Here is a 111,411-nt window from a genome sequence, read left to right on the forward strand (position 1 = left end):
GTATACTCACTTCTGATCGCCCAATTTAAGTTGGCCATCTGTTCTCCCCTGGGACACTGACTAGTACAAATGCTGCTGTTAATGTGGTGTAGCCCTGTTAGGCAAGTTACTTAACCTGTCTGACTCCAATTACTTCATCTATAAATGGTGCAGCCGTGGGAATTAGTTAATATGATTTACATAAGCTCCGCAACACAGCATCCAGCCCGTGAGCAGACAGTAACGGTTGCTATTGCTGTCATAATGGTGGTGGTTATTACTGATGTTACTGCTAATATTTCTTCATTGCTACCCAGTGATGTGAGTAGTATTTAACCATAGTTGGGCAAAAACACCAACGCTGAACCTGAGACAGGATTCCTAAAGCATAATTTGCTATCCGACTTAAAGAACTTCCCAGAGTTTTCCTAACGTCACCATCATAATAAATGTTTCACGATTTACAATTTCCACACTCTTTACGAGGTAGTATTACAGAGAGTTATCTTCTGTCCACTTATGATGAATGGGCCAGTCCAGTTCCTCTCTGGCAACAAAAGAAGTCTTCACTATTTGCAAAGCCAGGCCCCACCAATCACATTCACCAGACACCTGCAGGTGTGTCAGCCACAGCAGTCGGCGATGCATTTGCAAATGCAGGTCTCCTTAAACAGCAGCCAACACAAACCAGTGGTGGAGGCCAGCCGGCACCCACTCCTGCACCTCTGCTGGCTGCAGGCTTCATGGGTCAATTCTGCCAATCAATTATCATGACATTGGTCCTTACATACCTAATGACACTCATGTCCAGACAGATTCAATTTTATATACATATTTGTTAAATACTACAAGTTACAACACAGAATAAACGCTTTAATTGTTATGACATATTGAGCTATTTGAAAAAACTTATGCAACGGGAATTGTGGGGAAACAATGTAGTAAACACTTGGTTACCTTGCCCCATGGAGAGGGAGGGACATTCTAAACTGGAGGGACAGTTGAATGTAGGAGGGACATTCAAATCATGTATATCTCTTAATTTTATTTTTATAGCTTATTTACTCCACCCTAATTATATTTGCATGGTGTCTGAGATCTGTTGCCATGTTAGAGCCTTAGACTGTGTGAAGGGTAAAGGAGGGGACCTTCCTAGGGTGATGGACATGCTCTGTATCTTGATTGGGGTACTCGTTATGTGGATCCATACATTTGTCAAAACTCTTGGAACTGCATATTTAAGACCCGGGCATTTCTCTGTAGGCCATAGCTCAGTTGTAATCGAGGTTATAGGAACAGGTAGAGGAATAGAAAAGTTAAAACACAAGTTCTAAGAGGATACATTTGAAAGTATAATATATCCCACGGTACCAATTTCTTTATGTGACAGAATAAAATCTTGGAATACTAAGCAAATCAATCTGAACTCCCCAGGGGGTTACTAAATAATTTCTGGTGAGAGGAGGAGACTCAAAGACCTGTCAGTGACCAAAGGGAGTCAATTGACCATTAGGGCTTTGCAGGGAGTAAACCGCCCACGTAATTATAGGGTCAGTGCCTCAACTATCTGTGCTCATTCAGGTGGGGTTGACCTGGTGACACCCTCGCATTTTTGGGAAAGGCTTCAGCCCCTAAAGTATCTTTATTTTTCAGGAGCATATGCTCAAAGTCATTGTGGTTTACCCCCAAGGGCCAAAACACAGTGAGATGGATTCCTAGGTGGCTGAACAAGAAAACTACAGATTATTGACTGACAGCTTGTTGTTACTCTAAAAGTATGTCTCGGTGCTGTGCCCCAGGGCTCTTTGTCAAACATAATCAACAATTGGATGAGAGCATAGAAGAAGTGTTTACCAAATATTCAGAAGTCGCACGCAGGGGTGAGACCACCAATAAGAGATGCTACATGCTCACAATTCACATCACCTGAACAAGAATGATGTCTGGCCCCAAGCCAAAATGTTAAACTAGAATAAATTAAAAAACAAACTGCCATTAGTTCGAAAAAGCCAATTGCCAAATCCAGGGTGTGAGCAGGGAAACCAGACTTGAGGGAAATAAGCCCTATGGTTTGTTTTTTTGTTTGTTTTCGCTGTATACGGGCCTCTCACTGTTGTGGCCTCTCCGGTTGCAGAGCACAGGCTCCGGACGCGCAGGCTCAGCGGCCATGGCTCACGGGCCCAGCCACTCCGCGGCATGTGGGATCTTCCCGGACCAGGGCACGAACCCGTGTTCCCTGCATCAGCAGGCGGACTCTCAACCACTGCACCACCAGGGAAGCCCAGCCCTATGGTTTTAATTGACCACGTGTACAGTTATGAGCCAATGGTTGTACAGTTGGTTACAGATTGACTGCATTGACAGGTCTGCTGAACTCAACACTATTGCCTCTGGTTCCAGGTGCTGCATTTTATGAGTGACATTGACAAGCTGGAGTGTGCCAGAGAGGAGGAACAGGATGGGAGGAGACACCTCATTCTACTACCAACATTTTAGGAAACACACTGCTTAGCCTGAAAAAGGGTAGACAGGTACGGGTTAGGCCCTTAACCATCCTGATTTGCCCAGGACTGAGAAGGTTTCCAGACACAGAGCTTTCAGGGTTTTGTTTTGTTTTGTTTAAAAGATTTTTTTTGATGTGGACCACTTTTAAAGTCTTTCTTGAATTTGTTACAGTATTGCTTCTGTTTTATGTTTTGGTTTTTGACCACAAGGCACGTAGGATCTTGGCTCCCCGACCAGGGTTCGAAGCCACACCTCCTGCACTGGAAGCTGAAGTCTTAACCACTGGCCCACCAGGGAAGTCCCAGAGCTTTCAGTTTTAAAGCTGGGATAATCCTAGGCAAACCAGGACAAGCTGTCACCCTAGGTCGAGGTGACAATGGGGTAAGAGGTACAAGGACATACGACTGCTGATTTCCAAATATTTGGAGGGGCTTATTCTCAACTGCCCTCATGTGGACCAGATCAGTGGTAGAACTTAGCCAGAGGCAGAGCTGAACTCAAGGTAAGAAAGGCCCTGAGATTCCCAGGGAACTTTCTCAGGAGAAGGAACAGCACAGGGCAGGTCTGCATGAGAAGGTGGTCATGACTCCTGGGGTATGAAAACCCTTTAAACACACACGCACCAGAAAATTCATCATGGTCACAACCCCTGCATTCAGCGATGCTTTTATTATATTAATATATATTATATATCATTCTACATATTAATATATATTATTCTATTATATATATTATTCTATTACATTAATCACAACAGTGTCTTGATACATTTGGAAACTGGGAGACATGATTTATCCTTTCTATACAGAATGCTCGGCTCCCAGCTCCCATGCAAGTCCTCCACCCGCCTCGCCACTTCCAAGTTTGCCAGCCACAGGGGAAAGGGTGAGGCTGGATGTTGCTTGAGATTCCTTTCAACTCCAGGGTTCTGTGTGTCCTGGGCTTGGCATCGTGCTTGAGCTACAGTAAGTGCTCAGGAAATGGTGGTTACCATTTCTCATCATCATCATCAGTGGCAGGGAGCATGCGCATGTCCTTTCCCAATCACTTCTTTTCCTTCCCAGACACCATGCTGCCTGTGGCAGAGCCCTTGCGGGTAACTGAGTCACCAGAAACCTGACAGAGGCCCCGCTGAGTAAGGGGTTTGTTTTCTCACAGAAGAGGAAGTCTGGAGATCAGCAGCTGCAGGGAAGTCATTCAAGAGGCAGGCTCGGGCTTCCCTGGTGGCGCAGTGGTTGAGAGTCCGCCTGCCGATGCAGGGGACACGGGCTCGTGCCCCGGTCCAGGAAGATCCCACATGCCGCGGAGCGGCTGGGCCCTTGAGCCATGGCCGCTGAGCCTGTGCGTCTGGAGCCTGTGCTCCGCAATGAAAGAGGCAGCCTCCTTCTTTCTTCCTGCTTTAACTTCCTCAGTGTGCAGCTCTTGTAGCAAAGTGGCTGCTGCAACTCCAAGCCTTGCACCTGAATTCCAGGAAGGAAAAAAAGGGAAAGGGAAGGGCATAAGAGCACCCCAGCTGAGCCATACCCCTTTTAAAAGCCATTCCTGGCAGCCCCATGCAGAAACTCCTTGGATGTCATTGGTCAGTACTGGGTCACACAGCTACTGCTGGCTGCAAGGGCATTGCCACAGCATTTACGGGACACATTGCCACCCTTAACAACACTGGGATCTGCTTAGTAAGGAAGAAAAGAAGAACGGATATTGGGTAGGCAGAGAACAGTGTCTGCCTCAGCCACCTCTGGGCATATACACTTGTCACCTCCCTGGCTGTCCCTGCTCCTTGGGGAACTAAAAACCACCAGTCCTAATGGCAGGGCCAGAGCCTGCAGCCCCAGTAGGAGGGCAGGGATGTCAAGAAGAGAGTGAGTACAGGCTGCCATGCTGTGTCTCGGCAGGGAGCTCCGTGATGCCCAAAGCAGAACTGGTCGAAGTTAACCCTGGGCCCAAGGAATTTTTGTTTGTGACAACAGCACTGTTGGAAATGGAAAAAGGATTTGGGTAAGTCTTTTTCTTTCTCAAGACTGGTGGAGTTGGCATAACTGTTAAAAAGAATGTTCTACCAGGACACTCTGTTCTAAAAACAAAACCAGAATGACTGAAAAGTGAGCCAAGAGGAGGCAGGCCTCGTGCAGAGTGAGGAAGGTTAGTTACATGGTTTGTGCAGTGATGAAGAAACACAGAAGAGCTGGTCCTGGTTAGATGATTCTCCCTGGCTTGTTGTCTGTCAGTACCTGGAAGGTGCCAGTGTGCGTACCTACATTAACCTGGTAGCTCCCAGCACCCCCCAACACAGGCACCCAGATGAGAAGGCACGTGAAGCTGGTTTTGCCTCACCCCAGCCACAGCTTCCTAATCCAGCCCTGCTTGAAGCCTGGTCCCTGGACCCAAAGCAGCAGTACCAGCAGCACCTGGGAGCCTGGTAGAAATGCAAAATCTCAGGCCCATCCCAGACCTACTGGGATTCTGATATATAGGCAAGTTTGAGAATCCCTAGCCTAGGTCAGTGTCTAATAGCAGGGAAGTATTCAATAAGAGTTAACTGGTCTGTGGTTTTCTACCATATACCTATCACAAGAGAATTACTAAGCCAGTAAAAAGTTAAATCAGTACTATCTAATAAGTTCAGAAAGAGTTTAGGGTGTTCGATGAATTAGGGAAACTTTCTCTATAGGCCTGCCATTGAATGGACCTAGAGTCTGTCATACAGAGTGAAGTAAGTCAGAAAGAGAAAGACAAATACTGTATGCTGACACATATATATGGAATTTAAGGGAAAAAAATGTCATGAAGAACATAGGGGTAAGACAGGAATAAAGACACAGACCTACTAGAGAATGGACTTGAGGATATGGGGAGGGGGAAGGGTAAGCTGTGACAAAGTGAAAGAGCGGCATGGACATATATACACTACCAAATGTAAGGTAGATAGATAGTGGGAAGCAGCCGCAGAGCACAGAGAGATCAGCTCGGTGCTTTGTGACCACCTGGAGGGGTGGGATAGGGAGGGTGGGAGGGAGACGCAAAAGGGAGGGGATATGGGAACATATGTATATGTATAACTGATTAAATTTGTTATAAAGCAAAATAAATAAATAAATAAATAATTTTTTTTTTTAATTCTAATCACAGCATCTGTCTTAAAGGTCATAGCAAGAAATAATTTGTTTGCAGAAGTTTATTTCATTAGAGTTTTGGCACCAAGTATAGGGATAAGATGTATCCAAAAGTTCTGTATACTCCTAGCATTGTCATAGCCCCAATTAACGAGACAGGCCCCAATTTTAACATGATATCTGTTATGGGATAAATTGTGCTCCACCCACCCCTCACCCCAAATTCAGTCCTAACCCCCAGACTTTAAAGAGGTGACAAGGTACAATGAAGTCATTAAGGTGGGCCCTAGTCCAATATGACTGGTGTCCTTATAAGAGGAGATTAGGACACAGACAGGCACAGAGGGAAGACCATGTGAGGACACGGAGAAAACGGCCATCCACAAACCAAGAAGAGAGGCTTCAGAAGAAACCAGTACTGCCAAGCCTTGATCTCAGACTTCTAGCCTTCAGAATTGTGAGAAAAATTTTTGCTATTTAATCTACCCAGTCTGTGGCATTTTGTTAGGGCAGGCCTAGCAGAAGAATAACGTTATACAAAAGACTCATGATGAAGTTGGGCCTCTCCTGGCACTTACGTGGTGGTAGGCATTTGTGCTGTTCCCAATACTTTCAGCTCCCTACCTCCCGGGGAACGTAATGATACTGTACCTTCCCACCCTCTGAAGAAGTTAGGCCTGGCCATGTGATGGGCTTTGGCCCATAAAAGGTGAGCAGAAGTGACATGTCACTTCTGGCAGGAACTTCACGAGCCTGAGGACAGTTGTCTCTGCTCTCAGCCACAGCAAGGAACAGGCTCCTGAGGAAGCTGTTCGATCAGCTTGCCCCTGGTTGGCCCCCAGCCAACCCAGTAATGGACTCATAGTGAGAACGGCAAGTAAACTTTTGCTATTTTAAGCCCTGAGATTTTGGCATATTCATTATTGCAGGGAACCCAGACTCTCCTGACTGCTACATCAGTTTACTCACCATTTCAAATCTGAGTCATCTCATTTACCAAATTTCAAACATTCAATTGTTTTGTTGAATTCAGATGATAGGCCCATCCATTAAACCATTGATGTGGGGGGGGAATGGATTTTTTAAACCTAAAATATGTGATACTTGCATGCTAGTAAGAGGGCACAGGGCTTCTTATAGAAGGTGGGAAGATGTCACTGAGGTTAGTCCCAAGAAAAGACAATTTAGCAAGTCTCCCTGCACTGGGTAGGCACAGCTAAAGGAGGGTACAACCACCGTGTTCCAAACTGGCAGTTCCCTCTGATTATCATTGCGTTCATCTCACGCCTGGCATTTTACACAGAAGAGACTGAAGCCAGTTTGGGTGGTTGAGCTGCGACTAGACCTCATTCCTCCTGCCTCTCAGGCAAGAGCCCTTTGCGCTAGACTGTACTTGTTTGTCCTTTAAGAATCAAAAGACAAGAATCTCACTCTAGCCAGCAGTAGTAGCTCCTTATCCTAAAACCTGGTCATAATTCTATTACCAATGAAAACTATTTTGCACGAACATTTGTTTCCAAAAATGAATATTCCTATGATCCAACTTGTATGCTTTTTTCAGCCTAGGTGTGCAGAACTTCTGAGGAACCTCTAAGAACAAATCCCATTTCTGGGCTACCCAGGTCTTCCACCTTTTGCCTTTACCCCAGGTAGCCCCTGGCCACTCCAGCCAGCCTCACTGCAGCCCCAGGTTTGCTTGCTCAGAAACCCCTTCTGCCTGGAACGGCCTGTCCCTTGATGTTCTCCCAACTTGCTGTCTCTTCTAAACCCACCACAAATCCAGCCTGTCTTGAATAGTTTCCTGCCTTGAAGATCCACCCACTGCATCATTACATTCTAAGAAACACAACTGACCTCTGTATGTATATAAATTGTCTAGGCAACTGTGTTATCTATGTATTACTCAGATGATTTACTTATCAGCACTTTGTTCTCACTATTAGATGCATGCCCTGTGATGTACCTGTGGAAAGAATGGTAAGGAGGGAAAGAAAAGCAGAATGGAATGTGGGTGTTCTAACATATTGTTGTGTTATCTAGGCTGCCATACGTGGGCAGATGCCTTCCTCTGTGGTGTGTGAAGTTGGTTTTGGTTTCCCTGATAACATACTCTATGCAAGTTTGATTGGTGAACAGTAGTGTCATAAACAGTTTCATAAGTCAGTTGCTCCAGGAAGTTTATGGTGTACAAATATTAACAACTACTGGAGATTTTTCTTGGAAGACTGTAAAATTCTAAGATTATTGCTGGGAAAAAAACACTTTAAATTCCTTTATTTCACTCTGTAATGCATATTCTCAAATAGGAAGGAGTAAACTTTATAATTTCAAGTTTAAATATTTTTTGCTTGGGAAATTAAAACAGTCCCAATTTGTAATTTATTTCACATCACAGTTTACAGATCATCGAATAGAATGTTAATTCATTCTCAGAATGGCAAACATCCTGTCTTAAGGGAGTGATGGAAAAACAAAAGCCCATGCCAAGTTCACCAGAATATGTATAACTGGTCTACAGTGATGTTGTGTTCTTAACTAGCGTGACATGCCAAAAATGAGGGCTTACTTTGGAAAACTGCAAAATCCTATACATGCAATACTGACTGTGTTCACTTCATTACATTTTATAAAACTATCTGTTGGCAATTGTGTGTCAAAATGGGCTTGTCAAATCTTTGCAAGAGAAGGAGTTTTGTGTTTTTTTTTTTTTCTCAAAGCTACACAATCTAAATTACTTTTAGTTTCAAATGTGAAACATGGTGGATTTTTAAAGAATTGTTTCATGCCCACAGGTAAGTGGAGCAGAGAATTGCATAACAGTTCTCTTCATCTGCTCAAGCTTGGCAATAACTCCGCCTCAAGAGTGGTCCAGCAGAGAGGCTGTCCACACTGTGTGCTTTTGCTAACACCAGTGTTGAGATCTACATGTAATTTGAGTACAGGCTTCTGCTTTAGAAGCCACCAGTTTCTGGTTAGCCTAAATGCTACTCACACAGTGTCCTAAGGCTGTCGAGTTCCTCCTGCACCAGAGTTGGCCCACGGGGACCTAAGTCCACTCAGGCTTATTGAGATGTGGAGAGAGTGCCCCCCACAATACAACTAAGACTTTGTTACATTCTCCCATGGCCCCCATGTTAACCAGAATTAAGTGCCACTTTCACTAGTGGTGCCAGAGGCAGCCTGCCACTCTCTTCCAAAAATTAAATCTTTCAATTTAGTACTAAAGATTGAGTGCTTCCTTCAGTATTCTTATCTTGAAATAAGATAATCCCAACTTCCCTAACAACAAAGTCATATTTTCCAGCCTTAATTAGCTTTGTTGCTGTAACCTAAACCCCTCCAATCCATCCTGAGTCTCTCTGGTTGTGGCACATACAAAATGGTGCTTGGAGAAAGAATGGGCCAGACCTAAGTGTGAACCCCTTCCCTGACCCCTCTAGGGATGCAACCTTCGGCAAGTCACTTACCTCTCTCTGGCCCCCAGTTTACCCCTCTAAATTGTGGGGATTAAATGAGATAATTCTGTTACAGAAAGTATCCAGCATTGTGTCTGAAACACAGCTCCCAAAAATACTACTTTCTCTTTCTTTCCCCAAATCATTATTGTAGTGAAAGTCAGTTGTCTATAACTATGTGTCTACTGTGATCATCACCAGCCACAAGTGGCTATGTATATTTAAATCAATTAAGATTAAATATGATTTAAGATTCAGTTCTTTGCACTAACCAGATTTCAAGCATTAAGTAGTCACTTGTAGCTAGTGGCTACCATATTGGACTGTGTGGATGTAGAACATTTTCGTCAGAAAGTTCTATTGGATTGTGCTGGTTACCGTATTCACTTGGATTTCAAGGCTTCCAAACACATCCATGTCATTCTCTACCTAAACTGTGTCATGTGAAATCTTTCCTCGGTTAAAAGGAATAAATGCAACCACTTTGTTTCCTATCGCATCTCTTTTTTAAAAAAATTTTTTTGATGTGGACAATGTTTGAAGTCTTTATTGAATTTGTTACAATACTGCTTCTGTTTTTTGGGGTTTTTTTTGTTTGTTTTGTTTTGTTTTGGCTGCGTTGGGTCTGTTGCTGCGCGCGGGCTTTCTCTAGTTGCGGCGAGCGGGGGCTACTCTTCGTTGAGCTGCACGGGCTTCTCATTGCGGTGGCTTCTCTTTGTTGCGGAGCACGGGCTCTAGGTGCGTGGGCGCAGTAGTTGTGGCGCACGGGCTTAGTTGCTCCGCGGCATGTGGGATCTTCCCGGACCAGGTCTCGAACCCGTGTCCCCTGCATTGGCAGGCGGATCCTTAACCACTGCGCCACCAAGGAAGTCCCCTGCTTCTGTTTTATGTTTTGGTTTTTTGGCTGTGAGGCATGTGGCATCTTAACTCCCTGACCAGGAATCAAACCCGCACCCCCTGCATTGGAAGTGAGGTCTTAACCACTGGACTGCCAGGGAAGTCCCTCACATCTCTTTTAGAAAGAACCTTGTCTCCAGTTGTGTAAGTCTCACTAGATTCAGCTAGAAATGCTCTCTCCTTGCCCTCACAGATTCAGAAAACAATTGTCAGCTGTCCCACTGCAACCTAGATCTACCTCTAGTGCCCTTGGCACTGAAGCCTCTGCCTTGCCCTTGAGGGTCTGGTGGGGTGTGGGCATGACACTGAAAGCTCCACTGGTCTTGTTTCCAAAGCAAAAGGCCATCTTTGGGGACTTGCTGCAGCCAGTGTGAGCCTCAGGGAGCTTATGGGCCCTGCGTTGAGGACACGGGGAATTCCCCCATGAGTCCCACGCACCCTCAAAGGAGAGATAAAGAAGCCAAGTGTCAGTACAGCAGACGGAGTGAGCAGGGCTTCTGTTCTTCCATCACCAGTCAAGTGTCTCCCTCCAGGGGTTTCAGGAGAGACGTTGTGGGCCATGGATACAGCATGGAAAATGTGCAGGTTTGCAGGGTGAACCAAAACGAAAGGCAAGAGGTCACTTCGAGCATGCTAGATGCAAACCCGAAGAACCAGGTGAGCTGCACAACGCTTTTCTCCACAAGCATTTCTAGTTCCACGGCTTGGAGATAAGGATCACCTTCATCACACCTGAGCTACGGTTAAGCAGCTTTCAATAGTCAAGGATTGATTATCCATAGTCTCCCAATTCCACCAACCTTCACCTAGGTCGGTGAAGAATAAAAAAGCAATAGAGAGTCACATTTTCTGACTTGCCAATAGCTCCAATAAAAGATGAGATTAAGAAGGCTAAAAGTGGGGCTTCCCTGGTGGCACAGTGGTTGAGAGTCTGCCTGCCGATGCAGGGGACACAGGTTTGTGCCCCGGTCTGGGAGGATCCCACATGCCACAGAGCAGCTGGGCCCGTGAGCCATGGCCGCTGAGCCTGCACGTCCGGAGCCTGTGCTCCACAACGGGTGAGGCCACAACAGTGAGAGGCCCGTGTACCGCAAAAAAAAAGGAAAAAAAAAAAAAAGAAGGCTAAAAGTAATAGCTAAGATTTTATATAATGACCCAGCAGTTTTTAGTCCCTACTATCTCTTCTCATCATTTGTGAAAAGAAATCCACAGCTGATTGAATTCTTTTCAAGATAACACCCAGGGACTTCCCTGGCAGTCCAGTGGTTAAGACCCTGTGCTCCCAATTCAGGGGGCCCAGGTTCGATCCCTGGTCAGGGAACTAGGTCCGCATGCAGCCACCAAGAGCCCACATGCCGCAACTGAAATCCCGCACACTGCAACTAAGACCCGGCACAGCCAAATAAATGCATTAAAAAAAAAAGATTACACCTAAATTTTTAAAGTTAATAACAATAATCGCAATCATAGCCATTACTGTGAAGTGCTTTACTTATGTGTAGATATTAGGGCACGTGAGCCTCACCAACGACTCTGTGAGGGAGGATATACCCGCAAGGCATGGGGCGGGGGTGAAGCAGCTGGCCTCAGCTCACACTGGTGCAGCTGCGCTTCAAACAAGGCAGCCTGGCTCCAGGTCTGAGCTCTGAGCCGCTGTGCCATCTGCAAAGGAAATCAGAAAGGAACCAAAAGAGTTACAGTTTGAGTTAGCCCCTCCTGCCCCCAGCTCCCTTCCACTGTTAGCAGCTCCTGACTGTCCTTAGAGATGTTCTGTGCCAACGTCAGTATCCAGAAAGGAGAAGTTGTGGTATTACATCACGTGTAATGGCACATAAACTCACGTACAAATAGGGGACGTCTTCATTTTTTTCTAGTTACTGACATAGACTTTGCTCTCCAAGCCTCCACGGGGAGAGAAAATGTTGCCAATAAGGGTACTCGGGCCTTTGCGAGATCCCATCCACCCCAGTGGTGCTACCCTGGATCCTCCTCTGAGCCGTGGCCCGGGTTCCAGTCTCTATCTTAGGGATTCCTTCTCCTCTAGCAGGGTCTTTTCTCCCTCACACTCCTCCTGAATCTGCTCTTCTTAGAGTAGAGCCTGAGCGAGTGCAGCTGACAGCTGTCCAGCCTGGGCAGGTTACTTCTCATCTGGGCTCACGGCCTGGCTTGGCCCCTGTGGCTGGAGAAGGTCCACAGCCAGGCTGGGAGTCGTTGGGGGAAGGGTGTCCCTTCACCACCTGGTTCAGCCTGACGCTGGTGGAAGCTGCCAATATGGTCTTCTCAGGTTAGAGGCAGCGGAGGTGTTCCCTGTCCCTGGCATGAGCAGACCCCCATGGGCAGCCTTATAGCTCTTTGGTTCCTGCAGTAGTACCTGCCTCAGCAATCCGTTAGGAATTTTTCACCTGGGGCAGCAAAAGCATGCTTCAGTTGGCTTAAACAATAAAGTTGGCCTATTGGTTCCTATAATGGAAAGGTCTGGGTAGGGCAGGCTTCAGGTAGGTCGTGAGCCAGCAGGTCAGTAATATCCTCAAGGACCTGGCTTCTTTCTGTGCCTCATCTCTGCCTTCATCCTGAGGCCCACTCTCCCGAGGATGGCAAGATGGCACCAGCAACTTCTGGGGCCACGGCTTCCTCTCAGAGTCCCAGCAAGGGAGGGAAGAACATGCTGTCTCAGAAGAGCGTGAGAGCTTCTGTCCAAGACACCACCAACAGCTCCTCGTGACTCACTCGCTGTACCGTCAGGCCATTCAAGATGGCTGTTCTCGTGCTCTCTGTACTTCCCCTGCTCGACCAGCTTGTACTTCCCTGCTTCACTCACATCACCAACCAGTCCTCTTAATTATAGGGCTTAATCAGGAACTGCCTACATGCTTGCCTCCTGTCCCAGACACTGGTTTCCCTGGTTACTGATGAGCCAACTTGATGTTAATTCCCCTTGTAAATGGTAGCTTCCTTCTCCCCAGAGCAGTGAAGATTGCAGCGGTGTCTTGCCTACTGTACACAGTGGGGTGTCACTCCAGGACCTTTTGCTTCAGACTTGTAAGTTTCCCCTATCTGATAAAACTGTTGATGTCTCTGTTGCTGTATCTGGGTTCTTTCTTCCGTCTCATGACTGGGGAACTCCAAGGCTTGCTGGCCTGTTGGGTGCAGCCCAACACTTGCCCAAATAGGTCCCGAGCCTATGCCTGAGCCCCCTACAACGACCAGGGGTGTAAGGGTGGAGGGGGAGCCCAGTCAAGGCCCCTGGAGTGAGGTGTATTCAGCAGCATTGGAGAGGAGCAGGCAGTGATGAAAATCAGAGCAGCATCACCCAGAGGAAGGGGGGACACTGCTGGGAGGCCCCAGCTTTTTTTTTTTTTTTGCTCTTTTGCTTTTCTTTGCTAGAAAAGGTGTTTTCCTCCCATTTTATTTGATAACGCATTTTCACAGAAACATGATAGTATTTACAAATATGTCCGCAAGAGACTGCTAGTCAAAAACCTTAAACTGAAACTTTCATCAAAAATTAATTTACAAGACCCCCCCGAGTTGTCCAAAGGGGTCCCAGGGTGGAGAATCTGGACAGTGCTCTGGGCTGGATCTGTGCAGAAATAAACTTTTCAGCTCTTCCAACTTCTGTAACCTCAGATGAGCCGAATGCCCACTTGACTCCACCTGTTCTCAGGTGTATTCTCAGGGCTTGGATAAGGAACATGGGGCCTACAGGTCATGGAACTGGCCCCTGAGTCCTCATCCATCCTCTCTAAAAGCCAGCAGGGCTGGGAATAGCCATGACAGCCGTGTCACCATGCCTCTCTTTCTCTGCACATCATGACCGAGTCCCGTCAGGCCGCTGGTGAGGGTACTTCAGCAAGCCTGTGTTTAGCCACCTCCAGGGAAGACGCATCCCAGCCCCTCCTTCCTGGAGGAGGGAAGCCAACAGTCAGTGCCTCTCGAAACCCTCCCATTCAGCTCTCTGGCCTGTTATTACTCAGGAAGGGGCAGGTGCGGATGCTCAGGGCTGCTGAATGCCTCTGCTTCGCACACTGAATAGCTGCCAGTGCCTGCAGTCTGTTCAATCAGAGCTCAGGTCTCTTGGGCTCAAGACTTTGACCCTATTAAAATGGCAATACTCCTAAGAGAAGCAAGGCAGTGAGCCATGGCAGCCATTTACCACAGTATGAAATAGCTCTTCAGCTCCTCTCTTGCACATTCTAATGTGGGGAAACATGACTGGGCCTGAGGCAAAAGAAGGGTGTTGGAAGGGTGAGGTGCAGAGGCAGGAAGACAAGCCTGAACTGTGTGTATTAGGTGAGGTCAGGCTTGCTCTATGCTGAGTGATAGAATTGTAACGTCCCTGTAGAAATGGTGACGAAGAAACTGACACGAAGTGCATTCATACACAGCCTTTCATTTATGTAGTTATTTAGAATGGGTAATGCACGTTAGAAAAAAAAATACTGCAAAAGGATATATAGTAAAGTTTCTCACACCGCTGTCCCCCATCTTATAATTGCTAATTTCTTATGAACCTTTTCAGACATCTTTGCATGTTTCCACATTTATCTGTGTACTCATATGTGTATGTCATTTGTTTCTTTTTAAACAGTAGTGCACAATTTGCCCTACTCTACACCTTGCTGTCTGTTAACATGATACCTTAGAGATAGTTCAGTATCTACACGCCTGGATCTCACTCCTTAATAGCTGTACAGTATCCCGCTAGAGGAAGTACCGTAATTATTCAGCCGTGGGACTTAGATTTTTTTCCAGCCTCTTACTCTTCATTCTTTCCTAAAGTTTGTATTGATGCCCAAGATGTGCCAGGCACTGTTCTAGGGATGGAGAGCAGAAAATGAGATATTTGAGGAATTTACAATCCACATACAGAGAGGAACATTCTCATGCATCTGTGTACATGTGTGAGTGTATCATTTCTATAAACTATAGAGGTAGAATTGCTGAGTCAAAAGGTATATGCATTGCTAATTTTGATAGATATTGCAAATAGCCCGAGAAAATGTTGTATCAATTTCCTCTCACTCACTGTTCTGAATCTTTTCATGTGATTAAAAGTCACTATAATTTTTTATATTTCTGAAATTCTCCATATAAAAATGCTCACAATCGGGCTTCCCTGGTGGCGCAGTGGTTGAGAGCCCGCCTGCCGATGCAGGGGACACAGGTTTGTGACCCGGTCCGGGGGGATCCCACATGCCGCGGAGCGGCTGGGCCCGTGAGCCATAGCCGCTGAGCCTGCGTGTCCGGAGCCTGTGCTCCACAACGGGTGAGGCCACAACAGTGAGAAGCCCGCGTACCGCAAAAAAAAAAAAAAAAAAAAAAAAAAAATTGCTCACAATCACTTGAGCAATGGCTAAGGAACTAGGAAATGACATATGGGACACTCTTGGCGGCGGCGGCCAGACCCTGCTGACTAAGACTTTCCGCCCTGCCTGTAGGGCAGTCCTCCTGCAATGCCAAGAAGGAAAGAGGTGGGTGGGGGGTGGTACATGTGACCCAAGAGGACAGGCCCTTTGGAGAACATGGTGTGCAGTTAACAGCATCGCCCGTGCACACGCTATCTGACAAGGAGGAACAATACACACACACACACACATACACACACACACTGTGTAGGAACTGAGAAAAAAAATATTAGTGATACCTATGACCTAGGCCTGATTTCCTTAGTATTTAAAGAACTTCTATAAATCAATTAGAAATCCAACAACCCCACAGATAAATGGACAAAGGACAAACACAGTTCTCAAGGAAGGAAGTGTTCTCCTGTGTTCCAGAAAATCTGTTAATAAAATGAATGCTGTTAATTAAAAGCTTTTAAAATGTGTGTTTCTGATCAACATCAATCTGCCCCAAGTGTAGTCATTACCACTATTAAAAACAGCTGGGGGGCTTCCCTGGTGGCGCAGTGGTTGAGAGTCTGCCTGCCAATGCAGGGGACAGGGGTTCGAGCCCTGGTCTGGGAAGATCCCGCATGCCGTGGAGCAACTAGCCCCGTGAGCCACAAGTGCTGAGCCTGCACGTCTGGAGCCTGTGCTCCGCAGCGAGAGGCCGCGATAGTGAGAGGCCCGTGCACCGCGATGAGGAGTGGCCCCCACTTGCCGCAACTAGAGAAGGCCCTCACGCAGAGACGGGGAGCCAATACAGCCATAAATAAATAAATAGATAAATAAAAAAATAAAAAATAAAAACAGCTGGCCTCAGAAGAGTCCTCTGCACTCAGGCAGCCACACTTGTTCCCCTGGCCCTTTCTGTGTCTGTCTTTCTTCCTGTGTCTTCCATGTGACTCTCCGTGACTCACCATCTCATAAGCACTGACACTGCCATCAGCCATTCCCACGCTCCCCTCCCGGCCTCGGTGACAGATTCCTACTTGCCTGCTTCTATCCACTCTCCCTGCAGGGACCCCGCTGGGGCTCTGCCCAGATCCCCGGCATCCCTTTCCCTGATTCTTCCCCTACCACTGAGTGTGGTTTTGCTTCCAATCTGAGGTACCCGCGACACTTCTCAGGAGGGCTGTCCTGTACGACTGCCCCTTTGTACCCACATAGAGGACCTGAGTGCCTGGATTATGTTAACCAGAGTGGCCCTTAGCCAATAACCCACAGGCATAGATATGGAAGCCCAGATCCCCTGCCGGGGGAGGAATTCATATTCCGGAGCTCCTCTGCTGACCAGGTGAAGTTACCCTTCTTGTAACTTTGTCTGAGATCCTTGCTTGCTACCCTTTTTCTAGGTCCTTACTGCTTTCTCCTGGGAGTGTTTCCTTCATAAACCACTCTCACATAATCTTTGGGTGTCCCAGGAGCAGGCTCTAAAGGCAATGTAAAACAAAGTCTTCTTCCTTAGTTAACAAAATCCTGATTTTTCTTTTTTTTTATTCTGGCATGCAACTTCTCCAAAACAAGGCTACATTTCCCAGCCTCCTTTTCAACTAAGGCTATGACTGAGTTCTTGCCAATGAGATATAAGCAGAAGTGCCCTATAGGGCTTCTCAGAAGCCTGTAAAAGGGCGCTCTTGCTGATGGCTAGAGCTTGTCCTGTACTCTGAGGATGGGGGCACACCCTCAGATGTGGGAGCAAAGGTCTGGAAAAACCCTGGGCCCCTAACAATGTCATGGACCTGCCAAAACTAACCACAGATTGCCTACAACTTCTTTTATGTGAGAGAGAAGTTTCTCTCCTGTTTAAGCCAATGTCATTTGTTTTCTTCGTCCTATGTGGCCAAGCCTAAATCCTAACTTATAGACCAGACCACTATGATACAGGCTGAAAAAAGGCAGATGCTTGCTTTTCCAGCCTCCCTTGCAGCTAGGGTTTGCTAGTGTGACCCAGTTCTGGCCAATGAGATGTATGGGAAGGTCGGGTGAGGAGAAAGGTGGGGGGAAGAGGTTCCAGAAAAAAAATGTTCTTCTCTGATGAAAAAACAAAACAAAAACCAAAACAGGTGCACGATGTAGAGCTCTCTTGCTACCCTGGCAGCCTACTCTGTGCTACCTGCCTTTGGTTGCAGCATGTGACGATGTGGTGTCTGGAGCTGTGACAGCCATTCTATAATTATGGAACTACTGGTCAGTCTATGGACAAAAAGCCAAATAGCTGAGGAGAGCTGTGTAGAAGGACGGAGAGAGCCTGAACCCTTCAAACCATCCCCGAGACCTCCCACTCCACACCACTGCAGAGTCCACAACGTTAATCAGTTTTCCTGTTGTTTGCAGCTGAAAGCAGCCCAACACCCACTGGGGCTGAAGCACTGAAATAAAGTAAGGAATACTTAGTCTTTATAAGACCTAGAGGTGATAATTCTCAAGAAACCTTCTACTATTACCCCTTGGAGGGGAAGATGACTGAGGTCTGGGAAGATAATTATCTGCATTAGACTGCCTCTGAAGGCAAGAAACAGAACCTCCAGCTTCAAGGAACATAATAAATAAGCTCCAGGATCAGCTGATTTGGGTGCTCAACAATGTCATCAGGAACCCGGTCTCCTCCCCTCTCTCTGTTCAGCCATTCTTCAGATGGGCTTCATCCCCAGGCTGTTAGCAAGATAGGAGCATACGGAGTCCACCTGCCGATGCAGGGGACACGGGTTCGTGCCCCGGTCCAGGAGGATCCCACATGCTGCGGAGCGGCTGGGCCCGTGAGCCATGGCCGCTGAGCCTGCGCGTCCGGAGCCTGTGCTCTGCAACGGGAGAGGCCACAGCAGTGAGAGGCCCACGTACCGCAAAAAAAAAAAAAAAAAAAAAAGGGGTATACTTCCACGCGGCACACCGACACAACAAGGGCCTACCAAGTCCTGCGTGCTCGGCCCCCTCTCCATTATCCCTCAGACTTCGCATCCTGATACTTTCCTCCTTGTCCTCTCCCTCCAGCTGCACTTGCTTGCTCTTCTTCAAACATGCCGGTGGACTCCTGCCTCAGGGCCTCTGCACTTGCTGTTCCCTCCACCTACAGTGCTCCTCCCATACATGTCCATCTGGCTCCCTCATCTCCTTCAGGTCCTAAGTGTCACCTTCCCAGTGAGGCCTGCCTTGTTCACACTATTTAAAATTACAACCAACTCCCCATCCCCTTTCAGGCTGAAGTTTTCTCCAGCATGTAACTGCAACCAACATAGGGTTCATTCCTTTGCCTCTCTGATTGTCTGGGCTCCCTGCCCAGAAGGTGTGCTCCAGGAGTACGGAGATGCTTATCTGATTACCCTCTCTTCACCTCCCCCAGGGCCTAGCAGAGTATGTGTTCCATACATTTCTGTAGAAGAAAAGACAGACAAGAGATGGACAATATCCAGAGGAAGAAGTGGGGGAGGGAGGATGTTTTCAGAGATGGTGACCCCATCGCATCACCCCCCCACCCAGGTTTCCCCCGGCAGTCACTGGCAAGGAGAAGGGACTTCCTTTAGCTCCACAGTGGGGCTGGGTTCAGCGGGTGTTGGGGAGAGGTGGACCCCTGAACAAAATAAAGAGAGGTGGGAAAAAGGATGAGGGGAGTGCATCTACTTCCTGGTTCTCCTGGGCTCTCTCTGTGGCCTAAAAACAATGGCCATCTCACCCCTTCACTGCCACGTGTCTAAAAAGAGTCGTCAACCCTCACTGCTTCCACTGCCCTACAGCCCAATCCATGCCTCACTTCCCTGGAATCTGGCTTCCACGCCCATCTGTGCCGCACCAGGGTTATCAATGTTTCTAAGTCCACTGGGGCCTCTGGGGCCTCATCTGGCTCTGCCCTGCTGACCACGGCAGCCTCCTCTCCAGCCCCAGTTCTCTGGCGACCTGTCCCACTTCCAAGGTCATTGTGCTATAAGGACCCCCAACAACGCCGGCTGCGTCCCGCCCCCTTCTCCACCTGTTTCCAATTTCATCTTCTGGGAAATGAGCTCCAAGCCTTGGAGAACTGAAGCAGGTTTGCTCTGAAACCCTAAGGGCTTCGAAATCACAGTAGCCTCCGGGGAGAGAAACCAGGTCCCCAAGCTGGGTTGGGGGCGCGGGGTGGCGCCAACCCGGCCACTCTCCCTTGGGGGAGGAGTCTCCACTGCTCCCCTCGTCCCCCTGCCCGCGCGGCCCCAGCCAGATAGCAGGGCCCCGCGCCGCGGAGGCGCCGCCGCGTACGGAGCCGGGGCAGCGGGAGCCCAAGCGGAGTGGGGCGGGGCGGAGGGGCCCATGGGCTGCGGGAAGCGCCGAGAGGGTGCGGCCGAGCGGGGCCCGGACTCCTTCCAGCCGGCCGCCCCGGGGGCGGAGGGGAGGGGCCCGCGCGGCTTTATTGACTCGAGCGCCGGCGCAGCCCGCTCGAAGCCCCGACCCGTCGAGCGTCGCGCCAGCCCGCGCCCATGCAGCTCCGCCGGCAACCGCTTCCCGCGCCCCGACCGGGGGACCGGTACCCCGCCGCCCCGCTGCTCGCGCTGCTCCTGCTGCTCGCCCTCCAGGGGGCGGCGGCGGCGCCCGCGGGGTCCGGGGAGCCCGAGCACTCCGGGTGGCGTCAGGACGCGGAGCTCCCGCGCGGGCTCCTGTCGCAGGCGGCGCGCGCGGCGCTGCACTTCTTCAACTTCCGCGCGAGCTCGCCCAGCGTCCTTCGAGTGCTGGCTGAGGTGCAGGAGGGCCGCGCGTGGGTGAGTACCAGAGCGACACAGTGGGTGCGCGCGGGGACCGGCCGCGAGCCGCGTGGGTGGTGACGCCTGGGTACGCGCGCCTGTGCGCCCGGCGGCGGATCCGCTAGGGAGATTGTGATGCGCCAGGCGCCTGCGGGGATCCCGGCTCGCTCCTCGGCGCCGGGAACTGTTTAGGCGTGGAAAGGCCCGTCAGTGCGCGGAGTCCGCAGAAAGCTGGCTCGTTCTTTCTGGCATTTACGAGGCCATAAAGATTTTTTACAGGGCAGCTCCCATACCTGGGAAAGAGGTGCATGGAGAAACTGAGGAACAGGCCCAAAAGGCAAGGCTTGATCTTTTCTGCGACTACCCAGAGTTGGTTGCTATGGGGTGGTCACCGAGCATTAGTTCTGGGCGGGATTTCCAAAATCTAAGCCAGTTCCCAGGCCGAACCGCTGACGTTCCCTGGTTAATTGCAGGGCATCTTGCAAGGGCTTCGGGATAATATTGCAATTTACGCGTTGGCCTGGGCAAGAACCTTCGTAATCCTGGCGTCTGCTTTAATCTAATGGGAGTGAGTGAACCAGGGCTGTTTTCTTTGTGAACGGAGTGAATAATAACGTGGGAGCTCGTTCGGTTGCTGATTTCAAGGCACTGGCTGTAGGTACCATTTTGTGTCTGTGAAGCTACGTTGCTTTCTTCATCAAGTAGAAGATTAAGAAAGTTACAGAACTACACTTAGTCTGTCCCAAAAGTGACGATGCTTTTTCCAGTAATCCTCCAATATTCCACGAAGCCTGTAGATTCAGCCTTAAGGAATCTAGAGTTTAGTAAAGAGTGTAAATAGAATTTTAAAGAGTGGCTGTAAGATTTTTCTTTAAGACTGTTCTAGACGTGGTGTTAAGGGTGTGAGAAAGCCATTTGGAAGTTTGGCCTTGGTTCTTCAAAGACTTAACCCTACACCCAGCTTGTCTAGATGTATTGAATGGTGAAATAAATTTTTTCCTAAAAAAAGGCAACCTGTGCTTGTCACCTGTTCTAACAGATCTTGCTGTGTCAGGGAGGAAAAAGTTCAGTTTACCACCCCAACAGAGAAGTGAGGGAAAAGAGCTTGAGAACTTTCTATCAAAGTAAGGGAGTCGCCACCTCCCAGAGCCCAAAGAGGGGCCCCCCTGCATATTTCCTCCCTGGTTATCAGTGGGAAGGATTCCCTACAGAAAACCAAGCTCAGATTTCTAAAGTGCGCCAGGAATTTTTCAGGTCCCAGGAATTTTTTTTTCTTCCTTCTAAGACCATAAAAAGAATTAAATAATAAAATAATTTGCATTTTCATGCATTTAGTTAACCCCTTATTGAAAAAATAAAATACTTGGCATCTTTCATAAAATAAACTAAATCCAAGTGAGTTAAGAAAAACTTCCTGTCTTATCCACAGAGAGCTCAGTTACTATTTTTGTCTGTAATAATATAATCCTGAATTTTAAAGGGATCTTTTTTGGCCTAAAAAAGCTGGGGGGGATAATCAATAAATTAGAGGCAGGTATGCCTGAGAGGGATGAGGAGTTAAGAAGTAGAAGAATTCAGGACATTGACCCTAAGAAAAGGTACCTTCCTCGATCATCTGGTTTACCTTTACATTTCCTCCCAAAGTGATTATAAATATTTTAACATCAAGGAGGCAAGGAAGAGAACTTAGTGATTTTCAGGGCCAAGACTCTAGAGACTAAAGTGGTTTCAGTTTCTTCTTGGAATTCAGTGAAATTGCTTGATTGATTGAAACTGCTTGAATGAGGAGAACAGACACCACCTGCAAGGAGCCTTCAATGCAAGGAATTTCTGCTTCAATTACAAGAGCAGTGGTAGCATTGACAAGAGGTGGAAAATGATAGACCCTCAAAACTCTTTATCCAATCAGTGCATTATTAGAGTGAGCACTGAGTTGCTGGACAATATCTGTCATTCCTCTAGGACTGACCCGGAGTTAGCAGGTGGCTGGGTGGGCAAGAGAAGTGTAGCTGACAGCATCCTTCTCCATCCTCGGGGTCAGTGCATCCCTTTGTATTACAGATGAGAGGCCGGGACCAAGTCAGGGTTTTTCAAACTAATGGCACACTATTGGGTTATGAAATCTATTTAGTGGTTGCAGTTTTTTGTTTGTTTGTTTTGTTTTAAATAGTTTGGAATACAAACTGTTTAGAGTGCATTGCAGAAGACAGGGTAAGTAGTGCCTCAAAATGTTGCAAACATATATGTATGAACTGGGTCATTATGAAGCATGCAGTTCTTGCTATGTCTTTCAGCTGAAAACATTTTGAAAGCCAGTGAACCAAATGATTCTTAAGACCTCTTCCAGCTCTGAAATTCCTTGATTCTAAGTGATTTTCGGTTCTGCAACAAACCCTCATTTTAGGAACACTGTTGCCTTCTAGTGGTAAAATGCAGTAATAGCTGTGGTAGTAAATGAAAGGAAATATTGAGAAGAAATCAGAGCTAGCTAGTGAGCTTGCGAGCATTGTTTTGTTTACTAATTGTAAGGAGAGATCACAGACCATGACTTGTGTTCCCTCATTGCCCTTGTCTGATGACATCTCTCTCCTGACCATACACTACCCTTCCACGACCAGGAGGCTCCTATTTTTCTGATGCCTTAGGACCCAGAGCGTGGAGGGGTGGTGTTGAGAGCTCCTATGCTACCCAGGGTATCCTAGATCGGCCCTGCTCCCGACGATCTGGTACTGTCTCTTACACTGAGGCAAGTATCCTCTGATCAATCGTAAGTCCTACGACAACTGGCCCCTGCCCCGAGCAGCCGGTGAGAGGCCAGCCCTTCCCTGGTATTTAGAGAGACTGGCGAGATCTTTGTGTGCACAGACTTCAGGAGAAAGGCAACCCATTTGAAATCAGCCGTTGCTTGGCGATTGCTCACAAGGACCAGGCCAGGAGCAGTAGTTGGAAACATCAATAATTGAAACAATTGACCGAAGGTAGGGCAGGAGGGAGTTATGCCCAAACCTTAACTGCTTCCATTTAAATTAAAATCAGTAAATATAAAACTATCATCTGTCTTTCTGGGTAGGGCGAAGGCCGTTAATTGGCACTCCTTGCAGTCTTTCTAGCAAGAAGACACACCCATAATGGGCATCTGTGATTTCCATTTTTGTTTACTTACGGTGGAGGGAGCATTTGCAAAGAATACGGTTCACGATCCTCTCCTTTTACTTTTTCTGACTTTTCTTGCCTAACTATGACTCACCCATAACCAATTTACCAGCAAGAGTTTTAGAGACTTGATTTCATCAATCCTTTCTAGTGCATTTAACTTGGATTTTGTGGACATGACATCTTTTTGTGTGCCTCCTTTTCACCAGAACATTTAATTATGCAGCTAGGTAACGAGTACACCTGGCATGGGTAAGTTTGGGAGCAAAACAGCTGATTTCTGGTGAGCATCCGGCCGTCCCAGCGCCGGTGGGCTGGGCTGCTGTTCCCCACCACCGCGCTCTCAGGTGTGTCTGAAGGCTGAACAGAGCCGGTCTGCTGAGCCACAAGGCAGCTGGGAGAGCGCCTAGTCAACTAAGAAAAAGCTTCTTCTTTTATCCCTTTTCAATCTATGAAGCACTTTAATGCAGCACAATTCATCTAATTACTGCTCTCCTTGAAGACTTCTCTCCATTAATGTCAATAATTTAGAGGTGATGGTTCACAATAGGAAAGCAATACATCAAGCAGACCATAGAAATGAAAACTGGAGACTGAAGAAGGCCGCAATGAATATGGAGGGGAAAGATAAATAATAAAACCCTTAAGTGAAAGAATCTCTGCTTTCACGCTAGCAAGGCTCCTAAGTGCTTTTACAGCCCTCATGAAAGAACAGTTGGGGGTGGCTATCGGCAGGATGCAGGTGGCGCTCCTCAGCGCCCTCTGCCGTGAGGATGAAACATAACAATCCTGAAAGCACAGAACCGAGGCCCACGCCCGCCCTCCTTTCCAGGCACTGCCACTGCTGAAATGGCACAGGTGCCCCCAATGGCTCCGCCCACCTCCCACCGCGGCGCCCACCTGGTCTGCAGGCTCTGATTGCAGAGTCTGGGTCCAGCATAGGGTGGGAAAGGCTACTGGCCCTGAGGGTAAACTTAGGCCTTGGCCTTCCTGGCGCGTGTCCCGCAGTCGCTCAAGCCAGCTGCACGTGGATGAGCTAACGCTTTTAACCAGCTTGTAAGAAGTTGTTTTTGAACCGCAAACTTTTTTTTTTTTTTTTTTTTTACCAGCCCACAGGATTTCCACTTGTCTTGCCACACGGGGAGTCATAGCCAAGGGTGCGTGTGATCATGGAACCTTAGTAGTGATCCCAAATAAAGGCCACCGTTGGTGGGTTGTGAATTTAGCCATCAGGAGTGTGGCTTGGCTGCACACTCTTCCTTGAACGGCCTCAGTGGTTCTGCTGCAAACGGAATGTCAATAGCCCTAAAATGACTAATCTTAATGAGACAAGGAATGTTAAATCCACACACAGATACACACACACATGCACACACACAGTCTCCCAGATCCAACCTGACCCTTGATCTCAATTCATCAGCATGAATCACCCTAGAGATTTATTCACACTTTTGTAGCCGTGGTATTTATTTGCCTTTGTGACGGCTCCTCAGTTGAAGAGGTTTGCACAGAGCTGGTCCCACAGTAGCCAAAGCAGTTCCCCACTCTGGGTTACTTCTTAGGATCGCCCAAGATGCCTCTAGCCAGTAAAGTCGAGTTATGAAAGAGTCTTGTACCATAGCTGTGTACGAGATGTATATGAATCCACAATGGCCCCAAGAGGAGGCGCCAACACAGAACACTATGTGAAGGATCACAGGTCATTTTGTATCTGTATTAGTGTCACTGCTGTAACAAATGACCACAGACTTTGTAGAAAAAAAAAAAAAACTCCCACAAATTTATTCTCTTACAATTCTGGAGGTCAGGAGTCTGAAATAGGTCTCACTGGGCTAAGATTAAGGTGTTGAAAGGGCTACATTCTTTCAGAAGATTCTAGGGGAGAATCCATTTCCTTGCCTTTTCCAGCTTCTAAAGGCCGTCCGCACTCCTTGACTTGTGCTCTTCTTCCATCTTCACAGCCAGCAGGTAGCAGCTCCCGAATATAACATTACTCTCCCTTATAAGGACCCATGTAAGTACACTGGGCCCACCTGGATAATCCAGGATACTCTGTGCAACTCAAGATCCTTAACCCGATCATATTGGCCAAATCCCCTTTGCCTTGTAAACATGTTCACAGATTCCAGAGATTAGGATGTGGACATCTCTGGGGGCTATTACTCAGCCTACCACACTCAGCTTCCGGGGGGCTGTGAGCTCATGCAAGTATTTACCACAGTGCCGAACATGTGGCTCTACCCAAGAGATGGCAGTCCTGGCTGATCTCTGCAGCCTTGGTAACCTCCTTACCCCCAGACACGCTCACCCTCCACACCCCGTGTTGGTACTTGACTGTAGGCTGCTTTGTTCTCTTGCCCTGCCTGTGTGTCTGCTTCCACAGGATGGAAGGCCTCCCTTCTCTTTATCTCCACTGTCCTAGCATAGGGACCTGCTAAAGACAAATATTAAATATTAGATGAAAACAAAGGTAGCTGGAAGGGTGCTGGGACCACTGGGCATCAGGAACAGGAGGCTGGGCCAGGCCCCGACCCATTCCCAGCCCTCCTACAGGAGGAGGGAGATCAAATACCTCAAATCTCTTACAACCAGCCTTTTCTAATTTTCTGAGCCTTACCTTGAGCTAGAGGGGAAGCGGAGGGGAACACTGCCTCTGGTCACTTCTACCCTGGCTCCTTTGGAAGAAGGGTCAAGGACTCGTACTCAGAGTTGGCCAAACAGATTAACACGCAGTATTCTGTCTCTTTCTCTCCACTACTCCTTAGCCTAATGAAGTGTCCAGTGCAAAGATCTCCTTCGACCCCACAGGATGGGGCCTGATCTGGAGGTCATTGACTTTTGTTCCATAAACTGCAATCGCCTTATCTGGCATTGCCCGAGAGAAGGAAAATGCAATGAGATAATTCCAGGGTCTAATGTAATATGCTGATGTTCTCTCTGTCCAGAACATAAGAGCAGCATAGCAATTTTTGTCCACAGATGAGTTGTTTACTTGTCTCCAGCTAAGCCTGACTCATAAAACTAACCTTATAAAATGAAGAAGTTTGCTTTTCCTGGAATGGCATGACATTTATGTTTTCTTACCAAATGTGAAGGCTGGAGGGGACATTTAGAAGCTGAGTCTGTTAGGCCAGTGAGGCCCACTGTGTGCCCGAGGGGAGATTAGCATCACCATTCGAGCTCTTGACAGCTGGTCTGTCCCCACTGCCCACCCCCTCAATGTGGAAACATGAAGTTTAAGGCTGTCACCACCGGCTCTAAGGTCACATGAAGGAACCATGCCTAGGAACCAGTGACAGAGAGAAAAAGCAAGAGACAGGCTCCCCCCAAAGCATAGGACTTTCTTTTTCTTTTTTTTTTTTTTTTTTGCGCTGCAGGGCATGTGGGATCTTAGTTCCCCAACCAGGGGTCAAACCCACACCCCTTGCAGTGGAAGCACAGAGTCCAGTGGTTACACTGGACTGCCAGGGAATTCCCAAAGGTTTTCTTTCTGTAGATGAGCTTTGGGCAGAGTCTTATCTTTGGAAATTCCCAGAGTCGCGGTGTTTTCGTGACCCCTGGGGCATCCGACAGCAAGATTTCTCTGGGTACCGTCCCTGCTCTTACATTTGCCCTAGGTTTTTGTTGTGTTTTTTGAGTGAGTTTAAAGGGGGTGTTAGGTTTTTAAAATGTGCTCTTAGAATAATAAATACCTATTCTCCATCCCTTATCAAGTTCCTCAGTTTTATGTCCAGTACTCACCCCCAGTATTTCAATGACTTGACTTTAAACAAGCAAGTGTTGTATAGTATCTAATATGAAGATAGTCGGACACGTGCTAGAGGAGACATCTCTGATCTACTGACGTGAAAACAAATGCTTTGTGTTTTACAGAAAATAGCTTTTTACTGAAAATGAGACATGGCTTAGTAGAGTTGCTATTAGAACATGTAATTTTTAACTTCCTGGATATAAATGGCATTACATGGCCAAGTCGTTATCCATGTAGCAGGAAGGAAGGAGTGAATTTTCTTCAAAAATGATTTAAATCCAGACTGCCTTCTCCACATGTTCCTGCTTGAAAAACAGCACATGCCATGTTGCCACGGGGTTTTATCAGCTGCACCCCCTGAAGCAGAGGGTCGATCTGTCCCATGAACTTCCTAAATCATCATGACCTGATTTGCCAAAGACTCCAGGTGGACCAAACTTTGAGATAACATTCCTCCGTTTCATTTAGTTTCATGATACCCTCAAACCTTTGGAGAGAATTAATTGTCATGTCCTTAATCTCCTCATCTGTCTTCTAGTGACAGTCACTGGAGCTACTTGTTACTTCCTGTCCCCCCCCCGAACTTCAGTGGTTCCACTCAGTGTCTAGAGAGAAGTTCTCAAAGTGTGGTCCCCGGACGAGCAGTAGCAGCATCAGCATCCCCTAGAACTTGTGAAAATGCAGGGTCTCAGGCCCCAGCCCAGGTTTACTGAATCAAAACTTGGGGTGGAGCCATCACACTGTGTCTTATTTAGCAAGCCCTCCAGGAGATTCTGTTCCAGCTCAAGTTTGAGACCCATGGCTCTGGAATAAAGTCCCTTAAGAGACCTTCTCTAATCTGGCCCCATCCACCATGGTAACCTCCACTCCAAGCATCCCCGCTATTAACTTGCTAATCTCCCCAGCCTGGCTGCTCACCTGTCTTCCTGAGTGTCCTCACCCTCTCTCTCCCCAGTTGTCTCCAGCCTAGTTCTCCTGGAGATTCCCCCTCCTGCGCTGCACTGGCTCAAGCTCCCACTTAAACCCTGCCTGAAAGAGTGCATCCAGGGACTCCTTTCAGAGTCTCAGATGATCGTCACTTCCATACTGTTGTGGATTGTTGTGTCCTCAAAAAAGATACATTGGGCTTCCCTGGTGGCGCAGTGGTTGAGAGTCCGCCTGCCGAGGCAGGGGACACGGGTTCGTGCCCCGGTCCGGGAAGATCTCACATGCCGCGGAGCGGCTGGGCCCGTGAGCCATGGCCGCTGAGCCTGCGCGTCCGGACTCTGTGCTCCGCAACGGGAGAGGCCACAACAGTGAGAGGCCCGCGTACCGCAAAAAAAAAAAAGAAAGAAAAAAAAGATACATTGAAGTCTTAACCTCCTGTACCTGTGATTATTACCTTACTTGGAAATAGAGCCTTTGCAAATGTAATCAAGTTAAGATAAGGCTATACTGGGTTAGCATGCGCCCTAAATCCAATGACTGATGTCCTTATAAGAAGGTCATGTGAAGATACAGAGAGAAGAATGCCATTTAAAGACAGAGGCAGAGACTGGAGTGATACAGCTCCAAGCCAAGGAAGGCAAGGATTGACGGCTGCCACCAGAAGCTCGGAAGAGGAAAGGAGGGATTCTATCCAGAGCCTCAGAGGGAGGCCAACCATGACAACACCTTAATTTTGGCCTTCAGAACTGTGAAAGAATCGATTTCTGTTGTGTTAAGGTACCCAGTTTACGGTACTTTGTTATGGCCACCCTAGGAAATGGATACACACTCCACTTCCTGCCTGGCTGTCTCCCTTCCAGAAGGTCTGCGTGGTCTTGTCTACAGGAACTGTGGTTTTAAGCACAGTCCAACTCTCTCAATTCCTCTCTCTCTCCCCCTCCCTCTCTCACACTTCACGCCCGCACACACACTCACACTTCCCACACACACACCAGGCAGCTTTCTTTCCGCCCTCTCTTAAAGGGATTGACTGGGTCTGTTTGTATGACCTCTGTGCTGTATAAGGGGAGAGCAGGGGTCTGGAGCCAGGCTTCGCTACTTACTGCCTCTGTGACTTTGGACAATTCCTTAACTTTGGGCAAGTGCCTCAGTTTCTTCATCTTTAAAATGGGGATAAGATCAGTATTTACCTCAGAGGACTCTTGTGCTGTGATAAGTAGTTCCTGGGCACTGTGTTAAACCACATGAAGCATGTAGTGAGAGCTCAATATATATATATATAAAACATATATATTATAGTTTTTATCATGATTCTACCCAGTGGCTAGCAGAATGCTTTATATACAAGTGCTGAATAAATGCTTGACATTGATTAGATAGGGATTTGAGGAACATTTTTTTACCCCCCCTAAAAAAATCTAGTGAGATGAGTTTGTCCTATGAAGGCATTCTGTGGTACACTTTCTTAAACAGGACTTTTAAAGTGGCCTGTTTCCCTCCCAACTGATTGCAAGGGAAGCCCCAAATCAAAGTGCTGGTCACTCTCCTAAAGAACCTGTCCTGAGGCAGGGCGGCTGCCTGGGGCTACCCTTCCTCATGGCCTTTGGGGACAAATTCCTCATGGCCTTTGGGGACAAAAACCAAGGAACCTACACCAAACACACAAAAAAACAGGTTAGAACATAAACCACATCATTGGTGTTCCGTGACTGTAAAGCATTTAGTTCTAGGCTACAGTACATAAGTCCTCTTTTACACGTAATTAAAAAGAAATCTGTAGCAAAGAGCTACTAATTCATTCCTTCAGGTTATACAGCCATATAGTAATTTGCTTTGTTTGCCAACTTTTTCTTTACATAAAAAGCTTTATTCTGGAAAAGATTAGAGCAAGGTGCTGTGCCCCTGGCTGCGCTTGGAGAGGGGTGTGAACTTCCTAATCTGTTTGGCATGTGGGCTGTTTTGGCAGCGTGGGGATGGGAGCAGCAGAGCCCCATGATCCGCTCCTCACGTCAGGAAAGCCAGACCTGCCTGTCACCTTCCCTGCGGCAGCCTTGGCTCTTTAAAAAATGTCTGTTTAGCTTTTCAAACAATGTCTTTAAGTGAATGGATTAGCTTTGCACCATCTGGCCCTCACAACACGTGTTGTGAGCACAGAGGAGGACCACCTGACCTTGAGAGTTTGGCTCTGGCTCTGTCCCAGGTACGGAGCTTCTAGATTCAAAACCACTATAGTGAGCAGTTTACCTCACTCTGCAAATCTGATCACACTAACGGCATGAGGGGCAAAAACACAAGTTTAAGATATGGGGTGGGGATATCCATACTGAGTTACTTCGGACTTAACATTTTTTAAATGACTTTCTATCTTGTTAAAAGCCCATTCATGCACTTGTTGGTTCCAGGTACAAAGCTGAGGGAATAACACCCTCATTACCTTTGCTTCGTGGAGACCCCTCTCTGATGGCTGTTTATTCTCTTTTATCCCCTTTCTCATTGTCGACTGAAAAAAAAATGCACAACCTAAAAGTTGAGAATTATGTTTTATTCGATGAACTTACTAAGGACTGTAGCCCAGGATACAGCCTCTCAGATAGCTCTGAGGAACTACTCCAAAGAGGCAAGGGAGGTGCCAGGATATGTAGGAGTTTTTGTTGGAAAAAAAAACAAAAACAAAACAAAACAACATGTAGTTCAACATCAGAAGATTACTGCTAATCACAAAAATATCTCAAGTTAGTGATTTTAGTGCTTTTCTATTTATGGGAAGATGCAAGAGTCTGGGCTTATGTAAATCATTCCTTTGATAAGCATCTTAAATATATAGGGCCAGTATCCTGTGTTTCTCCATCCTGAATTCCCCTCAGGGCGCACTTTCGGGGTTTTAAGCCTGCAACATCCTTTGTTTACTGAAATGGCAGGCAACATTCTTTGTCCACAGTGCCTCTTCTTGGTCATAAATTTGACTAACATTTGGGAGGCATTTCATGACCAATTTTGTCCCATGGCTCTAGGAAAGCTCATTCCTAGATCAGGTGAGAATTCTGTTGATAGGCCACTCAATGTGCTAAGTTTTTTGCATTAGGCCCTGTTGATAATCTAAAATTCTCTGGATTGCCTGTTCTACTAGTCTGTTATGATCCAGGAAATGTTTTCTCTTGTTTCTTCTTCCCATAGCTACAGTTGCACTATTACAGTTATTCTACATAGAGTTATATATGTGATTGATTGCCTCAAGACATTTAGCCATCATTAGTTTTGTTGGAGGCCTGGTTACATATTGGGTAATGCAAGAGACAATAATCTCATAAAATAGACAGGATGTAAATAATACACCTGTAATGTTAATAAAGTACAGCAGAGAAAGGCACAAGCCATAAATAATTTGAAAACAACAAGAGAACAAATTAAAACAATGATTAGTATAACTAGTTGTAATCTGGTCTCAATAAGCCATCAAACCCACAGGGGAGCCAGCTGGATAAGCCAAATTCTGGAAGGATCATGTAGAGAGAAAAAGGTAAATGTTTCATCTTTGTTTACAAAGGTACACTTTATCAGCCTGTTGTAGGTCAAAATTAGCGTAAAGGGAAAGATTTTCTGGAAAAAAAGATTAAAAGCCAGTATATTTCAGAAAAAAGTCATAAAATTATAAATCATATTTATCAATTCATTCAGTCCCATGTAATTAATTCCAGTTGATCTGGATGAAGTCATCAGGTAGGGTTTTGTAACTTCTTACTGAGTTTAGTGGTATGATCTAAAAGTTACCAGAAACAAATTTGTCAAGTCTTTTTTACAAATCCTCTTGAGAATCTTCATTTTATAAAAGCATCAGAGTAAAATAGTGATTGTCTATAAATGGCAAAAGACTTAAAATGGCATGGTTAAAGATCTGTTTACAGTGTAACTGACAAGAAACTTGGTTATTTCTGTATCATATGACATTTTAAGATAACAACTAGAATTATAACTGATAACATTATATCAGGACATATCAGATTTTTAGGAATTCCATATAAGTTTTGGAATATCTATATTAATGACATTTACCCATAAAATAAGAAGGTTTTATCACACTTATTTGACAATGTTTCCCATGTAATTTAACATGCCAGATAAACCTAATTAGTTTAATATCTCTCATTGGGATGTTTCAGGGGTCCTTTGAAGCATCCCAAAGTTAGCTGGAAAGTCAAAAGAATCTTAATTAGAATTTGATATTTGGGAAGTTTGTTATTAAAAAAAAAGTCAAGTTTTTAAAACACTTGGTCAAATAGGATCATAGGTCACTGTGAAGCAGTAGTTATTCACTCAACCAAAGTGACAGTAAAAGATTTTTAAGGCAAATAACAGATCATTTAGAAGGCAAAGAAACTCACAATCTGTTACCAAAAGTATTTAGTTCAACATTCCAAGAAAACTTTGTTCTCTTAACAGAGAGAGAAAACCAAACTCCAGTCCTGCACCAGCCCACCCTGAACAACAAAATTCACTTACCTAATTAAATTCAATCCAAACCCAGCCTGACCATGCATGGAACAACTTTTTCAGAGCTGTCTTTCTACAAACCTTTCACACTTTCTATATCCATTTTTGTTTGTCCCTTATTTTTCCACCCAGAGACAACCAGCTCTAGGACAAAATCTCTCTTTTTCCTTAACAAAATGTACTTCCACTCCTCATACCTTCTTTTGCCAAAAACACTCATCCTACTTTCCTTGCATACTAGATCATGTGAACCTGGAATTCATTCTGGCCAGTTTCCTTTATACTTGGAAATATTTAATTTGTAAGTGCTTACTATTTAGTCAATTAAATAGAGCTCTTTTATAAGTTTAATTTTGATAATATTTTCCAGAGGTAGAAACACCTATATGTGTAATGTACGCACTGACATAAACAGACAAAAATAGAGATCTCATAGCTTCACTTTAACACTTAGTTTTGAATCAGGTATTACGATATAAACTTACTAGTTTATAAATAAGTTGGAATAAGTCAAATTTATTTTCTCAGATGACCAAGACTTTACTATTGATATTTGTGGAAAAGACTTCTAAGATTTGTATTTGTTCTTGATAATCCCCTAAGGAAGCTGTGAATTAGATTTTGAGTGAGGGAGCCTTTCCAATAGTTTGAGTTTTAAAAGGCCATTTTTTTCCTTTTTTTTTTTTAATTTGTATCAGGTTGTACCTGATTAAGCGGATTAGGCTCAGTCTCAGGTTATTGTAGCTGTATCTACATTTCTGATTTGTAGAGATTTGAAAACCAGAGAGTTGCTTTTAATTCCCCAGAGAACAGATCTGCTGCCTAAATTATACTAAAAGATTGATTTGTCCAACAACATTTTCTTTAAGTTGCTTTTTTTTTTTTTTTTTTTGCGTTACGCGGGCCTCTCCCGCTGCAGAGCACAGGCTCCGGACGCGCAGGATCAATGGCCATGGCTCATGGGCCCAGCCGCTCCGCGGCACGTGGGATCCTCCCAGACTGGGGCACGAACCTGCATCCCCTGCGTCGGCAGGCGGACTCCCAGCCACTGCGCCACCAGGGAAGCCCTAAGTTGCTTTTGTTATATCAGTGAGAAGATTTCCAACTAAACTGAAATTCAAGAGTTCTATGTCCTAGATTTTTTTTTTTTTTTTTTTGCGGTACATGGGCCTCTCACTGTTGTGGTCTCTCCCGTTGCGGAGCACAGACTCCGGACACACAGGCTCAGCGGCCATGGCTCACGGGCCTAGGCGCTCCATGGCATGTGGGATCTTCCTGGACTGGGGCATGAACCTGTGTCCCCTGCATCGGCAGGCGGACTCTCAACCACTGTGCCACCAGGGAAGCCCTGTCCTAGAATTTTAAGCTTTTATTTATCATGCTTTAAAAAGTTTGCATAAGGCATTCAACAAAGGCCCTCTTTCTGAGTGCACAGGTTAAACCCAGAACAAGAATCTCTATTATTGTTTTTATTGGCCCCTGAATATTAGCACTCAGTTTTTATTTCATATTGTGTGGTCTCAGGTAACCCTGTTGGTTTCTTTTAGTATGTTTAACTAATATTGTCTGAGGGTCAGATTTATATGCCCTGTCTTATACCAGGAAGGGGGAGACATAGTGTCTGTCTTACAGTATAATTAGGGAAAAGAGATGTAACCACCTTATAAAGCCCATTTAAACATACCAATTTAAGTGAGCTTTCATCTCAATTCTATCAACTTTTATACCTTTAACTTTAGTTTCCATTAGGACCCCATCAATAGGTCTTGGTCTTACAAGGAGTCTTAGATGCTTTTCTTTTTTTTAATCTCCCAACCATTTAATCTATTTTTCTATAAAAGGCTCTGGGGTCCCCAGTGAAGGGCTGAGCTGAGGGATTCAGGCCCTTTTGTCAATCTTTTAACTTGATTAATTGGCCTAACTGTCGCCCCAAGCAATTGCTGGTCAGGTATCTCAATGTAATTCCGCCCCCGCCCCCCAGCCTTTATATATATAACTGGGGTAAATAAAGCAGACTTGTTTGGGGCCTTTTATGTTGGGGACCAATAGGGGTCCCTTTAACCCACCCAACCTTAGGTAGTGTTGTATCAAAACCTTTTGTTTTAATCCCATTAACATCTGTTTTATTTATCCCATTTCTTAATAACCATCTAAAGATTTTTATCCTTTTGGGAGTAGTCCCTTTAAAATTTCCACCTTGTTGGGAAGAAGTCTCTAGATTTTCCCCTCAGTTTTTTCTCCCTCCTTCCCCATTAATCAACCTAATTTACATTAGTTAACCTAATGTTTTTATTAGGATTTGTAAGACCCACTGAGGGGAAGCAAAGGCCAAAAATAAGACTTCCCAAGCTGGTTTTTTGTTTGTTTTAAACTAAGGGAGTGGGACTTCCCTGGTGGCACAGTGGTTAAGAATCTGCCTGCCAATGCAGGAGGCATGGGTTCGATCCCTGGTCCAGGAAGATCCCACATGCCACGGAACAACTAAGCCCGTGTGCCACAACTACTGAGCCTGCACTCTAGAACCTGCGCGCCACAACTACTGAGCCTGTAAGCCACAACTGCTGAGCCCACGTGCCACAGCTACTGAAGCCTGCATGCTCTAGGGCCTGCGTGCCGCAACTACTGAGCCTGCATGCTGCAACTACTGAAGCCCGCATACCTACAGCCCGTGCTCTGCAACAACAGAAGGCACTGCAATGAGTAGCCTGCACACCTCAATGAAGAGGAGCCCCTGCTCACCACAACTAGAGAAAGCCCACGTGCAGCAATGAAGACCCAATGCAGCCAAAAATTTTAAAAAATTAAATTAAATAAAATTAAACTAAAGGGGTTCTTTTGATTAGCCATTTTATATATACATATACCTATATATCTCCACCTTCTGATTTGTTTTTTTTATAGATGCCAGTAAACAACTATATAATAAGAGCTCTCTAAAAATTTACCAATTTTGAAGTTTCTCCAATTTAAATGATCCATCATCTGGCCATTAACAAGATATATCTTAATAGTGACTCAAACTAGGAAGATGAAAGAGGCATCCCCACAAGAGAGTGCAAAGCCTACACAAGATATAGATATAGAAAGATATAGAAAGTTTACTCATGGGAATCCCCTGGCAGTCCAGTGGTTGGGACTTGACTCTTTCACTGCAGCAGCCCGGGTTCAATTCCTGGTCAGGGAACTAAGATGCCACAAGCTGTGCAGTGCAGCCAAAAAAACAAGAAAACTTTACTCCCCAAAATAGTCAAAGAAGGTAAAGACCTTTGTTGCACAGGTTAAGATGACAAGCCCCTGAGAGTTGGTACAGCCAGACAAAATGACTTCTCAGAATCCCAGCTTATTCCACTGACTGCCAGATGTGTACCATATGTGTACTTTCCGGTCATATGGTAGTTCTATTTTTAGTTTTCTAAGGAACCTCCATACTGTCCTCCATAGTGGCTGTATCAATTTACATTCCCACCAACAGTGCAAGAGGGTTCCCTTTTCTCCACACCCTCTCCAGCATTTGTTGTTTGTAGATTTTTTGATGATGCCATGCTGACCGGTGTAAGGTGATACTTCATTGTAGTTTTGGTTTGAATTTCTCTAATAATTACTGATGTTGAGCTCTTTTCATGTGTTAGTTGGCCATCTGTATGTCTTCTTTGGAGAAATGTCTATTTAGGTCTTCCCCCCATTTTTTGATTGGGTTTTTTTTTTTTTTTTTGATATTGAGCTGCATGAGCTGTTTGTATATTTTGGAGATTAATCCCTTGTCAGTGGCTTCATTTGCAAATATTTTCTCCCATTCTGAGGGTTGTCTTTTCATTTTGTTTATGGTTTCCTTTGGTGTGCAAAAGCTTTTCAGATTAATTAGGTCCCATTTTTTTATTTTTGTTTTTATTTTCATTACTCTAGGAGGTGAGTCCAAAAAGATCTTGCTGTAATTTATGTCAAAGATTGTTCTGCCTATGTTTTCCTCTAAGAGTTTTAGAGTGTCTGGCCTTACATTTAGGTCTTTAATACATTTTGAGTTTATTTTTCTGTATGGTGTTAGGGAGTGTTCTAATTTCATTTTTTTACATGTAGCTGTCCAGTTTTTCAAGCACCACTTATTGAAGAGGCTGTCTTTTCTCCATTGTGTATTTTTGCCTCCTTTGTCATAGATTAGGTGACCATAGGTGTGTGGGTGTATCTCTGGGTTTTCTATTCTGTTCCATTGATCTATATTTCTCTTTTTGTGCCAGTACCATACTGTCTTGATTACTGGAGTTTGTAGTATAGTCTGAAGTCAGGGAGCCTGATTCCTCCAGTTCCATTTTTCTTTCTCAAGATTGCTTTGGCTATTTGGGGTCCTTTGTGTTTCCATACAAATTGTAAAACTTTTTGTTCTAATTCTGTGAAAAATGGCCTTGGTAATTTGATAGGGATTGCATCGAATCTGTAGATTACTTTGGGTAGCATAGTCATTTTCACAATATTGACTCTTCCAATCCAAGAACATGGTATATCTCTCCATCTGTTTGTGTCATCTTTGATTTCTTTCATCAGTATCTTAGTTTTCTGCATACAGGTGTTTTGCCTCCTTAGGTAGGTTTGTTCCTAGGTATTTTATTCTTTTTGTTACAATGGTAAATGGAATTGTTTCCTTTATTTCTTTCTGATCGCAAGAGATTTCTGTGTATTAGTTTTGTATCCTGTAACTTTACCAAATTCATTGATTAGCTCTAGTAGTTTTCTGATGGCATCTTTAGGATTTTCTATGTATAGTATCATGTCATCTGCAAACAGTGACAGTTTTAATTCTTCTTTTCCAATTTGTATTCCTTTTATTTCTTTTTCTTCTCTGATTGCCATGGCTAGGACTTCCAAAACTATGTTAAATAAAAGTGGTGAGAGTGGACATCCTTGTCTTTTTCCTGATCTTAGAGGAAATGCTTTCAGTTTTTCACCATTGAGAATGATGTTTGCTGTGGGTTTGTCATATATGACCTTTATTATGTTGAGGTAGTTTCCCTCTATGCCCACTTTTTGGAGAGTTTTTATCATAAATGGGTGTTGAATTTTGTCAAAAGCTTTTTTCTGCATTTATTGAGATGATCATATGGTTTTTATTCTTCAGTTTGTTAATATGGTGTACCACCTTGATTTGTGTATACTGAAGAATCCTTGCATCCCTGGGATAAATCCCACTTGATCATGGTGTATGATCCTTTTAATGTGCTGTTGGATTCTGTTTGCTAGTATTTTGTTGAGGATTTTTGCATCTGTGTTCATCAGTGATATTGGTCTGTAATTTTCTTTTTTTGTGATATCTTTGTCTGCTTTTGGTATCAGGGTGATGGTGGCCTTGTAGAAAGAGCTTGGGAGTGTTCCTCCCTCTACGGTTTTTTGAAGAGTTTGAGAAGGATAGGTGTTAGCTCTTCTCTAAATGTTTGATAGAATTCGCCTGTGAAGCCATCTGGTCCTGGACTTTTGTTTGTTGGAAGATTTTTAATCACACTTTCAATTTCATTACTTGTGATTGGTCTGTTCATAGTTTCTGTTTCTTCCTGGTTCAGTCTTGGAAGGTTGTACTGTTCTAAGAATTTGTCCATTTCTTCCAGGTTGTCCATTTTTTGGCATATAGTTGCTTGTAGTCTCTTATGATCCTTTGTGTTTCTGCGGTGTCAGTTATAACTTCTTCTTCATTTCTAATTTTATTGATTTGAGTCCTCTCCCTTTTTTTCTTTGAGTCTGGCTAAAGGTTTATCAATATTGTTTATCTTCTCAAAGAACCAGCTTTTAGTTTCATTGATCTTTGCTGTTGTTTTCTTCGTTTCTATTTCACTTATTTCCGCTGTGATCTTTATGATGTCTTTCCTTCTACTAATGTTGGGTTTTGTTTGTTCTTTCTCTAGTTGCTTTAGGTGTAAGGTTAGGTTGTTTATTTGAGATTTTTCTTGTTTCTTCAGGTGCTATTTTATTGCTATAAACTTCCCTCTTAGAACTGCTTTTACTGCAGCCCATAGGTTTTGGGTCATAGGTTTTCGTTGTCATTTGTTTCTAGGTATTTTTTGATTTCCTCTTTGATTTCTTCAGTGATCCTTTGGTTATTTAGTATCATACTGTTTAGCCTTCATGTGTTTGTGTTTTTTACAGTTTTTTTTCCCTGTAATTGACTTCTAATCTCATAGCGTTGTGTTCAGAAAAGATGCTTGATATGATTTCAATTTTGTTAAATTTACCAAGGCTTGATTTGTGCCCCAACATGTGATCTGTCCTGGAGAATGTTCCGTGTGCACTTGAGAAGAAAGTGTATTCTGTTGTTTTTGGATGGAATGTGCTATAAAAATCAATTAAGTCAATTAAGTCTGGTCTAATGTGTCATTTAAGGCTTGTGTTTCCTTATTGATTTTCTGTCTGGATGATTTGTCCATTGGTGTAAGTGGAGTGTTAAAGTCTCCCACTATTTCTGTGTTACTATCAATTTCCCTTTTTATGGCTGTTAGCATTTGCCTTATGTATTGAGGTTCTCTTACGTTGGGTGCATAAATGTTTACAATTGCTGTATCTTCTTGGATTGATCCCTTGATCATTATGTCCTCCCTTATCTCTTGTAATAGTCCTTATTTTAAAGTCTATTTTATCTGATGAGTATTGTTACTCCAGCTTTATTTATTTATTTATTTTTAACATTTTTACTGGAGTATAATTGCTTTACAGTGGTGTGTTAGTTACTGCTTTATAACAAAGTGAATCAGTTATACATACACATATGTTTCCATATCTCTTCCCTCTTGAATCTCCCTCCCTCCCACCCTCCCTATCCCACCCCTCTAGGTGGTCATAAAGCACTGAGCTGATCTCCCTGTGCTATGCGGCTGCTTCCCACTAGCTAGCTATTTTACGTTTGGTAGTGTATATATGTCCATGCCACTCTCTCACTTTGTCCCAGCTTACCCTTCCCCCTCCCCATATCCTCAAGTCCATTTTCTAGTAGGTCTGTGTCTTTATTCCCGTCTTACCCCTAGGTTCTTCATGACATTTTTTTTCTCTTAGATTTCATATATATGTGTTAGCATACGGTATTTGTCTTTCTGTTTCTGACTTACTTCACTCTGTATGACAGACTCTAGGTCCATCCACCTCACTACAGATAACTCAATTTCGTTTCTTTTTATGGCTAGGTAATATTCCATTGTATATATGTGCCACATCTTCTTTATCCATCCAGCTTTCTTTTGATTTCCATTTGCATGGAATATTCTTTTTTCAAACCCCTCACTTTCAGTCTGTATTCAAGTTAATGAGTTTCGTGCTTTTCTATGTAGGGGAAGATGCAGGAGTCTGAGCTCACTGAAATTATTCCTTTGATAAGCATCTTAACTATCTAGGGCCAGTATCCTGTTTTTCTCATCCTGAATTCCCCTCAGGGTTGCACTGTAGGGGCTTTATGGCTACAGTATCCGGTGTTTACTGAAATGGCAGGTGACATTCTTTGTCCACACCTTCATTCCATTGCCCTCCCATGGGCAGCCACTTTGAAAAGGGCTGATGTATATTCTTCTGTCTGTAAGTGCTCTTATAGGGGCTTCCCTGGTGGCGCAGTGGTTGAGAGTCCGCCTGTCGATGCACCACATGCCGCGGAGCGGCTGGGCCCATGAGACATGGCTGCTGAGCCTGCGCGTCCGGAGCCTGTGCTCCACAACGGGAGAGGCCGCAACAGTGAGAGGCCCGTGTACAGCAAAAAAAACAAAAACAAAACAAAAAAAAAAACAGTGCTCTTATAAAATATATTGTTGGTGTGTGTGCAAATTTTTATTTAAAACATTTTTGTAAGTGGTATTTTGCCATGCGTTTTGTTGCTTCTGTTTGCACTCCCAGCCTTGAGGATCTCTCTTTGTTGCTGTATGTATGGCTAGTTGGCTACCTCTCCCTGCTGCACAGCAACCTCATTTTACCTGCCCACCCCCAAGGGATGCACACCAGATTGCCTCCCACTTCCCACCACACAGATGATGCTTCAAGAAACATTCTCCCACAAGTCCCTGTAACAGCATCACAGTTTCTCTGGGATACATACCCAGCAGTAGGTTGTTGGATCATAAGGTGTGTGCAGTCTTGATTTGACCAAGTCAGCCAGACTGCTTTCCAGCTAGGCTGCACCAGGCTACCTCCCCCCAGCCATGTGGCAGGAAGGGGACCCCTTCCAGGGCAGTCGGCTCTTGTTCAACACTCGGAAACGAACTGTCCGAGGAGACACCCGTGCTGACGAAGCAAGAGACTTTATTGGGAAGGGGGGCCTCGGTGGAGAGCAGCAGGGTAAGGGAGCCCAGAACTGCTCTGCCACATGGCTCGCAGTCTCAGGTTTTATGGTGATGGGGTTAGTTTCCAGGTTGTGTCTGGCCATTCGTTCTGACTCAGGGTCCTTCCTGGTGGCACACGCATTGCTCAGCCGAGATGGATTCCAGCAAGAAGGATTCTGGGAGGTTGGTAGGACATGTGGACTGGCATCTCCTCGCTCCTTTTGACCTTTCTCGAATTCTTCCTGTTGGTGGTGACTTGTTAGCTCTGCATTCCTTACCAGGACCTCCTGTCGCAAGATAACTCATGCAAATGGTTTCTGTGGTGCCTGGCCAGAGTGGGTGGTTTCAGTCATTGGTTCCCCTATCAGCCATGAACCCCCCAAACCCGGCCAATGGGTTGGCCCTATGCATTTTCTCATTTATTGCCAATCTAACAGTTGTACGGTGGTCCCTCACTGCTTCTTTAGCTGGCATCTCCCGATTATTCACTTGTGCGCAGGCCTTCAGAGCTCTGTTAGCCCAGGTAAAACATGTGATATGCTTACAACCACACCCAGCACAGGCCCTAGAGGGTGTCTGTTGTTGTTGTTGTTCTATAAATACAAGCATCCTTTAAATGATGGTGGACATAATAATGTTGTCCTAGTACAAAACATGCATTCTAGTGATTATTTCTGATCTTGAGTAATGTGACTGGTCATGTTGACCTGCTAGTTAGGACTCACATCCACATCTGTCCACCATAAACTTCCCTCCATTTCCGCTATCCCCACCCTGGTTCATCCACCCCGTCAACGAGCCTCCTGTAGTCTCTGCATTCGCTCTGGACGCCTCCTCACTCCAGCACCACCAGTTCTCCGTATGTGCACTGGAGGGATCTTTAAAAATCTCTCCTTCCTGTTCGTGGCTTCCCGTTTCTCTTAGGAAGAAACTCTTCCTGCAGCCTGCAGGGGACGCCCCCGACCACCCGGCCAGGGCTCTTCCGGATCCTGGCTCCCGTCTTTCTTCCCTCTGCCCCCCAGCTGCTCCCCAGCGCCTTCAGCCCCATCTTCCTTCCATGTGGAATGTGTGCCAGCCCCCCACCTTCACCCTGACACCCCAAAGTCAATTCCTTCTTAATGTTCAGAGTTCAGGTCAAATGTGACGTTGCTGATCCCCAGACTAGATCACTTCTCCAGTTATCCTTTCATAGCTCTTAAGTCATCCATGATCAAATAATCAACTCTACAGCCATCTATTTGAAGTTCTCCTCCTGTCACCTGACTGCCCTGAGGGCGGCTGTGACAGTCTGTTCCCTGTCCTCACCTAGCCCTGTGCTCAGGTTCAAAACTCCTGGGGTAGGTGCTGAACTACAAAGACCTCTTTATCACAGGATAGTTTAATCAAAGGCAGCCGAAGGGAACTCACAGCCCTAAAATGTCCTGAGGAGCGTGAGACTCTTTGTCCCAGACAAGGAGGCCCTGGCTGGTGCTGCTTTGCCCAGGGCCTGAGGCTGCCACCTTATCTCAGGAGAACCAGCAAAGCTGCCTCAGGGGAACTTGTGACTCAGAGGAAGGGAGCTGGGAGAGGCCTTTGTGGGAGAAAAAAGGGCTGTGTCTTGATAAAGGATAAAGTACAACCAAAAATATAAAAATCTTATTTTGGACAGAATGTAGATGCCTTTAAGAGTGCCTAATTAAAACAAAAGAAGGAGATCAAATCGGGAAGGAAAAATTACTCTTCAAAAGGACAGCTCGGAGAAATTCCCTGGCAGTCCAGTGGTTAGGACTCCATGCTTCCACCGCAGGGGGCGTGGGTTCGATCCCTGGTCAGGGGAACTAAGATCCCACAAGCTGCTGTACAGTGCGGCCAAAAAGAACAGACAGCTCCATTCAGCTCACAGCCTTGGTTTGGTTAATCCACTTGTTTCTTTCCCTGCAAAGAATAGGTACCGGTACATCACTTTGCCTCCAGGTGTTTTCAAAAAAATGTTGAGTCAAATAATATTTTAAGTACTTTGTTTAAAATATGCACAATTATATCAAGAATAAGGCAGATTTTTGTGAATCCTTGTGGGTAGCAAATAAGTGTGCCCAGTTTATTACCATTGGGAAGATTGGTGGTCCTCAAGATTCTTCTCAGTTTACACACCTTCCCTGGGGGGATTGCAGCCAATTCCGTGGCTTCAACCACCACCTCTACTGAATGTATTTTTATGACATGCAGCTGCCTCCTGGCCGTATTCCACGTCCCTGAGCACAAAGAATGTAGTGCCAACCCTGCTGCCCCTCCCCTTCTCATGAATGGCCTCACCACCCACCCCACTCACCCCCAGCTAGCAGCCTGAGGGGCATCCTGACTCCTGTGTAGGAGGCTGCGCTTAGGCCCCTAAGTGGACTAGAAGGGCAGACTCCTAGGTCGTGCATGCAGCAGGCCAGAGGGCCCTAGGACTGGCGCAGCAAGCAGTTTAAGCTTTAGACCTGCCGGCTGGCAGAAGTGTTGCCTCCTTTGAGTCTCAGCTGTTGGTGCCCGCGTGGCTCGGGTGAGTGTTCCATGTGTCCCTCTAACTCGGGTGGGGCGACGAGGACACTGAACTTTAGGAGACTTGGAGACAGATGTATGGGGCGCCTTGTGCAGCCACTTTTGTGCAGGCTCTATTTACACCCTTTAATGATTCACTGCGAGCTCTAGGCAGGAGAAAACCAATGTAAAAACAAGCTAGATGGAGTCTGTATCTCAGCCTTCCCTAGCCTCATCCTTGGGCCAGAACCTGCTTTCCAGCACAGTTCTTTCCCTCCCTGATGTGAATACGTTTTGTTTTCTTTGTTTTTGCATTTTATTTTTTTAATTTAATTTTTATTTCATATTGGGGTATAGTTGATTTACAATGTTGTGTTAGTTGCAGGTGTACAACAAAGTGTTAGTTATACACATACACATATCCATTCTTTTTCAGATTCTTTTCCTATATAGGTCATTACAGAATATTGAGTAGAGTTCCCTGTGCTATGCAGTAGGTCCTTGTTGATATCTATTTTATATATAGTAGTGTGTATATGTTACTCCCAAACTCCTAACTTATCCCTCCTCCCCACCTTTCCCCTTTGGTAACCATAAGTTTGTTTCTGAAGTCTGAGAGTCTGTTTCTGTTTTGTAAATAAGTTCATTTGTTTCATCTTTTTAGAGTCCACATATAAGTGATGTATAATACTTGTCTTTCTCTGTCTTCATTAGTATGATAATCTCTAGGTCCAGCCATGTTGCTGTAGATGGCATTATTTCATTCTTTTTTATGGCTTAGTAATATTCCATTGTTTTTAGGTACCACATCTTCTTTATCCATTCCTCTGTTGATGGACATTTAGGTTGCTTCCGTGTCTTAGCTATTGTAAACAGTGATGCAATGAACATTGGGGTGCATGCATCTTTTTGAATTACAGTTTTCTCTGGACGTACGCCCAGGAGTGGGATTGCTGGGTCATATGGTAGTTCTATTTTTAGTTTTTTAAGGAACCTCCATACTGTTCTCCATAGTGGTTGTACCAATTTACATTCCCACCAACAGTGTAGGAGGGTTCCCTTTTCTCCACACCTTCTCCAGCAGTTATTGTTTGTAGACTTTCTGATGATGGCCATTCTGACCAGTGTAAGGTGATAACTCATTATAGTTTTATGTTTTGGCTGCTGCTGTGCAGCTTGTGGGATCTTAGTTCCCCGGCCAGGGATTGAACCCAGGCCCTCTTCAGTGAAAGTGCCGAGTGCTAACCACCGGACCGCCAGAATTCCCACGTGTCCTGCAACTTTACTGAATTCATTGATGAGGTCTAGTAATTTTCTGGTGACATCTTTAGGATTCTCTATGTATAGTGTCATCTGCACACAGTGACAGTTTTACTTCTTTTCCAATTTGGATTCCTTTTATTTCTTTTTCTTCTTTGATTGCATGGCTAGGACTTCTAAAACTATGTTGAATAAAAGTGGTGAGAGTGGACATCCTTGTCTTGTTCCTGATCTTAGAGGAAATGCTTTCAGCTTTTCACCATTGAGAATGATGTTAGCTGTGGGCTTGAATAGGTTTTAATAATGATAAAAAGAGTGAGCATACATTGGACTTTTACCCCGACCCAGGCACAGTCGAAGCTCTATTTGTGCCATGTCTTAGTCTCCACAACAGCCTAAGTACTGCATTATGTTAACTGGGGCTCCCACAGACTTTGGGATCAAGTTCCAAGTTGATGCCAAACTTTTTTACAGAAAAAGAGGCTTTCGTGACCTTGCGCCAGCCTCCCCAGACAGCCTTTTTTCTAGCTTCACTGCCTTCCCTGGAACGCCAGCCCCTGCACCCCATTCCCACATCTTCGCCTGGGCCCCTTGCTCTAGATAAGCCCCCCTAAACTGAGTGCCCGGCACACGTGCAGTTTTGGCCACATAGATGAGCTGCACTGTGTAGCCGTTGATATATCTGTTTCTACACAGGAAGTAGGTTTCTGGTCAAGCTGGACTGGATGTTCTGTTTCCTTGTATATCTCTGGTGCCTGGCATAATAGGTGGCAAAAAGTGAATGAGAAGACAGACTTGTTTGTATGAATCCTGTAATTTGTATGAATTTGTAATTGAAATCAATGTTTCAGCTTACACCAGGGCTTGTTTTGAGATTGAAAATGAGCCCTAAGCAAACTGCCCTCGTACATGTGCTCTGGGTGCCCCCTGCCCCGTCTCCCAGCAATATCCATATATCCACGTTTAAATATTCTTTACATAAATAATTGCCACAGAATCCTCGCCCTCCATTCTCTGGTTTCCCAGAATTTTAAAAAAATCTGTGATGGGAATAGATGATATCTGGTCTACTTAAAATAAATTAACCCTGTTTGGTTGTTGTATTCCTGATTCAAGGGAAATTGTTGTTTCCAGAGTCTAACTTAATCAACACTATGTGAGATAACTTCAGCTCCAGGCAGCAGAAGTTTCCTTTCTTCTCTAGAAAACACTCCTTTTACTGAATGGTCACTGTGGTGTTTAAAAAAAAAAAAAAAATTGTTGGCCAATAACATAAAGTTCTTCTAAACAGTCTAATATGCTTCAATGATATGGGTATATATACTCTAAAACTATGCATTGGAGTCAGTTCAAAGGTTTAAAAAGGTTAAACATGCACTCCCCAAGTTTAGAAGTATGCCAGCCTGTGAAAGCTGCAAAGAAAGGGGAGACCATAACATCTGAGGACTTCCTCTGTGTGGCTAACTCACACCGCCCCAGATTCGGGCCCTTCACAGAGCCCACCTCTGGCCTCACGTGTGGGTGCCCCCCGCCTGCCCCGGGTCTGGGTGTGGCTGCTTCCATACTGTCCCTTCGGCCTCAGCTGAGGTCTCCTCCTCCCAGATGCCTTCCTTGACCACCTTAAGAAAAGTAGCCACTCTGCCCCGCCACTCTCTCTTCACTCATCACCATCTGAAAACCCATTATTTATTACTGGGTGCACCTTTGTCGCTGGATCGTGTGTTCAGCTGTGAGTGGCAGGAGGGTGGGCGCTGATGGGGCCCAGCGCCCTGCACAGGGCGTGGAGGGGCACTCCACGGCTGGGGAAGGCAGGAAGGACCCCGCCTCTCAGCCCTGTGTGCTCATGTCTGTTTCTCATCTAGCTGCTTCCACAAAGCCAACTTGTAGCTTCAGGACCACTGTTTCCTCCTCTCAGCCTCCCTCCTTGTGAGTAGCTGTCAAATCAGCCAGCAGAGTGTCATGATCAGCCCAAAATTTGGGATCTTTTCTCTTTGTAAAAAATTACCGATTTTATTCAGGTACGAATGCTAGAGCTGCCATTTGCATGTCATGTTATTCCTAGACAGCAAGTGGTTCTTGGATATGAAGGTGTTATCAGAGCTTCCACGAGGGTAAAGTTCTACCTCTGTGTTTCAGATTAATCAAAAGAAGGAATATAAAGTTGACCTGGTGTTTACCACGGAGCTCTACAACCCAGAGGTAAGCTGCCATGGTTTGTGAAGTGTCCCATTAACAACTTGTATGAATTTTTTTTTTTAAGTGAGAATTTTAATATGTAGTGACCTGGAGGTTTGCCTTTTTTTTTTCCTGCTTTGTTTTCTATTTGTTCTCAAGAATTGAAGACAGCGCTAGGCAGGACCACTTCATGGTCTCAGACAGGGTTCCTTTTACCGCGTCCACACAGCCCTCGTCCCATCCTTCCTCTGCCGCTGGGAGGGCGTTTCACACCCCCTTTGGACCCGGTGCCCCTCCCTAGCACCTCCGAATCCCCAGAATGACTCACTCTCAAATGCCAACCTGCTCTCCTCCTGTCAGCTGGTGGCATTTCTCGTTAGCGGGCCGGCATAGCACGAGGCCACCCCCAGGAGCTTCCGTGCACACAGGCATTCCGCAACTCAGAGCAGCCCATGTGCGCCGCAGGCATTTTCAGCCTCTCCTTCTGACCCAGCGGGCCACAGTCGCCAAGTTTCCTTTCCCCACCACCTCCCCCTTCTCAAGAAGAGAGGAAACAGAGGACTCAGACAGAAATTAGAGCCAGATGGACTTCCCGGGGCTGGGCCACGCTGGGAGGCAGCACCCGGAACCGGGGTGGAGCGGCCAGCCCAAACCCCTTTGTGTGGCGCGGAGTCAGAGCGGGGGGATAAGCAGGCAGCATCGGTATTACAGTGTCTCAGGAAGGCGGAGCTTCGGAGAAGGCATAACCCCTCCGGCTGATGCTTCTGGAAGAAAGCTTACCAGTATTCACAAACAAGTTCTGACAAGAAAACACTACGCCAACTTTGCTAATTAACCTAAGAATTAACGTTTTCTTAAAGCATAAGGAAGGTGCTTTTGGTTTCTGTGTTGCAAACGGAAGTGTTAGATTAAAGCTAAAAGGAAAACAATTACTAGATTACTTTGACCAACTGTGTTTCTCTGGAGGGCTAGCTAATTGAAATGCTTCCTTTCGGGAGGTAGGGAGAGTTCTTTCATCTTCTGGCAACTGTTTTGATTCTGTGGAGCTGTTTCGGGGGAAAGGGAAAGAAAAACAAAAGGGGACGATACCTATTGCCTTTTCTCTTCCCTGGAAACGGTTTTGACATCAAAAGAGCCCACGTACCAGCCCTATCTTCTGCCTTTCATAAGCCTCTTCCCCATCGCTCCCTTCACCGTTTTTCTGTATTGCACCGATAATTAGGATTTTAATGTACCACTTAAATTTCCTCTCCTGTAAACTGGCACTCACGGGAGAAGACGTTGCCCATTGGAACGCCTATTTCCGTTTTTTGCATTAGTTCAAAGAGGGGGCTTATTTAGCAGATCCAATTTTAAGTATGGTTTGTTTCATTGTGGGCTTTTTCTTTTTGGTTGTTTTAACTGGGACTCCACCCAGTTTAAATGACTGTAAACGTGAAAAGAACTCGATTGCTCAACCAACCGTGTTGTAACAGGAGTTCTTAACTAGCGGCCCATGGATGGGTTTTGAGTGCCGCCATGAACTTCCTCAGATTCTAGGCCCAGTGGATGGTATGAGTGAATGTGCATTTTTCTGGGAAGCGGTTCCCTGGCTTTTATTGTCGGGTTAAGGAATCAGTGACCTAAAAGAGTGGGGAAGCACCGTCCCAGAAATGAGTTGTACCCTTGATGTCTACTTAAAGCATCCAGCTACCCAGCTCCATGTGTCTCTGGACTGGAAAGTAAGTGAGGGAGATCCCAGAACACTCAGCGTGTCTACCTTTAAATCTGAGTGCAAGCAGACTTCCCTCGGTCACTCAGGTAGTTGAATCAGTCCCATGTGGGTGGTCTGTCCCTCCACTTCTTCCAGATTAGACCTCGGAGTAGAGAGATGGAGTTCTCACAGAGCTGGGGCCCTGGCATCACACAGACACAGCTCAAGTCCTGGCTTACCACTTACTAGCTGTGAGACATGGAGTAGGTTCCTCTTTAAACTTCAGTCTTAAACTGTAAAATTGGAATAAGAGGACTGAATTCATCAGGCAGCATGAAGACACTGTCATTTGTGTTGATGGGAATCAGCTTCCTTTTGGTTCAAGTTGGCCAGCTTGAGGGCCAAAGTAAGCATTATGTTGGTTGGTCCACAGTAGAAAGGAAAGTACCTCTATCCTAGCTAGAGGTTTGAGCCGAGTAGCACCCACAGGTGTCAGTGGTATTTCTTTGGAAGAGGCCCAGCATTCTTTCATAAGGGCACCATCAGAAAGCAGGAGTTTTTTAAATGACAGCAAAGACTGAAGATTGTTGTGTTTGGCTGTGAGCACAAAAATCATTTTCTACAAAGCAAAGAATCCTACATATGGATGCCAGTGCATACCTGCCATGTACAAGGAACTCCCCAGTCTTGTGTGTGTTTTTCATTGGAGTGGGTGGGAAGTGATAAGAAACCATTCTAATTCCAAAATCTTTATTTCAGGAAGGTAAGGAACGTCTGGGGAAATGTTCTGCTCGAGTGTTTTTCAGGAACGAGAAACCCAGACCGGCCATTAATATAACGTGTACTCGGCTCATTGAGAAGAATACAAGACAAGAAGAAGATTATCGGCTCTACAAGTACATGAAGCAACTTAAAAACCTCTTGGATGTAGTCAACATACCTGGTATGAACCAATATCTGGAATTTCTATATTCAGGAATGCATGTCATTACTACATCTTAAAAAGAATGATCGTGGAAACAACCTAAATGTCCATCGACAGATGAATAGATAAGATGTGGCACATATATACAATGGAATATTACTCAGCCATAAAAAGAAATGAAATTGAGTTATTTGTAGTGAGGTGGATGGACCTAGAGTCTGTCATACAGAGTAAAATAAGTCAGAAAGAGAAAAACAAACTGTATGCTAACACATATATATGGAATCTAAAAAAAAAGTGGTTATGAAGAACCTAAGGGCAGGACAGGAATAAAGACGCAGACCTACTAGAGAACGGACCTGAGGACACGGGGAGGGGGAAGGGTAAGCGGGGACGAAGTGAGAGAGTGGCATGGGCATATATACACTACCAAATGTAAAGTAGATAGCTAGTGGGAAGCAGCCGCATAGCACAGGGAGATCAGCTCAGTGCTTTGTGACCACCTAGAGAGGTGGGATAGGGAGCGTGGGAGGGAGGGGATATGGGGATATATGTATGCATATGGCTGATTCACTCTGTTGTACAACAGAAACTAACACAGTATCGTGAAGCAGTTATACTGCAAAAAGTATCTATTTAAAAAAAATGATCATCTAAAATTTTATCCCCCAAATGGCACTTTAATTCAACTACAGAATGTGGTATACCTGATTATTTGAACAAAATTCAGAAGTATCCTTTTCCTATTTTCCCCCTCGAGTACAATATAGTGACTCCATTGAAAACTATCTGTGCCCCTTTAATCTGCCCACTTCTCATCACAGACGCAGGGCAGGGCAAGAGCCGGACTCCAGGGAGAAGAGGTGGAGGTCTTTGCAACAGGACCCACACATAGGTGTGCAGTTTTCAGGGTTGAGTCCAGAAGCTGAGGAGAAAAATTCTAGAGGTTTCTGGTGGTGGCTTTGGAAACTTTAGGTGGCGGGACCCCATCCAGGGCCTCTGTCGTGTGCATTATGGCCTTCTGCACCAGGGCCGGGCGAGCTGTCTCGGGGCCTTGCTGGGAGGCTGCAGTGGAGTCAAGCTGATCTCATTTTAGGTCCAGAGCTAATGGGCAGTGGTGCCGTCTCTTATAAGAAATGAGTCCTGCCTCTGAAGTGACTCAGCTGAAATAAAGCAGAGCCCATTTGTGCTGGCACTCAGCAGGGTATGTGGACAGCAGCTGACACTCGGCGCTTACTGGCAAATCCAATCTCCAAAACCACAGAAGTCATCTCTGGACTTGCACTGGGGTATTAAGCTTGACATGACCACCACAGCACTCCCTATCCCACTGTATCTCTCTCAGTTCACTCATTTGCCCCGAGACTGTGACAGACCCGTGTCAGCGTGGAGGACCTGTGGTCTCCATTTCTGGCTGCATCTGTGTCCCATCCATTACTGAGACTAAGTGTTCTGAAAAACCCAGAGGTGGGATACTGCTCCCTGCGTTTCTCAAATTCAGAAGCTTGAATTTGAGAGTTTATTTGCATTACAGTGCTCTGACAACTTGGATTAAATCCTGTTCCAAAGAATTATGAAGAAGATTCAGAATCTTACATTGTAGTAGCATTTGTTTATATTTAACTGTCTGAAATAAATGGGCCAATGACTAATACTTAAAATCTATGGTTATTTAGGGATTGGTCCCCTCATTAGCATTAGTTGGGGAAATAGGGTTTTATATATTCTTCTTAAAACACAAATTTTAGAAATCATACTGGACCCTTTCTTTGAAAGGGTCTCAGTCCTTTTGCCACAGGATCTCTAGATTTTGGACAATTTTTAATAATGCAGGTTAACTGGATCATGTTCAGTTAAGTTCTATATGCCCACAAGGATCATTCTATAAGAGTCTAACTTAATGTGGCTGCTATGAAGCTTCGGAAAAGTTTTTGCTTAATATAGGGCACGTTTTCATCAACAAAATCTACAAGTTCTCTTGTCATTTTAAATTCAGCAGAGATGTTTAATGGTGCTTGTAGCCTGTATATCTAAAACTATCTACTTAAAACTGAAAAGGTTTGGTTTTAGATAAGTTGAATCAAAATCTATGTTGGAGCAGCCAGTTCAGATCTCAGCAGATCCCATTCAGTATTTAATCAGTCCAGGGTATTTGACTGTTGAGCAGTTTTCTCTACAACTGCTAAGTGAGAAGATCTAATCCATTTTAGGATATCCTTGCTCTGCACTGTTTTTCCCCTTAAATAGTAGTTGTCTGGCTTTTATGAAGAGTAAAAATTTCTCCTCTTCTAATGAATTCATAAACTTCCTATAGATGAGCCCAAGTATATGACATACAAAAGAAAAGACTGGGGACCTGGGAATAACCAAAGTCCTAAGTGACTCTGTAGAAGTCTGTCACTCTCTCACTTCCATACACACGACAGGAATTCAAGGCTCAGCTCAAATCTCATCTCTGTGAAGCTGTCCCCAACCTCTTCAGCCCAAAGAAACCTCCCCCTTCCCTGTGTCCCCTCAGCTCTCTGATCCTCCCTTTTTCTTAAGGAAGGTGTCAGCTGCATTTCCACGCTGTCAAGTGGAGGGTAGGGCCTCTCTTTGCATCTCTCACGGCACCCAAGCAATCAATGAATGCCTTTTGAATCGACTACCACTATAAACCAGCCAAGTCTAGTTCTATCAATACAGAGCAGAATTTATGTGAAAGATTATTTTACTAAGAAGGATTCATTTCCTAATAAGCTGCTTGTATTCCTCACATATTATACTATTATTGGGCTTTAATATACACTATTTCCTTCAAACTGCATAAATGATGGTCCATGAATAGCTCATAAATTACTTGCTAAAATTTGAGTTCCTAAAAGTCACAAGAGGTAATTTATTAGTCATTGTATCCCTACCTATAGCAGTATCTGATATTAAGTAGATTTTTTATAAATGTTTGCTGAATTAGAAAGATTGCAGTTCCAAAAACGATGCCACAGGAAAAACCCACTTGATTTGTTCATGTAGTCAAAAAAGTGACAGATGCTGCCAATACACAGATTAGCTTTAATGCCAAGGATCAGAGAAGGACAAAGACCAGCACATTGACTGTGGACCCAAACCAGAAGGTAATGTGGAGAAGATGACTGATAGATGTTTCCATCTAATTAAAAGATTTTAGATGAAAGGTTTTAGATTAACTTTGAGTATCATTATAGCTCTTAGTTTGCATTTATATTGTACAGCAAATAGCCCTTAAACTGTTTTACAGTAGCTTTACTTAGCAGGGCAAGTTGAAGCATGTAAGATTCCATACAATGCAGAAACAGATACGAGTCCCACTTCACTACTGAAACTTGTAATATTTTGTCCTGAAAATGTCTTAATATGAATGTACTTTTTTTGTGCCCTCAGATAGTCATGGACATATTGATCCCTCTCTGAGACCCATCTGGGATTTAGCTTTTCTGGGCAGCTCTTACGTGATGTGGGAAAAGACAACACAGTTTTTACACTACTACATGGCACAGCTCAGCAGTGTGAAGCAGTGGGTAAGAAAAACTGACAATTAACTTGTCCCACAGGAGATACAACCAATGCAACGTTCTTAGACTAAATTAATGTGAACTTCTAGCTTTGTGGCAAGAGTTTTAATTGCATTTCATTAACTCACTAAATATGTGAATGCCAGGTATGGTTGTGGGGACTGAGGATATAGCACTAAAGAAAAAACTCAGTGTAGCTGCCCTTATTGAGACTAATTCTAGCGAGAGAAGAAAGACAGTGAACCGATAAACAAGTAAATATGTATCAAATGGTGGCAGGTGCTATGGAGAAAACTAAAGTGGGGAAAAGGGAATGCAGGGTATTGACAGAATTAAGCTTTAGTCTAAAGCAAGGCCCCTCTCATTTGAGCAGAGGCGTAAGGGAAGTGAGAGCAAGCCACGCCTCCAGAAGGGAAGGCATTTCAGACAGAGGGGACGGAGGAGGCATTGTGGCTGATGGGTTGGAGAAACAGCAGTGAGGCTGGTATGGCTGCAAGAGATTGAGCAAGGGGAGCGTGCCAGGAGATGAGATTGGATGGAGGGGGTCAGTTCATGGAAGGCCATTAGAAGGACCCTGTCTTTTACTCATTACAGGGTTTTTAGCAGAGAAGTGACACGATCTGACTTACAGCAGGATCATTCTGGCTGCTGTGTTGAGAACAGACCGTAGCCAGACAAGGGTGGAAGCAAGGAGAGCAGTAATGTAGCCTAGGCAAGGCCTGGTGGTAGCTCGGACCAGGGTGGCAGCAGTGGATGTGGTGAGAAGTGTTTGCATTTTGAAGGTAGACCAACAGTATTTGTTGATGGGTTAGATATGGATATATCCAAGAATAAGAAAAGTCAAGGATGATTCTTATGATTTTGGCCTGAGTAACTGGAAGGATAGAGTTTTCATTTCCTGATTGGGGAAGACTACAGAGGAACAGATTTGGGTGGAAATTAGCTTGAGTTGGAGCATTCTAAATTTCATAACCAAGTAGAGAATTTGTATCGTCATCTGGACATAAGAGTCTGAAGTTTAGGGGAGATGTCTAGGCTGGAGTCATCACCACATAGATGGTTTTTAAAGCCTCAAGAGTGGATGAGAATGAGTGTAAACAGAGAAAGGTTATGTAGGCATTGAGTCCTGGAACACTTCCAACTTTAGAGGGTTTAGAGATATGAGAAAAAAAAAGTGTTTCAAGGATGAGAATTGACTATCAATCAAAAGCTGCTGGGAAGTCAAGAAAGATGAGGACCGAGAATTGACCATTAGATTTAGGCAAGCTGGAAGTAGATGGAGAGCTTATCAAGAGCTGTCTCACTGGCACAGTGTGGGCAAAGTCCTGATTAGAATAGGTTCAGGAAAGAATGGGAGAGGAAGTGCACACTCCATGTCTTTCAAGGAATTTAGCTATAAAGGGGAGTAAAAGGGAGGGAGGGGGCTAGAGCTGGAGGATGCGTAAGCACAGGGTTGAAGGAGGGTTTTCCGTTGTATTTTTAGATTGGGCGATTTAACGGCATATTTATATGTTGAGAAAAATCCAGTAGAGAGGGGCAAAGTAGGACTTGTAGGGAAGAGAAGGAAGACTTGTTGGAGTTAATATCTTTGAGGAGATAAAGAGAGGATATGATCGATCCAGGAGATGACTGTGGACAAGGGCACAGAGTGCACCTGGAGGAAGGCTTTCAAGTGTGGCACAGATGCTGGTAGGAGGGTGGGTATCACGTGGCAGCCTGTGGAAGTTCTATCCTGACTGCTTCTGTCTTCTCAGTGAAAAATGAGGCAAAGTCACCAGCTGAGCGTGAGGATGGAACAGGAGGTGAGAGGGGGTGGGAGTGCGTGGATTCGAGCATCACGCAGCACTGCAGGCCTCTGAAGGTCTGCGGTCACGAATTTAGAGAAGGGCCAGTCACTCAACTGGTTGGGTGCAGACAAGGAGGTGGCTGAGTGGGGGTTTTTGTCAGGCACATGTCATGTGGAGAGGGAGGGGCATTTCCAGACTAAAGAGTATCAACTACTCAGAGGCAGGCTGAGCCAACCGTAAGTACAAATTTCTAAAAATCGTTTTCTCCACGGGTGGCTGAAGCAGTACATTCACCATGGATGGACAGCAGTGAGTATCTTCCGAGTACAAGGACTTGCCTGGCATCCAGTCAGCATTATTCATGCCAGTAATAGCTTGGTGTACCTTTCAAAGGCCACTTGTAAAGCAGACAACTGTTTGAAATGTAGTTTTATTCCTTATCAAAATGAACGTTTCTTTCCCCTATGGAGTGGCTTTGATAGAAACGGCCGTGTAATTGACTGCTATTACACCAGGAGTTAGGGCACAGCACCGATTCTTTGGCTGCAGGTAAAAAGTTTCTCTCGTCTACCAAGACAATCACGTCCTCAACAGAAGGCTTTTCCTTTAACTGAGAAGTTAGGGGAAATTTTTTGTTTAGTGTAGAAAATGGCATCAAGATAACAGAACTAATTTTAATGAATGTCAGAGAAAAACTCAATAGGAATAGAGCAACAGGGACACAAGAGAAAAATTAGGATCTTTTAATGGCATTGTTTTCCATTCTTTTGCATTTATAAATGACACATCACCTAAGTAAACACCAGGACGTACTATGGTTTGAAAACAGCAGCCCCGTTTCTCGCTCATTCTAGCCAGTCTTTCTTTGATGTCCATCATCTGTCCATTAATATCCCTGCAATTGGGAAAGTGGGGACAAATGTAATTGTAGAGCTAAGAAAACAAAAATGCAGGGAGAACAGGACTTTTAGATGTTTTTTACCCTGTGGTGTCTGTGTTTTAGATAAATAGTTATTGAAGATGCAGCTGACTTGGTTGGGTCACCTAAAGCAAATCACTTCTTCTCTTAGGGCTATGAAATGAGGGTCAACAAGCTTACTGAATGAAGCCCTCGAAACTAACATAAATCTAAAATACTGAAGCAATTGGGAAATTTGGATTAAGGTTGATATGCATTTCAGATTAGAGTTTTTTTTTAAAAAAAGCCTACAGCACCCAGTATTCCCAGGCGGCCTCCCATCCAAGTTACTAACCAAGACCAACACTGCTTAGCTTCCAAGATTAGAGTTCTCTTAAATAAAAGCATGCACATACCCACATAGATTTTCAAGTTCTGCTATTTGGTGGCTACTAAAGATTCTTGTGATCTTTCAGAAAAATAAGCAACATAACAACAAGCAAAACAAGCAACAATTTCTAAAAAAGTCATTACGATCAGAAAGTCTAGGGACTGTCCCTGGAGACTAGAAACAGGACAGTAGGGCTGACAAAGCAAAGACAGAGAAGCAGGGAGTGACTGGAGGTGCCCGTGGCCCAAGATAGCTCAGGAATCTATAGGGATTATAGTTTTTTCCAAAAGCTTTCTGGGTGGGAATTACTATCTCTGCACTCAGGGATAAACTCACCTTTTAATCCAATTGTGTAAGGCAGTGCAGCCTTATAAACTTCACAGCCCCAAATGAACACAGCCTGAGAGAAGAGTGGGCTAAGAAATAGCTGAAATACAAATATAAGACCCATCTTACTGGCAGTTATTGCCTTAGGACTGAAGAACAGATGTCTTTCCCAAACCACGAGGACTAAGCCGAGGGCAGGGGAGATATCTGATGGCTAGGGAAAAAAAAACGGATAAGGACTTTCCTGACACCCTTTAGCCTTTCTTTAATGTGAACTGAGAAAAGTAAAACTGTTACTTTTCCAGCATTGTTCCAAATCTTTTATCAGTATCAGATACTGTCAGCATCCCAAACTATCGAACCGGCAGCACATCACTGGCAGCCAGCCCAAGTCTTCCCCCTAACTAACTAGAGGCCTCCATCGGCCAATAGTACATTACAGAAACCATCGTATTTACCTTATTCTGCTAAGAAATCTATTTTTGACTTGACACCATAAAACTCCTTGAAAAGAACATAGGCAAAACGTCCTCTGACATAAATTGTAGCAATGTTTTCTTAGGTCAGTCTCCCAAGGCAGTAGAAATAAAAGCAAAAATAAACAACTGGGACCTAATCAAACTTATAAGCTTTTGCAGAACAAAGGAAGCCATAAACAAAACGAAAAGACAACCTACGGAATGGGAGAAAATATTTGCAAACGATGTGACCAACAAGGGCTTAATTTCCAAAATGTACAAACAGCTCCTACAATTCAATATCAAAAAAAAACCCAATCAAAAAATGGGCAGAAGATCTAAACAGACATTTCTCCAAGGAAGACATACAGATGGCCAACAGGAAAAGATGGTCAACATTGCTAATTATTAGAGATGCAAATCAAAACTACCATGAGGTACTACCTCACACTGGTCAGAATGGGCATCATTAAAACATCTACAAATAACAAATACTGGAGAGGGTGTGGAGCAAAAGGAACCCTCCTACAACTGCTGGTGGGAATGTAAATTGGTACAGCCACTATGGAGAACAGTATGGAGGTTCCTTAAAAAACTAAAAATAGTTACCATATGATCCAGCAATCCCACTCCTGGGCATACACCCAGAGAAAACTATAGCTCGAAAAGATACATGCACCCCAACGTTCACAGCAGCACTATTCACAATAGCCAAGACTTGGACGCAACCTAAGTGTCCATCGACAGATGAATGGATAAAGAAGATGTGGTATAGGCACACAACAGAATACTACTCAACCATAAAAGAGAATGAAATTTTGCCATTTGCAGCTTCATAGATGGACCGAGAGATTCTCATACTAAGTGAAATAAGTCAGAAAGAGAAAGACAAATACCATATGCTATTACTTATATGTGGAATCTAAAATATGGCACAAATGAACTTATTTACGAAACAGAAGTAGACTCACAGATGTAGAAAACACACTTAACGGTTACCAAAGGGGAAAGGGGGTAGGAGGGGGATAAATTAGGAGTTTGGGATTAACAGATACAATATATAAAATAGATATGGACTTCCCTGGTGGTGCAGTGGTTAAGAACCTGCCTGCCAATGCAGGGGACATGGGTTGGAGCCCTGGTCCGGGAAGATCCCACATGCCATGGAGCAACTAAGTCTGTGCGCCACAACTACCGAGCCTGCGCGCCACAACTACGGAAGCCCGCGCGCCTAAAACCCGTGCTTTGCGACGAGAAGCCACTGTAATGAGAAGCCCGCACACTGCAACGGAGAGTAGCCCCCGCTCGCCGCAAGTGGAGAAAGCCTGAGCGCAACAACAAAGACCCAACACAGTCAAAAATAAATAAATTTATTTAAAAAATAAATAAAATAACCAACAAGGACCTACTGTATATCACAGGGAACTAGATTCAATATCCTGTAATAAACCATAATGGAAAAAATATTAAAAAGAATATGTATAACTGAATCACTTAGCTGTATACCAGAAACTAACAACACTGTAAATCAACTAAACTTCAATTTAAAAAAAATCAACTTTTGATAGCGTATATTAATATTAATAACCTAAGCCTACTTATTCTCTACTAACACCACACTAGTTCTGCTAGGGATCATTCCTTTCTTTTTTAGTGGGGAGGGGAGCAGTAGCGGTGGGGTAGGTCACGAGTAAGTATAAGGAAACCAAATATTTCATTCTGTCTCTAGGAAGATTAAAGTGCTAAGTTATCAGAAAAATGTGACAGTAAATCATCCATTTGGACTATAAGGATTTGACATATGTGATGATTTGAACAAAACCAAGGAGATTATTTCTGAGTATTAAAATTGATGACTTCCTGGCAGAGCCTTGCTTGGTGTGGGCAGTGCCCCCTGGGTACTTTGCCAGGCTGGGCTGCGCCATGTCTGGGCTGCAGCTCTTTAATAAGGCCTGGTTTGGTTTGGTCTTAGGGCGCTTCCCCCTGAAGGAGGAAGAATCTATGAACAGAAACATGAGGTGTGTCTCAGTAGCCTTACTGAGGAAGGTCTTAATTAAATGTAGAGGGTGCCCAAGCATTATAATAATCCAAATTTTTGTTTGGATTATTAAAAAATGGGTAACACTTTGTATTGAGCAGAAGTTTGTCAAATGGACTTGGAACGCCATCATTTGTTTCAAGCCTTTCTTCCTTTTTGCCTAAAATCTGGAGATTGCCGTGATTTCCTTAAGAAATGCTATTTTCAGAAACAGAAAGAGGCACTGTCCTGAAAAAACACTTTATAAGACCAATTTTTTAACTAGAAATACATGGTAAACAGACCTTGAGAAAAAGTGCAGGCAGCACAAAAGTCTGAGACAAAAATTACACAGCACAGCAGCCAGCTGTGTCAATACAGTCCAAGGTCAACATCGTCACCAAATGAGAGTCAGACAAGGCTAAATCGACCCCCAAACCCAGCAATGCCCAACTGATAACTGGAGCCTCCAGAAACTGTTCCTTTAGATAAAAAATGCTACATTTTCTCTCATGAATTCTGACTTTGCAGCCTGTGTTTTGGATATTTGCTTTGACCATTCATGGGTACACTGCGAGGCAGAAGAGAAACCTACCCAATGATGCAAAGCACCACAGAAAAGCAGTCAATTTCTGATTGAGCCAGGCTCTCTCTTGTATCATATCCCTCTAGTACCCCCTCCACCTGATGGAAATTTCATGGCTTGTAAAAGTACTTCATCAACGTAAGCAAAGGGAAGACAAAACTTAGTATCAAGTCCTTTTTGTTTTTGCATATTCTTAGTCTCAATGAAAAGCCTGGTAGATTAAAATCATAATCCAAATTAATTTTTTTATTCCTTCTCTTCCATTTTTACTAGTAAAGGGATAAGCACTTTTGTGCCCCAACCTTTTCCCCTCAAAACAGTTACTGTCAAATAGAAAGCAGGAAATCAGTTTAGTCACTCTTCAAATTTATAGAAATCAAGAGAATAAAAGAGCTGAGGGAGACTGCCTGCTTACCTATAAAATGTGCTGGTTTTAGAAGCAGTGTGGTACAGCATGAAGGATGTGGGTGGTGGAGTCAGTAGATCTGGGTTTGAATCCCCACTTGTCACCTATTAGCTGTAACCTCAAGTTGCCTTCCCTGTAAAAGAAGGCTCATAATACATATTCTTGCAAGACAGGAGAATTCCATGAGAACATGTATAAAGTGCCTAGCAGAGAACCTGGCCCATGGTGTCCTTCTAGAAATCCTGATTGCCCTGCCCCTTGTCTTACTGCCTGGCATATCCGGGCTATAAATCAGCTTGAGGTGCATATACAGTATCTAGATTCCTTAGGTTGTCAAAAGATTCTGCCTATTCTCATAAACCTTAATCTCCATCAAAACCCATAAATATTAGAGAGAAAAAGTGACAGAAGGACCTTACTAGATTATCATGACAGTGGCAAAACAGTAAGAATCAACAACTTCCACATCTTAATACAGGATACCACCAAAGGAGATGAGGCTAGAATCAAAGAGGCGGCAGGTGATTCAAGGCACCCATCCACCCATTCAAGGCAGGTGATACAAGACGAGCCTTCCAAATTCTAAGCTAATATAAACCCACACTATCTATCACACTAACTCTTTCTTTCTTCTTCTAGAAAACAAATGAAGATGCAATTGATTTTGATTATACTGTTCTACTCCATGAATTCTCAACACAGGTAAAACAAAACGGTATACAGAACTGTTTAAACCAGAAGTTTTTGCAGATCATAATATTTTAGAACTCTTATTTCCCAGGAAATGATTCCCTGTCATATTCGCTTGGTCTGGTACCCTGGCAAACCACTGAAGGTGAAGTACCACTGTCAAGAGCTACAGACACCAGAAGAAGCCTCTGGAACTGAAGAGGGATCAGCTGTGGCACCAACAGAGCTTAGTAATTTCTGAAAAGCAAAAAAGATCTGTTTATACTAAATTCTGAACAAAATGACTACACTTAATAGCCTAAATCATTATTCTAGTAAAATAGCCAAGGTATAAGGCATTCTAATAATTTGGGAAAGCCTGTGATTACAAGTAAATACTCAAAAATTAAAAGATACTGGGATTTTTGTTTTTTGATTGGTTTGGTTTAGTTTTTAACTCTGGGAGCACATGCAAACTGAACTCTGCTCAGTGCTAAACAGTTACTCTGCAGGTTCCTCAGGGTTTTAGCCCTAAAATGTAAAACCAAGTCAGTTAGTGTATGCTGCAGCTGGACCAGTAAGTATTTAAAAAACATAACAAAATAAAATTGATGGTCACATCTATAAATCTGCATTTCTCAATATTTTGAACATATTGTAGCTAACTATTCTGTGTTGTTAAATTGCTTCTACCTAGTATGTTAAAAAAGATAATATATTTCAGTGAAAGCAAATTGTAGGGAAAATATTACCTGTTTAAAAGGAACTTTACTATTTTTTATGATTTTGAGCAAGTATTCCTTTTAAATTTGATATCTACTTTTAAATAAATGTTTGTTTCTAAATAAAATGCGTTACATGTGTTTGTAGAGATTTGTCTATATAGGCAAAATCTGTGCTAAGCTGGAATTAAAGTATTTATATATTAATAAAAATTTTACAAATAAAGAGTGTCTCAGAGATAAAGCCGAGTGTCTGCAAACATGTATTAAATGGAACAGTGATGTAACTGAAAGTACATAAAGTATTTACAATTTTCATTTATAAGGACAACTTGGACCCAGTATTGGCCTAAGTAATTTATAAAAACAAACACAATATGTACCATTACCAGATTTGTGGAGTACCTCCCCAAGGCAGGAAGAATTGATCCAGGAAATGTGGCCAGCATTTGCCTCTCAAAATTAGTATTTAATGGACTGCTTATATTCATGTCTCAAAACCCTTAGCCGGGTTCCTTGATCAGTAGTTGGTTAGGAAGCATCAGCCCTTTTAAAACATACGAAAATGTTACCTTTTTGTCTGTATTAGAAAACTGAAAAAGTTTATACTAAATAGAAAAAATTTTAAGACATAGACTCTTACAAAATAAAAATAAGATGAATTATACTGTTACTTTTTAGCAGAGGCAGATCATGTATTATTCTGTTTAAAACCCCAAACCCTTTGCATTCATCTTCCCAATATCCTTTGGATTTAAGGACTGTAAGTTTTCCAAAGCACTGGAAACAATCATTTAAAGAAAACATCAGATCTCCCACATATATGATAATGCAGAGAAAATACTTTCCCTAAGATATCAAACAATCTAGTGACAAACGATGCCAGAACCAAGTAATAAACTCCTCTAACTGAAGTTCCCTAAATATCTTGGAAAAAAAGTGCCAAGAGCATTATAAGAGCATATTCAATGTCCTGTGATTTTTAATCTTTCAGTGTCACGTTAAGAGCTAGAAAGGGGTTTCAGCTTTCTTGTCTCAACTTTCTAAAAGTCCTCTCATCCTTGTAAAGGCATTTTAAATTAGTGAGATTAGGCTCACAAATGTGACCATAATTCAATCAGTAAGGAAGCTAAGGTGGTAACCCTTTAACAGATTTCGGTATAATAGATTATGAAGGTGAATTCTACACATACGACATACAAAAAAAATTACCTAATTTATAAATTTACAAAACCTGTAAGTTAAACCAACTAAACATTTCTCAATATCACCATCAGAACTTCTAGCACAAACTCTAAAATTGCTGACTGATTTTACTAATACTGATTTTGCTAGCTAACAGAGGAGAAAAATTACTTCATCTGCCTTGACATAAAATGAAAACCTCTAAATTTCCTAAGCCCTCTTTTATTCATTAAGAGTCTAAAGAATTCTGAATCACTCTGACCCAATGACAATAACAGCATCACATTTATTTTCCTAATCTCTTTAGAACTTTCAAAAATTTTAAGACATACAAAATAACACCAGGATTTTGCCTGCATTCCATTTGATTCTACTTATAGTTTTGTTTTTCCTGAGTTATGAATAGTTAGAAGTTAAGTAAGTTCTTTTGAAAGTCAATCGGAAGTTTCTATATTGGCCCTTGAATGATAGTGCTTCATGACATATGAGTTTATCACACTGATTTCTCTCAGCTTAGAAAATTCTATGACCTGTCCTGTGACCTTTCTAACTTTCAAAGTGCTACAATCACTAGCATGCTGCCTGGCACTTATTTGAAAGGATAATGAATCCATGCTCACAATAAATTGCCTGGGAAAACATGAACTATTTCAACGATGCATTATAGTTTTATTTGAAGACGTTTTAAGCAGCGATTAAAGCTCTAATTCAAAAATGGACAGTTTTAGCAATGCAAGTAGATGTTTTCTACAAAGGGATATATTCCTACATGTCACAATTTACTACTTACCTGGTGGCTGCCTCACTTCACTGGCATCAATTTTAAGACTCATCCGGATTTCAAAAGTATTAAAATATGAAAAATCCTAAAATTTCAGTATTAAATTTTAGTGACTTCACAACGTAAATCTAAGAGTGAGCAAGGAGGCAAGGAATAACAGAAATTGACTGTACATCTTTAAAGATAAACTTACCAAGCTAAGAACCAATAGCTCATCACTAACATCACACAAAAGAATATTAATAATGTGACACATCTGAACAAATCCTGCATTTCATGTTTTGGAGGTACAGGTTATACTGCAATGGTCTTTAACCTTGCCTGTATACTAGAATAAGCTGGAAAACTTTTGATCTTGATGCAAAGAATCAGAGTATCTAGGGGTTGGCCTGGGTATTTCTCTTTAAAGCTCCCCAAGTAATTTTTAAAGTGCTGCCAGGGTTGGGAATCAGGGCGATACTGCCGCAGGCCTAGTGCTGCTACCATTCTCCAACACAATACTGTCTTTAAATTAGCCAACAATCATCCTTTACAACAGTGGTGTAAAAGAAACCCTCATTTATGAATATTCTCATTAATTGTTTCCTTATACAGACTTTGGCTGGTATGTGGTCTTTACCAACTCTAGCCAAACTAATGAGTTAACAAAAGATGTGGGTTCTGGTCCTGGATGGGTTCCTATGTGATCCTATTCTAGTTACTCCCACCAGCTGGGCCTGTGTCGTTGCCTATGAAACGCTGGTGTTGTGTTAGATATCTCGACTCTTTTCTGGCACCGTATCTTCATAACCAAAATGTTTAACAAGTTAAAAGCACTTCCAAATTTATCCATCTTAGTTCTAATATTTCTGACTGTTAGCAACAGCAAGAGGAACTGTGCTAAATTCTATGAAGGTATTTCCTCATCAGGAACAATATCAATATCAAAGTCAGTGTGAATAGCATGAGATGCTGATGAAATGCCAAAGCAACACAATTTTTCAGGCTTGATGCTACTGTAGCAACAGACATATTCATGGGAAAATGCACTTGGTTTGATAAGTATCATAAATGCATTATCAATTTGAAAAGTTAATGTGCTGTGTGGTCTTAGATAAGTTATTTACCTTACTCTGTGCTTTTGCCTCTATTACAAAATGGTCGTAATAATAGTACCTAGTTTCATAGGGTTGTGAAAACTAAAATGGATAATGCATTTAAAGCATTTAACAAATGCCTTGAAAACATTTGCTCAATACTTTTTAAAGGTCTTTTTTTCTAGGAACTTGAAGTTATAGAGCCAAATCTACAAATCAAGGAAAACAAAGGAATTTAAAAGTTATTTCATGTCTATTATCCACTAAGGGAAAGGACTAGGATATGTCTTTCACATCAGATGGTTTTTGGATGAAGCAATTCTGAACAGTATGGTAGAACTCCCTGGCAATGTCCAACAACCTCTAGTTTAACATTTTCTTTCACAATCTCAATGAATACAATATATGATACATTCCAGCAGACTCTAATTCAACTAGCATTTAATAGGTGGATGAAACAGACTAGCCAGCGACCCTGTAGGTTATATTTTATTATTTCCAAGCTGCAGAAACATTAAAATGAACATAGACAACAATAGCATATGCAAGGGCCTTTTTTTTTTTTTTTTTTACCTCACAGGTCTGCAACAAAGTAACATTTATACTCCTAAAAACAAGCAGTTAAAAATCTGCAGAAGCCACAAATTGAAGCAATCAGCTCTATATAAAACAGCTAGAAATTTAGCTAGCATTAGAAAATCTGAAAAGCGGTCTCCATTTTTTTTTAAAAAACACTTTATCCCTGTGCCTCATTTATTTCATAATGAAGTTTGCACCTTTTCATCTCCCTCACCTATTTCACTCCTCCTGCCCCTCCCTCCCCTCTGACCACCATCTACTGGGTTGTTCTCTGTACCTGTGAGGCTGTTTCCATTTTGTTATGTTTGTTCACTTGTTTTGCTTTTTAGACTCCACATTTAAGTAAAATCATACAGTATTTGTCTTTCTCTGACTTACCTCACTTACCATGATACCCTCTAGGGCTAGCTATCCAGGTTGTCACAAAGGAATCCACTCTTAAACAAAAAAGGTGATACTCCAAGAAGTGTCATGATATATGCAATTCACTTTCAGGTATACAGCAAAACAACTTGAAGAATGAAAGTATGCAACATAGATGGACAATAGACAAGCATAAAAAGCAAATATGACAAAACAATTATCCGATAAACACTTAACAAAATTGTTCATTGTTGAGTCTAGATGGAAGGTATATGGCTGTTCTTTGTACTATGTTTTCAGCTTTTCTGTATGTTGAAAATTCTTATGATGAAAAAATGTGGACGTTTATACATGTTCTAAGCTTATTAAGTATAACAGAAATAAGTCTCTTCCTCCCTCAAATAAATATTAAATATATTTCAGTAATAATATTTTATTTGAGGTATAAAACCAATCAACCGTTGAGATATACACAGAATTAACTATGATATAAAAGAAGCTCCTGAATATAATAGGAAGGGCTTCTAAAATTACTTCTTTTCAGGCTGAATTTATTCCATGAATCCATTAACATATCTAAACCTTGCAGATACAGTTAGTCAACAAAGTGAGGAAAGTTAGTTCTTGGCGTTTCCTTTTTTTACAGGAAGTTGACCTGTAGCTTCCAAATACTTATTGATAAGGTCTTCTTGTGCAGCTGGTAAACATGGCTGATATCTGCAGTACTCCATTGTATATTCTCCCTTCCCCTGGGGGTTTAACACAAAAACAGAAACAAAAAGCAGATTTTTTTTTTTTTTAAACAACTATCAAGTAAAGTCATGCAAAGACAAGATTTCACAAAAATGATGATTTTGCAGGATGGTCTCTTGAAGAACACTGAAGTAAAATTTAAACACTTGCTTACCTCTGTGCATGACCTAAGTTCAGTAGAATAACCAAACATTTCATTTAGAGGGACCTGAAAACATACACAGTAGATACTTCAGCATTGCTTATTGAAAAATATTTGAGAAAAATACAGAGAAGACTTAGTCATTTTAACTCCTTTAGACTCAGGTTTCTACTAACTACTCCTGGTTTAAAAGAATTAAAAGCCTAAGAGAAACCTGTTTTTGTTTTACCACAGTAGAAACCCTATTTGAAAGTAATTTCATTTGACAGACACAACTAGAAACCCAATCTTTCAGTTTCACGGAGCAGACACCACTAACAGCCATCCCTCTCATCCCCACTCCACACAGCAGTGTTTCTTCTGTGAAAATGTGAATACAACTTTCCCTTGGACTCCTCAATGATAGGCTATATGCCAAGAGTAGTGTCTTCTAAGAGGCCTTAGGTAACGTGATAAACCCTTTCTCCCATGAGATTTAAGTAAGGGACAGGCAAGGGAATTAAATATTATCCCAATAAATTAGAACATAATAAAAGGGCTACGCAAACAAAGCTATAATGAGAAAGAAAGGTAATTATACATCTAAGAAAATGATATACTCACAAAAGGCCTACCTGAAATGAATCTTATTTTTAGATTTTGCACTTAAAGAGATGCTCTAACAGCAAAGTACAGAAATTGCCACATACATATAAGCCACAAATTCAATACTCAAACGTGGAAATGTGCCAATCTGCTCTACAATTTCCAAAAACAAAAGCTAACTCTGATTTTCTCTTGTGGATAATAAAAGCAAGGATGTCAGTGACTAACAGTACTTACATCTGCATATAGTGTAAAATAGTCCTCAATTCCATCTTGTCCCGTGATTATTCCATGGCGCCGGTTAATTCCTGCAATCACTGGTCCCTGAAATTCATTTGGAGCTACAACTTCCACAGACATAATAGGTTCAAGAATACATAATGTGGCATTTGCCAGGGCTAGGGTTTAAAAAAAATAAATTGGTTTATTAATCTTTAAACAAATTGGAACTCTTTCCTATCCACATATACAAAAGGGAAATAGAAAGTGCTCTCCCAAAGGTACACACATAAATGATAAGGTTAAAATATCTGATCTGGACTCATTTTTCTAGTAGCAGCAGCAGTCACTCTTCTAAATGGAACTTACAGTAAGACAACACTTAATTCTAATATTAGTATGTCCATTACCATATTTTCATCCTAAAAATCATTAGGTTGCAGAAATAATATAAAAGGGTCTTAAAACAACATTCGATCAAGTCCCTTCCCATTTAAATTATGCAGTTGAGGGTTACTAATTCTTTCTGAAATCCTTCAGGAATAAAGACACTATCTGTTAAGTCTCTGACCAAGGTAAATCAATTCTTTCTTGTTGGTCCCTGGCAGACAGTTATTTATACTTGGAGACAATAATCAAGTCACGCCTGAGATATGCCTATGCTAAACAATTTCAATACCCGACTGAGAATTAGAAAACCAAGTTTCTAGTTTCTGCTCTGCCTCTAATAAGTTATACGCCTTTTGGAAAAACACAATCTGTCCAGGTCATGTTTCTTCACCTACAAAATAAAGACATCGGCCTAGATGCTAAAGGCCATTTAAGCACTAAACCACAATGTGTTTTTTATGTGTTTTTTAAAATAAAAAAAACCTTATTTTTTTAATCCCACTTAGTACATAACAAGAACACTTCTTACTGTGACAAATGCTGACTGAGGTTGAAAATATAACAGTGCGGAGAGAATATAAAAAAAACTTCAAACACTCATATTTAATTTGGACATTACGATAGTGTGGAATAATACTTCAGCCTCAGACTGGATGAATTATCTTTAAATAAAGACTTTAAGCATAACATGAAAAGGTGACAAAATGTTTTGTTTTAAAATAATCATAATTTTCCAAGCATCAATTTGTTTATAATAATCTAGTCAGCAATTATTCTTATATATTCATTAAAGCACTTGTTCTAAAGACACTATTAGCTTAAGTGCAATAATTATAAGAACAGCCATTTAATATACTTGCATTTCTTTGAAATGTTTTCTAATTCAAATCATATCTTAGCTCAGACCTAACTTTGACTCATTACTCCTAATTAGTGAATTTTGTTCTGAAAAGAGGAATAACTGAACTCTGCAGACTCCTAAGTTTCATTAGCTAAGCCTGCAGAATTCTACGTAGACAGCTAAAGCAGTAGACTAAAAATTCTAGACTGTAGAAGCTCTATTTCTTGTTAACTTCTTGGGTTACCACAACAGCAGAGCTTCCTTGGCTCTAAATAAATGTAATTAATGCAGAAGAAGGTACCCAGAAAGAGAGATGTGAACAGACATATTAAAATTTAGTTACACATTAACTAGTGTTTTCAACAGGTCAGTAATATAAAAGAGCTAGAGCATGAGACGGTCATATTCTAAAGAGAAAGGAGGGGCCAAGTATATAGTGTATAGTATATAATTGTTGAGGACGACCTGTCCAGTTCTCGGTTTCATATTCCCTCACCCTGCTCCTTTCCTTTTAACTCCCTCTTTCTTCCTAAATCCACCTTCTGATTCACCTCGCCCTTATTCATGCTTTTCTCTGTCCCATTCCATATGACAAGATTCCAGAGCTAAATTCATCCTGCCATTTTTTAAAAGTCACATGGCAGCCAAGTCCTACAAGCAATTTTTCCAGAAGTAGAATAAAAAGCAAGTGAAAATACCCACACCATCACAGGACCTTTTAAGCCAAAGTGGTGCGTAGAGGTGGTAATGTTTCTATTTCAATCCCCTAGGGATAAAGTTGATAACACCAGGCTGGGTGCTAAAGAGGCTGTGTGAGGAGGTGGTCAAGGGCTAGGCTCTGGTCTGGGTTTAACTCTCAGCTCCACCACTAACTAACATGTAACCTTGGGCCATTTGATTGACTACTCTTGAGTCTCAATTTTCTCAACTATAAGGCCACTGTTGAAGATAAGATATGATAATTCATGTACTCAACATAATACACAGCACAAAAGTGATCAATAAGTGTTATTATGACCACTCTGAGACCAAAAGCTGGCAAATGGGTGGCACTGCACAGTGCTAGGTCAAAGGTAATGTGAAGGGAAGAGGGATTAGCCTTCACTATGCCCAAATATGTGTGTGCAAGTGTTTTCAAGTACATTCTCATCTAATACTTTGGCATTACTATCTCCAAACAGCCTGGGCTTGCCCATTTCCACAGAGTTAAGTATGAAGTAGAGCCAGCATTCAAACTCGAAGCCCAGGAGATCAGAAAAGGGACACTGCTGAGTAAAATGAGCTAACATGACTCTGGGTAGGCCTTTATTTCTCTTGTAGAGTAGCTACAAGTTCAATGTTTCTGCAGAGACCAAGCACAGCAGCCTAAAAATTGGCCATAGACAATGATGGCAACAGTTAACATCCATGGGGTAAAACAGTCCCTGAAAGAACATTCAATTTCACGTTTCAGTTTTAGTTACATCATTGATTAATCTCTGGGGCAAAGTTTACATTGTGACTGAAAATAGTTCCAGTTTTCATTTTTTTTCAATGAAAACTACGTGAGAATTTGAACTATTTTTCTTCCAATTTTGATAATAGAGAATAGCTCAAAAGTATAAGCTAATCTGATACTAAGCTCATTTATCAACATTTTCCACCCTAAAACTCTCATATGATAATCAGTGGAGGTGTATGCATGAAAAGCTGATTTTCTTAAGAGCCCAGCAAAAATTTCCTTTTACTCTTTTACCCTTTTATCTTTCAGTCATGGAGAAATAAGAATCAGGTGATGATACAGCAAAGTAATTCATTTTTCACGCTTGTAACCTGTTTATTTGCACATATTTATCTGGCAAAACCCAATACTCCTCAATTCAATTATTATCTGGTGCTTCTCCTTTGCACCCCACCAGGCAATCATCACACATAACAGTATTTGTACACTTAAGTATTTACAAACTGAATGGTACATATTTACCTGTTTAGTTAATATGCATAGACATACAGACTTTTTTCATGGCTATGTGTATGTTATGGGCATATAATCTATATTTATTTATATTTCATATAGGTACAATTAAAAAGGTTGAGGCTCTTTGTTAATTGATTTTACCAATTACCTTGCTTTATGTAACCTCTATCCAGGAAAGCTACCAATTTCCAGTCAAGAACCAGCATAGAACAGTTGGTGATTTCTAATTTGTTTTAACTATACTTTAAAAAAGTCTCACAGTGTATACATTTATTAAATCATTACTTTAAATATTTTACAGTTTTGTCAACTGCACCTCAATAAAGCTGAAAAAAAGAATATGAAGTGATTACAACCAATTTGCCAGTTTAAGATTTATTAAAGTGGTGAACCCCTAGAAGGCAAGAGGAAGGTGTTATCAATACAATCTGAATCATGCCTAATAAAGTCTTATTTTCTTTGTGACTTTATTTCCCTTTTTCCTATTAATACAACTGACAGACTGTGACAAGGTTTCTAGATCATAAATTTCAAATGCATTTTTAATAGCTAGCTGGCATAAAGAAAATGGAGGATTCTCTCACCCTTTCACAACTGAGAAACGAAACCACAAATTACTAATGGCTCCCATTAGTTTAAGTAAAATAAGGAATTGGCAACCTGGTCAAGGAATGAGCAACCTTCTCCAGCCATTGCCCCACTCCTGGTCACAGATGCAAACAGACCAAAACCAACAAAGTCCAAAATTCATACAATAAAATCCTGATTTTCCAAATGCCTGGAAATTATGTGTTAGGATTAATTTTCTGCTGTCTATTTTGACACTCTTTGACAAAAATATCTCTGAAATGTTTTGTGAATCATAATGTAATTCTCTGCAAAAACCCACTTATGGACATAACAAATTACCATATAACGGATATGGAAGAGATGACCAAGAGAATGAATTTTCTGGCTCCCAGTTACAACGTAAAAGCCCCCAATGTCAAACTGCTGTGCCGTCATCTGCTTTTCTCTCTTAAAAGCAATGAATCAGATATATCTGCAATTGCTTAGGGTTCTGTTTCATCAGGGTTTTAATAGACATATTATTCTATGTGAGAAAGGATGACAATTTTAGCAGTTTAACAAGAAGTCTGCACTGAGAATAAGGTTTACTGAATTCTTTCAAATGCCTAAAAGCCTACAATGTCATATATGAAAAAGTTGTTTACAAATTTATAGATTTTTCTGACATCTGAATAAATCACTAAAAACAGGATGACTATAGTTAATGTTTCTTTAAAATAATTCTTATAATTCTGAGCATTTCTGTCTTCTCTATTAAAAGTAGAACTTACAGATTATCTATGAATTTAAACTTACAAAAAATACCAGATAATTTAGGAGAACAAAGTAGGATTTTAATTTTGAAAGAAAGAAAACACAGTAATCTACCCTCACTTTGATTTTCTGAATACTTGACCAGAGCCTATCCATGTACCCTGGGGTGCTGCTTACTGCTCTGGTGGGGTTGGGGGGATGGGAAGAAGACCTAACTAACACAGTGCTGCCTTCTGCTGCTCTGATGGTGCACCAGGGAAACACATGCACTGATGTGGCAACTGCTAGACACAGCGTACCTTGTTTAAGAGCACCTTCTCCTGCGCGGATGAAAGAGATTTCATTGGAATCCACCATGTGATATGCTCCATCTTGCAGGACAAACCGGAGCCCAGAGAGCTTGTGACCAGACAGAGGGCCCTTCTCGCAGGCATCCAAAAACCCCTGTTAATGAATGAACACAAGTTCTGGAGTGAGTGGGTTTCACTCACAGAAGCATTATGAAAAACCCCCAAACGTTTTAGTATTCAGAAGTGTAACATTTTTACGTATGCTATATTTCATTCTTTAAAAAAAATTTTTTTTTTTTTTTGGGCTTCCCTGGTGGCGCAGTGGTTGTGAGTCCGCCTGCCAATGCAGGGGACATGGGTTCGTGCCCCGGTCCGGGAGGATCCCACGTGTCGTGGAGCGGCTGGGCCCGTGAGCCATGGCTGCTGGGCCTGCGCGTCCAGAGCCTGTGCTCCGCAACGGGAGAGGCCACAACAGTGAGAGGCCCACGTACCACAAAAAAAAAAAAAAAAATTTTTTTTTTTTTAAGTTGAACAGCCTATTTAGGTATCATTATTGTGGACTCTAGATGAGCCATCCCTTGCAAAAGTCTATTACTTAAAGGTGAGAGCTGGTTTGAAAGTGATGCTGAGAGCACTAGCAATCACTTTCTCATAACCTCTTCTTCAAGAATTACTAAACTCTCATGATGCATTACAGAGACAGCATGATCTTAATTTTACAAGGAGGAAACAGGGGAAAGGCAAATCTAAGAAATTCTCTAAAATAAAACTTCAATCAAAACTGACATCTAGGGCTTCCCTGGTGGCGCAGTGGTTGAGAGTCTGCCTACCGATGCAGGGGACACGGGTTCGTGCCCCGGTCTGGGAGAATCCCACATGCCGCGGAGCGACTGGGCCCGTGAGCCAAAATTACTGAGCCTGCGCGTCTGGAGCCTGTGCTCCGCGGCAAGAGAGGTCGCGATAGTGAGAGGCCCGTGCACCGTGATGAGGAGTGGCCCCCGCTCGCCACGACTAGAGAGAGCCCTCGCACAGAAACGAAGACCCAACGCAGCCATAAATAAATAAATAAATAAAAAGCAAAACTGTCAACAAGTAAAAATAAACAACAACAAAAAATTTACATTTCTTTAAAAAAAAACTGACATCTAATCAACAGCTGTGTCTTAAGCTCCTACTATATACCTATCACTGCTCTGCCTCATTGGCAGATCACTACCTAACAGCTTTAGTGTTATACAATGTCAGTAAGAACTAAAATTAAAAGCTAATTTCATTTTTCCAAAGCAATTCTTTTTTTTAAAAAGCAGCTTTATTGAGGTATAACTTATATACAATAAACTATACATATTTAAAGAGTACAATTTGATAAGTGTGCAATTTGTTTTTCCATTCAGTCACTTAAATACTCGTAGAGCTCCTACAATTCAAGACAGTTTTTCATGGCAAGACAATCACACAGCTGCACATGTAGTACAATATATTTCTGACGTTCAAAACTGTAAACTCTAAATGCTGAAAAATATCTGAGCTTTCCTTCACTTACATTAATCCTGGAGAAGAAAAGATAATTTAAAACTGTGTGAATGACAAACTATTGTCTTGAAATAAAGTATAATGAATGAAACACACTAATCACAAAAAATGCTACCAAAATTAATGCTGAAGCCAAAATTATGATCTGTTAATAAAGATTTCTAAGTTAAAAGGTTAAAAAAACCTAAAAATCTCAATCTACAAGAATAGACAGTTGCTAAAAGTTTACAACTGTCTTAAAGCCAGTTGACCTAGAAAGCCAACAAATCACTAGTAACCCATTATATGTGCAAATCACTTCACAATTCCCAAAGAAATATCAGAGTCTTATGTGATCCTTGAGTTTGTGAGGGGTTTGGAATTAAGTACTATATGCTCAGTTTACAAAAGAAAGTGGCTCTGAACACCATGACTTACCCAAGGGTATGTTAATCACTAGCAGAGATGAGGACAGCACCCAGGTGTTGGGAATCTTTTTTTTTTTTTTTTTTTTTTTGTGGTACGCGGGCCTCTCACTGTTGTGGCCTCTCCCGTTGCAGAGCACAGGCTCTGGACGCACAGGCTCATCAGCCATGGCTCACGGGCCTAGCCGCTCCACGGCATGTGGGATCTTCCCGGACCGGGGCACGAAGCCGTGTCCCCTGCATTGGCAGGCGGACTCTCAACCACTGCGCCACCAGGGAAGCCCCTGGGAATCTTAATGAATGTACATTCTACTACATCAGTACACCTAAAACCCCTAAGCTTACTGCAAATTTCAAGTGCTGATTATAATCAATGAAGTAGTTTCAATTTATCAAGAGAAATACAGTAACTATGATTAAGAAACAGAATGACTTCCCCTCATCATCATAGCATATATTTATAGCTCTTGAACTTAATGATTCTAATCAGATGGAAAGTTTAATGAGAAAAAGAAGCAGAACTGTAATGAAAATGAACCACAGAAGACAATGTGATAGCAATGTGATTTGATACCTAATAGACTGTTTTTGATTTTTTTTTTTTGAATGCAATAAAGGTTTTTTTTTGTTTGTTTTTACCTTTTCTACGGCAGGCACAAATTGCTTTGGAACATTTGACCCGAATGTTTCATCTGAAAACTCCAACTTAGTGTAGTTCTCTGGGTCCAGAGGCTCCAGTACACCTATCACTTTTCCAAACTGGCCTGCACCACCTGATTGTTTTTTATGTGTAAACTCAAACCTGAAAGTAATTTAGGAAGAAGAAGAAAAAATCAGCATACCATTATATAATTACCAAAATGAAATAACTCCTACTAATTTAAATGAAAAACCACCTCTCATCATTTTTACATTTTCCTTCAAATATGATGGCCTTGCTATAAAATTATTATAGAATTTATTTAAAAAGTAATCCTGGGCTTCCCTGGTGCAGTGGTTGAGAGTCCACCTGCCGATGCAGGGGACACGGGTTTGTGCCCTGGTCCGGGAAGATCCCACATGCCGCGGAGCAGCTAGGCCCGTGAGCCATGGCCGCTGAGCCTGCGCGTCCGGAGCCTGTGCTCCACAACAGGAGAGGCCACAACAGTGAGAGGCCCGCGTACCACAAAAATAAAATAAAATAAAATAAAATAAAATAAAAATAATTAAAAAGTAATCCTGTCCTTTCTGTTCTTACTTGGAGGTGAGGGTGGGGCACACCACCAAAGTAATCCATGGTTTTAATTCTGCTAATTCTGAATTTCACAAGTAGAAAGTAAAAGTCAACAAATTAATATAAAAAGTCCGTCTAAGGTTCTTATTCTATTAATAGTAACCTACATTCCAAAGAGCTTACCCATTTCTTTTGGAATGCCTCCCTTCCCTGGGACACAGTGCTCTCTCCTTAAATCTCTATGAGGATAATTACCTGAAAATAGGAGCTATGCAGTTAATTCATTGAGATAGTTGCTATTTGATTTTACAACTTGTACACTATGGACTGAGAAAATACGAGAGAAGGGAGTTTCAGGTGGAATAACTAACACCTGAAAATGATTAATGGCAAAATGATCATGATTAACATAAGTCATTCAAATAGACACACAGGTCAGTGTTTACTTGAAACTACTAATGACAACATAAATAGGATGAAATAATCACCTTACATGCATACTAAATATATGTAAACACAGGCTACGACGATATCATTGAAAAAAACATTTCATGAGTATCTACTGTTTGCAAGGCATTTTTCCTTTAAACTGAAACCTTCCTCAAGACCATAAGATGGAAGAAGCTGGCTGCTTTCAAAGGTGTCTGCAGATAACTGCAGGTAAATGGACATTAATGAGTGTGTGTTCCTGCGTACAGATCTGTGAATGGTTTGGAAGAAGTAAACAGCAAATTTCAGTAGATGTCAGCTTGGAATAAGCAGTTTCCATAGAGAGCCTAAGCGTGAATGTGCCTGATGAACTGCCTTTAAATAATCTTCCAGCAGTCAAGAGCTTCAGGATAGGCTGGGAAACAATGCTGAATGGTTGATTTTCCCGGGAGAGAAACAAACAGCTATCAGAACCGAGAGCAGGAAAAGGAGAAGAGAAACAACTTCCAAATCACCACAGAATTACTGAAGGGATTCCAAAACTGTGGTCCACTGACATATTCGCTAGTATGCTCAAGTTCTCTGAGACATTTTAAATTTTGTTTTCAATTTGACAATAATATGACATACAACATACTCTAGATCTGTGCTGTCTATATGGTAATCACTAATCATGGATATTTACATTGAAATTAAATAAAATTTAAAATTCAGTTCCTCAGCTGCACTAGTCACATTACAAGTGGTCAACAGGCAGGTGTGGAGAGTGGCTACTGTCCGGGACAGCAGAGCCAAACATTTCCATCACTGCACAGACTGCTACTGGACAGCAGTGCCGTGGAGGGCCAGATTACAGACAAGCAATCCCTGCGGTTTCAGGGATTTCAGGCTGCGTTTATAATCAAGTGGATGCCAAATAACAGGACACTTATGTGCCAGGCTTGTGCTAAGCACTTTTTATGAACTGTCTTACTTGTTCTTCACCACAGACCCATGAAGTAGGCACTATTTTTTATTATTATTTTACAGGTGAGAAACCTGAGGGTCAGAAAAGCTAAGTAACTTGCCAAACGTGATACAGCTCTTAAGTGGCAGAGCCAGGATCTGTACCAACACTCTTAATCAAACATGTTTCTAAAAGGCTAATAAGAATATAAACTGATTTAGCCTGCACACGATGCATTCACTTCAAAAGCTGTTAGAAGACACTGCACAAAGAGAGATTTTACTGTAGCTTAAATAGAGAAGTGGAAGAACGAAGACATCACTTGGTAGGCACTGAATAGATATGCTGAAGGCAAAAGAATCCATGCTCCTGTGGTCAGACCACTGGAATTTTGTAAAAGACAATTTCATTTTGACAAAACATTATCATCTCTCACATTAAAATTACTGTTAATTAGAATTTGTGTTGGTTTTATTGTATATCTCTATTTTGTAGATTTATTTTGACTTCATAGTCTTATCAAAGTTGCAAGCCATAGGGGTTTTTACTTAAGTTTTATGTTCATACAATTATTTAAAATAATAATATAATTTGCCCGATCCCAGAGACCCATAATAATTTTGCTACTTTCAAGGTAACTCATACATTATTCAAGTTTGCGGATAATGATTTCTTGACTTACCACTAATGAAATTTTAGTAAGTAAGATTTCAAGGACTCAAATATAGGAATAAGATTCTCTCAATGCAATTTAAAATCTCTAAATAGGCAGTTTAAAAATTTTAATATAATAATTATATTTTAAAAAGAACCTAAATTGGTATGTGTACTTTTAGTAAATAAATGCCTGATATGTCACAACCTCTGTTACTAGCCTTGATCTACAGAGATGGTAACTGTATTCGTAAAGCTTCAAAAGGGTGGTTTCATCTAGGAAGCTCACATATTGTACTCCTCACAAGTCTAACTAGTAATAAAACAGATGTTAACTAGCTACTTGTGAAAACTTTAAAATTTCAGTATCAGCAAAAAAGCTCTTTCTGGGTAATTAGAATGTATTCGGCCACTCCTTCTTGGACACTATCAAAGGAGCACATAATTCATACAACTAACACACAAATACAATGACAACCTAAGAGGTTGGCTGATAGATGCATGACTCATCCCCCCACCGCTCCCACCCAAAAACAGAAAAACAAGCTTCAATTTTTTACAAAAAGCCTTGAGGAGAAACTAACCCTTTCATCCTCTAGTTACGTGATGGTTGTTGGCTAATATAATTCGAAAGAATGGGAATGCCTTACCACTTACTATTCTTTAAAAATCTACTTACTCCAAAGACTTTATAAATAAATTAAAAAGGGTATTTGAGGAAAACAACACATTACAAATACATTTTTGTTAACTTTTTTTTTTAAAAAAAAGCAACACAATATATATGTCTACCCAAGGAACCTTCAAAATCATTTTTGGGAAAAATAGCATAGAGTCTTTATTTCTAAGCCAACAAGCTACAGTGTCAGTTTGGCTATACACTTGATGAAAAGAAATCTTAGCTGCTAGATCTACAGCAAATCCAAAGAACAGCCTAGACTATAGTTCCTTTAAAGCTCACAGGAGGTAATTAAGAGATCTGGAGAGTAAAAATGCACTGCCTACTAAAAGTCTGTGCTTGCTTAAGGAGCTTTAAAAACTGCTTTTGTTAGAAGCTACTTCAATGTAGTGCTTTGTATAAATTCAGTTTTTAAGTAAGTTTTAATCCTCAAAGTAAAATTTTCAAAGTGATTTAGAAAGTTGGAAGCATGGTGTGATATCAAAACCTCATCTTTCGAAGATCAGCAAAGGGAGAGGAGTGCAAGTACCTTTTAAAATTCTCCTGACCTAAATTACATAATCCTCCAAATTAATGCTAATAGTTTGCAGTCTCTCGCACCCTGATTTGGGCAGAACTGATACACCACCACAGAAAGTTGGGTATGAGCAAGCCTGTTCCTGGCCAGGGAAGGGAAAAGAAGGAATCACTATGACTCACTACCTGGCGCTCCTCTGTACTTTGCCCCGTGCCGGACACTGCGGGTGGTGTATAAGGAAGTTGCGCTCGTGTCGGACACTGCGGGTGGTGTATAAGGAAGTTGCGCTCCAGCCTTCAAGTAAAGCAACCAGCCTCCTTCCACGAAGAGGAAACTTGAAGCCCTAGAGATTCTCCACTAAGGCGAAGGCCCGAAAGCCCCTCCCCAAGCTTCTGTAAAGGTTAATAAAAGGAAGGATGTAGTCCCTGACAACCCAGCCCAACGACTCCCTCCTCACCCGCCCCCCCCTTAAAGTAGGAGGGGGCTCTCTTCAAACAGGGACCAGAGAGTAACAGTAGGCGGTAGCAGGGCGGGGCTCCAAGAGCAGCCTCGGTAGGAGCCAGCTCCCAGGAAGCGGCTTGCAGAATCGGAAGGAGGAAAGGAGGGAAGGAGGGAGACCGGGAGGGAAGGAGCTGGCGGCCCCGCCCCAGGCCCCGCCCAGCCCGAAGGAGGAGGGCTGACTTTTCCGCCTGGGGGACTCGGCAGCAGGCAGGACGGGGGTGCCCTTCCCTTCCTGTGAAGCTCGAGCAGCCCCACACAAGCCCAGCCGCCGCTCACCAAGAATGGCAATCCCTCCGACCCACTACCCGGCCACCAGGGCGGCCTCGGTGGTAGAGAGCTGCATCAACTACCAGCAGGGCAGCCCCCACAAGGTGTTTCTGGTGCAGACAGTCAAACAAGCCAGCCTGCAGGTGAGTCGGGCAGAGGGTGGTGGCGGCACCTGCTAGCGTTCCCCCCACCGTCGAGGGTCTCAGCTCCACCTGCTCCTGACTCCCCACACCCCTTGCCCGTTTTGGGCCTCAAGGCTGGCTGTCTCTCTAGAGGAGTTGGCTTTTCTGGGCTTGGGCCGCACTCCAGTCTCTGGGGACAGCCTCGGGGCTGTTTGTTGTTTTTACGGGAAGGCAGAGGCACTGATAGTTTTTATGGGCCCTGCTACAAGGAAATCGGTAAATGTTCTCAATTGGGGCGGCTTCTCCCCTTTCCCCAAGTGAAACCTATAGGAACCATTTTCAAAAGGATCTTAAAACTGGCGCTATGTTTAGCATCTACTACTCCAATCTGGGCCAACAAAAGCTCCCATCTTGCAAAAGATTCTTCACTGCCTGAATTTTAAGATCAATCCTTTATTAGACGCTTTGACCAAAATGAAGGGGTAAACAAAAAGCAACAGAAACTGACGAAGCAGAGTAAAAGTACCGTGGCCTGAAGCTTCACTTCAACCATCCAAACACTACTGCCACTGACTGCTGTGAGTGATGGGCCCCCTTTGGCTAAAGGGTTAAATTAAACGCTCAAGACCTCAGCAACCACTAAGCTTGTTTCCATTTTACTAAAATCTAATAGATTTGAGACTGACCCTTATTTATCTGACAGAAGTTTAACTGCTAAAAGTCTTTAAGAGCTGACAGGGAGTAAATGTTATTTCAAAACCACACCAGATAACATAATTAGGTATAGATTCTCAATTACATCTTGATTCAAAAGTGAAATACCTAAACGTCTGTCTTACTGTTATAAAATTTGTTAACGCATCATTTTGCAGGTCCACTAACATACAAGTAAAAGCAGTACTTAACATTCTCTAACCACTTTGCAGTAAGCTGCCTCAAAATGGAATTCATCTTCATTGAACACTATTTGGAGGGTACATAAGGCTTTATGAAAAAGCTTTTCAATGGGGCATCCTATTTGTCACCTTTAGAATTAAAATTTTCAAAATTTCTTATGTGGAATTTAGGATCACAGATCCAGAGGTTAGAGTATGACTGAAAGTGAATTATAACCGATTTTATTTATATATGCTTTTATCTCACCCTCTTGTTCTCATCCAAAATAACCCTGCTAGAGGACCTGCTAAATTAGATGTCACAAACATGGTGACATGCCTTGGTCAAGGTGTAAGGCCTTAATCATTTACCCCCAACAGTCAGCACCACACCCAACCAATGAGAATGGATTCTTCTAACAATGTAAAGAATTGAGTTATTGTTATAATAACACCACATTTTCTTAATTTTAGGATATTCCGGGAAGAGGACGTAAGTATCACCTTAAATTTTCTGCGGAAGAAATTATCCAAAAAGTAAGTGAAATGTCATTTTATTATGAAATAAAATTTGATTCCTAATATTCCATATCACTTCTGCTGATCAAATCATAGGATTAATTTGGTTTTTAAAAAAGTTGCTGTAAAATCCCTGCCTCAAAAAAAATGATCACCATACAAAGGTCAGTTTTTACTTTTTGTGTATTCTGAGATACACTTAGTATTTCTATCACGCTATTTAGAAAAGAGACTCTATATACTTCAGTTAAAATAAATTTCCTTTAAAAATGTTACATACTCATAGGCCAGTATGAATTTATGCCTAATATGAACAAGTGTAATAATTAACTCTACAATCATCATCACTTTTTAATGTCTGTTTCATTCTGTTTTTCATTTCTTTTATTTAAAGAAAGCAAGTGCTTTCTTAGATATTTAAGAGCAATAGAATGGCCAACTGATACCACTGTGTTCAGATAAGAATCTTTCAGTCATGGGGCAGGGAAATTTTAAAAAATTATACACCTGTCAAATTATTAATGAGACAAACTTAAAAGGAAGGAACTACCACTTGTACCATAACCATCTTGAAATTTGAAATCTTGAAATTTTAAAAAGCTTAAGAAGAGATACAGGCTAACATAAGGAGATTCATTAAAAGGCATTTGAGCTGCTTGATAGTCATCTTTACAAAGCAGAACCAATGCTACAATCTTCTCATTTTATATTTGGATATAGATTGCAGAATCTGAGTTTGAGGAAATTTCTGTTATTTCAGGAGGAGAGAAGAAGAGTAATGGACAGACTTAAAAAAGTAACCAGAGTCTAGAGTTGGTATATAAAGACAGACTAAACTCTGCCTTACAAATGGACTTCCCATTAATACTGAAATACATAGTTTTAAAATGAATTTACAAGATTATGAGACCTTATATGTTATAAAATAAGTTACCTATTTTAGATACCTCTAAGAAAATTATTGGGCCACCATCAATTAGATACCTCTGGAATAGGTACACTCAAGTCAAGTCTGAAACAACATCATTAGGGGGGCAATGCTTTAAATGTTATATCTCAAAGAACAATAATTAGTAATGGATGGCCATCTACATGTAAAGATCTTTCACAAAATGTTTCAAACAGCAAGTTACAGTGAATTGCACAGCTGAAGTACTGTACCCTCCAATGGGACAAGATACTGCACCAGAAGTCAACTTCACATTTGAAGGAGAAATTGGAAAGAACCCAGATGACGAAGACAACACATTTTATCATAGACTCAAGTCTATGAAGGAACCACTAGAAGCACAAAATATTCCAGGTATATAAATATATGGCACGGAAAAATGTTTTTTTTTTGACTTTAAGATCAATATCAATTACCTATGCTCAAAACTGTTAGATGTTAACATTATGCTGGCAATATACTGACTTTTGCAAAAATATTTATTACTAATCTAATTCAACAACAAAAAAAGCCTTGGAACTTTATAGATCAATCTATGGCTTAATTAAATTAATTACTTTCTGTATGCATTTGAAGAAAACTAAGACATGACTAAGAATTTAGATTTTTTTAAAGGTTAATACTGTATATATAAAATAATTCCATTTATCATATAAATGTTTCCCTCACCAGACAGTTTTGGAAATGTACCTCCAGAAATGAAGCCAGTTCAACATTTAGCCTGGGTTGCCTGTGGTTATATAATATGGCAAAATTCTACTGAAAATACATGGTATAAAATGGCAAAAATTCAAACTGTCAAGCAAGTGGTAAGTAATTTCTATAAAATACACTATTAATAGATTTAATATTTACTGAAGGTGTTATAATTCATATTGGATAAATAGTACCCCTTTAGTCATTTTGTATTTAAGATAGTGAAGTCAGTATTTGAAGAAGTCAGTTATCAAGGCTAGAGAAGGTGAAGCTGCAGTTTCAAGAGATGAAGTCTTGAATTATAAATAATTTGGCAATGGTTTTTGTGTGCAGCTTAATACAGATTATTTCCTTTTGCAACCTAAGTTTTGTGTTCAAATTACCATAATCATGTGATACTGAAACCACCTCTGCTTTTTTCCTCTAGTGAAATGGTAGTGTCAGAGCTAGAGATATGGCTGGCATTTTTCCCCCAGGATCAGCTGGAACAAAAATATTAGCACCTCAGTCTTTGTGAAGCTTGCTGTATATAATTATCTTTTATAACCCATTTAGTCATAATTGACAACCTCATATCTTACTTGTTGCTAGCCTTGTATTTTAAGTCTGATATGACTATTCCAAACTGCCTCTTTCTAGACCTTAAAGAGATTAAAATAAATTCTTTGAGTTTAGCTTTATTAAGAGGTTTAAAAGAAAAACAAAATATGTCAACTAGTAGTATTTAATGGAATACAAGAAAAATACTCTGTAAGAGAAAAGCACTTTCCATTGGCTTGTTTCAGTTTGTTGATAACAAACTGCAAGGCAGCTGGAGCACCTTTACTCCACAAGCTTTTGCAGCCACTTATTAGATAACTTTGGACACTGGAGGACAGGATACCAATTACAGTACTCAGAGTGTAATGCCAAATACCTAGCATCACTATTTATAACACTTTAAGAGAGCCTTCTTCTAATGCATTTTTGTAGATAGCAACCTTGGTTATAACACTCCTATAGGGGCATTGAGGCTCAGATAATTGAGTAGCTGGGTCCACGTTACAGAGGATATACAATCACAATCATGATTTTCAAGCCATGTTTTTATAGCAAAATATGCAGTGTTACCGCTTTATGAAAGAAATTTCCTGTAACCCTTCACTAAATTGAAGTTTTAAAGCATTAATGAAAATCCCAACAGAAGAGTTTAACCACTGCTTCAGCATGTATATATTTATATATCTTTACCTATTATGATCCAACACGTAAGAAACCTTCCTGATTTTTACCTTATCCTTAAAGGACATTCTTTGTTGATATAGTCAAAGAAGGGATTGCTTCAAGATACTATTAAGGAGAGAAGACTATAGTTTTACTTGATCCTGGGGCCATATTTATAATTACTGTCAACCAAAGGAGCCACAGGAGTTTGTGCTGCCTCTTGGAGTCTAGGGCTTGTTTCAATACATCAGTTATAAGCCTTAAAGAGCCTTGGGTGAGTACAGAAAATTTCTGACGACCATGGTTTGAAACTCTAGATGCAATATTTCTGTGCAGCTGATAGTATAAATACTTTATGTGTCCAAAGCAATAAGCAGCATAGATCAAAGCTTTAGTTACAAAATCAAACATTACATTTTATTATTTTCAGTTTTTTAAAAGAGAATTTCTATTATAAAATTGGTTTCCTTTAGTTTACACTCTCATTTCAGTAGTTTATCCCTTAAACGATGCTTTTCTGAATAATGGAAACATTAAGGAATCTTAAATGACAGATTATAGCCTGTAATGTTTTTAAGTAGCCACCACAACTCAGAGAAAGGGTAAATGATTTTTAGAGGAAAAATTTTTTTTTTAATCATGATTTTAAAATGTAGTTTGAAAGAAATCTTATTTATAAGAGAATAGTTTTTCTGCCAGGCTAAATTATGACATTCAATTTTTAATTTTACTTAAGTGGAAGTATTACTGTCATCTACTAATGAAAGCTGATTCTTAAAATTATCATTTTTGCCAGTGATATCAAGTTTTAAATGCAGGTTTTTATTTTTTATTATAGCAAAGAAATGACGACTTCATTGAGTTAGACTACACCATTCTACTTCATGACATTGCATCTCAGGTAGAGTATCATTTTCCTTTATTTGATGCTACATTGAAAATTGAGACTCATTTTATAGCCACAGTATGCCTTATTAATTTCAACTCTAAATCAGAATTTATATAAATTCAAATAGGCACCAGGTTGAAATATATTACACTTGCAGCAATTTAACTTGTTTTGTGCTTTCTTTATGAGGACTGTTTTGTTTCTAACAAAATATAAACCCAACTCTGTTTTCTTAAATGTTTTCTGAATTTTATCATAGCATCAGTTTCCTTTACTTGCAGGAGATTATTCCTTGGCAAATGCAAGTTCTCTGGCATCCACAATATGGTACTAAAGTAAAACATAATAGCCGTCTACCAAAGGAAGCACAATTGGAATAAATGAAGACTGTAACATTCGATGAAGTATAAACATGCTTATTAATGAGGTGTATACCAGTCTTCATTGATATCTAGCTTAAAGGGTCAGACAAATCTCATAAGTGTCCCTTTGTATAAACGGCCCGAACTACAGAACTATATAGCTTCCATAATAAAGAGCACCACAATGTAAAAGTGTCTTATCAACAGTAATAGTGCTATGTATATCCCCTAATAAAAAGCTTTAAATTCCAGCCTCATAGTTTATGTTTAATCATTTTGCATACTTACGGGACAGGGGCCGTAATGGTTTCTCTGAAAGCAACTTTTGGCTTTCCTGTGATACAAGGACAGCCATATTCTCTTTCCATCCTCTAAAAAGAGCAGAAGAGATCTTTTTGATATATTTAAATTAAAAAAATAATAAACTAAAGGAAGAAAAATCCTAAGAATCTCAACTACCTTAGAAGCATTCATTTAAATATGATAAGCAAGTGATAAATCTTACATCACTTAAGTACCTTATGAGGATAAATACATGATATTAAACAATACAAACTGCTTTTACAGATTTTATATAAATGAATTCTAATTTAGACTGATTAATTTATACTTACCTCCAATTAATCTATCCACTAAAACTTTATCTTTGCTCCATTTTATTACACATTCACTGGAATAGTATATGAATCTGTTGTCATAATTTTCTACTATCTCAACTTCAAAGATATAATCAGAACCAGAATTTTTAATCATAAGTCATATATATTTTGTTTTCGTTCACATACACACAAGACCTTTCCTAGGTAAGCAGGGGCCCCATCTACCCACTTGTTTATCTCCATTATAATGATCTTCAAGTAGTGACTTGAGAAGAAAACAGGCAAGAAATGGCCTGAAGAGTGGGTACTGGTGGGCCGACTTTCTCAGCAGGTTTCTCCCTGAGGTTGTCTTCCTAAGACTGAGACCAGGATACACTCGACCCAAGGAACCATAACCTAGGGATGGATGAATGGTCTTACTGCAAATCCCCTGAGCCTTGATTCTAGAAGTCTGCAATGTTTTACGAATAAAAAGATTTAGAAACCAAAAGTAATTAATTAATAACACACTGGAAGAAGCAGTATACCACATCTAGATACAAAAACCAGAGTGAAGCTTGAAGAACCACTATTAGTTTACAACCATTAGATTGAGAATTATCGACTTTTAACAAAACAGACATAAATAAAGTGAATTTAACTTCTTTGTTATTCATTACCTGAGCATAGATTTCCAGGTGTAATTCTCCCATTCCAGATACAATTGTCTCTTTGCTCTCAGTGTCAAAGTGGACTTTAAATGTGGGATCTTCTCTTGTAAACCTGCCAATACCTTTTGAAAATTTTTCCAGATCATTCTTTAAAAAAAGAAAATCATTACACATTTTACTAAGCATGATAAGCAATGAAATTGTTGAAAAAACTTTAATGAATGAAATCAAATACATGAACAGTTAAAAAGTAAAAATGATCTACCATCTAGTTTCTAGGCTATATCCTTTTAATATGAGAGCTTGGATACCACATAGCCAAGACAGCAGGGAATAGCTAACTGATAGAATTTTCTTTTCACACCAAGATACAGGAGTCCAAGACTTAACTCTATGCCCTTTCCTATTATATTGACAAAAACTGTCCATTTGTGGAAGACTGCCCATAAAGTGGAAAGCAGAATCTGTGTTACTGTGTTATATTTTAGAAATCCTATACATAATCAAAGGAATCAGCATGGTTACCAAGATTCTACTGTAGATTCAAGAGGGCAGTTAAGACCAACACTAGGCAAATGCACACTGAGACCTCTCCCTTTCAAAACAATCTGCTTGGATGTGGTTTGATGCACCTTTATTTTCCTTAGATGTAACTTCCTTATGTGGTAAGCAGAATAATGGTCTTCTAAGGACATGCCCTAATCCCCCCAAACCTGTGACTGTTACCTTACATGGCAAAGGGGACTTTGCAGATGTGAGTAAGGTTACAGACTTTGAGATGGGGAGATTATCATGAATAATCTGGACGGGCCCAATTTAATTGCATGGGCCTTTAAAAATGGAAGCTGAGGGACTTCCCTGGTGGCGCAGTGGTTAAGAATCCGCCTGCCAATGCAGGGGACACAGGTTCAATCCCTGGTCTGGGAAGATCCCACATGCCACAGAGCAACTAAGCCTGTGCACCACAACTACTGAGCTTGTGCTCTAGAGCCCACACGCCGCAACTACTGAAGCCCATGTGCTCTAGGGCCCGTGTGCTGCAACTACTGAGTCTGCATGCTGCAACTACTGAAGCCTGCATGCCTAGAGCCTGTGCTCCACAACAAGAGAAGCCACTGCAATGAGAAGCCTGTGCACCGCAATGAAGAGTAGCCCCCGCTCGCCGCACATGCACAGCAACGAAGACCCAATGCAGCCCCAAAAAATTTTTTTTAATAAAATAAAATAAAATAAAAATGGAAGCTGAATGAAGAAGGGTAGTGGAGAGATGGGAAGAGGGAAAGAAGAGACAGGAGATATTTGAAACATGAGAGGGGCTCATTTTGCTGTTGCTGGCATTGAAGACAGGAGGAAGGAGGCTATGAGCAGCCTCTAGAAGCTACAAACAGCCCTCAGGTGACAAGCAAGGAAATGAGGACCCCAGTCCTACAAGGAGCTGAATTCTGCCAACAATCTGAGTAAGCAAGGAACTAAACTGTTCCCTAGAGCCTCCAAGAAAGAAACAACACAGCCTTGCCAATACTTGATTTTAGCCCATTAAGAACTGTGTCCGAATTGTGACCTACACAACTGTAAAATAATACATCTGTGCTGTTTTAAGCCACTAAGTTTTTGCTAATTTCTTACAGCAGCAATAGAAAACTAACACACCCCAATCACCAATATTAACAGCTATCACATGTGGCTGAAGATGTGTTATGTGTTTTGTATACTTTATCTTAAATTCTAACCACAAGGCTGCACGACAGAATTATCCATGTTTTACAGGTGAGGAAACTAGGTACAGACAAGTTGTTCAAGTCCACAGAGCTAGCTGGACTTGAATCCTGGGTTAGTCTATCTCCAGTCTTTTCCCTTTTCCCTGCACTAGCCAGGGACTCTCAACTTACTAGAAGATCACCCCTGCCCCACTACTGAGATTCAGGGTTTTATGCAGTGATTTCATTATTTGATGTATATTAATTCTCCAGGAAGCAGACAACCCCAAGACACCAAAAAACCTTTTGAATATTGATGTGTTTGATTTCCCTCCATGATTGTGAACTATCAACAGTTAAATGTCTCACATAATCTCTGGAGTTAGGAATAAAGAAGAATAATATCTTTAACTTCTAGTCCTTCATCTTCTGAAAGGAAAAGCAACCAATCTGGCAAAGTACTTGGAGCAAACTGTGGCATCTCACTGTGGTAAGATGTAAAGCTCGCCTTCCAACTTTCTGAGACAGAGTGACTGAACGTTTCCTGCCACCTCAACATTCTCTTTTCTATAATGAGAAGGGCCTGGAAAATCTCAGTTCCTCAAAATAGATGAAGTAGTTGCTGTTAATATATCCACAAGACAATAAATCAGAATACGTTCTGTAAATGATAGTACCCAGATGACAAGAGATCACAAAATGTTCACTCAATGCATGAATGAGTTAATGTCAATATATCACATTAAAATGATTGTTATGAATGTAACTAACTTAAGAACTAAACAATTATGTTTCAAGATCAGAACTAATTCCAATGACAAGCAATGCAAATGCAGAACCTATTCAAGCAATTTTGGCTAAAAAGCTAAATGACATCAAATCCAATCATAAAACTTTATATTTGAAAGTGAGTCAAAACAGTCTTATTTGCAGGCCTTCCATGTTATATTCAGACATTTACTTCATAACTACCACAGATGTAGAGATGTATTATAATCCATGAGGCAATTAATCTATGCAATATTTTAATATACTTTAAAGTGAGGTTTTTCTGCAACTTAGGACAAATGCCTCAGTTGCCTCTTTTCCATCTCTTATGATCTGAATCTAGGAAGTTACTCACACTTAACACTCCAGAGCCAATGATATACCTTTACTATAGTAAAGAGTTAAAAAGCACAGTCTCATGAATACTTTAATACCATCAACTTCTTCAAATATACTGTGAAGTACTTACTACTAATAGACTGGTAAATTTTAAAAGGTGATCTGAATACCAAAAGAGGAAACAGAGACCATAAGACTGCTGGTTATCACAAGACACCATGTGCACTGTGGAGACAGACAAAAAAAAGCTCAAGTTTTTACTGTGATACACTGAGCGTTAAATCAAACTCCTACCTTGTTAGAAGGCTTCATTGCTATTGAAATGACAGGATCAGGAACATGAATTGACTCCTAAAATATTTTTCAAAGAACAGAGAAGAATTCAAATACAGTACCATATGTGTCAGGGATGGATTAATTTTAATGTTCTCCTTTACAACAGAACAAAAGACAAATACTAGTCAACATCCTAGGGTACACAAATATATCTTGGTCTGTTTTTCCTTAAATAAATGAATATATTAACATATAAAGGTGTCCACTTATATGATCTCCTCCCTCCCAAAATAACAAAAATAAAGCATCTATTTACTTACTTAACTGTTTAAGACTCAAGTTTGTTGACACTTTCAGTTTAACATAATCATTACGTATAATGAATTCAAATGCTGAGATGTGGAATACTTATTAGCTTGTGGCTACATCTGCTATAGCTATCTTCTGATAAGTTATTTAATCAAAATATACTGCCATCACTGATAAGAGAAGCAGAGAAAGGGACTAGATTCTTTATGCATATGATATCTCATTTAATCAGTCACAACTCTGAGAGGCAGATATTATTATCCCCATTTTACAAATAGAAGCATTAAAGGCTTTGCAAGAAGAATAACCAACTTGGCCAAGCGCCAGCAGGTAGCACAGGGCAGAGGTAAGACTGACCAGGGTCTATTTGCCTCAACGCCTGAGTACTTCCCACAACCTCCAGTCCCTTCATATTGGTAATGACAAGTTTAGAAAAAGCCTTATCAATAATACTTATCAAAAAGTCCCCTTATCTAGATCCCCCCAAAACCTTTACAGATTTATGATTTTTGTAGTGTCCTAACTCCGCATGTAAAACCATAGACATTAGAGAGTACTTTATACAAAAAAGCTAAATTATAAAATTAAGAATTCATCATATGATACAGGAGCTATTATAGTGCTCATCTGTTAGGCTGGACCAGTTCTTTAAACAACCCACTGTAAATTCCTTCACTGCAAATCACCTACCCCCTGTGTACTCATATTCGTCCTTTACTGAATGAATTCAGGAGAGGGAGCACCCTCATGAACACATGGTCATACTGTGCAAGAGCCTGCTGTCCTGTGGGGGCAAAAATGGGAGGAGTAAAGGGGACTGAAAGGCGGGAATTCCCCGAGCATGCTCTTCCCTTCAGTCTCCCTCAGTGATGAAAAGGGACCTATGAGTTCCACAAGGCAGGCTGTGTACAGTAAGTTGGACTCTCTAGTTGCATCCTGCCTGCAGGGCACGGTTCCGTTCTGTCATGCTGACCCTGGAGTCTAGCCAAAATGTTACAGCCTGATCTTACAGTTCTCTAGGGGATTGAGGGAAGGGTCCAATCTCCAGCTGTCGAGTTAATAAGGAAGGAGCACTTGGCTGGGACTAGCCTGATGATGGTGACAGCAACTAGAGGTGTGCCCACAATGGGGAGGCAGATCTCAGGGTAGGAGTCAGCGCTACACATGCCAGGTTACCTAGTGGAGATTTTCCCTCCATGCTAAACCTTGGAGAATGGTGGAATGATTTTACCAAGAAAAACCAGGTAAGTGAGCTAACAAAGCACTTGTTTAGTTGACATTAAAATAGCCACAACCAATCTACACTTGATGCCCCTGGCACTCAATGAAAACTTCTGTGGTTGTTTTTCTGAAGTACTAAAACATAGACTTTTGAAATGCAAGTGATAAACAGCTTTGAAGTTAAATGACTTACCATAGAAAGGCCACTATTATCTTTGTTTGTGAATGTGTCCCCGCTAGCACAGTCAATGCCAAACAATGCACAGATGTCTCCGGCAAACACTTCCTCAATATCCTAAAGAAAGAATACGATACTTGCAAGTAATACAAACCAGGACATCATAACTAAAAAGTAATTGCACAATAAACACACTGTACACAAACAAACGTGGCAGAATCTCACCATGAATTCCACAATGAAGGAATTAGATAGAATCAATGCAACACCAACAATCAACCACAGCAAGATATACCTTCAACAGGGCCCTTATTTAAACCACACCTCAACTGACAAGATTTTACTTTAAATGGAAACTCCGAGCTATGGCATCTTTACTTGGAGGATCTGCAGTACTGAGAGAACACAGAACCTCATGGTTCTAAGGTTATTTCTATAGAATTAAAAAGCATGTAGTATAGAATGGATAAACAACAACAAGGTCTTACTGTATAGCACAGGGAACTATACTCAATATCCTGTGATAAACCATAATGGAAAAGAATATGAAAAAGAATGTGTATGTATATGTATAACTGAGTCACTGTGCTGTACAGCAGTAATTAACACAACATTGTAATTCAACTATACTTCAATTAAGAAATAAATTTTAAAAAGATAAATTCAAAAAAATAAAAAATACAATTCTATCAGAAAGAAAAAAAGGAAAAACAAACAAATAAAAAACATGTAGTACTATATGTGCTGCCACAGTCCAACAATGAGATGTGTATGACAAAGGCATACAAGGAAAACCTGCAAAGGAAGTTTTGGAAAACAAAGGCAGGAGAATGGAGTCTACTGTACTTAAAATAATCTTAATTTCTCACAGATGCAGGCAGTTAAAAAAACACAGGAAATCTAAGAATAAAGCATTGGTGCCTCTAAACTTCCTAGTTTTTTTTATATTGACAGTTCATTAATAACAGTTGTGGCTGTGAATGAGCAAGTGTGTGTGTCTTGCTTTAATGGTTACACAGCTGTATGGATCTCCTAGCTTCTGGCCCATGAAAGAGCTGTGACAATCACTAATCCCTCTAGCCTGCCCCCTGCTGCCTATCTCAAAAAAGAGCAATGATGTCTAATTTTGAAAGACTGCCTATTCATTTTCCAGGAGATAAAAAAGTTATGGCCACTGAAAATTTCTGAATGTCGTAACATTTTGCTTAGACTAATAAATTTATCTAGGAATATAGAGCTGAACTGAGAAAGGGTGCAAGAAGGAGATAACCTCACACACTTGGTATATCTGCCAAGCCTTAACCCTATAGACCACAGAAGGCTAGGGCAGATTGAGAGCCAATTCAAGAATTCAAGCCACAAGCCAAAGTTTATCTCCCAGACTAGACCTTCAGAGGTTTTAAATGCTCAGATGAATTCTGGCATCAATATGGCCCTTCTGGGGGTTGGTTCTACTTCCATATTTCAGGAAGTAAATCTACTGAACAATGTGGGAAGTTACGTATGAATTTATTACTCTCATTTACCTTTGAGAACCATAGTTCCACTGTCCTAAAAACCTATTATACGCTTCGTAAGGATAGCTCTTGAGGAAAGTGCTGAATCTTGTGCTCTGAATCTTAGGGAACTAATGTCCCTTTTCCTCAACCTTGGCCACTGAGGAAATACAGCTAACTCACAAATGGTGGTTTAAAATGTGTTCCTGACATGTGCTAATTTAGCCTACATCAAAGTGCCACATGAGAATTGTAGCCCACCTAACTAAAAAGGAAGAAGCTAGGAAAACACATTCAACTAGAAGTGATTTTCTCATGGGGCTCAGGATACCAAGAAGGTAGATGTATTTCACTTGCATTAGAGAAATTTCTGATCTCACAACAATGCCCAGATACTCACCTCCATCATGTCGGCATGCATGTGAACCAGCCGTTGCACCCGTACTTTCTTTCTCGTCCTCGTATTATAGATGGTATCACCCTTCTTCAACTGTCCTTGATAATTTCGAACATAAGTTAACTGTCCAAATCGACCTGCCTAGAAGTCAAGATTGGATAAGGTCAGAAAGAAAAAAAAAGAAACACAGGAATCAAAATTAAGAGAAAACTTCACAACTACCTTCAAATATTTGCTATCAGTTTTAGTAGTACACTTATATACATGCTTCAGTTTGTTGTCATAAACTACTTTAATACTAGTTTTGAATATAGATAAGTTAAATGGTTGTTCTTTCCGGTATCAAAATCCAAGATACTACTTTTGCTTCCTCTAAGTTATTAGAAAAAGTTTTAAAATTTATATAATAAGGAAGTTATTCCATAAGTTCAGTTTAATACAAGAAGACATAAAAATAAGGTATAATTATTAGAAAGACAACAATGTTGGAGAAACTAACATTGATAGACTACGTGTTAGAGAAACTTTGAGAGTCACCTGGAAAGCTATACAAATAAGAGTTCTGTAAAGTGACTGAATATAAAATGAATAATCAAGGATCATTTCCTCCTGAATAGTAACACTAACTTATTAGGTAAGTATTTAAAAGTTGCCAATTCTTCCCATGTTAATTTACAGGTTTAACACAATAGCAATAAAAATCAGAAGAGGAATTTTTAAACATTTTATTAGTGACTTTAATATTAGAAGAATGGATAAAAATAGAAAATAACTCTGAGTGATATAAGAATATATTAAATACTCCAAAACATAAATAGTATAAAACTAGCACAAATTAAACTGAACAGCCCATAGGGTATAGTATAAATATCTAAAAAGTTTAATTCATTTGTCAACAGAAGATAAAGGACACATGACAATCAATGAAAAAATATAACATTGTTCAAAAACTGGTAACTAGACAATTGGTCTTCTATTTGAAGGCAGAGGAAATACATTAAGATCCTACCTCACAGCATTCAGCAAAACAAATTCCAGCTGGAGTAACAATGAAAAAAACAAGAAACCCCACCACAAAAAAGTAGAAAGAAAAGTAAATATTTACAAAATATAATCAAAGAGGAAGATTTATAAGGTTAAAAATGAGAAAATGACTAAAGACAAAGACTGATATATTTGTCTATGTAAATTTTAAACTGCAAATTGTTTTTTAAAAAACTTTATTAGAGAAAGGCTCGTACAAATAAGTAAAACACTTTGACTCTAATTTTAAAAAGGGAAAGACAAAAGAAATAAAGAGGCAATTACAAAAGAGGAAATACAATTCCATAATGAATATATGGAAAAATGTTCTCTATTATTAGGAATTAAGGCAAGATGAAGTATTAAAATACTATTTTCATTTATGAAAGCAGTAATGATTTTTAATAAACAATACTCAATGCTGATAAAGATTCACTGAAATAATCTAACATATACATTAATTCTGAGAGTATGAAAGCAATATGGCAATATAAACAGTTAAATATTAAATTATTTCATACCTGTTACTCAATAATTACAATTCTGAGGATCCTAAGAAAAATATTCCTAAATATATATTTTTAAAAGCTTTATGCATAAAAATTGTCACTGCAATGTTATTTCTACTTTTTTATTTAAAATTACTTTTTCTGGTTTTAGAAGTAATAAAAAGCATATTGTAAAAATTAAAAAATAAAAAATAGGAAAAAGCCCCCCCAATATAATTCCATCCCAGAAATAACCACTCTTTAACACTTTCAACTTATCCAACTTTTTTCCCACTTAAAATATTATACACAGAAGCAATAACACAACGAAAAGCACACCCAGTCCCCAAATCTTGGTTTCTAATACCATTCACAATTAAAAGAAATCAGGGCTCTTAGAGAATGGCTGATTCTAGGGCTGGGGCAGGGAATATACAACATAAGCCTGGAGCATCCTGTAGTGCCAGAAAGGAAGGAAGTATTCAAAAAAGCAAAATACGGTGGAACGTCTAAGGGGCACAGAAGCCAAGTGAAACAGCTGCAATGGCCCAAACTGGTCAATCTGGCAACAAAATAAGTAACATACCACTGGATAACTCAAAGTACAAAAGAAATAACCATGAGTCCATACTGATAAAAATAAATGATTGAATAAATAAATATATGGGGAGAAAAGACAATTATCCTATACAGAAGAATCTCAAATAACTTACATAGATACTGCTCCCTCAAGGAGGAAGAAAATAATTCCCAGCCCTTCAGTGTGGGCTGTGCCCAGGAACCTTCTTCTAAAGAGTCAATATGGAACGGGGTAGAGGGGAAAGTAACTTTACAGTGGAGAAACCTGTAACCAAATATTTCCTAAGAGTCATTTTATAATAGGAATAAAAGCCTAATAGAAAATTTCTACATATAGCAGTTAAATACATTAGAAAGCAACTTACCTCCAGTTTAAAAGCCAGGCCTACAAATGGATGGGAATTGTCTCTTTTGGGGTTCATTAAGATTTTGGTTTTCTCTTGTGAGTCACTTAAAATAAAAGAAATACACATTTATGAGATGCAATATTTGATATTTCTTTTATATCAATTTGTTTCATCAGAATATTATCTGAGAAGAAGCACATGTGCAATAAACATTCCTGGGCTGATTCATAAGTGAAATTTCAGTGAAAGGGATCAATAAGAATAACTTTTCTGTCCTTAATTACTGCATTGTGACAGGACCAGAGCAGAATAAAAAACACAAAAATAGTCTGGCAGAAAAAGAAAAATTATCAATGAGAACTTCAAAATTTTTGTTTCTTAAAGCATTAAAAAAAATACAATTGGTTCCAAATGAGTAAATTTTCTAATGATGTAAACTTCGATAATGAAATAAATCATATTTCTAATTTACAAATAGAATATGATATGGGAAGGTATAATAAATATTTTTTTCTATGCCAAAATTGTTACCCAATAGAAATGAGATTGATTTTTGTAAATTATGGGGAAAAACCCACAATCACAACTACAAGAACCATCCTTAAATACCTTCCCAGTGCACAAATGTTAAAGTCTTTGTGCATAAATTAAAAATCAATTTCCAAGACTTACTCCTGATTGAGAATAGCATAATTTTGGACTTCAGATGGATTTGGGAGGTATTCTAAAACAGCATCTAAAAGAGGCTGAACTCCTTTGTTCTTCAAGGCGCTTCCCAAAAAGACAGGAGTAAATGACCTATTTAGAGTGGCTCTTCGAATTGCGAGCTACAAACGAAAAAAAATAATGATTAGTTTATCTTAAAGTTACATTTTGTGTTTCAGATCAATTACAAAGCGACAAATGAATGAAATGAATTGATACTCTTTGGAGTACTGGCTCTGGTGAAGACTGGAATCAGGTTCTCTATAACTTAAGATCAAAAAAAAAGAAAAATGGCTATTTAACTTTCAACACTGCAACTGCTTTCAACACTCCTGGAATGTCACTAACTTTCAATTTGGCAAAAAAAAGAAAAAGATATATATATACACACATACATAGAAAATAAACACACACACAGAACAGTGTAAACAGTATGTTAACAATTGTGTAAAATAGAGGGAACAGCAATATACACACACACACACACACACAAAGTCTCTGGAAAGATACACCAGAAACTATTAACTGGCAACCTGTTTTAGGGACAGGGCAGAGAACTGGGCAGATGGGAGCCAGGTGGGAGACTTTTTCCTGTGTACCTTTGTATAGTTGTTAAATGTTTAAACGATATGAAAGTTTAAATGATATGAAAGTTATCACCTATTAAAAAAACATTTAACTGATTTGTTTTCTTTTTTTAAAGGACATACATACAGGAAGCCAAACAGTACAAACTGCTCATAAATTAAGGGCCATGATAGTAACAAGGCTCTAAAATAATGACCTCCTGGTTGTGTCCCAACCCCTCGTGCAAGCACCGTCCATGTGTCCCAGCCTCATTCCTTACTGGCTACTGGCCTCAGAGGGAGCAGTGGACCTTTAGCTCTAGCAGCTGGAAGAGAACAACAGCAGTGCTGTGCTGGGGCCACAACCCACCACTGCAGAAATATGCAGCTGCATACAATTATTTCTCAGTCCTCAGGAAAAACAGAAAACTAGTTATCCTAAAAAGCTTAAAGCAAAACATTTATAACCACAATTTCTATACATCACAATGAAAAGTAGGATAACAGCTGAGCACAATAAAAGGAGTATAAAAAGGAGAAAATAGGCATGGTAAGAAAGAAATTACTATTTGGAGCTATCTTAAAACACTTGCCTTTGCTGTTGCTAGGAACCAGAAATGGCTTGGTCACTAATCACTTAGGCTACCCTAGGCCACAAGGTCACGTCTTTGACTTTCCAACCCTCCCTATATGCAACAGTAGTAACATATGAATGTTACCATGCTTAACTTTACATCCATTGAATAGAGAAACACATGAGGGTGGTTGATAAATAGAAAAAAGGAGAAATTAAAGCTAACCCTATACTAGCCTAACAATAGCTTTATTTTCCGGAAAATTTCCCTTACTTTTATAAGAATCACATTCACACTTGAAAACCGTTGCCTTTCCACTGTCCCTAATAATAATATACCCAACAACAACATAGAAACTAAAGTACACCCATGTATCCTGGCAGAAAACAGTAAACATAGCAGGGCTGAAACTGTCCTCCTTATAAAGGCCTGCTTGCAAGGCTGGGCCCCTGGCTGAGGCCTGGGGATCTGGATTTCTGGGAGGTTCCCAGCATTCTCAGAACTGGTAAGACTGGTTCACTGTGCCTATACTGCTGTGCAAACAATGTGATGTGTGCTAAACACCTACTTTCCTTCTGGGAGTCTGGAATTTGGTACATGCTAGGCAGGGGGTGTCTATGTGACCAGCCCCCAGTAAAACCTTGGCACTGAGTTTCCCTGGTAGACGTCATTTCACAGGTGCACTCACAACTTTCTGCTGGAGGAAACAGGCAAGCACTGCAAGACTGCACTGGATGCCTGGGAGCTTACCCCTGGTTTCTTCTGGACTTCACCTCATGTGCCTTTGCCCTTTGCTGATTTTGCTTTGTATCCTTTCACTGTAATAAATCATAGCCATGAGTGTGATTATGTGCTGAGTCCTTACTCCTAGTGAATCACAGAATCTGGGAGTGGTCCTGGGAACCCCTGACATATTCCCTTTCATAGATCGAAACCTACCTCTCTACTGTGGTTCCTGGGATACAGTGCTTGACTTTAATTAAGGCCCAGATCTATATTTTCCTACGTGGTGTTCCTTACTCATCAGAGAGCTGAGGTGATAAGGCCTTTGTGAATGGTAAAGAACTCAAGCTATGAGATATATTAGTAAGCATCTCAGCTTCAATAGGGTTCTTTCCTTGTGCATTTGATCTATAAACTCCCTGAGTGCAATGTCTTACACACAATAATTACTTATCTGATCTCTGCTAAGGGCACCGAGTGGTTTGGCAAAATAAATATCAGTCTTTTTATGATTTTTATTTTTATGATAAAATATACATAACAAAACTATCTTTACAATTTTTAAGTGTACAGTTCAGTGGCATCAAGTACATTCACATTGCTGTTACCACTATCCACCTCCAGAACTTTTCACCATCCCAAACTGAAACTCTGTACCCATTAAACTTCCCATTCTTCCCTCCCCCAGCCCCTGGTAACCACTATTCTACTTTCTGTCTCTGGAAATTTGACTACTCTGGGTACCTCACAGAAGTGGAATCATACATTTGTCCTCTTACGTCTGGCTTATTTCACTTAACGTAATGTCCTCAAGACTCACGCATACTGTAGCATGTATAAGAATCTGATTCCTTTTTAAAGCCAAATAATACCCTCCATTGTATGAATATACCAATTTTGTTTATCTATTCATCCACTGATGGACATTGGGTTGTTTCCAACTTTTGGCTATTGTGAATCACGCTGCTATCAACATTGGTGTACAAATATCTGAGTCCCTGCTTTCAATTCTCTTGGGTCTACAGAAGTGGAATTGCTGGATCATATGGTAGTTCTAGGTTTAATTTTTTTTGAGAAATCACCATACTGTTTTCCACAGCACATGCATCATTTTACATTCCCCAGCAATGCACAAGGGTTCCAATTTCTCCATATCCTCACCAACACTTATTTTGTTTTTTAAATAACAGTCATCCTAATAAGTAAAGTGGTATCTCATTGCGGTTTTGATTTGCTTTCCCTAATGATTAGTGATGCTGAGCATATTTTCATGTGCTTATTGGCCATTTGTTATCTTCTATGGAGAACTGTCTATTTACAAACTGAATACCAGTTTTAGGCAGGGAACTTCTCTTTATTTTTTAAGAGCTGAACAATCAAGTAAAAAAAAATCTATACAGCCTTCCAAATAGTACAACAGGGTACATTTCTAATTTATCTTCTTTCTTCTTAATAAGACTATGTCCAAGAGGTTGGCAGTGTAAGTATCTTTTTTCCTAGAACTATGACTCCTTTCCCATTTTACATAACTCACTACTTAAAAAAAGAGAATAATTTGCCATGTCAAGTATTTTTTTAAGAAACCAATTATGTTAACAACTTTGCTCAGATTTCATTAATAAAACCCCTGCATAAAAGCACCATGTCCCCTCCCTGCAAAAAAAAAAAACAAAACAAAACCCTCTTTTTTCTTATTAAGATTAATTTTGAGAGCACTTGCCTTTAAATCAGAAATTGAGGGAATTTTTTCTTCCAGAAACATCTCACCAAGTTGCTCATCTGAATTAGCAACACATTCAATCAGCTCCTGCCGGTGGTCAGCTGCCGCTGCCCTGAATTCTGCTGGAATTTCCCCATATCGAACAACCTGACTAAAAGTAGATATGTTTTATTTTGGTACTTTAAGAATATTCAGTTAAACTGTAAATCAACTATACTCCAATAAAGATTAATTTTAAAAAAGAACATTCAATTAAACATATAAGCACCAATGAAAAAGATAAACTAATGGCCAAAATATTTTTTAGATAAGACCTCTGATATATTTGCGTTACAATCACAAATAAGAAAAATGTGAATCTTTAAAATTCAGAATAGTGGGCAAAATACTTTAAACAAGCAAAGCAAACTGCCCAAGGCTGTACTACTAGTAAACAGATGAGCCATGATTCAAAGCTAAACTGACTCTGAAGCCCATGAGTACAGTTGACCTTTGAACAACACAGGTTTGAACTGCGCAGGTCCACTTATACACGGATTTTTTTCAATAAACATGCAAAAATATATGTGTATAACACTGTATACAAAACTTGTATTGAAGTGGACAGCCTATCATTATGTAGGAATAAGATAAGTGATATTTAATATGAAATTAATACGTTAGTTTTCTTACTGTTTTATAACTTTGCTTTCAAAGAATTATATCACCATATAGTATGCCTTTCTCACATAATTAAAGAAACTGTGTATCATCACAGGTAAGTAATTTTTTTTAAAAGTCACAATGCTTCCAATACTGTATTATGAATATGATTATATGATATGCCATAAAAAATTCTATAACGACTCATTCATTAGCATACAGACTAGGCTACTGCATTACATCAATTACACTAGGCTCCCATAAAGCAATATAGTGCTGCTTCTTCCTTATCAATGTATGAATTGTTATACCTGTATATAAATATGAATTTCTTTTCATATTTTATCTTTTCATTTTTGATATCTAGTGTTAGTAATACATATAACATCTACAGTGCTTTGACTCAAATAAGATAATACTGATGTAGGTATTACTTTCCATATTCCATAAATACAGTACAATACTATAAATGTATTTTCTCTTCCTTATGATTTTAACATTTTCTTTTCTCTAGCTTACTTTATTGTAAGAATACAACAGGTAACATACAAAATATGTGTCAATCAACTGTGTTATTGGTAAGGCTTCCAGTCAACAGTAGGCTATTAGTAGTTAAGTTTTGGAGGAGTCAAAAGTTTACTTGGATTTTCAACTGCACGGGGGGATCAGCACCTCTAACCCCCACATTGTTCAATGGTCAACTGTACTTGAAAATTCTATTAACCAAATTAATCAGAATATCACAGTCAGAACTTCCCTGGTGGCGCCGTGGTTAAGAATCTGCCTGCCAATGCAGGGGACACGGGTTCGAGCCCTGGTCCGGGAAGATCCCACATGCCATGGAGCAACTAAGCCCATGCGCCACAACTACTGAGCCTGCACTCTAGAGACCACGAGCCACAACTACTGAAGCCTGCGCGCCTAGAGCCCGTGCTCCACAACGAGAGAAGCCACCACAATGAGAGGCCTGCGCACTGCAAGGAAGAGTAGCCCCCACTCGCCGCAACTAGAGAAAGCCCACGTGCAGCAACAAAGACCCAATGTAGCCAAAAATAAATAAAATAAATGTATTAAAAACTCCATGTATCAGTAGTTTTCAAAATCTTAAAAAAAAAAAAAAAGAATATCACAGTCTCTGACAAGCAGGATTAGACTTGACTATTCCTTTTCATTAACAGCAATTTTTTAACACAGAACACTCCATTCTGTAGTTAAAAAAAAAAAAAAGGGTTACTAATTATGACACACTCTTCAACCTTGACCTCAGTTCTCCGTCCCTCTAGGGGCCAGACAGGTAAGAGTCACAAATAAAATACAAAACAGAGAAATGGATATACTTGATATTTAGAAACATCAGTCTTAACATTTTAAAAGTATTTCTTTTTTTTTTTTTTTTTTTTTGCGGTACGTGGGCCTCTCACTGCTGTGGCCTCTCCCGTTGCGGAGCACAGGCTCCAGACGCTCAGGCTCAGCGGCCATGGCTCACGGGCCCAGCTGCTCCGCGGCATGTGGGATCTTCCCGGACCAGGGCACGAACCCGTGTCCCCTGCATCGGCAGGCGGACTCTCAACAGCTGCGCCACCAGGGAAGCCCTAAAAGTATTTCTTTAAAAATGGAATCTAATGTCGAAAAATAACAAGCTTTTCAGAAAACACATTCCTGAAAAAAAAAAAAGGGAAAAGAAACCAATTGCAAATAATTGCAAGTAGTCAGAAAATAATTCTTATTGTCCTGAAGAATGCTCTTCACAGCCTTCAGAACTTAATTTCTTCCATTCTGGCAAGCTCCCTGCTTCTTAGTCTTTCACGTCAGAATCTTCTTTTCAAAATGTACATACCCAGTGGTCTAGGGCTGGGGAAGGGGGCAGGTATGTTAAGAAGTTCCACCTGGGCTTCCCTGGTGGCGCAGTGGTTGAGAGTCCGCCTGCCGATGCAGGGGACACGGGTTCGTGCCCCGGTCCGGGAGAATCCCACATGCCGCAGAGCGGCTGGGCCTGTGAGCCATGGTCGCTGAGCCTGCGCGTCCGGAGCCTGTGCTCCGCAACGGGAGAGGCCACAACAGTGAGAGGCCCGCGGTTCTGATGTACAACAATGTTTAAAGCCTCCGCTTCAGTAGACAGAAACGTGTGCCCTGGTAATTCTGGGGAAGATTTATTCATTTACTTAAAAATATTTTGAGTCTCTATTTTGTACCAGACAGTTCTAGGGCTGGGTACACAGCAGCGAATAAACCTCATAAAAATCCTTGTCCCTTACATTCTAAGGAGTGAGAGATAAACTTTGGTGTCATTACTTAGTTGTCAAACAAAAAGTAAGAGTGAGAAATGCCTTGTCCACTGCATAGGCTTCATCTTTTCCCTACCTACTAGACGGTCGATAAGGATAAATTCTATATAGTTAACTGATCACAATGCCTTTCACCCACCTGCCAGACCAGCAATCTCAGTTCCATAGCAGAAAAAGGAAACCCCTAATAAAGGATCTTCGGAGAGAACTGCCAGGCTACTGGGCCCACGTTTCAGAACACAGGTTCATTTATGACTCCCCAAAGTGTCTAGAATAGTGCCACTCAAACTGTGGTCTGCAGATCTGAAACATCAGCACCACTTGGGAGCTTTCCAGAAATGCAAATTCCAGGCCCACCCTACAGCTACTAAATTAGAATCTCTGAAGGTGAATCCAGAGATTTGTGTTTTAGTAAGCTCTCTAGGTGATTTTTCTGAATGCCATGGTTTGATAACCACTGCGCAGTTACAATGCTTTGTATGCAAAGGTCTCTTCAAAAGTTGGTTGACGGACCAAAACCATGTCAAAAGTTACCAATTTGCTTTTTGTATTGCCTAAACCACATGTATACAAGTTTTAACTTCTTTTATATATTAATCTTTTTATTTTTGTAATCCCATGAAGTAGGTAAATATTTATGATCCCTATTTTCTTCCCAGTTTTTATAATAATACCCAGAACATAGTAGCTGTTCCAGAAAAGTCTACAGAATGAATGAATACATGGATGAATGCATGAACAAGTAGAAAAAGAGATATTACATCACTAGCCCAAGATGAAGGTCTCCTTTCACCACACCGTGTATATCATAATGCGATATAAATATATCGTCCAAAGAGTAACATACTCTCCCTTGGAATGAATACTAAGCAAAATGGGAAGTAACTAGGATTAAAAGCATTAAAACAAAATCATCTTAGAGGATATTCTTCCAGCCACATTTCAAAAAGAAGTTTATATTTAAAGCACTCATCCTTTTCCTTCTCTTTGATACTTTTCAAAATATAAGATTTTAATAGAATAGTATATTTTTAACACTTACCCAAAGTCTCCATCAAAATAGATGGCTCTTTCCTCAATAAGATCTATAATACCTTTAAAATCACCCTCCAAACCAATGGGTAATTGCACAAATGCTGCATTATGACTTAGTTTAGACCTGAAAAACAAAAATACATGTTTACCCCCTTTTTTCTCCCCAAATCCCTTCGAAATGACAAAATAAATATAAAAAGAAATCAATGGCAGATCTGTGGAACTGACCAGCAGGTCAGAGCAGAGGATACAAAAGCATTTGGGACAGACTGACAGCCAAACTCACTGTGCTCAGGAAGCCTCAACCCTATTCGGGCAACAAAAAGAACTGTAAGATATGTATTTTCCCATCAGATCCCCAGAATACCCTGGATCAGAAACAGAAGAGGGGAAAACAGGTCATTGAGTGGTTGGCCAGGAAATTAAAGGATGGTGGGATAATTGTACCCACATCTCATTCTTGGATCAGCTGACTCTAGTGAAGCTGAGTATAGCTATCTGAAAAGGAAGTTCCTTAGGGGGAAAACCCTTAGAGTGGGTATTAAAGTCAGACACTCATCATCGGCCTGTACCCTCAATCAGGCACAACCACCGAAGAGAAATTACACTCACTGGCAGGGATTTACACTCAAGTAGAAATATGCTCTAGCTAACTATGCTCTAGATTCTAGGTACCCATCTATAACTATGGATAGATAACTAAGAACCACCAAAATATCTGAAGGAAATCAATAGCTTGAAAGAAAGGTGGGAGCTCAAGAAATGGTACTAACCTCCAAGGAGAAAGTTACTAGAAGAAAATAAAATGTAAAGATCTAAAAAGGAATTACCTCTATTAATAAAGATGTCACAATAAAAGGGAAAGTTTATAGAAATTAACTACATAACTGCTGGGATTAAAAAGAACAAAAAACAGGCTAAATAACAGAAGGGATGCAGATGAATACCAGATTAGTGAGTTGGAAGACTGATCTCAAAAATTCTCTTATAACCCAGTGAAAAATTAGAAGGAGACAGAAAGTATGAGAAAGTATGGTAGAAAAGTTAAGACACAGAGGCCAGATTCAGAAGTTTCAAGATCTGTTTAATGGGAGCTACAGAATGAGGTAATAGGTAAAAGGGAGTGGTGCAAAGAAAGAACCAAAGTAGTCAAATAAATGCTGAAACAGAATCTGCCTGGAATTCAGGAAAAAACTTGGTGCAAAGAGACCATCTATTGCCAACCACAAGTAAAATATAATTAGAAAAAAAAGTGAAAACGTTTCGTTACAAATGCCCAATAAAGAAAAATTTCACTCTCATGTTCTCCAAAACATCACTTCCATCAGAGAGCATACAGCAATACTGTCAAAGTTCCTCAACACAGTATCTTTTGTCATCAGACACATCACTCTTAAGTCTCTCCACTACCACAAACCTTACTGCCTACATCCATCAGCTCTGCCATGTGAAACTTGGGTAGGAACTCTACCGCTACACTTACAGATCTACAAAAGGTGAAAAGTGAAACTCCAACTCTTTTCAAAGGCTGTGTGAAACACGTAGTATTGTACAAAATGTAAAATCATATCAATACCACTGGGTTATGTCTGATTCAGAAAGGAAGTACTGCTGTTGTCTTAACAAATATGTTAACAAATAAAAGCAAGAGAATATAGCATACTAATTTAAGTCATTAATTAAAATTCCTCAAGTGAAGGTTAAAACTGAAGATAATCCTCTAGGTTTGTCTAAATAAATGCACAGTACTTTTAGAATCTACCCTAGATTATAACTTCTCTAATTAGAGCAAAACACTACAAATTGCCAGATGGTTTTCTGAATTCACCTTCAATCTCCCTAAAATTTAAGTCATATTTCTTCCATTTTACAGAGAAGGTAGTTGATGAAATCATATCACAAACCAAATTATGGAACTTAGTGTTCCATTTACTATGATAAGTCATACACATAGATGAATTTTAAAAAAGAAAAAAAATTTAAGGGGATAAAGCTTAATGACACTGAATTAACTGTCCTTCTGGATGTGAGGTTTGTCATCCGGATCATCACCCCTGCTCTGTCCTAAGGTTCAGTACCTCATTTGCTGCAGGGCCCTGGCTGGGCTGGAGCCCATTCGGTCGAGTTTGTTAATGAAAGTTAGAAATGGAACACTGTAGCGCTTCATCTGACGATTAACAGTCATGGTCTGGCACTGCACCCCTCCAACCGCACAGAGAACAAGGATGGCACCATCCAGCACCCTCAGGGCTCTTTCAACTTCTATTGTGAAGTCCACATGCCCTAAATGAGACAGAGAACTGTGTCAGGGTCTTAAAAAGCAGTATGAATTTTTACAACATGTACAAGTAAAAGTTCTTCTATCTCTGATCATTACGTTAGTCTTCTAATTAAAATATGAACTCCTTAAACCACCAATACTGTTCACTTACCATAAGGTTCAGGGGCTCAACAAAATCACTTCAAAAGATACTAGGGCATGGGCATCTTTGGAATCAGCTGCAACATGTAAAAGGCAAGCACATTCCTATTCACAATTTCTTTGCACTATTTTTCAAGGAAACCACTTAAAGATGAAGTATTCTAGGTCCCAAGTCAGATTTCTCTAATAGGGAATTCACAGTCACACTTTTGAGTATTATTTGATACTCAAAAATGAGGTAGATCATGGTAGAGGAAAGAACTAAATGTGCCACTGCCAAAACAAGCTGCAATAAAACCAAGAACTTAGCTCACCAGGAGTATCTATAATGTTGATATTGACATCTTTCCACATGGTATAGGTGGCCGCTGACTGAATAGTGATTCCTCTTTGTCTTTCTAGTTCCATGGAATCCATGACAGCACCAACTCCATCTTTACCTTTTACCTAAACACAAGCACAGCAATTCAGATTTCTCTGTCCCTGCATTCCAAGAAGGAAAGAAATCTTCACAGATGGAACCAGAACACAGATAGTTAACTGATGCAATTTTCAGAGAAACCTAATTGTCAAACCATATCATCTCATGGAGTAGAAAACTGATTACAGGTGTTGCCCTCTATTAACCCTAACCCTTTTTTCATTGCCATTTTTAGCAGCTGCTACCACTCAGCATTACCTGGTCTTAGAGCCATCCTTGCTCCCTCTGCACTGTTCCTGCCCACCAGCCCTGTGTTAGTCTGTGAGCAGATGTGCAGAGAAGAGATTTTTCCCTGCTGTGTTTCTTGTGGACTTTGAGGTCTGGGTGGGAAGAATTCAGCTTTTAAAGTCTGTGATTTAATGAGATGATCTTCATCTGAAGTAACATTTTTAAGTGGAGAGTTGAATTACTCAATAATATGTAATGTCTTCAGGAGAGTTTCAAGATTTTCTAAAATAATTCTTTCCTGCATATGTATTTTTTAACTATTAAGCTCATTTTAAACCCTTTTCCACTTAACATTATAAACATCTCTCCATAACATTTAAAAGTATGCAAACATGATTTTAATGGCTGCTTAAGGGTACATCATACTGACTTAACATTCTTAAAAAACAGCCTACTCAGGATACCCACAGTGATGGTCTCTAGAAAGATTCCTCAGAGCAACATTTCAAGCCAACCTGATCTATCCATTTTGTGACTCTAATTAAAGATCCACTGTTACCATTCTTTTAATCTCCCAGGTTTGTGAAGTTTCTTAAATCCTTATAAAACAATTAAAACCAAGGTCAAACTAATGGAATCAACCCTGAACCACATACCTCATGCATTTTTGCAATTCTGCCAGTGTAGTAAAGCACTCGTTCTGTTAATGTTGTTTTCCCAGAATCAATGTGAGCTGAGATTCCAATATTTCGTATCTTTTCATTAGGTATCACCCTTGATGAACACCATCGGCAAATCTTCCAATTAGCCTTAAAAAATAAGAGAGCTCAATTCAATGCACTTTTCATGAGAAAACAGTGGACAATTAGAAAGGGTTTAGTGGACATCTTTCCTCCAAGAAATCTCAATGGACACAAAACGTCATATGAGATTGTCTGAAAAGGCAAAAGAAGGAATGTCTCAACCAGCAGCTCCTGTAACCAAAGAAGAGGCTGCAAGAGAGAACAGAAAAGACATACTCTTAAAAATAAATAAATAAGTCAGAAAAGATCTATTCAAATAAATTAATTAAATAAATAAAAGGGGACAGATACTTTTACCGGATGGCACAGGTTTGAAAATATACACTGGGGCTGATAACATCAGAAGAACAGCTCCTAACAACTACTTTAATAGGAAATATAGTTTTTACTCTAAATTTTACTTTGATTTTTCCCCCTTCCTCCTTACTGTAGTTCACAGCTAGCAAGGATGCTTGAGGACCTATATGCTCTACGCAGTGGTGCCAATAGCTTCAAGGCAGCCCACAAAAGGTCTCTAATTCTTTTCCACCCCAAAACAATTAGTAACATTAAAACAACAACAACTTTATTTTACTCTGGTGGTGATGGGGAATCCTGCATTTATGGAAACAAGACACAATATACATCTCTCTATATAGGACTGCCCATCCAAAATGCACTGCAGCCACTTCTGGGAAAAGGGAAGAACTTGGAAAACCTGGGTAAAATGGAATCTGGGTGATCGGCACTTGGTTGATTAAATCCCACGGATATCAGCAAGCAAAGCAGTTTGCATGACAGGAAATGCTCAACTCCTACCTAATCCTAGTCCACTCTGCGCTCCCCGTGCCCCCCACAAAAGGCAGACACAGAACCAAAGAAAGGTACTGGGAGGGTCGGGCTCCAAATCAAATAACCCAGGGTCAGCTGAAAGAGGGATCAGTCAAGCCAACGACACTCTGTAATGAAAAGAGCACGGCATAACGAGTCAGAAGCCCTGGATTCGAGCCCTGGACACACTAATTTTTCCGTTGTCTCGACCTTCACTCCAGTCACCTCTCCTCTCTAAGTTATACCAAAAATAAGAGGCTTAACTGCAAATGGGAGGCCGCCGAACCTCCCAGCGCACCGAGAGGCTGCTCATTAATAACCAGCAGCTGTGCAGATACCGAGGGGCTTTTCAGCGCTGAGGTCGACAGCTCACATTCGGAGCTGTCAGTAAGGAGGTGCCAGGGAGGGTAGGAGTGTCACTTCCCCCCTGGCTCCGGACACACCGCAAGGTCCCAGGGACAGTCCGTGGTGTGGTGTCGCCCCGCCGGACTCCACTACCTGCTTCCATTGCCGGCCCAGGGCGGCGGAGACCCGCGGGAGCGGCCGGCTCTCCACAGCCGCGGCGGCGGCGGCGGCGGCGGTTCCCAGCAGCCTCATGGCGAGCGCAGAACAGGCGCGAAGGTCCCGCAGCTCCGGCTCTGCCCAGCAACCAGCACCACTACTAGAGGAGCTCAGAGGCACGCCGGCTACCAATGCCGGAAGAGCACTTCAGGTGCGAAGGATGAGAGGGAGAGGAGAAAAAAAGAGAGAGAGAAGCTTCCGGTTCTCAGAGCCGAGCAGCACCCTCCGCTGCCAGGATGCCCTCTGCCGACTGGGAAGAGGAAGTGCAGTCACTTTGCGGAGCTAATCAGGGTTTTGGCACGCTCCCATAAAGATGCAGCCTTTAAACGTGGTTGTTTTCCCCATACAGCAGAGTGGAGAGACGTTTATAATAGAATTTACGTCAAAAAAAAAAAAAAATGCAGGACTTCCCTGGTGGCGCAGTGGTTGAGAGTCCGCCTGCCGATGCAGGGCACACGGGTTCGTGCCCTGGTCTGGGAAGATCCCACATGCCGCGGAGCGGCTAGGCCGGTGAGCCACGGCCGCTGAGCCTGCAGTCCGGAGCCTGTGCTCCGCAACGGGAGAGGCCACAACAGTGAGAGGCCCGCGTACCGCAAAAAAAAAAAAAAAAAAAAAAAAAAAAAATTGTTATCTATGCTACTACAGAAATATGAAAAAATAATTGATCTATAGGATGACCTGTAAAGAACGTGGAAAAATAATGAACTATCTACAAGTGCTTTTTCTCCTTTCAAAATGTTCCATCTTTGTTCGATGTTAAAAATTATATGTCCAGTCCATATAGAAGATAGCATCCTTGAGGATTCCACTTGGATCTCTTAGCGGCATCTCGAACTTAATATGTCCAAAAAGGAGCTAATGATCTTCCACCAAAACCTTCTTCTGCAGTCTTCTTCATCCGATAAGTGGAAACTCCGTTCTTCGAGTTGCCCAGACCAAAAATGTCACTTTGAACCACTCTTTGACTCTGCTGGTCTAGTGTGTCAACATATGCTATAGGAACTACGTTCAAAAATAGATCCAGAATCGGCAGCTTCTCTCCACCTCTCAAAGCGCTGCTATCTCGACGGAATTACTGTAATAGCCTAACTGACCTTACTGCTTCTGCCCTACGACTGCTCAGTCTATTCCCAGCACAGTAACTAAAGGGATCCCTTTAAGCCTGGCCATGCCATTTTTCTGCTGAAATCACTCAGTGAATTCACCGTTGCTGTCATCTCTACTTTTGTGTAGGCTTGAAATTCTTCATAACTAATTTTTTAATCTGAAATTTTTAATGACCTTAAAAATTTAAATAACTAAATAAAAAAAAAATTAACCTTCAGAGTAAGCACCTACAATACAAGGTCTTGCTTGAGCAGCCACACCAGTGTAGCTCTACTTCACTTGGTCGTTTTCCTCCAGACACATTGGCCTCCTGGCTGATCCTCACATGACCAGAGCCTGTGCTCTTCTCCGGATACGAGCATGGCTCTTTCCCTTACCTTCTTCTCTCTGTTCAAATATCCTCTATCAGTGAGGTGTTCCCTGACCAACTCTTCTAAAACAGCAAGCTCTTCCTTATGTTCCTGCACTGCTTCATTTTCCTTCAGAGATCTTCTTAGATACACCCAGACATTTTACATAGCTGTCTGTTGTCTGACTCTCCCAATGAGAATGTAAGTTCCACAAGGACAGTGATTTGGTTTTGTTAATTGCTGTACCCCTTGCTGTGCTAGGTGCTCAATAAATGTTTGTTAAATGAATAAGAGCAAATAAATGGAAATCAGAGTAAATTACAGGATAGAAGGAAAGAAAAACCAGAGATTCAATGATGAATTTTGTACTTATTTTTTGTATATCATCCATGTATTAATTTTTAGTAAAGGATTTACTTTGATGAATCAATCCATTAATGTTGAATACTTTTAAGTAAACTTTTTTATTTGTAGGCTTTCAAAAATTTAGTCTTTATAAGCCTGTGTATTTGTTTAAAATATGTAAATTAAATAATTATGTAAATAGTAATAACATTAACGTTTTACTTTAATTTTAAGATATAATTATGTTAAATAAAATAGTGTATCTGGGGCTTCCCTGTTGGCACAGTGGTTAAGAATCTGCCTGCCAATGCCGGGGACACGGGTTTGAGCCCTGGCCCGGGAAGGTCCCATATGCCGTGGAGCAACTAAGCCCGTGCACCACAACTACTGAGCCTGTGCTCTAGAGCCCGTGAGCCACAGCTACTGAGCCCACGTGCCACAACTACTGAAGCCCGCACGCCTAGAGCCCGTGTTCCACAACAAGAGAAGCCACCGCAATGAGAAGCCTGCGCACCGCAACGAAGAGTAGCCCCCGCTCGCCGCAACTAGAGAAAGGCCGCGCACAGCAATGAAGACCCAACACAGCCAAAAATAAAATAAATAAATCAAATAAATAAATTAAAACAAAAGTGTATCTGTTACTTTTGAAATTACTTTTTGAAATTACCACTTTAACAAACTAAGTTTCCTGAAGTAAAAATTCATACTCATTGTCCTCTGTGTGTGTATATATACATATATTCATATTTTTCTGTAATTATTATACCAAGTATATTCTTAATTATTTTTATTAATCACCACTTTTTTTTTTTTTTTTTTTGCGGTACGCGGGCCTCTCACTGTTGTGGCCTCTCCCGTTGCAGAGCACAGGCTCTGGACGTGCAGGCTCAGCGACCATGGCTCACGGGCCTAGTCTCTCCGCGGCATGTGGGATCTTCCCGGACCGGGGCACGAACCCGTGTCCCCTGCATCGGCAGGCGGACTCTCAACCACTGCGTCACCAGGGAAGCCCTATTAATCACCACTTTTAACCAAAGTAATAAACTTGTTTTCTCCACAGAGGAAACTAGAGGACAAAAGGCCAAGAACTGTCTAGCTAAATTTTTATATGAGTACACATTATAGATTACTTCTGTTAGGTTTTAAAGTGGCAAAATACACACACATTATATCATTCAAAGCAGTTACACATTCTGTTAATTCATAGTCATTTTATAACATATAAGAATAAAGATAAATTCAGTGAATGTCCTGATTCACTGCAGTGAGGGTCTAGGTCAAACCTCAGGAGAATCTCCAAATTGTCCTAGCCCAACTAGCCTAAGACCATTGCCTTAGTCCATTCAGGCAGCTATAACAAAAATACCATAGACGGGGTGACTTGTAAACAACAGAAATTTATTTCTCATAGATCTGCAAGGTGGGAAGCCCAAGATCAAGGCTCCAGGAGATTTGGTGTCTGGTGTGTCCCACATCCTGGTTCATAGGCAGCCAACTTCTCACTGTGTGGGCACAAGGCAGAAAGGGTGGAGG

The 111,411-nt window shown here is 41.4% G+C and overlaps 3 protein-coding genes and 1 long non-coding RNA gene across 5 annotated transcripts; 2 read left to right on the forward strand and 2 right to left on the reverse strand.

Annotated features, from left to right (window-relative positions):
* Nucleotides 1–19,775: 19,775 nt before the first annotated feature.
* RARRES1 (retinoic acid receptor responder 1) lies at nucleotides 19,776–60,743 on the forward strand (the record flags this gene model as incomplete). The annotated part of the gene is made up of 6 exons (XM_079704407.1): nucleotides 19,776–20,054; nucleotides 46,524–46,586; nucleotides 49,015–49,198; nucleotides 52,580–52,716; nucleotides 60,220–60,282; nucleotides 60,362–60,743. The coding sequence occupies 6 exons, from the start codon at nucleotides 19,776–19,778 to the stop codon at nucleotides 60,509–60,511; spliced, it is 876 nt and encodes a 291-aa protein (XP_079560533.1). The 3' UTR covers nucleotides 60,512–60,743.
* On the reverse strand, nucleotides 55,247–61,394 carry LOC307053103. Of its 2 annotated transcripts, none has more exons than XR_013810896.1 (3): nucleotides 61,361–61,394; nucleotides 56,123–56,213; nucleotides 55,247–55,392 (listed from the first exon to the last, which is right to left on the reverse strand). It is a non-coding gene; the product is annotated as an uncharacterized lncRNA (long non-coding RNA). The 2 variants fall into 2 exon arrangements; XR_013810897.1 differs by lacking the exon at nucleotides 61,361–61,394 and adding an exon at nucleotides 59,590–59,758.
* A 4,085-nt stretch (nucleotides 61,395–65,479) lies between these two features.
* GFM1 (G elongation factor mitochondrial 1) lies at nucleotides 65,480–108,112 on the reverse strand (the record flags this gene model as incomplete). Its single annotated transcript, XM_079704758.1, has 18 exons — nucleotides 65,480–65,704; nucleotides 65,863–65,916; nucleotides 66,673–66,833; nucleotides 71,465–71,609; nucleotides 74,032–74,194; nucleotides 84,502–84,584; nucleotides 85,472–85,609; nucleotides 88,561–88,617; nucleotides 90,266–90,367; nucleotides 92,147–92,284; nucleotides 94,599–94,683; nucleotides 95,253–95,407; nucleotides 98,870–99,020; nucleotides 102,839–102,955; nucleotides 104,910–105,114; nucleotides 105,568–105,700; nucleotides 106,559–106,711; nucleotides 108,014–108,112. The coding sequence occupies 18 exons, from the start codon at nucleotides 108,110–108,112 to the stop codon at nucleotides 65,573–65,575; spliced, it is 2,271 nt and encodes a 756-aa protein (XP_079560884.1). The 3' UTR covers nucleotides 65,480–65,572.
* On the forward strand, nucleotides 78,613–84,430 carry LXN (latexin; the record flags this gene model as incomplete). The annotated part of the gene is made up of 6 exons (XM_079705606.1): nucleotides 78,613–78,741; nucleotides 80,070–80,132; nucleotides 81,240–81,417; nucleotides 81,736–81,872; nucleotides 83,801–83,863; nucleotides 84,133–84,430. The coding sequence occupies 6 exons, from the start codon at nucleotides 78,613–78,615 to the stop codon at nucleotides 84,229–84,231; spliced, it is 669 nt and encodes a 222-aa protein (XP_079561732.1). The 3' UTR covers nucleotides 84,232–84,430.
* Nucleotides 108,113–111,411: the final 3,299 nt, after the last annotated feature.

The sequence above is a fragment of the Hyperoodon ampullatus genome (assembly GCF_949752795.1).
Source record: "Hyperoodon ampullatus genome assembly, chromosome: 5".
NCBI classification, from domain to species: domain Eukaryota; kingdom Metazoa; phylum Chordata; class Mammalia; order Artiodactyla; family Ziphiidae; genus Hyperoodon; species Hyperoodon ampullatus.